At 34.0% G+C, this 132094-nt stretch overlaps 11 protein-coding genes across 13 annotated transcripts; 3 read left to right on the top strand and 8 right to left on the bottom strand.

The window, feature by feature from the left end:
• Positions 1–14078: 14078 nt before the first annotated feature.
• LOC141659412 (protein CLT3, chloroplastic) lies at positions 14079–25235 on the bottom strand. 2 transcript variants are annotated; one of them, XM_074466265.1, is made up of 10 exons: positions 24712–25235; positions 20512–20657; positions 18153–18190; positions 17878–17993; positions 17487–17583; positions 17345–17380; positions 16730–16780; positions 16480–16600; positions 15287–15412; positions 14079–14909 (listed from the first exon to the last, which is right to left on the bottom strand). In XM_074466265.1, exons 1-10 carry the CDS (start codon positions 25104–25106, stop codon positions 14743–14745), a joined length of 1293 nt encoding a protein of 430 aa, XP_074322366.1. In that variant the 5' UTR covers positions 25107–25235; the 3' UTR covers positions 14079–14742. The 2 variants fall into 2 exon arrangements, with proteins under 2 accessions (XP_074322366.1, XP_074322367.1); XM_074466266.1 differs by lacking the exon at positions 24712–25235 and adding an exon at positions 21899–22105.
• Positions 25236–53863: 28628 nt separating this feature from the next.
• LOC141724078 (uncharacterized) lies at positions 53864–54829 on the bottom strand. The gene is made up of 3 exons (XM_074526065.1): positions 54763–54829; positions 54536–54695; positions 53864–54112 (listed from the first exon to the last, which is right to left on the bottom strand). Exons 1-3 carry the CDS (start codon positions 54783–54785, stop codon positions 54032–54034), a joined length of 264 nt encoding a protein of 87 aa, XP_074382166.1. The 5' UTR covers positions 54786–54829; the 3' UTR covers positions 53864–54031.
• Positions 54830–64809: 9980 nt separating this feature from the next.
• Positions 64810–67922, top strand: LOC141659413 (uncharacterized). The gene has a single exon (XM_074466267.1). It carries the CDS (start codon positions 64989–64991, stop codon positions 67167–67169), a length of 2181 nt encoding a protein of 726 aa, XP_074322368.1. The 5' UTR covers positions 64810–64988; the 3' UTR covers positions 67170–67922.
• Positions 67923–69659: 1737 nt separating this feature from the next.
• Positions 69660–70157, bottom strand: LOC141661257 (uncharacterized). Its single transcript, XM_074468241.1, has one exon. The coding sequence runs from the start codon at positions 70155–70157 to the stop codon at positions 69660–69662; it is 498 nt and encodes a 165-aa protein (XP_074324342.1).
• Positions 70158–70360: 203 nt separating this feature from the next.
• Positions 70361–70987, bottom strand: LOC141661258 (uncharacterized). Its single transcript, XM_074468242.1, has one exon. It carries the CDS (start codon positions 70985–70987, stop codon positions 70361–70363), a length of 627 nt encoding a protein of 208 aa, XP_074324343.1.
• Positions 70988–79317: 8330 nt separating this feature from the next.
• On the top strand, positions 79318–82165 carry LOC141659415 (uncharacterized). Its single transcript, XM_074466269.1, has 3 exons — positions 79318–79513; positions 80924–81595; positions 81780–82165. The coding sequence occupies exons 2-3, from the start codon at positions 80992–80994 to the stop codon at positions 81902–81904; spliced, it is 729 nt and encodes a 242-aa protein (XP_074322370.1). The 5' UTR covers positions 79318–79513; positions 80924–80991; the 3' UTR covers positions 81905–82165.
• A 173-nt stretch (positions 82166–82338) lies between these two features.
• On the bottom strand, positions 82339–84520 carry LOC141659414 (ABC transporter G family member 23). The gene has a single exon (XM_074466268.1). The coding sequence runs from the start codon at positions 84518–84520 to the stop codon at positions 82583–82585; it is 1938 nt and encodes a 645-aa protein (XP_074322369.1). The 3' UTR covers positions 82339–82582.
• Positions 84521–94095: 9575 nt separating this feature from the next.
• LOC141659418 (protein RETICULATA-RELATED 4, chloroplastic-like) lies at positions 94096–102047 on the top strand. The gene is made up of 8 exons (XM_074466271.1): positions 94096–94769; positions 95485–95553; positions 97293–97424; positions 97533–97586; positions 97689–97733; positions 99295–99434; positions 101504–101629; positions 101718–102047. Exons 1-8 carry the CDS (start codon positions 94209–94211, stop codon positions 101770–101772), a joined length of 1182 nt encoding a protein of 393 aa, XP_074322372.1. The 5' UTR covers positions 94096–94208; the 3' UTR covers positions 101773–102047.
• A 204-nt stretch (positions 102048–102251) lies between these two features.
• LOC141659417 (uncharacterized) lies at positions 102252–104498 on the bottom strand. The gene is made up of 3 exons (XM_074466270.1): positions 103629–104498; positions 102633–103175; positions 102252–102525 (listed from the first exon to the last, which is right to left on the bottom strand). The coding sequence occupies exons 1-3, from the start codon at positions 104415–104417 to the stop codon at positions 102424–102426; spliced, it is 1434 nt and encodes a 477-aa protein (XP_074322371.1). The 5' UTR covers positions 104418–104498; the 3' UTR covers positions 102252–102423.
• Positions 104499–105748: 1250 nt separating this feature from the next.
• Positions 105749–117182, bottom strand: LOC141659419 (NAD(H) kinase 1-like). 2 transcript variants are annotated; one of them, XM_074466274.1, is made up of 11 exons: positions 116700–117182; positions 113871–114015; positions 113644–113763; positions 112324–112457; positions 110998–111111; positions 109940–110034; positions 108728–108834; positions 107828–107901; positions 107647–107725; positions 107103–107410; positions 105749–106333 (listed from the first exon to the last, which is right to left on the bottom strand). In XM_074466274.1, the coding sequence occupies exons 1-11, from the start codon at positions 116724–116726 to the stop codon at positions 106025–106027; spliced, it is 1512 nt and encodes a 503-aa protein (XP_074322375.1). In that variant the 5' UTR covers positions 116727–117182; the 3' UTR covers positions 105749–106024. The 2 variants fall into 2 exon arrangements, with proteins under 2 accessions (XP_074322375.1, XP_074322373.1); XM_074466272.1 differs by having other exon boundaries at positions 113871–114021.
• A 451-nt stretch (positions 117183–117633) lies between these two features.
• On the bottom strand, positions 117634–120139 carry LOC141661259 (uncharacterized). The gene is made up of 7 exons (XM_074468243.1): positions 119612–120139; positions 119250–119476; positions 119001–119097; positions 118781–118939; positions 118242–118484; positions 118050–118196; positions 117634–117987 (listed from the first exon to the last, which is right to left on the bottom strand). The coding sequence occupies exons 1-7, from the start codon at positions 120137–120139 to the stop codon at positions 117634–117636; spliced, it is 1755 nt and encodes a 584-aa protein (XP_074324344.1).
• Positions 120140–132094: the final 11955 nt, after the last annotated feature.

Raw genomic sequence — 132094 nt, forward strand, 5'->3', positions numbered from 1 at the left:
ATTTTGCTAGAGAAAGGTAGCAAACCTACGGTCGAGCAGCAAAGAAGACTTAATCCCATCATTAAGGAAGTAGTGAAGAAAGAAATTCTTAGGTGGCTAGATGCAGGGATCATCTACCCTATCTCTGACAGTTCTTGGGTAAGCCCGGTTCAATGTGTGCCAAAGAAAGGTGGAATTACTGTAGTAGCAAATGAGAAGAATTAGCTTATTCCTACAAGGAAAGTCACGGGGTGGAGAGTTTGCATGGACTACGGGAAGCTAAACAAATCCACTGGGAAGGATCACTTTCCTTTTCCCCTCATTGATCAGATGCTCGATAGGTTGGCCGATCATGAGTACTATTGTCTTCTGGATGGATATTCGGGTTACAATCAGATTTGTATCGCTCTCGAAGATCAGGAGAAAACTACCTTCACTTGTCCATTTGGTACTTTCGCCTTTAGACGAGTTTCTTTTGGTCTGTGTGGTACGCCAGCCACCTTTCAGAGATGTATGATGGCCATCTTTTCTGACATGATTGGCCAGAATGTGGAGGTGTTCATGGACGACTTCTCAGTCTTTGGCGATTCTTTTGATGAATGCTTGTAAAATTTTGGACATGTTCTCAAAAGGTGTATTGAGACCAATCTGGTTCTTAATTGGGAGAAATATTACTTTATGGTGCGTCAGGGCATTATTCTCAGACACAAGGTTTCTATTAAAGGTCTAGAGGTGGACAAGGCCAAGGTGGGGGTCATGAGAATCTTCCTCCACCTATTTTTGTTAAGGGAATTCACAGTTTTCTTGGTCATGCGGGTTTCTACCGGCGTTTCATCAAAGACTACTCAAAAATTTCAAAGCCTTTGTGTAGTCTGTTAGAGAAAGATGTTCCTTTCAAGTTTGATGACGAGTGCCTTGCAGCTTTTGAGACATTGGAGAAGAGTTTAACACGGCACCGGTCATAACTGCACCTGATTGGAATTAGCCTTCTGAGATGATGTGCGACGCAAGTGACTATACAGTGGGAGCGGTTCTTGGGAAAAGGAAGAACAACATATTTCATGTGGTCTACTATGCTAGTAAGACCCTAAATGGTGCCCAACTGAATTATACTACTACGGAGAAAGAGCTTTTGGCTATTGTCTATGGTTTTGAGAAATTTCGATATTATCTACTTGGGACTAAGGTGACAATTTTCACTAATCATGCAGTAATCCGATATCTCGTCTCAAAAAAGGACTCGAAGCCTAGATTGATTAGATGGGTTCTTTTGCTCCAAGAATTTGAACTAGAGATCAAGGACAGAAAAGGAACTGAAAATCAAGTCGTTGATCATCTCTCACGTTTAGAAAATCCTAATGCTACTTTATTGGATAAGACATTGATAAATGAGTCTTTTCTCGACGAGCAACTATTTCGAGTACAAGAAGAAGGACCGTGGTTTGCAGACATTGTGAACTACCTTGTGAGTAATATCATGCCTCCCGACTTATCTTATGCTCAAAGGAAAAAGTTTCTACATGAGGTAAAGTGGTATATGTGGGATGAGCCATTTCTTTTTCGCCAAGGAGCTGACCAAATCATCATGAGATGTATTCCTTACAGCGAAACGGGGGGATCTTGCGAGATTGCCACTCAACGGATTATGGAGGACATTATGGTGGAGAAAAGATAGCAGCTCGTGTTTTTCAAGTAGGTTTCTTTTGGCCGACGTTGTTTAAAGATGATCATCAGTTCATTTTGAAATGTGATCGATGTCAACGTGTGGGTAATATGTCTAAGAGGGATGAGATGCCTTTTAATGTGCTTCTCGAGGTTAAGGTCTTCGATGTTTGGGGAATTGACTTTATGGGGCCATTTGTCTCATCTTGTAACAATCAGTATATCTTGTTGGCGGTTGATTACGTGTCGAAATGGGTTGAAGTTAAGGCGTTGCCAACGAACGATGCGAAAGTGGTACTTAATTTTCTTCATAAGCAGATATTCACAAGGTTTGGAACTCCAAGAGTCATAATCAGTGATGAGGGGTCGCATTTTTGCAATCACAAGTTCGCTGCTATGATGAAAAGGTATAATGTGAATCATCGCATTGCTACGGCGTATCATCCTCAGACGAATGGTCAAGCTGAGGTATCTAACAGAGAGATCAAGCGCATTTTGGAGAAAGTGGTATGTCCATCAAGGAAGGATTGGTCTTTGAAGCTTGATAAAGCTGTTTGGGCGTATAGAATAGCATATAAGACTCCATTGGGAATATCGCCGTTTCAGTTGGTTTATGGTTTGTGGAGCTCGAGCATAAGGCATATTGGGCTTTGAAGAAGCTGAATCTGAACTTGGATGCAGCTGGAAAGAAGAGGATGCTTCAATTGAATGAACTTGACGAGTTTCGACTTCAAGCTTATGAGAACAATAAAATGTATAGGGAAAAAGTCAAGAGGTGGCACGATAGGAGTCTAGTGCTCAAGTCATTTGTGCCGGGGCAACAAATTCTTTTATTCAACTCTCGTCTCCATCTTTTTCTTGGAAAGTTGAAGTCAAGATGGTCAGGGCCGTTTATTGTCAAAACTGTGTTTCCCCATGGAGCGGTGGAAATTTTTGAGAATGATCCAGGCCAGGCATTCAAGGTAAATGGTCAAAGGTTGAAGCATTATTATGGTGACACGGCAAACCACGAGGTGGTTAGAGCCGTTTTATTGTCCATTTGATCTCAAGATTCTACGTCGAGCTAGCGACGTAAAAGAATCGCTTCTTGGGAGGCAACCCAAGTATGTTGTACATTAGTAGGTAGAAGAAGCAAGAAGAAAAGAGAAAAACACAAAAAAAAACAGAAAAAGAAAATATTCAGGGCCAACTATAGAAGTTGGGCGCGCCCGCACTGATCAAGCGCGCGCCCGCGCTGTTCTAGCGCACGGTCGCGCCGGTTTTCCAGAGAGTAAGCGCGCCCGTGCTGTCCTAGCACGCGGTCGCGCAGGGTCCTTGTTCGAAAACAAATATAAAAATGGCAGTTTTAAGAGAAAATCAGGATTTTTAACCAAAAATCAATTCCAACCCGATTTTTACTCTTTCACATTCCATAATTCCATCTCCTAATCAATTCCATTATTCCCATGATTCCCATAATCAATTCCCACTTCTATTCCTTATAAAATTCATACCTCTCCACCTATAAATACATACACTGACATACAACTTCTCCACCAATTTACAAACTCTCAAACATAAATTCCCTCTACACACTTAAGCTTTTATTCTTTCTTCTTCAATCCCGATGGCACCCAAGAGACAAAGAACACAAGTTGACAGTAGCATCACCGATTTTTCATCTGTGGGTGGTGTGAGGTCGGGGTTCTCTACTCCTGAGGCTGAGGAGGAGTACATTAGGCTTCTCTCGAAGCCTATTGCTAAGGAGCGAGGTTTTCTGCCATCAGGCAAGGATGGTAAGCTGTTAGAGATGATCCTCGAGATGGGCTGGGTACCTTTCTGTGAGGCTCCCGCTGCTATGTCCATGAGTGTTGTGCGGGAGTTCTATACGAATGCCAAGGCGGAGAAGAATGGTTTCGCGGTGGTGAGGGGGAGTACTGTAGATTACAGTGCTGATGCTATCAGGGCAGTGATTGAGCAGCCCGTAAGAAAGGTGGGTCAGGACACTTGGAACGATAAGACTCCGGAGGACTTTGATTTGGATCTCATCGTTGCTACTCTCTTTATGCCTAAGACTCATTGGAAGTTCAAGAGGGGAACTACTGATTACTCCACATTCCCGGTGTCGTGCATGAACAGGTTTGCACAGGCTTGGAACTCCTTTATTTGTGCTAACATCATGCCATCTTCGCATGTGCATGAGATTACTGTGGAGCGTGCTCGTCTGCTGTGGGGTATTCTGCAGGGTGATTACATTGACTTGGGGATGGTGATACATCAGGGGATTTTGAGATTCTTGAGGGGAGGAACTACAGGTGCTATTCTGTACACATCCGTTGTGACGAAGTTGTGCGTGGCGGTTGGAGTTTATTGGCCAGCACATGAGCAGCTTCAGCTTCCCAGTGCTCCTATTGATAGTTCTACGCTACACAGCATGCAGGAGTGGGGAGGAGGAAAGCTCGATCCTAAGGGGCTTGGTTACACGTTTGATCATCTGCCAGGAGGTGTGCCCCGCGATCAGATGTATGTTGGTGGTACGCAGCAGGCAAGCCGAGCAGCTTGGAGAGCTCAATATGGAGAGGAGGTTGGTTCGTTGTTGCAGCAGCAGCAGGAGGCAGCAGGAGCAGAGATGGGAGCTGGTTTGAGTTCGACGCAGTATAGGCGTCTCGCGAGGAGGATGGATGTGATGTATGACATCCATAGTCGGTTTGCACACGATCTCACCCAGGCACTTGGGATAGCATTCAGAGCCACCGGTGTTGTCATCCAGTTGCCAGTTTTTGGTGAGAATTCAGTGTATTCGCCTCCAGACACGCCTGATACTCCACCCATTGAGGGTGAGGATTCTGATTCACAGTAGGTATGCCTGATTCCTTAATATTACCTTCACTGAGGATAGTGAATATTTTAAGTTTGGGGGTAGTAGTTGAAGGGATATAGTTTGTGTGAGTCTCATATAGTTGCATGTTCATGATACTTTTAATTCATATAGTTGCATATTTTGCCATGTAGTTTTTTTATTTATTTTTGGTAGTTTTATGATATTTTGTTCATGTAGTTTCGTGCATTTGCATTATAACATGATCCCTTAGATAATTTTCTAATTAACTTGCGATATTGATGCTAGTGTAGTGATGTCGTGTTTGGTGATATTGAGTCTTTTTAGATTGATTTGCATGCTAGAGATTCTTGTATTTCACTAAGTCTTTAAAGACATGGATATTTAAAAACTGGAGAAATTAGATTTCATTGCTAGTTATGTGGCTAGATGTCAAATGGCTAGTAGTCGGCTCATATTTATATGAGTAGTCTATGGTTGAGCGAGATGGAGCGAAACGCACTCGTTCAGAAATTTGTGAAAATATAAAAAGAAAAAAAAAGAAAAAAAAAGAAAAAAAAAGAGAAGAATAAGTGTTATGTATAATTGATCACGAGTGGGCTCTTTAGTACTCGAGTTATTAAGTTCTTAGGGGACTTTGTGCCTAGTGACCTAAGGCTTTTATAGTCTAGGATTTACTAACCTAACGCTCGCTACATGGGTACTATTGTATAAGTCTTTGGTGGACCTCACTCATTGCACGGTCAAATAAGCATACTTGTGTTGTGTTATTGTGAATAAAAGCATGTTACCATAAAACTCTGATATAAGAATTGAAGTGTTATAAGTTATTTTGAGTCTAGCTTTTATTCTATTTATAAATTTGTGATTTTTTTGATAAGTAGTGAGTCATGATTGTCGATCTAGTAGCAATAGTATATTTGTAAGCAGTTGCACACACGCACGTCTCTGGTTTGTAGGTTGATTTGAGAGATTTGATTGATCTTTATGCGAATAATTGCATTTGCTGAAGTATTGCTTATTGATTGGTTTAGTTACTCTATGGGGATCATTGCATTCATATTAGTTGCATTCATGCATTTTTATTTCTTGTTCTTTGAGTCTGTTTATGCTTGAGGACAAGCATCGATTCAAGTTTGGGGGTATGTTGAGTGGAATTTATGACACTTTATAATGCTCTAATAAGCTTTGGATTGGTGCATTTGTACTCAAGTTGTTAAGTATTTTAATGTGTTTTTGAGTGTTTTTGCATTTCAGGCATTATCTAGGTAATCAGGTGAATTAGCATTGTTTTGGTGCTAATATAGTGTTTAGGTGGTGTTGGAATAAAAGCTCGCGAAGACCGTCTCGAATCTGCAAGAATAATGGAAGAAGTCAATTTTGGCATAAGCCCAGCGCGCCCGCGCGCCGAGGTACAGGAAGCCAGCACGCCCGCGCTGATGAAGCGTGCGGTCGCGCCGTGTTGAGATAATAAAATCTTGTATCTATTGCAATTCTTTTTTCTGGACTCTTGGGATGATTGGACTGCTATATATTGATAACTCAAGATCATTTTTTAATAAGGAGACTTACCAGAGCACAAGGAGAAGACGACAAGAGACCTATAGCACAATTCAACAAAGGCGAAGACGATCTAGTTTATTCTTGTGAATCTTTGTTTTGAGTTGTAATCTTGGATGCTCGTTTCTTATTTTGTTGAACCTATACTCTTGTTTGTACTTGGTTTTATTTATTCGTTATAAAGTCTACGTTTTATAAACCATGCTTTCATCGGAACCCACGTTGATGATGAGTCCGATTGTGGGCTAATCATTATCGTGGGGTTCTAGCGGATTTATTTATGGATTTCTTTAGTTAATTGTTTGATACCTTAGTATGTGGTGATTGTATGATATCCTAGTAATGGTTGTGCGTATTCGTCCTATGAGCATCGCGAACTTATAAGATAGTGTGTTAATTCTTAATGAAGCGAAAGTGAATTTAAGGATTTAGAACTTGCCATGTTAGCATAGGTTCATGTATTGTCATGCATGATTTGTAGGTAATTTTAACCATCTTACTTTCCCTATGTAATCAAGATAGATAACTTTTGCTTAAACCGTTATGTTATCAAATTCTATAGACATCTAGGGTCTCGATATAATTGGTGTCTATTCAGCTTCTATCTCTTTTGTGGATGTCTGGTAGTATGGTACTCGCGCAACGAAAGTTTGCGTTTATCAGTTTCGTGTTATCTGATTAGTGTCATCACCATTGCATGCTAAGGTTAAGATCAATAAGGCTATTGAATGAAGTAATTAATGAAGTTATAATCCCATGTTGTCATACTTCTTAATTCAATCTTATTTGTCGTTATAATTATTAGTTTAATTCTTAGTTATAAACAACCTCAATTAGTTATCGTCTTAGCATTGAATAATAACCATACATTATTGCTTAAGTGTGTGAATTAATTAGTTAACCAATACAGTCTATGTGGGAACGAACTAGAAAAGATTCTATACTACTTACGAACTCATATACTTGCGTGTATTATTAGCGCGTGTTTAGCGACTAACATGAATGCATATACTGAGATAATCTGTTTATTGCAAAGGAAATGTCTGGACGAGTTATGGAGAGATATTGTAATGCGCCCACCAGTTGGCGATACGGAGTTGGATCCACAGAGGATGAGCCATCAACACGAGTGAGTCGCGTGGAAGAACTCATAGGAGTAGTTGTTTCTTTGGCACCATTCATACAATATTGAGATAATAAATCCAGAATGTGTCTTGTTTGAGATAAGAATAAACCAGTAGGAGTTGAAATTATTTCAACACCGATAAAATTATTTAAAGGGCCAAGATCTTTAAGAGAAAATCTTTGGTCAAGTTGTTATATGAATTTATCTAAAAACAAAGAATTATTTCTTGTAAGTACAATGTCGTCCACTTAAACCAGAAAATAGCAGATAATTCCACCATTATTGTAGATAAACAAAGATGCATCTGCAAGAGAGTTCTTAAAACCAGACTCTAAAAGAAATTTTTCAAGAGCAATGTATCATTCCCGTAGTGCTTGTCGGAGACCATAAATAGCTTTACGCAAATGACAAATAAAATTTGGAATTGAATGATGCAAAAATCCAAGGGGCTGCATCATATACACTTCATCATCGAGAATCTCGTTCAAGAATGCATTATTAATGTCTAATTATCGAAGAGGTCAGCCACATGACAAGGCAATAAAAAGGATCATCCTGATAGTAGTAGGCTTGGTGACAGGGCTGAAAGTCTCTGAATATTCTATTCCGAGACGCTGTTGAAATCCCTTGGAAACTAGTCGAGCTTTGTACTTGTTAAAAGACCCATCGGGATTACGTTTAATGGGATCACATTATGATTCGTATATGGCACTAAATCCCAGGTCACATTGCGAATTAATGCATCAAACTCGGATGACATGGAAAGCCGTCATTTAGGGACCTTTAGTGTTTGCGTAACACTAGTGGGTTCAAGTGCCTGAGGAATAGGATGAGTCATAGTATGGTTAACAAATGAGTCATTAAAGTACCTGAGGTTAGGTTTACGTGGACGTGTCATTCTTGGAGCATGAGTTTGCACTTGAGGTGGTACCTCTTGCTGAAGTGACAAAGTTGAAGTATGATCAACGTGAGTACTTGAAGAATGATTATGTTGCAGTGACGAAGTAGTGGAGCCAGAACTTGAAGATGTAGGAATACTAGAGTTGTTGGGTGGAGAATTTTCTGAGGTAGCTTCCGGTGTTTGTAGTGGCAACTAATGTTCTGGCATGGAAGGTTGTTGTATTAATCTTGCACCAGGTTGAACAGAAGAAACTTTGAAGACATTTCCGGGTTGAAAATTACTCTCTAATATGGTCAAGAAAGGCAAACTAGAATATGTTCCGCGCAAAAATGATGTGTTGTGGAACGGAAATATGTGTTCAACAAACTTAAAATGTCTTCAAATATATAGACGAATTTTTCTAACATATAGATATTTATAGGCTGATTTATTTGGACAGTACCCAAGAAAAACATAAGGTGCTGAATTTGGTTGTAGTTTAGATGATGTAGAAGGACGCAACCACGGATAACAGAGACATCCAAAAACTCAAAGTCTTGAGTAGTTTGGTTTGTTGCCAAAGATTAATTCATATGGACTTTGAAATTGTTTAGAGGAATACAAAAAGTTCAGTTCATTTTTCTGAAATTGAGTAGTTTAGTTTGTTATGATCATTTGAATATAAAATGGACCTAAGAATCGGAAAAGCTGGATGGCCGAGACGGTTGTGCCACGAATCAAGAGTGGAAAGCTGAGTGTTATTCAGTTGAGGTGCAGCTAACGGAAAAGTATAATACACATCATTTTTGTTCTCCCCGCGCAACAGAATTTGCCCCGTTTTAAGATCCTTGACCTAAAATTGGAGAGGAAAAAATTCCACAGAGACTTGATTAGTTGAGCAAAGTTTTGCAACAGAAATTAGGTTCTAATTTAAGGAGGGAACACACAACACATTATTAAAGGTGAGAGTTTTTGCACATAATGGAAGACTAGATGTGCCAGTGTGTGTCATTTTTAATCTTGAACCGTTACCAATAAGAATTTCATCTGAATTGCCATAGTCAGAGTATGACGTGAATGAGTTCGGGTCATTAGTGACAATGGTGCGATGCGCTAATGTCAAATAACCACTTCGATGGTGCCTGAGAATTGATCACGGTATTGTTATTTGTTTGGATTGGTGTCTGAATACCATTTTTACTGAGAAACCGTGGAAGCTGACGACATTCTTTGGTGTCATGACCTCTCCGATGACAGAATTGACAGAAAACTTGAACCTTTGGAGTTAAAGGTTGCTAATGTCGACCATTCCAGCTGCCGTTAATATTTCTTCCAGAAGACGAACGATGAGCCTGTGCGTTGGCATTAAAGCGAGCACCTGGTTGTTGGAAAGATGACGGGAAATGAGATGGTGAATATGTCTTTTGTGTAAAGTTTGTTGTGGAAACAATAGGTTCAGTAGCAATAAGAGTCTTATCTTTCAAGGTCCGCTCAAAATATATAAGGTTGTCGTGTAATTCACCAAAACTCATAGGGGACGAACGAATTTTGATAGCATCACGTATTGAACTGTATTATGCACTTAGTCCTACAAGGACATGGATAACTAAATCATCGTCTACAACAGGGTGTCATGCAAGAGCAAGTTCATCTGCAGTTGAACTTACATCCTTGAGGTATTCTGCGATAGACCTGGAGTTGCAAGGATTGTCATGAAGATGACTTTTCAGAGAGATGACTCTTGATCTGGACTTGTTGGCAAAGAGTGTGACAGGTGTGGTCCACATTTCGTGAGAGGTTTCTACAGTGGATATTAAAGGTTGAATTATTTCATGACATGAACCAAGAATAGCATTTATTATTACCTTGTCTTGCCGATTCCAAATAAAGTAAAGAGGATTCAGTTTTCCATCATTCAGGATTCTTGTTGGTGATTTCAATGATCTATCTATATAGCCAAAGATATACAGGCCAATGAGAGCAGAGTTGAGTTGCGTGCGCCACACCAAGAAATTGGATTTAGTCAGTTTGGTGGGTAGGTGTGTCGGAGCATTAATATAGACAACAGTTGTGTCGCTTGTAATAGTGGTTTCAGTGTTGGTTGGAGAGGGTCGTCGGAGGTCTTCGTCTCCGAAAGTCGTAGTTGTCGATGGTCAGATTGTGGTGAAGGTGATGATGCAGATATAAATGGGTGGTCTAAAATAAGATGTATAATAAAAAAATGGAAGGCTTAAATTTAATTATAGTAATAAAATGAATGGTTGAGATTAAATCTATAACTCATATTAGTGGGTTCTCATTGGAGTATGACCATATATATATATAGGCAAGTGTTCGAATACAAACTAATATTAGAATACAAACTACATACCAATAACAGCCACATGTTTAATTCATTTCTCTCTCCTCCATGTGCACTTTGTATTATGTATATATTTTCCCCTTCATTTTTAATTTTATTTTTTCCCGTTAGTCGGTTAATTGTTTTTTGAAAAATAACTTCACCGTATTTTTCTCCATCTTCCAATCATCGATTTGCATAGCATATTTGCTTTATTTTGACGATAAATCAGTATTTAAGCTTACATGAATCACCAAGCTGAAATCAGTACTATTCCAGGAACCAGTGCATTTTAGTGATTCTCGTAGGCATAAATAGTGATTTATCGCCGAAATATATCAAATATGGTATTTATAGTGATTATTGGAGAATGTAGAAAAAATAGTGAAATTAGATTTTAAAAATAGATCACCAATTGACATGAAAAATTCAATTAAAAATGCAGGGAATTAGGTGGAGTTGTGTGTGGAAGGGTATATTTAAATAGAGTGTCGTGCAGTTTGTAGTTTGTATTTTAATTTGGTTTGTATTGGCGTAAGACTCTATATATATATATATATATGTGTGTGTATGTGTGTATATATATATATTGATATCCATGTGGTTGAATCGATGCAAAAATTGTTTTTTAAAAATTGAAACACCAATTCACGACTAAACACTAGTTAGTAGTAGTAGTCAAACTGATGTTAAAATGACAAACCAAATAAAATTATCTTAATCTGAAACTTTGGGTAATTTTTTAAAAAAAATAGAAACATCGAAACACCAATTCAAGACTGAACACACTAGTTAGCGGTACTAGTCAAAATGATGTTTGAATGATAAAATGGCAAACCAACTAAAATTATTTTGATCTTAATATTGGTGGTACGAGTGGTCCAAAATCGATTGTATTTATACTTGTTAAATATCATTTCTATATGTACGAATTGTACCAAAACCGGTTATATTTAGCTATATATGTTCGATCTTGGATCAGTCGTATTTGGCCATTTTTCTTATAGTGGTGAGATTATTAGCTGATGATTTTGTGTGATCTCTTGAAACAACTTAAAACAATTAATTAGGGGCATTCGAGTCATATCTAGTAGACAAATATATATTTATAGATTATTTATATATATATGAGTTATATATGAATTAAAAATTAACCATAGGACATATTTAAAATTATTAAATAAAAAGGGATACATTGATGAAGTAACACAATAATTTAGCGCATATTATACAAATTCCGTAAATTTTATAAGGAGAGATGATATATTTGCGTAAAACTTCAATAGATTGGTCATCTTTACTTTTACATATTTTGAATGTTAGTGAGTGATATCTTAATTTTATTTGTATTATTTCATTCTTTTGCACTATTCTATTAAAATAAGTTAAATATCATTTTATGTAACCAAATTTTAGCAATATTTAATACACTTATGTAACTATATATATTATAAAAATTAATAGTTTGATAAAATATAAACTACAACTAGAGATAGAAAGAATATTTTAGTTTCCTTTTTATTAATTAATTTCCTTTTTACTTTTTGTATTTTCTATTTTTCACTGGTCAATATGTTAGTTTAATGTTTACTAATTCCTAAAATTTTTGTATTTGTGTAACTACATTTTTTTGATATCAATCTATGTAATATAGTTAAAATTGAAATATTAAAAATTTGGTCGGCGCATACCTATTTTGGGAAACTATTTTTGGTAAAGGTTCCACTTAATTTTTATATAATTAAAGTTACTTAGTTTTAAATTTTATATATGGTATATTATTTTTGAAATTCTAATACTATACATATAAATAAATTTATTAAAATTACATTATAGATAATTTATAGGTAGGCCTATAAACAAAAAAAAAATATTAATGTATACTATGTGAAAAGGATAAAATAAAAATAAATCTCTCTTTTACTTTCAAAAACAAAATTTAAGGTCTAAACCTAGTTTAAAAAGCTAATTAAAAATAGAATTAATATGTATAAAATAGTCTTGCTAAAAAAGTTAAAAGCTAAACTTAAGAGTAGCATACTAAAATTAAATTAATGTATCATTATAATTGAAAATTTTCAATTTTTTAATTTTATTGAATTGGCCCCCAAAATATAATACAATTATAATACAAATGCTGCTTTTTCAAAACATATCGATGTTCTTTCCAAATTATGTATAACTGTATAATTTAAATATGAATTAGTTATTTTAAAAATCAGTTTTTAAAATTTAATGGAGGCATTCCAAATGTTATGAAATACAAAACATTAAACTAAGATATTGACCATTGGTAGAGAAAGAATTGATTAATATAAGATCAGTCAATTGATAAATATTGCACTTGTATAATTTTTTGTTTTATGTTAATTTGTAATTATTTTTAAATCTAGGTATAGTATATATATTATATTAAATTATTTATTTCCGTAGACTCTAGCTATATACATGGTTTAAAAACCTAACATATAAAATTATTTTAAAATTATTTTATTAAATTTAATATAGTAGAGCAAATAAAATTAGTAATCACAATAATGAACATTAAATTAGATGATATCTTGGTTTTAATCATTCAAATTAGTTAGTGATACCATTAACAACAAAATCTTGAATAAAACTAGCTGATTTCAAAAGACAGAAAGGTTTTTGTTGAAAATGGCCAGCTCATTTCTGTAAAAAGCCACAAGGTGAGATCCCTCAGTTCAATAGCAATATCATGTTTTCATGGTTTGCTGTGTATAGTTTGTATAAAAAATTGTAGTTGGGGGACAATTTTGTGGTAATGTTAGTTTAATGTTCAAAGGTGGTAGTTTAGCGGTAACAAGATCATGCTTTAAGTCACTCAATTGTATTTGCATAATTTGATAATGTTGCTTTAAGTCACTCGATTGTAATTGCATAATTTTATCAACTAATGTTTTAAGTTTAGCATATTTTTGGATTCTTGCATTAGTTCAGTTATAAGAGCGCCAACAAATTTCAAGCACACAGTCAAATTCAAGCCATTGACTCTAAATATAACATTGTAAAACAACTATGTAAATGAAAACTATATATATAATACATATTGAACAAACAATGATTCATTGTAATTGCATTTCATAATATTTCCACTCATTGTTAATCCAAGAGAGAGTTAATCTCACAATTCCAACGCTTATATGTATGTTATTTTACTTTATACATCATTCATAATTGTTTCTCCAGTTCCACAAGGGTGGTGGAGTTGATCATAGTTGTATACAAGGAAGCTATGGAGTTCATCATTGTTGTAAAAATGGAATACACAGGTACAAATTTTTCCAGGCTTTAACTATACAAGATGAGTTAAAATAAAGAAATAAAGATTATGCACAGCATTACTAAAATTGAACAAGAGTATTAGAGCACAAAAAAATCTTTCCACAAATATAGTGCAATGTTTACCACTAGCAATAAGCATGGATCTCAGGCAAAATAAAAATACACTTAAGAAGGAAACCTTTTAATGTAGTTACAAAAAATAAAATTCTACAGTAACACACTAAACAATCATTCCTCTATTGTTCAAATTTGGATTTTCGATCACTGGAATATGATTATGGAAATGTAAATGCACAAAACATAATACCATTTGTAAAATATAAAAATAATATCTACATCCTACGTCGAATATATAATACAGTGAGCACCACGAACAAAACGAGCAAACACCCAGTTGCCTTGCGTATAATGGATATAATGGAGGAGAACCTCAAGCTCAACGGCCAAAATCCTTGATTATAAATTTCAGTTGCCTCATGTATAATGTAGAGAACTCACGTTCTTACATGTTCTTAATTCTTATTCCCAAACAATACACCTTGGCGGCAGAAACACCGCCCTCACAAAAAAATACTAACTATAAAATAGGTTTCATGTAAATCACATTTCCTAATCATGAAAATAATAATAGCAAAATGTGTAGAAGGATACACTCTGCCAAAACATCTGAACATGCAGCGGCATTTCAAATCCCAGTATCGATCGCCAAGTGTATTAGTAGAAGCAGAGGTCAGGGATTTGGCCTAAGGGTAAAAACACTTCTCTCCCATGACAAATTTTGTGGATTTAATTCATCAGTGTCAAATGTGCCAGTAACAAAAGATCTTAATAGATAAGATCAGCAACCAGAAGACACCGTTAATGTGGAGAAACTTTGTCACTTGAAAATTTGACCCCTCTTGAGAAGGTCAATTAAATATGACATCTAACTAACAATTTATTTCATAAGAAAGGTCTACTTGACATAAACCTTGAACAAAGTTACAACAGTTGCATGTTACAAAACTATTCATCCATCCCTTTCTAATCTACAGATACCGTTTTGTTAACCAACCTTTCGTGAAGATGCCTTAGCCCAAGTGAAGTGTTGAAACTTTAGGGGTATTTGGTGGAGTCCAAGCATAAATAAGCATCCCTGCAACAAGGACAAGGACACCTGCTACGAAGCCTGACGGGAGGGAGGATGCAACACCGAGATATGGTAGTGGCAACGTAAATAGAAACACTGATATCGGAACTGCATTGCAAACACCAATCATGAGTAAATTTTAACAAACTTATGACTGTGCCTCTCAATTAAAATGAATTCTCGTATAATAAGGTATACTTTAATTCCTAATCAAATCTAGACGAGAAGCTGGGGTTAACCATTAAAAAAGCCAAATGAGGAAAGCAACCTGTATTGCTTACAAAGGATACATGTACTCCGTAATACTAAAGAACTTCTCTTAATAAACATATTCTACTCCTTTTTCAAGCAAGAACAGGAAGGATTTTCTAATTATTATTCTATCAATAGATTGTTTCCAGGTGGATCATGCCCCTGCCGAAATCATGTCTTAAACTATGATTTTTTTACCATCTTTAGCTTCAGTTGGGACTAGAGCAACTTGCCTGAAAATGTGGAGGCAAGGCAAGATACCACAGCAGTAGAAATTTTCAGAAGATGCAACAATGATATATTAAATCCCATGTTAACAACAATAAATAGAAGAGGTAGCAATGGGGCGCCGTCACATCCTGTGGTCATCCAAGAGAGAATAATTCAAATCAAAAACTTAAATATCTCAAGTAATATATGAGTACATATTCAGATATATGACATTAATTTTGACGGACTAAAAATGTTTATTTTTACTAAAAACAATCTAAATAGATCATATCTAGTTTTCTTCAATTTGACAAATTCCAGAAGTATTCCTGAACCATGGCAGCAGGTCCAGGTTAATTGTCGCTGAAGAATTAATCATTTTCGATGTTAGGTTGGTGATATATATGTGAAAAGTTCTATGGAGTACAGATTATATAGAAGTACTTATAATACCATATATGTTTCACAAATATGTTCAACAAGCAGAACATGATTGCAGAACAATATGTTTTGCAATATTCTACAAGCAGAACATATATGGTACTTAAAGTACCTTAATATAATTTGTACTCCACATAACATATACATATATAAATGTACATATACATATATATCATATTTCGCAGTTCCTAATTTTTTATCATATTTCAATGTTATATAAACGGCCCTATCATTCTCTTGCCTTCTCTACTTCAGTATCACATAATTCATTAGCGAGCACAGAGCTAATAATTTTGTATAGAGGTCTTGAACTGACCAACATTTATATGATACCCGAACTATAGCCTGTTAAGAGTGAGTCCAATGCATAGCTATACTTGGTCCAACAACTATAATAAAAATACTAGATTCACCAGATCATCAATAAATGCATAGCTATACTTAAATGGAAAAATGCTTAATGAATTTACATGTTTTCTATCTAGAACCAAAGATAGCAATAGCCATCCTTTCCACATGATATTCTGATCGGAAGGAGGAAAATATCTTTGTAAAATGAGTTTGAACTTAAACATAATAATAGCTACAGCCATTTGAAACATTAGCATTGTAGCACAAGTTATACTTTAGCACCAAATGACACATTTTGGTGCCAAATATAGCAAAGGCTTATAGCCATTTTAGCACTAGAGCTGGACTTGCTCTAAGAACACCAACATTAGATAAAGAGAATCAATTTATCCAGCATTTATTCAGAAACAGGAAATGATACTACCTGATACAGTGCCGATGTTTAAAAAACATGCAGCGCCATCCATAAGATAGTTTGGCAATTGATTGAATGGGATACCCCACATTTTTGAAAGTAAAGGTAGGAGGAGGCAGATAAAAAGTGCCTGCATCAAATAAAGGATTATTCTTTTAAACATATCATGATTTACTAAGAACGTTACATCAGCCATTATTTCAGGGGATCTACAAGTTTCTAGAGGAACAAAAACTGTAAATTAGATGTTACCGCCAACCTGAAATGCAGATCCAAATGAATTCACAACAAACAGATCAACTGAACGTCCCTGTATATAAAGAAATGGGAAAGCTATAGCAAACTCATGAAATTGCAAAGAAATTGACCATCAAATCTATACCATTAACTATCTGGATTATGAGTTTAAAAAGAATTAATAAATTAATTCTGTCACAGTCGTTATTGTTTAATATTACCAAGTATCTTAAGAACTTTATAACACATTATATTTGATAATTACATATATATGTATGGTTGCCCTCCAATTATTAAAACAAGTACAATAATTGAAATTAAGAAAAATTAACAATTTATAACTTTTGTCACAAGGAAAGTACAATTATAGCAATAAAGAAAAATTTAACAATTAAAATCATTTTGTCATACGAACTGGGCTTCACTCAGGTAAAATGAGATTGAAGATATATAAAATAGATAAAGGTACAGAGCATCTAAAAGCACAACTGCACAACTCACAAGTCACAACTCACACATCACATAGAAGAAAAATATACAAATGACCAGAATCAAAGAGGGACATTATCTGTTTGACCCACAAAACACTGTTCTAAAAGCATGTCAAATATGCATATTAGCACCGCCAAGAACATACCTTCAGGCGCCGACCAGCATCCAAGAAAATCATTTCCTATGAATAAATCAGTGTACCCTGTAAGGGAAAAGTCATACAGGACGCAAATAAAATGGAATAAGAAAAAAAAACTCATTATTCTGATGGTAAAGCATTTACTAACCTTCAATATTGTGTCAGCAGCTTGAAACAAGAACGATACTATCATTAAACTACTCCAAAATATGCCCGCTTCCATTAAAGAACCCGTACTGGATCCACTGCAGGTGTTGATCACGATGAGAATATTACATTATTAATATATCAAACACTAATTGACTATGATTAGGAACCATTCTGTAAGACAATCAAGTTAATAAATTATAAGGGTGACTACAGTCGACACAGAATGAAATGTGTGAACATATCCTAGATTACAATTTTCATCAAGTAGGGGATTGGAACTTATAAACCTCGGATTCAAGTATGTTTTTAGCTATTTGATTATGGATGCGATAATAGAAGCTGATACAGTTTCAGTTTCTAGTGAAGTACTAAAAAAGAACAGCAATTACCTGGCTACAGTCACAACTACCCCAGCTGCCACAAGAAAGCATCCAAATAACTGATTAAACCTATATTTCCTCCCAAGGAAGATACTTGAAAGAAGAAGCTGCCAAACTAGAAAACTCTGCAAAATAATTAGCATATAACAAACTCCTTATCAACATACAGAAGTTATCATATAATTTAGTGCAGCAAAAACGAAGTGATAGTTATAACAAGCACAGACACATAGATAACATGCATGTATGTGTCTACAAATGGATAATAGAGTATAAGGATTTACCTGAGACAAAATGGGAATTGCTGCTCCAGAAAGAATAGCTATTGAAGATGAAAAAAAAGTGATAAATTAAAATCATACCACATATACAAAAACAGGAACAACCTTTGACAGAATTGATACACAGGATTGATACTGGGAAAATGATTGTACAGCAGAAAAAAGTTCACAAAAAATAATTTCCTGATAAGCTGGTAGAGGCAATGGCCTGTTTGGCAACGAACTTATAAGCTATTTATGGCTTATAAGTCCGTAACAGCTTATCAACGAGTGTTTGTCGACCCAACTTATAAGTTGAATTTATAACTTATAAGCTGATAAGTTGGATTTTAGTAATGACGTACTTTTTCTCAACTTATTTTGATTTTTCGCTTATTTATTAACCTCAGTATTAAAATAAATATTTTTAAATGTTAACCAAACTTAAAATTCAAGAATTAAGATAAATATATTAAATAATTATTTATTTTAGTTCATTTAAGAAAAAAAAATTCTGACTTATAAGTAAAATTATCCAAACACTTATTTAACTTAAAAATATTTTTTTACTTTTCACTTATAATTCACTTATTCATTTTAAGTCGTAAAGATTTCCCAAACGGGCACAATATATATGTGACCATTCAAGTTGCAGGTACGAGATCGACATTGCTGGATAATTAATAATTAGAAAAATTCTCCGTTACTGTCATACAACTCAGTGTGTAATCGCAGTGGTTTCAAGATGTATCACAAACATTATGAATGTTTTTCATGTAAAATATAAATTCAAGAAGAAACAATTAGCTCTGTAAAAGTTACTTTATATTCTAGTTTAGTAATCTGTTCATGAAACTGAGCATGTCACGTAACACCCTTACTATATATTAAAGTGAAAACCGTGATGAGCCATCCAAACAAAGTTACTTATACTGTAAGAAGCAGGGACACTTGGGTTGTATACCGAGTTCCCGTGTCAGATACTCGAACACACGTGTCCCCATATTGGACACGCAGGTTCTTCCACAAATACTAATCTGAAATTTTATTTTTAGAAACTGTAGTCAAAATTATTTTAGCAAACTACATTCACAAAATTAAGTATCCATGTTCATTAGTTACTACAAAAGTATTGATTATCGTATTAATTTTTGCATAAAGCAAAAAATATTACTTGTATTTTTATGTTTTAGATTAATAAATGATGCATTTGATTCATTTTTCAAGCAACTTTTGGTTTTGTTAGTAGGTTTTATTATGTTTAACATGAAATATTTATGAATTTTTTGTTTGTTTTATCCGTGTCTCCCCGCACCCGTATCCCCATATTATTAAATTTGTCGAATTCCCGTATCCCCGCACTACGCACTCACACTCCCACTCCCGCACTCGTGTCCTTGCTTCCTATATACATATCACTAATAAACTTTGTATCAGGAACTTAGTGTTAGTAATAATTAGAACATAACAACAGAGTAATTCACTATTTAGCCCCTGAACTCTAAAGGTGAGTTTAAATGAGTTTTTGTGCTCCCATGACTTGAGTTGAGCCATTTACCTATTTACATACTCGAACTCAATTCTTCCATTATTAGATAACTCAGCAGATAGTAAATATCTGTGGATGTGACAATCTGACTTTTGACTATTTACTAAAAAGTAGATGTTCTTAGGATCGTTTGTCTTTTCATTATAATAAATGATCTCTCATAATGATTTTTAGCGTGGTTATTCCATTGTTCAAGCAATATTACTATATTTCGATTTAATTATTTCAGGTCCCACTCATTCCAATTTCCTCTGTTTTTATATATTCACCCTAATTTTGAAGGTTCCCTGAAAAAAAAACATTGATTTAAAGAGTAAAGAAAAATTAAAAAATAAGCTTCCACTAATACCTTAAAAAGTAATTTGCACTAGGGCTACTGGAGCCAAAAATATTTTTGCTGCCATTTTGTATGGCCATGATATTGGATATGGTATCATGATTTATCAATAATAACTAGAAACTCGTATAGGCAGATATTACACTCTTACAGGAAGGGGTCTCTGCACCCATTTCAGTTTTCTCTTTGGATCTTCATTCCCAGTAATTGTGCTCTGTTTTGGTCTGGGTTAATATGAAAACTCAGATTGCAAGGCATCCCCTTTATTATTTTTATAGAGGAGCATATTCAATTACAGTTCTGCCACTTATGCTGGCTCTCTCTATTTAAATGCTAAATTACTAACTACCAATGAGTCGTTCATGCTGAGGCGGTATCTGAAATAATGCCTACTAGCTGAAAGTCATACAGAGTAGGCCAGGGAAAGCTACACTGTCTTGGGAGGGAGGGATATAGATAGATAGATATAGATAAATAGAAAGAAAGAAAGAAGTCACCTCCTGCAGCCATTCCAGAAACAGCACCAAGAGCTTCCAGGATCCCAACAACAATATATGGTGTTTTTGGCAAAGAAAGCATTTCATCAGTGACGAGGCCGGCATGATAACGAAGATGCAAGATAGAAAAGTATACAAGCACATATCTGGAATTAAAAAAACTAAAGTCAATGCGGGGTGTGTTAGTCATAAAAGTAATCAAATAATTATCAAAATACACATGAGAATAAATAACTTAAAGAATTTGTGGGGGATATACAAGCATGTAACAGCTTAAAAATACATGGTTCAACACTAAAAACATAAATATTTATCACTTGTGAGTAGCCACAAATTTTTAAGAAAAATATCGAAAGAAAGTACGTAAGAGACAGTTTTGAGTAAAACTGTATGTTGGCAGCAGGTCTGAACAATAATTATCAGTATCATAATAAATGCACAACTAAGAGCATATAGCTCGTAAACAGTGCATTATTTTGACAATGCCAAAATGCAGTTGTGAAGCTTCGAGTTTGTAACATTTACAAATGCAGTCCAGTAATAAAAAATGTTGAAAACATATCAATCATTTAATAAAATCCTTCAAATGTAACAGTGAAGCATTGGAAATAATGCAAAACAGAAAAGACCAGATGATATCTACAAAGATAATAACTTTCTAAAGATATTGCTGCCACTAGACTCCTAATTAACTCCAGTTAAACTTCTTGCATCTAAGAGCAGAGAAGGCTAACAGTGGAATCACATGGATTAAAACTCAAGTTTCTTTCGAATTTAATGTGGCACAGAATTAACAAGAGAAAATATTATCTGATCCTTTTATAGTCCCTATTGAGGTTCAGTCTTAATGACTCAACGATCTTTCTTTTACAGAGCGCAGAGAAAACTGGGTAGAGCCTGAGAGTAGGTTCTTCAGCTATAATTGGAAAATAGTTTATTCTCTCTATTATTCAGCCTCTCTAATCTTATAATTGTACCAGGACGACATGAGATGCCATGAGTCTGATGCTTCACAATGAAACCAAACAGTTAACACCAAAGTAATACGTTGAAAGGCCTCCTGACAACTTGCTTATAGAGATAAAGGTCCCTAGAATCTAGGACTTGTTTCTACTATTTCCTTTCAATTTTATGATATGTATCTTCATATAAAATTAAGTGCATCAAATTTGTTGATGGTAAGGCACTAATCAATTTCAATAGGGATCAATGCATATAATATGGTAGTCCTAGAAGAAACAACACAACGGATTGAAATTACAAAAGGGATTTGAATACTATTGCATTGAATTTGATGGATTACAATGAATGGAGTACTATAACACTATTTAATTTAAAAAATGATAATACTCTATTATGAAGTTTCTGGTAACAAAAGCCTAAGCACCTGGTAGCAAAGTTTTGCCTTATCCCTAGATAATGGCGGAGTGCAGTTTTTCTTCCTCTAGTAAAGATTGGAACTGAGACTAAAGGCAACCAGGAAGTGGTATTATTATTTAGAAGATTGAGCATTTATCTAAAGGAAGTTGCTATCTTTTCCTAATTAAAAGTGACAGCAGATAAAAATTGTTACAGCCAAAAGTAAAAGTAGATGCAAATTTAACTATCAGAAAAAGAGTACGGATTTACGTTTAGCAATAACAGTTCACTATGCTTTTAAATTACTAACATGCATGTTGCAATAGACTTCTATGCTAACAATAGCACAGCATGATGACAAATTCTTCTCAAAATTCCTGCTTGCCTGCCCCCCTCGTACATAGTTGATTAGTGGGTAGGGCGGTAAACTTAGAGGTCTGGTCGAGCTAGTCTTCCACCTCTCCTGTTAGTCGAGTTGCTTTTAGCTATGGGAAGGTCTTAAACGTTTTTGGTTACTGAAAGCAATCTGATACAGAGTGATACATGAAGTCAGACAGCATCTCTAGTTTTAGATTATTCGAAGAAAAGATAAACGTTTTGTAAATTTGAAATGTTATCGTGCTACTAAAAACGTGCATTTAACCCAGAAGGTCCCTTCTCGAGCATTCTAAATATCATATGATGTTGAGAATATAACACAGTTTTCCAGCATTCAAAATAAATATAGAAGTAAAAAAAAGTTGAAACAAAAGAAGAGCCGAAAAAGGAAGTGGAATACCTCTCTTACATGCAGCTTTTTTTAATGAAGTAATTGTAAAATCTAAAATGCAAATTGACTTTATTAATTTGGAGAAACAAGGTCTTGCTGATACTTTCATGTATTCTCCTTTTTCTACATGGAGCTAAAAAAAATCTTTCCCCAAAGTTTAGTGTATCAACAAGGTAAAACTAAAGCACACATAAATTCATCCATGGTGAAAAATCTACCAACATGGGATTGCATATAAACCGTCTATGTTTTACCACTATATCCTCATATAAGCAAAATCTTGGGAGAATCGCATGTACACTTTTTAGGTGGATGGACTATCGAGCACTAACACCAGAACTCTTATTTCAAACCACACACCGGAGATGATAGGAAATTATTACAGAGTGAAAACTCATGTAGGGGACCCGCCACAAACAAAAAGTTAGAGAAAAGGAGTATTAAACTTGATTGTAAACAGAGGTGAGAAAACCACGGCTGCTTTTCTCTACTGAAAGTAAGAATCTGGAGGGAACATCTGTGGGTCAATGGGCCCTGTGAGAATGTTCTCACAGTTTTAAAGACCAACTTGAAAAGAAAATTATTGGTTGATAGAAATTCATTCTAGACCCACCTCACACTCAAGTTTAAAGCATCTTTAACCATTATAAAACATACATTAGCTAATCATAACATTATACACAGATACACGCATAATAAAGTATATTACGAAAAAAAGTCCAATTTCAACGCCTAATATCAATTGTAATTACTATATTTAAAGATCCACTGCGTAGGCCAGTTATGAGTTTACATATTCAATTATATTAAAGGACAATACTCATCAGGAGCAGTTCAAAATGGGAATCTCTTTTTCTATTTTCGAATCAACATATTATCCCATCAACAATCATTAAACCAGTCAACTACACATTTTTTTATTGAAAAAAAAAAGACAATACTTAAAGAGAGAAATATTGTTAAGTTCTTTCCTTCATTTGTAACAAGAAAGGTAGAATGCGATGATCATGCACCATGGGCTACAAAAGCATATTAGGACTCTGAGGATAAGGGGGTCCAGAAGAAACGTTTGCAATTTTTTGTAAGAGATATAAGCTACCATAAAAATTATCATGAAAGCAAACGTTTCACCTACAAAACACGACAGTTAATAAGATTTTGATGCCCATCACGATGTAGAAAGGACTGCAAGAATACAAACCCAACTGGCTATGAGGGCAATTCTTGGTAAAGATAAATAAGGGGAGAAAAGCAGAAGCATTGTTGAAACGTTTAAAGTTTATAAGCTGACCAAATTGTAAAGGTCGATATTGATCCAGGAGATATGAGGGTGACATATGTAGACAAAAAAAATAAACAGGTTCAATTAATTTGCCCACACCAACTTTAAATAGATGGAGACATCACAGCTCGCAGTGGACGAAAAATGTCCATTAAAATTATCTGGGTCATTGTTTTTGACTTGACAACAACAGTCACCTAATTGGCAGTGGCATGATCATTACTACCATTTACAAAAATGAGCTAGATCAAAAACTTCAAATATACTATATGATCATTATGTCTGAAACGGAAATACTGTCCTACTAAGCTTAGTGTTTCATAATAGTATTGTAAATATGAACAACCACTACGTTATTAAGGAACCGTTTAACTAATCACAGATATGACTACAAAGATGAATGAACTATAACTTGCCTCGGTGAGAAGAAAATTAGTATACTACATTTGCTCGAAAACATTAAAAAATGCAATTAAGTTCGTGCAAACTATATTCTAAAAAATTCTTTCTTGCAAATTTAAGCTATGTACACAACAAAATACTATCACCAATTGAAACACATAATGTTACTCCCTCCTTCCGCTAATACTTTCGGCACGTATTTTAAGAGGCAAATAAAATATAGTATCTCTAACATTTTCTTTTATAAAAAAGTCCAATAAAAAATTTTATTTGCACCTCAAAATGTGTGCCAATATTAACACAAAATAAGGTGGCCTATACTAGTGGGACGGAAAAAATAACAAAATAAATTCGTTAAAATTTAAAAAACCCGAAACTCGAAAAATACCCGAAAGTGGCGAGCTGAGCTAAAAAGAAGGGGTAACGCTTAAGAGGAACCAACGCCAACTTATACAACACCCGATTCCCAACACCCAACGCCACCGTCACCGCCGCCGCCACCACCACCTCTGCTCTCGTAACCTCCTTCTTCTCCACCTCCACCGCCTTCTTCTTCTTCATCTCATCTGTATCATCACCGCTATCACTTTCCGATTGTACTGCAGTGGGACCCACCGGAACAGCCTCGATCATCCACGGACATCTGTTTGATAATTTTAGTGATATTTGGTGGTGTTTTCGAGGTGGTGAGAGGAGAGTAAGGTGGGGTTGTGGTGGGGGAATGGAGGGTCGCCGGAATTGGCCGGCGCCGGCGGTGATCCGGCGATAATACGCCGACGACATGGTGGGCAATTGTTATTGTTGTTATAATAACAAGGAAGAAATGATTGTGTAATATTTATAAGAGAGTTGGTGAATTATTGTGTTTAGAATATTTGAATGTGTGTACTTATGGTGGAAAAAGTGACGAGGATTTTATGTTTAACGAGGTTACCTAGAAATACATCCCAGTACCAAGGGATGACTTCCTCATTTCGTAACGAATTCTTAATATTTGAAATAAAGTATTCGACTAATTGATACATATTTTAATATTTTTAATTGTGACATTATTTATTTTTTTAAAAAAATAATTTAATTAAAAGTTAAATGTTAAAAATTTTATTAAAAAAATAAAATCTTAAAAATAAGTTATTAAATTATACTAGATAAGAAATTTAAAATGCGTATACAAGAGTTTCTCAAGTCATTTGCTAAACTGTGCCACCTAAGCAATAGTGGGCTCAATAACCAAGTTGGTCATGTTGTTTCAATTCAAAAACCAACTCTAGTTTTGTGTAGGTTATGTTTACACATTCTTTTTTTAACTAAAAAATGAGCAATGTTTATACATTCTAATTATATTTTATCTTACGTTACATTTATTTTTATTTATTAAGCATATTAAAAGTTATATTTAATTAGTAATATGATAAATATTTGACTCTTTATTTTTAATAAAATGATTTAAATAATTAAGAATTTAAAATTTTTAATATAAACGAAATTAAAAAGAAAACATAATTTATAATTAAAATGCATTAGATATTTTAAAAGAAAAAACATTACAAGAACAATTGAATTTAAAACATGACAAAACATATTATAAAAGAAAAACATTACAAATACAACTTAATTTAAAACATTACATTTTAAATAAATTAGCCACTATTATGAATGCTTGAGATATGCTCAACCAGGTCGGATTGTAATTGATAATGTTTTTGTCTTTCAATAACATCGTGGTAGGTGTTTGTTGGTTTCCGAAATATGGAGGTATTGTTTAAAAATTTGAACCATACGCAAATTGTAAATTTTGAGTACAGGGGAAAAAGGATTAGGAAATGGATATTGAGAATTTGGCGTTTGTGGATTATAATATGAATTTTGTGGACTAGAAAATTGAAAATTATCGATATTTGTATTTTGGATAAACGGAAAATAACAATTCAAAAATGGATACGGAAATTGGGTATTCGAGGATTGAGAATTCAGGTTTGTATTTTTAGGATTTAAAGGTGTTACCCAGTAATGATAATTGTTAAGAGGGGTTGGATACAATTATCAAACAAATCAATTGATTAAGAAAGTAAAGTAAAAATAACAATAAACAGTTTAATCAAATCTCTCAAGAACAATATTCTTAAGAGTTGCTAGGTTATGACCACAAAGTGATAACATAATCTGTGTTTATATATCACACAACTACAATCAATCTCTATCAATTACAAGATATATTACAGTATATTTATCTAATTTCTATACATATCTAAATCAACAACTATGATCCTATAAATCAGCTGATTCTGATTTATCCCGCAGTTTTGACTTATACACTCAGATCCTGACAGTCTTCAAATCCTGATGCATATCCTGGCTGCATCAGATCCTGACGGTAGAACAAATCCTGACTGTCAGACAGATCCTGATTGATTTCACATCCTAACGCTCTTTGTCAGATCCTGACTTCTTAGCATATCCTGATTCTTGACGGAGTCAATTTCCCTCAATTTATGCTTTGCAGAATAAGCATAAATTCTAAAGTATTCTCTAGTGCCAAAAACCAGAAAGATAAAATGTATAATACAAGAATTAATATAGCATACTTAGTTACAAAATCTTATCTTCAAATTTCCTGATAAACCCTGCAATACCTTTGAACAAAGGCTTTAACTCTCTCATCAACCTTCTTCAACATTATCTCCTCTAATCTGATCTTCAAGTTCTTTTCATATTCAGACTTATCTGACAGTTGATAGATAGCTGCTCTTAAGTTTCTAATAGGAGTTCTCTCAATCATCAACTCTTCCAGTGACACATAACAGGATTTTGGACCATCATGATTCATAGTTATATGTCTCTGAGTAAGAACATTCTCAATCACAGCTCCTCATTTCTTCATGTTGACTTTTTGCCCTTTGAAATTCATGTAAGTGGGAATATAAGAATGAGAACCATTATCTAGTATTCTTTTCCTAATAGTTGCAAGAATCATATTTGACCATTCCCAGAAAGCTTCATCTTCAACTTTTAGCAAGTAGTGAATATACTTGAGTTTTTTGGTTGTCATGATCAAAAATTCATTAATAAATTGAACTTGAACTTGATCACCTTGCAATAAGAGTAGAATCTTCTGCTTTGATTCTGAACCATCATGTTTTCTCAGAATAATTTTCGCTGCTTCAAGTCTGTCCAAGTGATCAACAGTGACTTCCTAACCAGGACTATCAGCAAGAGTGAAGTTTTTTAGCCTTAAGTTTACCAAATCAGCTTCTTGATACCCAATCCCAGCTCTTGTAAATGGTGTAGACAGTTTGGGAGCATTATCTTGTGCCACCCAAGATTTCTTATCTCCCATGTTGTTAGAAGCATGTAAACCATCGACCCTTATACCTCCAGGAACAAAATTCATCTCTTTATCACAGTTCAATTCATGAACTTTCTTCCACTTATAGTTGTGCTTCATTCTTGGATAACATTGTTCTCTCATTCCTTCCTTCTCTTCTAATACTCTTCTGTCATGAATCTTCCATCTACTTCTTCCAGACCTCATAAGCATATTTTTGTATGCTTGACTTGCTCTGTCAACAGCAATTCTGATGTTGCCTTCCTGAGCCCTTTCTTCTCTATCAAAAACCACTTCTTCCTTTAAGTTTTCAGCATTAAAGACTTCAACATATGCAGATAGAATCTGCAGATTTACCCGAAATAGAATTTTTTCTTCTTTAGTTTTAACAGAATCAGGAATGATTATTACTCTGTCAGTATCAGGAACTGAATTGTCAGGATTGACAGTGTCAGGATTTATCCTGTCAGGAACTGAATCAGGATTTACATCTTTGTTTTCAGGAATTAAACTTGTAGTAGCGGGAACAACTTCTAATTGTAGTTGTCTTTGTCTTCTAACAAGCTGAGCTTTTGGTTCTTCTTCACTTTCAGGAGTGTATAGATTTGGAATAAAAACAGGCCTTGGTACAGGATGAAGAAATGAAGGATCAACAATCATTCTTGGACCTTGAGACTGAAATGTCTTAGGTAATTCCTCAATTCTAACACAATTTGACATTGTTCTCCTCTTAGTAGGAACAACCACTTGAATATCTTGAACAGCTTTCCTTTTAGCACCTTTTCTTCCACCCTTACCACCTCTTGCTTTGCCTCTTCCTCTAAAAGCACCTTGATTTTGTAGTTGACTAAGAATTTCCTCTTGTTGTTTTAGCATTTCATCTTGTGTCACATCGGGAAATTCTTCAGCCAGGTGAGTAAGTGTTCTTCTTTCAAACATGTCTTCCACTCTCTTTTCCTTGTGGTATAGAGTGATGCCTGCTCCAGATGGAGTTTTGAAGGTCTTGTAGAATCTCTGTGCATCTTCAGGATTGTCAATTATCACATCATCTCTGTCAAGATTAGCAGATCCTGACTTGTGCTTTTTCATCAAGATTTGAGAGTGAGTAATTGTCTTTGTCTTAATAGTTTTAGAACAATCTAGAGAGACATGCGTTGACTGGGTGGTTTGAGTTTGAGTTTGAAGTCCAGTTCTAGTTTGAACAACCACGGCATCAGAGGTCTTCTCAGAGGTCTTCTTTTTCTTTACTGGCTTATCACCATCATCATCAGGATTGGCATTTTTCCTCAATACTGACTCAGGTGCACATCATTTTGTCTTTCGAACCACTATCTCCCCCTTTTTGGCAACTAGACCACGTATGAAAGAGAAAAGAGTATCCAATTTTTAATTTGTAGCTTCTTATGTAGCAGAAAGTTCATCAAGTCTAGTTTTGATCAAGATTGTAGATGACTTAATGACATTCTTGCGATCATGATTTGTAGTAGTGTCAACAACATGACTAGCCAGAGCTTGAGCAGCTTCAAGAGAAATCTTCTCAGTAGGTTTGTTCCATGCATGATTCCATTCATGTGCTCTATGGTATGCAAGTCTAGAAGAAGATCCATAAGTGGACATTTTTGAAGCATCCATAGCAGATTTAAGATTGGCAGTTTTAGAATCATTTGAGTCTGATTCTGAGCTAAGAGCATCATCGGCATCAGGAACTGATTCATCAATCTCTTTACCCTTAAGCTTTAAGTTAGGAATGCTTAGAAGGGCCATTTCCCTGAGTAGCACCTGAAATGACAGAACAAGTAACACCTTAATTTCTCTTGTCTTTTACAGTGATCTTATCACTTCTCACACATATATTCTTGTCTTTTACACATATATTCTTAAGTATTTGGCTCGCTTTTTATCACTCTTTACTACCTCTCCTTTTGCCAGTACAGGAGACTACCTCTCAATAGTTATGTTTTTCTCTTGATCTTTTCTCACATCCTCACAAGAGAGGTTCAATTCACTCACAATAAAAAAATAAGAGGGGGCAAAGAAGAGTGGTCTGTAGTCATATAAATAGAGGTAGTCCTAGTACAGGTCTATTTATAATCATGCTAGAAGATAAAGTAGATGTAGAAAGAATTGTACCTTGAGTGTTAGTGACCAGTGGAATAGCTTTAAGTAGGGATACCAAGATAGCTCCGGTGTTATCCTTAGCAGTTATCAGCATATCAGAATTTATTGGATCAGGAACAACTTCATCAGGAACTGACCATGTGTCAGAAATTAGCTGCTTGTCAGGAACTGATCTCATTTCTGGAGTTGATAATAAGTCTGCAACAGTACTTTGAACTGTTGGTTCTTTTGGGACTTGTGGTTCAGAAGCTTCTTTAATCCTTTGAACTGAAGATTTTTGTGTGTTTCCCTCAAAAATGGGATCATTAATGACAGCATCCAGTTGAGTAATATGATCTTAATGAGCTTTCTTTTCTTGTACTGTAGCTAGACTCTCAGCATCCACAGAAATTTGACTCCCTTGAGGAGTGTCAGGAATAGTCTGTTGAGAAGCAATGCTTGCATCTACCCTTTGAGCAGATGGTTCTTGTGTAGGAGGGGCATTAATAGTTGCATCTTCACATTAAAAAGATGGTTCTTGTGTATTGTACCCCTTATGTGGAGACTGCAGCTTGAACTATTTTCTGACATACATAGTGGTGTCATCAATCTTTCTCTTTGGAGATTTATCAAGTCCAACTTCCTTAGCTAATTCCCTCATCCTTTCATAAGAAACTTCAATGAATTTAGCTGGTGAGAGATCGGGAATTGACTGATCAGAAACTGTAATGACATCAAGGATTGACAAATTGAACGATATAAGGCTCGTCTCATAGCCAAAGGGTTCCATCAACATCCCGGGCTAAACTATACAGAAACTTTTAGTCATGTAATTAAACCCTCCACGGTTTGCTTGATTCTTTCTCTAGCTGTCACCAAAGGGTGGAAACTCCGATAACTTGACATAAATGATGCATTTCTTCAAGAAACCCTCACTAAGGATGTTTAGATGGTTCAACCATAAGGGTTTGTGGATAAGGATCACCCTCATCATGTTTGTCGTTTGCGCAAAGCCATTTATGGGGTTAAAAAATTACCATGTACGTGGTACACTAAATTGAAAAATTACTTCGTGCGGGTTTTACAAATTCTGTTATGGATACTTCACTCTTCTTCACCTAAGGTACTCATGCTACTTATGTACTCGTTTATGTTGATGATATTATTGTCACCAGGTTATGCTTCAGTACAGTTTTTAAGTTCATCAGTCATCTTGCTGCACGATTTTCTCTCAAAAACCTTGGTGAATTAAGTTATTTCTGGGCGTTGAAGTACAACATGAGTCTAATGGATTATTTTTAAGTCAACGTAAATACATACTGGACCTACTACAATGAGCATCCATGGATGAAGCAAAACCAGTAAGCTCCCCAATGGATTTAATGTTAAATTGACTTTAGGTGCTGGTACAACTCTTGATAACCCATCACAATATTGTACCTTAGTTGGTGGTTTATGTAGGATTTTATCTATCACAGAAGCATGGTAAAACAATTTTTACGATATAAAATCCATATTATACGCATACAGATCATGAATTAAATCGAGGGATCGATTTCTAACCTTTAAAAGCGATCCAAAACAACGAGCGGAGATCCTTAGCAGCTGCTCCTCAAGTGTGAATCACTCCACCGGTATCCACCAAGAAAACGATGTAATGGAGAAGGAGGAGGTGGAGAGAATTAGGGTTTTGTAAAAATTTTGGGTTGAGGCAAAAATAGGGTTTATAATGGTATATTTATAGGCAAAATTTTCAGCTGAAAATTTCCCATAAAATATTATTATTATTAACCCTTTATTTTTCTCACTAATAATTAAAACACCTTTTAATTATTAATTCTTTTTCTAAACACTTTAGAAATAATTCTCTCTCTTGATTTAATTTCCAAAAAATTAAATTCTTACTTAATAATATTAAGAAATTTTCTTAATTAATTTATAATTAATTAAATCTCATTTAATCAATTATTAAATTTGCCAATTAATTATTTATTTCATAAATAAATAATTATCAGCCATTATTAATTAATTCCTCCACCATTAAATCATTCTCTTTTATGGTGTGACCCTGTAGGTTCAATATTAAGCCGGTAGTAGAAATAAATAATAATAAAACTATTTTATCATTATTTATATAAATTCTCTAATTCATTAAATATGATTAATTAATTAATCATATTTATTCTACATCGTGAGAGATACTTCTCAGCATATCGCGACTATCCGGATAATACGAATTCACTGCTTAGAATACCAAGAACCTATTCAGTGAATAGTTACCGTACAATTAATTCCTTCTACCCTGCAATGTCACGATTAAATACAAGGCATGGAACTTGTGTCAAGCCTATCTTATTTAATCACTTGCTTTCCCATTCACTATGCTTAGTTCTATTTAATGTAAATTAGAAACTCCTTTCTAATTTCATTCACTCTGGCCAGAGATTCCTGAACTAGCATAAGTGGATCAGCATTGAACATTCTCTTCCTTCACTGGAAGGGGTAGATCCTTTATTGAGCATACACTATCTTCGTGTACAAATTCCTATACCCAGTAGAGCCCTTATAATTGTCCCTGGAGACTAAGAATTAAACCAAAGCATAGTTCAGTGTACACAAGATGACTATGATAAACTCAAGTCTAAGGATACTTGTACAACTATCACTATGTGAACAACTGCTGACACGTGAGTGAACTCCATCAGTTGTTCAGCTGTGTGAGTCATGTTCAGTGAACTTATTCTATAATAAGCACCTACATACTAGCTATAGTGTCACCACACAAATGTCTATGAGAACAGACATCCTTCATAATGAAGCAAGCATAGTATGTACCGATCTTTACGGATTATTAATTACCAGTTAGTAATCCTATGACCAGGAACTATTTAAGTTTAGAGTTATCATCTTTTAGGTCTCATTATTATGATCTCATCACAATCCATATAAAGTTTTACTCTAAACTGTGGTAATTTTATTTAAACACTTAAAATAGATAGAGCCCGCAATAAAAAAACAAAATAAGTCTTTTATTAATATCAATGAAATCAAAACAGATTACATAAAAGTTATTCCTAAATCCTCATACATGATTGGACTTAAGACATATCTCTTTCAGTTTACAGTATCTCTCTATTACTCCACTACTAGAAATATGGGATCAGACATCGGTTCAGAACCGATGTTAAAAAAATCTGAACTGATGTCTTCGCGTGTGATGTTAAATGTCATCAGTCTTTGACATCGGTTAACAGCCGATGTCTATTACAGTGTTATATATCGGTTATATTAGTTGACCGATGTGAAATGTTTGATCAGACATCGGTTAAATTAGCCCCCCGATGTGAAATGATGGATAAGACATGGGTGTTCTTCACGAAACCGATGTTAAATCTTTTTGTTTAACATCGGCCAATTTCTCATAACCGATGTCAAATGACTATTTCACATCAGTTTTTTTAGTTTTTTTCGTTTAATATTATTTTACATGATGTATTTTGTACATTTTTTACATCTGTTTACATTTACCATTGTGATGTTAATGTGGTATAAATTACATGCCATCATGGTCCTGTTTTACAGCCACATGAACCAATTGCATTTACACAACCAAAAAAAACCAAACAATGAAACATCCAACAGAAACATAAAGCTACATTGATACCAAATTTCTTAACATACAATATTCCAACAATCAATTCGGACATACATTCCAAGTCTAAAATAAACATCCCAACCAATAATAATAAAATAACTTAGTTATCCAGACTCTTTTAACTAAGGACTTGTCAAGAGTTTATATATTGGTGGTCATCGTCAAAATCTTTCCACGCATCACAAAAAGCATTTCATCAACTGGATCACCTTCACGGACTATACAGCTCTTCTCTGTGTAAAGAACTTGCTTAAGTCGATGACACATAGCATCCAAGAAGTGTTCATCCATGCTTGCACACATTGGCGCCTACAAGCCAGGATTGAGGGTCAGGGGAGCCAAAATACAAGCACTGTAAAATATTTGGCAACTTCATATAATTTCATTATCTAGTTCAGATCTATATTTTTTTTATATTTCAACATTATGTAATCCAATTCTGCAGCGTAGTACAGTATTCACATAAGATGCAGTTATCTAAAAATCAGGCTACGCGGTAAGTACCGAATAGCACCGCCTTTGTCTAGGCTAGAAAATGTTGTGCATCCAAAGAGACCGTGTCAACAGAAACGTAAATATAGTACTAGCAGGAGACATAAGATATACAACACAAATGTATCAAATGAAAACATAAATGAGAGCTAAAATGTACAGCAATGTGCTAACTTGTTGCATTGCACTTAGCCACTTACTTGAGTCAGTAAATCCAAACAAAGATGGCGGTTTATGTCCCTTCACACATCCTTAGGAAGGTCACGGATGAGAAATTCCTCATCAACTCCTTTGGTTTCTTGCCATTGGTACTGTTCGTAACACTTAATCCTCTCCCATAGACTCTCTGGGAGTATATGATGTGACATCCATAACTCGACATCTCTCCTTTTTACCCTCATCTCCTCTTCTCTGATGGTGATAGACTGCAAATATTTTTGTAAAAGCCGGAATTAGAAAAAGTATTAACAGATCCATAAGCCTGGAGAAATTACAGAGCTTAGTGATGGTAGAGGAGGTTTACTCTGGAGTAACAAGTCCAGAGAATAATGAGCAATAGTCTTTTTAATTGTTTACGTAGTGATAAAATGTATGATAGTACAAGAGCATGAAAATATGGAGAAATCAAGACCACCACTATCCACTAACGGACCAATGCAATCACATTCTCTGTGCACGCAGATTATATGACATAATGATCATTATGCAGCAGGGTTCATATTCCACACAAGATCAAAAAAATTATACGAAGTATCTAATCAGATAATATTTACCAAAACCACATCAGATGATATTTATGAATGGAGTTCTTACTTGGATCATTATCTATTTTTCTTCTATTATATTCTTCAACAGAACTTTGAGAGCTTCATTTGTAGCTTGAGCTTATTCTACTTTGAAATCTTATAATAGCAAGAGATAATCCAGACAAAACAAACACATGTAAGATAAAGCAAAAGAAGCTGCTCCATCAAAAAACAAATACTAGAAGACCTATCTTACCCAAGTCAGAAGACCTATCTTACCTCTGTTTTATTGATGGATAGGTGCTCGTGTAAATGACAATTGATAAGTTGGCGTTTATCAAAATAAATACCTGCAAAGCTTTCTTCTTAAATCTGTTCATCAGAGAGAACTGCTTGAGCCGTGTTCTCACTATATCTCCCAATGGAACATTTGAGGCCTTATTTGCATTTTGTATCCACGGATGTTCTACCAATAAGTGAAAAAACAAAGACCTTTAGAAAATTTAGTGGTGGTAATGACGTAACAGAGATTCATTTAATTTGCTTTAAGAAATCCATTTTGTTGGCATGAAGACAAACAGACTCAGAGCCCAGTGTACAGGCATCACATTTTTTCCATCAAGCAGGACACTAATCAACCTAATTCCTACTGGGTAGCGGAGAGTTGCATATTATTTTACAGGCTATGGTGTTATCAGGTTAAAGGGATGATCCTGTTAGCGAAAAGAGTGTTAATGCTACAGGTTTAGTAGGTTCAGTTTCTAGTGCATTATTAGTTTTAGCTAGCTATCTGGACAAGAAATTGGAAATACTACAAGGTCTCACACTCTCACTCTCACTTTCAAAATAGATAATATGAGTAGGCGATTTACATACAAAGAAGCATCAGGAGGCCACAAGTCCCCACAAAAGCTTAAAATAACTATATCATTATAGCTATCTCAGTGACTCTTGCTAAAGAACTACCAAGAACCTGTTTAGCTGTCAAGCGCTTTCTTGGGTCTGGTTCTAGCATCTTCCGAATGAGACTTTTAGCATTGTCAGAAATCTGAGGCCAGGGTTCCCTCTTAAAATCAATTTCTGCAATAATAAGGAAAAATAAATCAACATGCATAAACCACTTCATAAATTATTTTACATAACAAATATTATCCAACAGAAAAACAGAAACAGAATGCATGTTACTAAAAGAACACAAGTATGATCAATAGAAAATCTACCTGCCCAGAAGGGAGGAACCCCACATAGAAGAATATAAAGTATCACTCCTGCACTCCATACATCAACCTCCAGACCATAGTTTCTTCTCAGAACTTCTGGGGCCATATAGTAAGGACTTCCAACAATTTCAGAAAACTTCTCACCTTGAAGAAAAAATGCAGAAATAATTATTAAAAAAATTGATGGATAAGTGCTCGTGTAAATGACAATTGATAAGTTGGCGTTTATAAAAACAAATACCCGTACAGTTACGACTTCACCCCAGTCAGAAGACATATCTTACCTCTGTTTTATTTCGGACACGGTTGTAATATGTTTGATAATTTGAGAATGTGCATTTAAGTTGTTTTTAAGTGATATAAGAGTATCATTAAGTTTTACAAGTGCATTTGATTTGTCTATTTAGGTCAACCGTTTAAAATGTGGTATTGTGGTATATAGAATTTCATAAAACAGTGGTACTGTATTTATTTCTACGATGCAAACCTAGAGAAATATGGTGCGACATCTTCTTCATCCGCCTCCATCATTAGTTCTTTGTAATCGTTTTGTCAAAGCTCCAAAATCTCCAGTACAAGCGCCCAATCTCATGTCAAGCATCCAAATGTCTCTCACCCTTCCTAACATTCTCCTATACATGACCAATCTTGTCCTATTAGTATAACCATCTTTAGCAAGATACCTAGCCAACCTGTTCTTACTAGCACTGACAACATTAACCTTTAAGATCAAGTTTGGATCCTTTTTCCTTTGTTTCAACTATTGAACCAGGCCTGCATGATTTGGGTCCAAGAACCACCTTCAGTCCTCCCATTCCTTCAACAGTCTCTGAACCTGTTTGCCTGGTATTTAAATAGAAAATACAGAACATATAAATTTCTTATATTCATATCCAAAATAATAGAAAACAAACTGAATCAGCTTTCCGTCTCTTCCATTTCGATTGATGTTCACTTGTTTTAATGAATATAAGTTTAGGATATGTTCTTGAATCATGTACTACCAGAAACAAAACGAATTGCATAGAAGCTCCTATACATTCCAACAAACATACGGGCAACAAATTCACCTTAACCTGATAACGTGCCAGGGACCAAAAGTCAAGTAATGGGATTTCACAATATTGATAAGTGGACTCCACATTTACTAATTAAGCTCCAATATACGATATCATACACAGGATGAACAACACCTGTAAAAAACTAGTAACCTGTGATCATCCTCGCAGCAATAACCAAACAACATGACCAGATTCGGATGCCTTAGCTCACCTAGAAAATTCACAGTATATAAAAGAAACCAAAAGGCAATTACATCACAGTACATAATAATTAGACTAACAACAAGTAATATGAATTTGAAGACTCACAAGCCACTCACAATGACCCTGGAGCCCTTCCTTATAAGAATCTTAAACGCAACTGGAAGATATTTCAAACCAAATCTAAGATTCTCATCAATATTTTCCTTGTAAACAGTACCAAAACCGTCTTGTCCAAGTATATAATCTGACCGAAAACTCCCAAAACCCCCAAAAAAAACCGAACATAAAACCAAAAAAAACGTTTCTTATATATATGCACAAAAGAGGGAGATAGAAGAATATACCTCAAAGTTCCAAACCTCCAAACTGTGAACCTCCAGATGCTCCAAACCTGAATGTTCCAAAGCATCAAATCTGTGAACTTCTGGATGCTCCAAAGCTTCTACTAGTTTATAATCTAACTAGTTTGAAGCTCAATTTAAAACTCCAAAGCTTAAATTTGAATTGGGGCTGTAATTAGGGTTTCGACAAAAAGAGAAAAAGAGATGATAGATAAGCGGGAGTTTCAAGGTAAGAGAAAAATAGGGGAGAGATGAGAGGTGAGAGAGACAAGAAAGAGACGGTGAGAGAGACGAGGGTCTCGGGAGAGACGAAGGAAGCCGGTGAGGTATATTTTGGAAAAGGGGGAATAAGAATAAAGTGAATATTCGTCAAAATCAAAGGGGGGAAAGTACTGAAACCGGGGGGAAAAAGATAAGTGAAATTTTAATTTTTTTTAACATGGTCATAGACAACGATTAACAAAATCAGCCGATGTCAAAATTAAAAATATATATTTGGCCTTTTTAATTTTTGAATATAGACAACGGCTACTATGTGAAACCGATGTCAGCATTTATAATCAACATCGCTTATTTTTAAACCGATGTTAAACAGACTTTTAACATCGGGTGCATTACATGCCGATGTCTAAACACCGATGTTGTATCTACTATTTCTAGTAGTGCTCGGTCAGATGTAGCGTTTGTATCACACAATATCAGTCCACTGGCAAGCTCTAAAACGTCTTCTCCGTTATCTCAAAGGGACTATTGATCTCGGCTTAAATTTCTCCAAAAACTCCTTTTCAACTACATGCATTTTTGATGCAGACTAGGCAGGTGATTCTGATGATTATATATCTACAGGAGCCTACATTACCTACTTAGGGCATAATCCTATATCGTGGAATTCCAAGAAACAAAAATTTGTAGCTCATTCTTCTACTGAGGCGGAGTATCGTTCAGTGGCTCAAATTGCCGCAGAACTAGCTTGGGTTAGTAATTTGTTAAAAGAACTTGGAATTTATTGCACTCAACAACCAGTAATCTACTGTGATAATATTAGTGCCACAAAACTTAAATGCCAATCCAGTTTTCCAGTCACGAATGAAACATCTCGGGGTTGATTATCATTTCAATCGTGAAAGAGTTCGAGCTTGAATTTTATATGTTACAACCGTGGCCAACGATGATCAGCTTGTTGATGCACTGATCAAGCCCCCTTGCTCGCGCTCGGCTATGAATGTTAATATCCAAGATTGGTCTTTCCCTTCGTCCATCCATCTTGCGGGAGCCTGATGAGTGATGAGGATGACTGAGTCCATTTCAATATATCTACCTGTATATAATTCTGATAATATTTAAATTTTTAGTATATATCTCATTACTAGCTAACCTTCTATACTTATCTATTATAAGTTGTTAGTAGTTTTATAGAAGTTGCTAGTAGTTTAGTGTGTATCCGGGAAAACCACCAGAAGTGTCGGTACTTGTATAAATACTTCTTGTGAATAACACTACTAGAAATAGTGCCTACGACATCACCCCTTTAACATCGGTTAGAAATGTCACTGATATTAAACGCAGTTTTAACATCGGTCGCTTCAAAACCGATGTTAAAAGTGTTGTAAGACATCGGTATCTTAACCAACCGATGTCTATAATCGTTTTTAAAAAAATAAAAAAGGCCCGCTTCTTTCTTTCCCCCCATTAATACACCAAAAAATCCCCCCCTTAATCAAAAATTTTATTTTCAGTATCCCCCCCCCTAGCCAAAACAGTATCCCCCTCTCTCTCTCATTCTCTGTTCTCTCTTCTCTCTCACTTTATCGTCTCTCTTCTCTCTTCTCTCTCATCTCTCATCTCTCACTGTCTCTCTTCTCACTCACTCTCTTCTCATGTAAGGTGTGGATTTTTTGGGTGCTTTTCTCCTTTTTCTCATCTTTGCTCTGCTGACTTCCTAATCTATTTGGTTCTTTGTCCTCTTGATTCTCAAAATGCTTGGTTCTATGTTTACAGTTTTGTTTGATTCAAGTGATCATTTCATAACCTTATTATCCTTTTTTTTCAATTTGCAGATTGTTGTTAGATTTGTGTGTGACGGTGGTAGGTATGAACTATAATCTATATAACAAAGGTATGATTAATTTTATTTCAAAGTTTTGGGATGACTACATATTTGAGCATCTGAGAATTATGTACATTAGTTGTTGAGTTTATGTATTTTTTGCATAACAATTGTTTGACTAAAGGTCTGAGAGAGCTTTCAGAAAGAGATGATGGTGATAAATATTGATTCCATTTTAATGTTCTGGTAACTCATTATAAACACAACAAAAACATTTTACTTGGTTCAGAGTAAAATGTTATTAGCATCTGAACAGCCTTTAAAGTACTAGTTCATAGTTCATCATGAAGCATTTCATGAATATTATGCAAGAAAAGAAAGGAAAACGAGACTTTTGGTAATGAGTAAAATGCAAGATGAGTTAAGAAGGTAATACTTGCCTTAATAAGAGGTAATATTGCTTGTTGATACTTATCATCTATTACATTTGCTAAATTATGAATTTTAGTATCATGTATTATGTTACAGCATATCATTGTCTTTCTTTATACTTTTTGCTTTGAGATTATCCAAATATGTCGTCATTCTTTTTCTATGAACATTTTACAGCTGGCCTCTTGTTTGTTAGGCAGGTATGTGAACACAGACATGATTGCCTCTTGCAAGCAGCAATAATGGTTTTGATGATCTCTGTAGAGGTACTTCTTTTGATGCATTAGCCATGTTCCCCTTTTTATAGGTGTACAACTGTACTGCGATATTTTAAGATTAAGTTTTAAATTATTTATTCGGTGCTCATTGTTATAACTTATATGTAATGAAAATTAGTATTTATATCAAATTTTTGTATGGATGTCTTCTCAGCTTCATGGTTATTGTATCTTCTTTCACAAAGTCTCTAGGTTCAAGTAGTTTGGTTAGCCTTCAGTAAATGGATTAACTATTTCTTGTTTGTTGCAGTAGACTGACTACAAGAATCGATGGTTTTTGCATGATGATAGTGAGAAGCTGCAGACTAAAGCACATGAGGTTCTTAATATGGTTGTATCCATTTTTTAGTGTGACAGTTCTCTGCTTTTTGTCTGCTTAACTGATTCCACACACACACTGATTTTAGTCCATATAATAAATGTATTAGTTTGTTTGCATCTTGCACATATGGATTGAGGTGTTCGTTGTTTTGCATGGTTTTGGTACTAGTTTTGTTATTTTCACAGCTATGTACTCGGACTCGGGTGGAAGTGTTATCATGGCAATGTATGAGTGTTCGCCTTAGCAATATTTTGAATAAGGGTATATACCCATTCTCGAGTGTTGGTTTCCCATACTGGTACTTGAGGTGAAATCAAGAGACTGGGAAACATAGGTCTATATTTAGTAGTGGTTCTATGGCCCTGTTTTCCCGCTGTTCTTTTGTTTTTCAGTAGTGGTTCTATAGGCCCATATTTTATTGTGCTACTACTATCTAGCTTATTTGTTTAATGTATGCATGACAATCTTTTAAGCATTTAAAAATAATAAGATGTTTGGTATATTTCAGCTTGCTTGGAGCAGTTGTAGTGGTGATTTGATGTTGAACACATCTAATTGAGTATGTTCCGACGAAGATCAATTCTTTTCACTTTAGAAATCATTCATGAAGTTCAGACCCCTTTGCATCCGGTCTTCTCAATTTGGAAGATTAGTCTTTTCAAATTCTAGCTGAACAAGTTCTACCTTCTTCAATATATGATGTTGCTCTTTAGTGAGTTAAATAGGTTAGAAATGTGATTGTAACTAGATAGTTTTTGATGTTGATGTAGATAAAGAAATATGTTGGTTGAATGTTGGTATATAAGTTTTTTTATATATTTTTATTTTGGTTTAAGATTGATTTTTACTAATATAGCTTTTTATATTTTAAATAAAGAGCACGATGTTAAGCAACTAAAAACACATCACCTGCTTAAACTAAAAACGATATCTAAACTAACAAAACAAATCGAATTATAGGAATGAAAACGATGTCTAAAATATTAAAACACATCGCTTTGTGCAAGTAAATAAAAGTAAATCAAAAGAAAACTGATGTCTTCCAGAACAATGTACATCGGTTTCACTTACGCAACCGATGTTAAAGTAGAAGTTTCACATCGCTTCCTCAAGTAAAACTGATGTTATAAGTTATGTTTAACATCGGTTAAGTAAATAAACCGATGTAAAATGCAGACTAAGACATCGTTTTTTTTAAGAATCTGATGTCTATCAGTTAAAAGTTCTTCCCTGTTATATGTTTATAGTGCTTTTTAACCTCCTAAATACCATTTTTCACAATCTAGTTTTAACATGTTTTTCAAAAAAAGGGCTAATTATACATCAGTTTGCTAAGAAAACTGATGTCTATGTACATCTTTAACATCAGCTAAAAACCGATGTTAAAGACCCCTACCTTTCTCTACACATGCGAAGACATCGGTTTGAAAAAAAAACATCGGTTTATAACCGATGTCTAAGGGCATTTTTCTAGTAATGTAATGAGAATATAACATCCACTGGTTCTCAAACATTATAGTAGCACATATATTATTCCGGTACCAGTGGGGGCGGATCGAGTAATTTTATTTTATATTTTGAAAAATAATGTACATCTATAATTTTAAAATATTGTAGAGTATTTTTTTATTTATTTTAGAATAATAATATTAGTATGATATTAAATTCTTTTTTAAAGAGAACATGTACTCTTGGTCCGTACTAATAAATCTATTAAAATGATTTTTCAAATGGGTGATGCTGATGTTATTTTGATAAATCGAATTCGTAAAAATCATCATCCCGATACATTGGCATGGGTTCATTCAAAACAAAAGTCAAAATATAGTGAAATCGGAACACCATTTTAGTCACAATTCTCAAAACTTAAACAATGATGTCCATCTGTCATTAAGTTTGAAAAAGTTATGACGATTAAATATTCCACACATAATAAAAAATTTCGTACGGCGATTCTTGAAAAAAAAAATAATTCAATTTGAAATGTTTTAAAAAGTAAAGAAATAATAACTTGTATCGTTTATTCGACGTCAGACTGATGATGGTGGAAGTTATATGTCGATGCTTCATTATACCAAGTTGTTATGCCACGTTTATTTTTAATGATCTCCTAATTTATTAATTATTAATTCCGATTAATATTTGACTACTTAAGACCCAAGTTATTCTTTCTTCGAAACGAGTAAAAAATCAATCTCAATAAATCAATAATAGAAAATATCTCTCAATAATATCTTTCAAATCACGAAGATATCACAAATTAACGAAATGTATCCCTAAAGCCTCTTAGGGATATGCCCAAATTTTATAGAACTGTGTAGACTTGATTCAATATAAATTGGTATGCAAGTATCTTGATAAAGGGATCCGATACAACGAGATAAGTCAGATACCTTCCAAGTCCAGCCCCTCTTTTTCATAAACCCTAATCTCACAATTATACCTAAATCGGTTTATTATTCCAACAACCCTCCGATTTGTTGTTGTTACCAAATTACACAAACAACACAAGCTAAATGTAATGCAAAAGTCCAGGTGGTCAAACCAGCATAGACTAAGAGGATTCTCACCAGTATTGCACTAGTGAACAATTACTTATACACGTGAGTTTGTTTTTTTTTTGAATAAAGAAGAATTTTTCATTATAATCAAACATTCTAAAATAATGTTTGAAACACACACAATGGAAGAAGACTATAAATTAATGAAGCCATAAAACGTACAAGATAGTCTAGACAACAAATGCCCTACCCTGTTTACCTGTTTCTTAACAAAAACAACTGAGATCTCAACTCTATTTCTAAGGATAGATCAACACTTGTCTAGTAAATCTCCAATCTTCAACTGATTATGCGTAGCCTTGTTAATCTCTTGTACACTTAAGAGAGAGTCACTTTCAACAATAATGTCTTGCTCTAAAAATTCAGAGGACCATATGAGAGCTTCTAAAATGGCTACTAACTCAGCTTCAAGCACCCGATACTCGCCTTGCAAATCTCAACATTTTTCCACGAACAAACAAGCCTTGATGGTTAAGAGCTACCAAACCAACAGGGAACGAGTCTACACCCTAAAAGACTGAGCCATCAATATTCAATTGCTTCCAATACTGGGAGCCACTCATTTGTTGACATGCTGCGAACAATCTCTCTGCAACTGAACTGGCTTATGACACTTTCTACTGCGAGCTCCCCTCCAGTCAGATATTTGCTTTGAACTCCAAGCCATAGCAACCACAAGAGATATCACCTTCCCTTCTAGGACATGTTTGTTCCTTGCCCACCAGACAGCCCAGACCACTATACCTATCTTAAGTTTTTTTCACTTGATTATGTACTTAGTTTATTCAAATACCATTCAGGAGCGCTTTCAACCTGTCTCATGTCATATGTTAGGCCAATACGTTGCTAGCAGAAATTAGCAAAATTTCAATCACAGAAAAGATGTGATAAGTGCTCAATATCTCTTACACACATTAAATAACTTATAGGAACATGAATGTTTTAACCCTTAAACGATTACGAACATGAACATTATTATGACATATTCTTCAAAGTAGAACTCTGATTTTGTCTCTCGTACTACGTTGTGGAATTCGAACTGCTAAAATGGCTTCGTCATTAATGTTGTTGAATGTATTTCTAATTTTATCTCATAAGGAAATCACAAACCTTACCTTCTCTTTTTGAGCTACCGCTGACGTCTTGATCAACACAGAAGTTGACCTTTCCTCTCAACCATCTGTCAGATTAAATTTTTATAGAACTACCATCTCCTACAACCCACCTTAAACCTTCTTGCATGCCCTCCCTTGCTTCTATGGTACCAAACCGCGTATAGGTTGATCCCCCCGCTTTACCAGCTTGAAGCAAACTACAATATATGTGGTACTGAGCCTTTAATAATCTTGACACTAAAGCATCCAATTTTATGTGAAGATTCCAACATTGTTTACAAAATAACGCCAAGTTAAAACCATATAAATATTGGAAGCCCAAACCACCTTTCTTCTTAGACATACTCATACGAGACCAGGAAAGTCACTTGATGTTCTTGTTATTTGAAGAATTAGAGATCTACCAGAAGGCATTCATCATTTTCTCAATTTTTTGGCACCATAATTTAGGAATCAAGAAGCATGACATCGTATAAGCAGGAATAGTTTGTGCAACATTACGCAGTATGACAGCCTTCCCTGCTCTTGACAATAGTTTAGTATTCTAACCCTTGATTTTTGTCCAAACATTGTCCTTCAAGTAGCTAAACACTGATTTTTTTTATTTGTCAATAAGAGAAGGCAGGCCAAGATACTTACTAGTGCCAATATCACTAGACATTCTAGATTTCATTTTGTTTGTCTTGCCGAACATTTGAACTAAAAAGATAGTATATTTCTGATAATTCACTACTTTCCCGGAGAAAACCTCATAGAGAGGCTGAATTAATTCTTTAATAGAATTTGCATCCCCTGATGTTGCTTTGAAAAACAAAAAGCTATCATCCGCGAAGAGGAAATGAGTAATAGCAGGGGCCTGAGGATAAGTGTGACAGCCATTAATGGAAGAGTTACCAGCTGCAGTTTTGAGAGATAACGATAGTCCTTAACACATAAGAAAAACAAATAAAGGTCTCCCTGCCTGAGACCACATTTAGGAAGAATTGGACCTATATTCGAGCCCTGAAAAGAGATTGAATACGAGACCGAGGAAACACACATCATCATCCAATTGACCCATTTGATCGAGAAGCCCATAGCCAACATTTGATTCCTTAAATAACCCCAAAAAACTTCATCATAATTTTTACTTATCTCCAGTTTTAAGGAAACATCTCCCTGTTTTATCACCTGTTTTCTTCTTCATAAAATGAATTAATTCAAAATAGACAATGACGTTATCATCAATGTTTTATCCTGGAAAAAACTGCCATGTTCTTCAGATATCAGGACAGGCAAATTTTTTTGCAGCCTATTAGCTAGACCTCAGTAACAATTTTGTATAGAAAGTTACAATAAGCATTGAGTAATGCTAGAGCACAAGAAATGGTACAAAAAATTGTTACAAAATGATGTGTCATGGGTGATGTGGCACTTTGGAATGATTTAATTAGTGCGTTTGATGTAAATACGAGGGGTCCATTTTCATTTAGCCAATAAAAATTTGACACTTAGCATTTTGTAATTTTTTTGGGAACCAATTTGGTGCCCCTAGCATTTTCCTTAAGCATTAGGCCTAAGATCCGTGACATCCTCCACTTTCTCTTTTTAAGAAATGAGAACTAGAGTAGTGTAATTTACGTTTGCTAACTATAACTAAAGTATAAAAATTAAAAATCATTATTTTAAACATATGGGATCTTTAAACCCAAATATTCATTCAAACGAATTACTTTCGTGATGGTACATGCGGTGAACAAGAATCGAGCTCAGAACCTAGGACACCAAGATATAAGACTTTAACCACTTGACTATCTCATTAGTTAGAATTTAAATCTAAATTAAACACACAAAATCAGTCTAAACCGTGTCTCCATGTATCTAGACTAAAAATGGGATTTTGGTTGATTTGTTGTTATATTAATAATTATAAAAATTGTTTATAATATTTTTTTGCTAAGCGTTTATAATATTTTCTTGTACTAATTTAAATTTATCATTTCTTCAAGCTTTGATTTAAACTTGACCAAGTTATAATTTTTACGTAAAATTTTGAACTGAAAATATTTGTACAATAATTTTCTTATTAATTATGTCTCATTAATTATAAGTTGTTTAAGAAGTATCTAAACAAGGGATCTACTTTAGTTAAATTTTACTTTATTAAATTTTAGTTGTCATGATATTAATTTTTATATTTTTGGGATCTTTTCAATATTCTTTCAATGCTAGTATATAATATTTTATTTTAAAATTAGTGCATCGAGGCTAATTTTTGAGAAAATGCCTAGTTTACCCCACTTTTCAAGTCTAGACACCAAAATACTCACGAGCGCGGAATAGTTCCCAAAATGCTTGCCAAATATGCATGTGCATAATGCATAGTTCCAATACACATGTGCAATATGCGTATTCTTTATAGTATTCAAACTTTACAATTACGCGCATCTCATAAATGTGTTTATATGAGTCAAGTTCTATGAAAACCACATTTTTGTTGGAGACCACGGAGACCACTTATGTTCAGCAACTAAAATCTTGTATAAAAATATTGTAAAATGTATTATTTTATAAATTATATTCTACAAAGATCATTATTTTATTCAAAATCATGAACATCATATATGTACTGCATGTAGAACATTCCAAAATGTTTTATTCTACGAAACATGTTTAGTTTGCAGAACATTTGTTCAAATTGCAGAACAGACACATTATACTTATTAAACTTATATGATCTTCAACAATTTTAATGAATTAGTGATATTCGTAAAAAAAATACTTCACAAAATAATATATTTGATAGTGTTTTGATTGCAGAACATAGGTGGTCTCCGAGGTCTCCGATAAAAATATGGTCTTCATAGAACTTTTCTCTTGTTTATATATATATATATAGGCAAATGATTAGATTAAAACCAAACTTATAATAAAACTAGAAACTAATCTAAACCATTAGATCAATCTAATCTAATGGACCCCTAAAAGCACAACGCCTAACTAATATGCACTCTCACACATAAAATCTCAATTTTTTCCCTTCATTTTTAATTTAATTTTTCCCGTCAAATGGTAAGTTTTTTTTTAATCCAACTTCACTATATTTTTATAAATCTTTCAACGATCAATTTGCATACCATATGTGCTATATTTCGACGTGATTTAGAATTTTTTTATTTAAGTTTCGAGGTTTCATTATAAAGGAGTTTCTATTTGGTAGCCCCTATATGTATATGTATATGTATATGTATATGTATATGTATATGTATATGTATATGTATATGTATATGTATATGTATATATATATTAACACAATCCATGCATACAGTACACATACCTCATAAACAATAAAAATTCAAAACCCATAATTCATGCCACGACCACTACAAATCGGTGATAACGGTCCTAAATTTTCTGAAAACTGTCACTACAATCTGGTGACTACGGTCCTAAGTTCTTATTCGATATTTTCACAAACCATGGCATAAATCCAAAATTAGCGTATAGACACCACACATACACATGTTAAATATACTATAACACATAATACTTTCAAATATATCACCATTTAGCCCAAGTTTTGATAATCAATTACATACACATAACACACAATTTTGAAAATACTAGCAAGATCGATTGAAAACTTAGCTCAAAATCTGATCAAATCTGAATTTACCATCTTTGACCCTTTAAACGCTATTTTCTTAAAAAACACGAAACATGAAAGTTGAAGAGAACGAAAAGACCATTCTGAAAAGTCCAAAATCATCAAATTCTAATTTACGATGAATTTTCTACAAATTTTATAAGATTACTGATTTTGGTGTATAAAGCCCTACAAATTCAAATAATAAAAACAAGAAATATGAATATGATGTATTTATAATGTGCTACAACCCTTCTTAACCTACAAGTTATCCGTATTAAAACATGATCCAAATTTTAGGCCCAGTGGTCTAATTCAATTTCAATATCTTGATATTTATCTAATTTTAATCTCTTTTATTTTACTATTATTAAACTAATTATAAAAATTACGGGATATTTGGATGATGAATTTTAAAAGATATTCTATAAATCTTCTAAGTAACTTGTTATGGTAATGAGGTTGTTATGGTAATGAGGTTGGTTTTCCACTTTATATATATATGGAGTTCATGGGTTCAAATCCCATCCAAAACTTTATTTTTAACAATAATTTAATGAGTAGAACAAATTTGTATTTTCATAATGAATAAAATAGTTCAGAAATTAGGTTCGGGAGTTTAAATACATAATAAAATGGTTCAGGAGTTAGGTTCAGAAATATTAATTTTCCCGGAAGTTAGGATTGGAGTACACATGCTAGAATGTTCAGGAGTTTAATATACATAATAAAATGGCTTTGAATTTAGGTTCCGAAATATTAATTTGCCCTAGAGTTAGGATTTGAGTAATATTGAAGTTTAATATAGATAAGAGATAAGAGATGATAAGAGAGGGGGTAGAGTTTTTTTTTAATAATAGAAGATAAATATTAGGTACCCCGAATTGGCCTCAAAACCAAAATTGTTCCCAAATTCTTACATGTACATGTATAATTAGAAACTTTCATAATAATCAGATTTGTCACCTCGTGCATACATATACGTATACGAATTAAAACACGCCAAGTGTTGTGCCACGTCATTCCGGAAAAATTTCGGTAACCAATTCAAGATATCTAGCACTACTCATAAAAAATGTGTAATTTGAGTTAGCAATTAATGATAGGGGAAGCATAAATACGTAATTAATGTTAATTGGAGGGAAAATTTATAAAGTGTCACGTAACAAACCAGTTGTGTTTGTTTTAGTATTATTATAGATAAATTTATACCAATGTATTAATTATTTTTATTTAAAAACAATTACGTAATTAGTTAATTCACTACGATAAATATAATTAAATAGCATATATATGGGCGTTTAGAGCAGCTGAGTGACAAACCCTAATTAGATTTCACGTTGTTAAAACTCAATGGTGAAATCTGCGGACGAATTACCGGAGGTGTTGGTTACTGATATATACTTATTCGCCTTTCAGTTTAATCATTAGTTACCTGCAAGTCCGTTTGCAAGTCATGGTTATCCATTATCTCGAACCCTTACTTTATAAATTCTCACCTTAAGCGTGCCAAGATCGCTTCCATGCATAATCCCACATTACTTAAAATCCAATATCCTTCGCCCTGCCAGCATACTATCCAATAAATTACTCTAGGTCTAATGACTACAAGATATAACAAGTCACTTATTACTATTATATTAAAATATCAAATACTTTAAAAATTGTATAACAAACGCACAAATAGCAAAACCTCAATTACTCTGTCTTCAATACAAATTCAACTACAAAATCCACAATTTCTAAATATAAACTCATAATTATAAAACTACAAAACTATGACTGAAATTTAAGTTGCAAAAATTTATGTAAAATTGTTAGGGATTTGAACTTGTTAGATTTAGTATACTCGGATATATGTGAATTCGATGGTATTTTGACTAAGGATTATTGTAGATATTTTATTATCTTTATAGATGATTGTAATAGATATTGTTATATTTATTTGTTTAAACATAAAGATGAAGCACCAGATAAATTTATTATGTTTAAAAATGAAGCCGAAACACAAACTGGCAAAGTACTTAAACGTTTGAGGTCTGATAAAGTTGATGAGTATACGAGTACCTTGTTTATTAAATATTACGCAAGAAATGGTATAGTTCATGAGGTTACCCCACCATACACACCTGAGTGTAATGGGGTGGCAGAGCGAAAGAACACAACTTTTAAAGATACGATTAACAGTATGTTAATTAATTTCTGGGTTGCCTAAGTACATGAGGGGAGAGGCTCTGAATACGGCTTGTCATATTTTGAATAGAGTCCCTCTGAAACATATGAAAAAGACACCTTATGAATTATGGATAAAGCGTAAGACTAGTTTGAGTTATTTTCGAGTGTGGGGGTGCCTTGGTAAGGTGCTTGTCCCCGAACACAATAGAAAGAAATTTGGTCTGAAAACTGTTGATTGTATCTTTCTGGGCTATCTTGAAACCACAACTGCTATTAGATTTTTAGTATTAAAGTCTTACATAGATGGTATTGTGGCGAATACGATAGTTGAGTTTTATGATACAACTTTCTTCGAGGAAGTGTTCCCCATGAAGACTGGTATACCTTTGGGTAGTTCTGAGAATGATCACACTCGCACATCGAGTTATATTCTTGATCATGTGAAAAAAGATAACAAATGTGGGGGCGGATCCTGTTAGTAGCTCTACTCCTAACAAAGTAGAGGAACCTAGAAAGAGTAAGTGTGAAAAGGTAGTCAAGGACTTTGAAAGTGATTTTATCACTTATAATGTCTAAGATGAGCCTTTAACTTTCCATCAAGCCATGGATTCTTCGGAGTCAAGGCATTGAAAAGGCGTTGTGAAGAATGAAATTGACTAAATTGTTTCTAATGAAATATGGGAGTTAGTTGATCTCCCTCTTGGGTGTTCTACTATAGGATGTAAGTGGATCGTCAAGAGGTAGATAAACCCTGATGGCTCAATAGATAAGTACAAGGCTAGGCTAGTTGTAAGGGCTTTAGGAAAAGGGAAGGCATTGACTATTTTGATACATAATCTCCTGTTACCTGAATGACAACAATCAGAATGCTTGTTGCATTGGCTTCCGTAAATGGTCTTATCATCCATCAAATGGATGTAAAGGTAGTTTTTCTTCATGGTGACCTTGAAGAAGAGATTTATAGGATCAATCTGAGGGATTTGTTGCTTCTGGTAATTATGAAAGGAAAGTATGTAGACTAGTCAAGTCCATATATTATTTTAAACAAACTGATATAGATTGGCATAAAAAGTTTGATGAAACTGTTTTAGATTTCGAGTTTTTAGTTAATGAAAGTGACAAGTGCGTCTACTATAGGTTTAGAGAAAATGAATGTGCCTGTATGTAGATGATATTTTGTTGTTTGGAACCAATATTGAGATTATTAAAGAGACAAAGAGTTTCTTGAATAAGCACTTTGAAATGAAGAATATGGGCGAGGCTAGTGTGATTCTTGGGATCAAGTTGACACAGTCAACTGATGGAATAACATTGTCATAGTCTCATTATATAGAGAAATCTATACTTGAGAAGTACAGTTATTCAAATTATAGAATCGCTAGTACACCATATGATTCAAAATTTGTTCTTGTCAAGAATAGTTGAGGTGTTCCTGTCTCAGTTAAGGTATTCTCAGATTATTGATAGTTTACAATATCTTGCTAATATGACTAGACCGGATATTTCTTATTATGTATTTAAGTTAGCTAGATATACAAGCTGTCCAAACAAGACTCATTGGGAGGCAATGGATAGAGTTCTTATATATCTTAATAGAACTATTTCCCTTGGTTTGCATTACTAGAGATTTCTGAGGGTACTCGATGGGTACAGTGATGCAAGTTGGATAGCTAAGAAATTCGTTTCCAATAGAGTGGTTGGATATGTGTTTACCCTTGCGGGTGGAGCAGTTTCCTGGAAGTCTTCTAGACGGACTTTGATTATTTGGTCTACCTTTGAGGAAGAGTTGTTTGCACTAGATGCCACCGGCACGAAGGTTGAATGGTTACATGGACTGATGTCAGTATTACATGTAGTAAGCAAACCGTTTTCATCCATTTATGTTTATTGTGATAGCCGTACAACTATCGACAAGATCAGAATTGTGAAGTATAATACTAAAACTAAGAGACACATCCAAGTTATACTAAAGTCTATAAGGGGTCTTGTATCCGATAGGATTATTGCTATAGAGTTCATAGAAACTCGAGATAATATAGATGATCTGCTGACTAAGGGGCGTGAGCATGTTATAGTCCTTAAGTCGGGGTTGGGACTGGTAACCCATCATGATTCATCAATAGCGGAAATCCGATATACCTGAGAGGAGATCCCTCAAAGTGTATTCAATGTGGTAATAACAAGTTTTAATGATGAATTAGTAGTACCTCTACCATATACTTTTAGATACTCATGTATCTGAGTCTATCCCCCGTAAATTTTAAGAGGTACTAGAACTGCTAGTTAGCAAGAGTTTATTAAACTCTGATGGAAACAGTTTTGGATCAGAATTTGCTATACGAATATACCAAATACTGTGTCATAATTTACTAACTCTGAATGGGGTCAAGTCGTTAGACGAGATATTGGTAGTACATCTTTGGAGATACTCAGCTAAGGGAATGTAATTGTGAGGTCGCAGTTAGAGAAAAGGGTTATTCCTCGAAGCATTCGACGAACATGATTGAGATATGATCATAACGTCTCAAAGCCGTAGATCTGCACAATAGCCTTTTGACTTGTCGGCGTCTATGGAGTGTGGTTACACCAAAAAGATAAAAATTCAAGGTGAAATATTCCATCTATATCCGGTTGCCATCGAAGTAGGGGACTTAGGAGGGTCCAAACTCGAAAGGGCACCGACTCTGAAAAGCAAGTCATGATAAAATCTAATATGCATTTCTCTATGAATTTGTGGGGGATTATTAGAAAATGGTAAAGTTCAAGACACTAATCAGGTGTGTTCTTGATGAAATTACCGAAAACTAATAAATAAAAATTGTTACTTTTCATAAGAACGTAAACTTTCATGTTTGGATTTAAGAGAGTTTCTTAGTGTAATCCATGAAGAAATCAGAGAAAAGTTGCTTATTTGTATAAATTTTATTTCAGTTTTAGTTGACAAGTGAGATGTGAATTCTCTTGACATACTCAAGGAACTTGAATATAAACTCAGGGCTTGTGAGGCTGATCATGGGACCTGAGCATAGGCTCAGGCTTGTGAATCTGAAAATTGGGACTCCTTGTAGTGCTCATGACTTAGCTTAGGCCTTGAGCTTTTATTACACTATATCAATCTGAGGGGAAACTCAATACCAAAACTAATTTAATGAATATTTATAAATAAGCTTGTTGTGTATATATATATATATATATATATATTATATCTAAATGAGGATTATTATTATTTTTATAATATTAATAAGTGACTTGTGATATGAATAGGATTGAGATATATACAATTAGAGACGTTACTTTTCAAGGAAAAGTGAAAACCATAACCACTCATCTCTAATATCTCATCTCTCTCACACTATCACATATACATACAAGATACATAAATTTCTTGGTGAATTGAGCTAGTTGTTCTTGGTGAATTGAGCTAGTTGTTGGTCATTATTGAGCTTTGTCTGTGAACAAATCGTATCATGCAAGTGATATTGCGGCAACTCATCATAATTTAAATGGGGCAATAATCTCTTCAAGAACATCCAAGTCTTCTCGAGGGTTTGGCGACTCAGTTGGTTCTCGAAGTTCTCGAATTCTGATAAAACTTCATATAGCTAATATAGCTAAGTGATTTCCTCTTTTCTCATTTCAATGTAGTTGCTGGTTATAGGTAATTTCGACTTTCGTGATTATTTCGTTATTTGATTTTATTTGCTTGATCTTGTTAATTTGTGTTATATATAATTATTTCATTGTTGTGTTTTTAGTTAATATTCACAACACAAAGTTGACGAGTCGTTGGATTCTATATATTGTAAGTAATTATAAAACTAGACATTGAATTTAAACGGAAGGATATTAGTAGACATAAAGCCAATTCCAATAGAATTTTACAAATGAACTATGAATACATACAATATACATCGACGTAAATTGTTCGCCATCAGGCTTTCAGAGACTAGCCGGATAATGTGACATATGTGATGGCTTACCAAGTATACATATCAGAATATCCGTGTACATATCAGTACTCCAGTTTTATAACTTCACCCACATCAAACTCCACAAAGGTCGTCTTCCCAAAAATGCTCAACGATACTTTAAGCTGCAAGAAAAGATTTTTCAGAAATATTAGTGACTATAAAGGCTTCTGTATCAGGATAACATGGGATATTTTTTGATGAACATACGGAAGATTTATTAAAATATTGAAACCCAGCTCACCGGACAAATCTCTAAATCGTCAAATACAATACGAATGTGAAACAAAAGACAAGCTAAATAAATATCTAATTCGTTCTCAGATTGCTTAACACATTTGATAAATAAATTCTTTAACCTAAAAAGTATTATGATGATTTAGATAGAGTTGTATTATACAACCATATAATTGATGAATATTATAATGATGAATATCACATCACATACATGCTAAAAAAAATCATTTAAAAGGATGCCAAGGAAAAAACAAAAAACAGAGAGGCAAATGCTCATGCAATCTCAGGGAATTAATATTAAGGCAGCTTACCTTCCCCGTTTCACTGTCTACCTCCTCAAGCATGCCTGTGAAATCTGTAAATGGGCCTGATATAACTTGAAGTGCAGTACCTGGAACTAGGAGCTCATATTTCTTTTCTGCAGCAAGATAACTAGCAAGTGCCTCAGATACAGTATTACTATCAATATTCCTGGAAGATCGAAAAATTAGTAATGACGAGTTGGATGCAACAAGATAGAGAAAAGAAGCGCATGTACCTCGAAGGCGAAGTTGAAGCCATTACAAATCTGGTGTAGAGCTCAAAAACTTATTATAAGGTTTGCTTGAGAAGCCCGTGAATTTATATAGGGAAACAAACTAGGGTTTGTGTGCAAGATAGGGGTTGAGTATGCATTTATATATTGGATTGTGATCGGATTTTTTACTCACCAAAATTCCGAATCACGATTCATTTATATATACTAGTTTACGGCCCATGCTATGCACGGGTCTTAGTTAATATTTATATATTTTTAATTTTATTTTATATAATTTTATTAAGATTCTATATAAATATTTAAATATTTAAATACTAAATAATGATTATATAATTATAATTTCAAGTTAGGTTCAAATAGTATAAATAATAGTATATGATTGATTAAACTTATTCATAAATAATAATGTAAATGTTTGTTGTTGGTGAGTGAGATTCGAATTTGAAAACTTATATGTACTTTTATAAATAATATAAATGTTTGTTGTTAAGGGGATTCGAACCTGAGAACTTATATGTATTTTTATAAATAATAATATAAATATTTGTTGTTGACGGGATTCGAACCTGAGAACTTGTGGAGTGTATTTTGTTAGTATGTAGATCTAACGGCTCTGATTATTTGATGAAGAAAATCCGACGGTCATAATGTAAAGGGATAACCAAAATAAGGGGTCAACCAAACTACAAATTATATCTCATTCCGGCTATTATAATATAGTATAGATAGATTATCTAGTATATTTTTAAAATTGTCAAACTTAGATTGAAAGTCGTGTTTTAAAATGAAAAACGAGTTGCACATTCTTTTAGAATAATCAAATAACCCATTTAGAAAGTGATGTTTTGTGCTGTCCATGCGAATTGTAAACAAAAGCAGGATTAAATAATGTCAAGGGTTAACATGATAAAGCATCTAATTTCCTTGCTCAAGATTGTACTAGACTCAAGTTAAAGCATACGAGGGCAATGGGTGTATTGAACTCAGATTTCAAATTATTTTTTTCATTCATGAAAACTGAAATCTAGATGTATTCAACTGGGATTAAAAAATGTATCAGAATTTTATGATATTCAACTATGATTTTAAATTATATTACAAAATCTGGTGATATTCAATCAGATTTTAAATTATGCTTAAAAATCTGATGATATTCAACTGAGATTATTTAAAATTCTTTAAAATCTGATGGTATCCACAGCTAACGGATTTTTTTGGACATCATAAAATGATGGATTTGTGGGATTGTTCAATGTATTTTATGGTTTTTGAAATCACATCATAATTCATGAGATTTTGAAGGATTGTGTTTAAATCCTAAAAACTCTTCATCAAATCTACGACATTTTATCTATAATTCGCGTAAAATCAAAATCAAATATAATACATTAAAATCCATGAATAATATATAATGAATTAAAATCTCAATTTAATACACCAAGTCGTTTGTTGGATTCCCTGGCAGTTCTTATCTATAAATGACTAAATTAAATTATATTAGCGTGACCGTGCAATTATTAACCCACCTCAGTATTGTATGATGAAGTCAGAGCTCAAAGGACGTTGCTTAGGTAACACCTTCCGTATAACACAAGTCACAGTACCCGCATATCTAAGAACTTTTGATTATTTTTCACCCTTTGACCCAATCGATCGATATTTTACCCGAATTGATTGGATTTTAACCGATTTTTTTAAAAAACAATTTGTGGTAGAAGAGAAGATTCCATTGCTGGGAATATAGTTGATAAGAATCGATCGTTTGCAGCACTCTTTAGAAAAAGATCCTTTGCTACAAGGACCTAGTTTAGTGGATGTTCTCTTAGATTAATAACATCTCTGTCTCTATATGGTGACTATCACCTAACGTCTTTCGCTCAACAGTTCATCACTGTTACCGTCTTAAGCGGGATAGGAGAATTGATAAAGGGAATAGAGATGATGCTAGAGATCATACTTTGTAAAAGCATAATCCGGGATGAGAAGATATCTTGGTGAAGATAGATGGTATCTAATTGTTAAAATGAATTATGTAGTAATACAATCCGCTAAATGTTATCTAATTGTTAAAATGAATTATGTAGTAATACAATCCGCTAAGCCTTATTTGGCTACCTCAGGAGCAACGTACTTTGACATGATTATCGATTAATCGAGAATGAATTCGTCCGAACTCCGATAAATTGGTCAATAAACCGATTTTTAGAACACTTGTTTTCAGCAATCATTTAATTTTCTTAAAAATTTTAATTAAAAATACAGCCGTAAATATGTTTAACACTTGTTCTTTAATTTCTTTTGTTACTTTTATCACTTGACACACCATGCATAGCCTCTGATCATAACCAAGTTCAAATTGTTCATTTTGATGAGCTCGCCGGCGAGATTAAACCTAATTGGGTCTCTGTTTTATTCGCCCTTATCCACCCAATAAAACTATTTTTATACCCGACGCGGAATGTCATAAACCTGATCTTTTTGCTACTTCTACACTTTGTTCCACAAACATTTTTGGAGAGAAAAAAAAAAGAAATTTCAAAGATATATTTCTACCACTTGTTTCACAATGATTTTCTTGGAGAAAGAAAAGAATGCTAAAGATCAAAATTTCGTATAACTCTTCACCTCAGCGTACAGGACTCTATTGACAAAAAAACACTCCAACCATCTCTCTAGCACGAAAAACATAACCCATCTTAGTTATACAGTTAAAGGACATCTATACTATCTATTTATATCTATACAATCTATCTATATCTATATTATCTATATCTATATATTATCTATATATATACTATATTCTATCTATAATATAATAACCGGAATTAGTTATAATTTATTATGCTTTTTTTTGTTAGTATGCCCTTTTTTCTGGTTGGTTTGGTTATCCTCATTTATGACCGTAAGATCTTTTAAATTAAGTGATCAGGACCGTTAGATTCAAATACCAAAAGAACATACATTACTCAATCTCCCAGGTTCGAAGTCCGCCAACAGTAAATATTTATATTATTATTTATACATTATTAAAACTCTCAGGTTCGAACCTCGTCAACATCAAATATTTATATTATAATTTATACACTACCCGAGATTCAGGTTCGAATCCTACCAACAATAAATATTTATATTATTATTTATAAATATACTAATAATGTAATGATCCAAAAATAAATTTATTATAAATTTAAATAATATAAAAATATAATGAAGACTCGTGCATCACACGGGTTGTAAAGCTATAATTTGTAATGACATTTTTTTGGTTGGTTTGGTTATCTCTATTTATAATGGTCGGATCTTTTTTAATCAAATAATTAAGACCGTTCGATTCAAATAGTAAAAAAATATACACTACTCAAACTCTCAAGTTCGAACCCGCCAACGACAAATATTTATATTATTATTTACACAATACTAAAACTCCCAGTTTCGAAACCCATCAACAACATATATTTATATTATTATTTATAAGTATACTAATAAGGTAATTATTCAAAAATAAATTTATTATAATTTTAAGTCATATAAAAATATCAATGAAGTCCCGTGCATCGCACAGGTTGTAAAACTAGTGGTTTTTAAAAAATGAATTTATTAAAAATAACCATGTTTTTAACTTATTTAAAAAATACGGTCAATGTTGCATATGGGGTTGTATACGAGGTTGCAAATATTGCAAACGAGGTTACTCGAATCGTAATTTTCAAAATATTTTATGCATCATATTTATTTCTGAAAAAACCATTTAAAAAATTAATTAAAAAAATTAACAAGTTCGAAACTCTTCAACAACAAACATTTATATTATTATTTATAAAGATGCAAATAATTTCTCAGGTTCGAATCCACATAATAGCAAATTGTATTCATATTTACAACCTATCAATAATATCATATTTTACATATAATGTATTATACCGTAATAAAAATTATAATACATATTAGAAATAAATAAATCATATATAGTACGGGTTATAAGCTAACGGTACCTTCCAAAAAACTATCAATTTATAAAAACTGTAATTAATTTAAATACATTAACTTATTAAAAAACAAATAAATCACGTATCGGCCTCTTTAAAGTTGTCCAGCTTAAAAAGGATAGAAAATTAAAACAAGTTCTTTTCTTTCAAAATAATAAAATTAAAAATGAAATAAAATAATTTTCTATTAAGAATAAACTAACAACAAACGATATTGTACATAAAATAATTTTTAAAAATTGAATATTTAATAAAAAAATTACCATGACTAACCCTAATATAACTTTGTTGAAACTCAATGGTGAAATCTGCAGAAGAACTACCGGAGATATTGTTTACTGATATACTTATTCACCTTTCAGTAAAATCATTGATTACCTGCAAGTCCGTGTGCAAGTCATGGTTATCCATTATCTCGAACCCTTATTTTATAAATTCTCCTTAAGCGTGTACCGACTAAACCGCATTTTTCGGTTTTTTCGGCGGTTCGACTTGGTCTAGGTTTTGTATGAATACAAATCGTTATTTTACGGTTCCGCCTGGTTTCCATATCCAAACCGGACCGTTAAGGTCGAACCGGACCGTTTCAATATATATTAATATATTTATTATAATTACATACCATTTTTATGTATATATATATATATTTCTTGATTACTTAAGTTTATTTTATATTTTATATATTTAATTTATAATTAACCTCTTCAAATTAGTATTTTATATGTAATATTTGTATCTAAATTTAAAAAAAATAATAAATTTTATATTTATGTATTTAGCTAGGTTTCAAACCGTTACCGACAGGACCGAACCGTTAAATCACGGCCTGGTCTGGTTTGATATTTTAAATGGTCCGGTCCGGTTTGATATTCTGTAAAACCATTATATATGGTCAGGTCCGATTTGATCGTAAAAAACCATTATATATTCCGTTCATTACAGGGTTTGGTTATGACTCTAGGTCTAATGACTACAAGATTTTCCGGGTTGTATATACAGATTTTTGTGATGAAGTGCCAACAGTGCAGGTTTATTCCACGAAAGCGGATACTTGGAGAGATTTGAAGGCTCTTATATGGTTGAACAAGGACTACACACATGATAGGTGGCCATACCCTTGCTCTGTTAAAGAACAAGCGTCGCATGTTTTGGGTTTTGAAGATTTCGTTGCTATGGCCTATGTATCCGAAGGTGGTTCTAGACCCGGAATTGATATATGGGCACTTGAGAATGCTTGCATTGAGGTGTCTTGGACTAAAAGATTCTTTATCATAAGTTATGGTTATACCGTTATCTGGGTGCTGGACTGTTGTCTGGTAATGTGAAGGGAAAAATCTTCGTGTCCGACTGTGATGAAAAGAATGCGAATAAATATAATGTACTTGGAGGGCTTAATGATTCTGAAACTCTTGAGTGAAAGAACAGCTAAATTATACTTATGCAGAATTAATAGTTGAGCACAAAATTCAAATTTACTCTGGATTTTAAATTTTTAGTGTTAATTGGTTTTTGCAGGCCCTAATTCCCTGGATCAACTTGATTCGGCACTCATTTTAACACCTCTGATATATTAGGAGTATATGATTTTCCGATAGGATGATTCTGAGTTTATTTTCTCTGCCCTGCTCAAGCTCCAAGCAATCTATGTGAATGTAATCGAGATTAGCTATCACTAAAGTATACAGAATGTAAATCATTATTTCAAACATGAGGGATTCTTAAATCCCTTGAGATATACCAGATCATTCCCTTCAACTAACGCCAAAAGATTGCCCCTTAGAGCATCTCTAACCATGAACAGCCCTGAGTTTAAAATTAAGTTGACATACCAAAAATAAAAAATATAGCAAATCTCTTCAAAAATTCACACTCCAACCATACTCATAATCATAGTTAATCTCCCGTGGATGGTTATATTTGTCGATCCACTACATGCCTGTAAAAAATCTGTAGAAAAATTACACATCAGTTATTACCATATTAAAGTGATATATTCTATTAATCACAATCTAAAATATTAATAACATACTATTTTAAATTATATCAACCAATAGCCAATACCATCGAAGCAAAATGTCTTAAAGATTGAGCAAATTTTACATAATGTCTTACGGGTCCAATTTAGCCAACCATTATAGTCAACTCCATTGGAGATTATGTTTAAGTAACTAAACTAAATGTATGGCAGCCATCAATTAAGGTTTTCTGGAGAACGAGTCATTAAAACATATGAATGCTGATGTTTTACGTAGAATATGTAAGTACTAGCTTACACCAGAAATTGTAATATATAGCATGCATAAGTTTACATCTTCCGTGCATTAGTACAAATTCTTAACATTAGGAGACTTGAAACATACATAAGATGCAATTAGAGGATTCTCCCAACGAATTTTAGGTGCATATATTATAGTAGCACAAATTCATGAACCAATGCGAGCTGATCTTATTCTTACGTACTAATCAAACTATAATTGATCCATCTTGGTTTCTAGTAATCCTCTCTACGGAGAAGGTTGTGCTGGAGGTCTGCAAAGTTTGCGGCACGGCCTGTGTCCAATTCCATATGGTGGCAGGGGTACCCGCCCTGGCTTAAGTGCTGGATAAGTAACAGAACGAGCAACGGAAGGAGCAATGAAAAGCAGAGCTCCGAAAATGAGGAGGAGCTTCAAGTAGGTGGCCAGAGACATGTTTGATAATGTGAGTGTGTGGTTTGCATTCTCAACTAGTAGGAAGCTGGGCTTTATAGGGATTTTTCTAAGACTATTCAGCCACGATGAAATTAGTGATATAATTGGTTGATTTTATTATCAGGATGAGATTTGCTTGGAGTACAGTTATGTTGAGCACTGGACCGTATGGGACGCTAATGACTAATGAGCAAGACTATAAGCATTGACTCTATGTAGTAGGTCATTAAAAATGCCGGAATAGATTATAGAGAAAACGTCAAGTTGTAACAAATGTGAAAAGGAAATATAAATATCTTGATAAAGAATGATATTTGCTAGGTGTTTATAATAGGATTTCTCATGTGTGAACACCGGCACATGGAAATTCTCAGATGAGTGAGAATCGAATTCAGGAACCGGGGACTAAAGAGGATAAACTCTTAATCACTTGACCTATCTAACCGTGTTCTAGAAATGTTATAAGTTTAAGTCATCTTAATTGTTTTAATTTTACTAGCTTTAGGGAAGATCTTCTATATATATATATATATATATATTATGAATTATTAAATAAATAAAATATCTTAGATAGTTTAATAACAATAATACATGATTAAAATGCACAAATAATTAAATATGGTGCTTATAACCAAATTTATTTTTATTTAATGTTAATTGAACAACATAAATACATATATTACAATTTTTTAAGTAAAATACACGCATACATTAGAGTGAGTCTAATTGAATTATATAAATATATAAAGTACTAGTTTTTTGAGTCAAGCACATGCAGGGGTTTAATCAAGCCGAGTCGAGTCGAATATTATCGGGATTGCCTCGGACTCGATTAAAAATGTTCGGACTTGAGCTCGAGTTCGACCGAACCTTAACTTTCAAACTCGAAACTCGACTCGTAAAAATTTTGATAAATTTGAGTTTGGCTCGAAAACTCGATTCGATTTTATCAAATATTGACAAAAACTCAAAATATGATCAGCTTGGCTCAAGTTTGATTCGATTAAATATATAAAATATTAATTTTTTATACAAAAAAAATTATATTAAAAAATTAAAAATAATAAAGACTCGATAAGTATCGCGAACCTTACAGGTCAAGTAATTTAAAGCTCGTGTTCGCCTCGGCAAAGAATTCGAATAGCTCGAGTTCGGCTCGATTATTAACATGCAGAATTTGAATATTTTATGAGCCAAGTTTGAGTAAGCGATCAGTTTGACTCATTTACACCTCTAACTTGACCTACATTTTGAAAAGTTAAGATTCAACCACTACATTAACCATTTGTTAATAATTGTTAATAATATATAGAGTTGTATTCTTCAAGTTACAAAGAAAACGTGTTACGTATCATATTGTTAAAATGATATAAATTTATTTATTTTTAATCAATTACATTTAAAGTATCCGAATTGACCTGAACTTGAATCGAAATCCAAAAAAAACAACAGACCGATTTTGAATGTTTATAATCTATATTCGGCCCCGATTCAGAACTGAAATATAATGAATAAGATTTGGATCATATAAATTCTGATCTGATGTGTTGTGTAGCGTAATGTCCCATAACAAATCTATATATAAATGAAAAAAAATAAGTAAACAATTTATTTATTTTATTAATCAGGTGTTTTCAATTTATACAAGTTGTGTTCATAAGTTTAGATATTATTAAGGTATTTATTTTTGAAATATTTTAAATAAAGTATCAATGTAATTTATTTTGGTTAAAAGAACATATCATGTGGCGAAACGCGGACTCGTATACAATGACTCTGTTTGGAAAACCTTAATATAATTCATTAGATAACTTTTTTAAAAAAAAATCAGTGAAAAATAAATATATGTTATTAAAATTTAAGATCAATCTTATTTCTAAACTAGTTTATTAAGTCGCGCTTCGCAGCGGGCTTATAACGTGTTTTTAAAATAAAATATATGTAAAAATAAAAATAATAATATAATTTTTTTAAATTTCTGGTTTCGTATCGATCATTCTAAAATTCTGATTAAATATAGAATTCTAAGAATATGCTCTTTAATTGAACATGTTTATTATCAATGAGTCGCTCTTCTACGATTTATAATGTATTTTAAAATTAAATATATGTAAAAAAAAATAAAATGATGTTAGGTATGTTTATGATCACATTAAACAATATGTATTAGAACAAAGCTAGAAACTAAACAATAATCTTAAATTATAAAATATAAGTAAAGCAAACCGTAAGGACAAACCTAGACTTGCAAATTAAAACACAAATTATAAAATACAAATACATTAGTAAATTTACAATTTCAATCACATGATACAATCAAAATTATAATAATAAAATTAAGAGTTTAATTCAAATATAACAATTAGACATGCATATATACAAACAAATTTATACGAAGAGTTAGAAGGAGACTGCTTATCAATGTTGCAATTGCTCTTAATAGGTCTAAACTCTTCTCCAATAAAAAAAACATTATTTTTATATTCCCAGATATTGATTCATAAATATCATGACTTTATAATTGTTTTTAACTTTTGTGCAATATTATTTATTTTTTGACTTAAATAAAATATTTAATAAATATCTAAAAATAAAATTTTATTTTCCCTCTATTAGTAAATCTTTTGAAGTAATTTTTGACTTGAAGAGAAAGTTTAGAAAATAATTTATAATAGAATTTTAATTATCCCTTAACTTGTTGGGCACTATTAAATTCTTTTTTACTTGGAGGGTAGTTGACTTACGAAAATTAGAGTTTGGTTAGAAAAATATTAAGATGGAGATTTTACTTTCTCTTTATTTGTAATTGTTTTGAAGTTTTAAAAATTAAAGGTAATTGTAATTTTTATTAATAAAATTATTTTTTTATTTGTAACTACAGAGAAAGTTTAGAAAAATATTGCAATAAACTTTTTACTTTCCCTTTAGTAATTTTTTTGAAGTTTTTTTGGACTTGAAGATAAAGTTTAGAGTAATATGAGGTAATTGTAATTTTATTAATTTTTAATTTAAAAAATTCAAAAAATAAAATGAATCGATCTAAGAGGCGCCACATAAAAGTTATCGTCTTCTCCTTTATACAATTTTATTTATTATCATTATTTAAAAAAATTGAGATTTTTTGGAAATGTAAGATTTTTTAAGTTATTTTTGCAAATCCGTAACCTCGAATATTTCTCAAAAAACATCTCGTCATTTTTCATAAAATGTAAAAATAATTTCATATATGGTTACTTTTCGATGTTAACCGTTTCAAGTATAATCGCAAACGAATTAAAAAAAATTTATTACTCATAATTTCTCAAAATATATATATATATAAATATGTTTGTATATATTTTGCTTAAAATGAGGAATTTATTTTGAAAAATAAGAATTCCAAAACAGGGGCAATATAATGGAATTCGCGGGACGGACGCCTCTCTTAATTAATAACAAGGACATAATTTCTCTTTCGGAGCTTTTGACAAACACCTTGTGTGCACGCTTTTGGACAAGGTAAAAACACATCTCAATCCTCAGTTTCATTACAAACTTTGCAATTTGTATTATGATAATAAAACACTGTCTCAATCCTCAGTTTCACTTGTTTATCCCATCTCTAACACTTGTTAATCCCTTAATTAAACTGTTTTCAACAAACGTTGTTGTTGATGAACAAATAAATAGAGTTGATGATAAACTAAAGGACTTATGTCAAAGCTCTAAACTAGCTGATGCTGTTTCGTTTTTTGACAATGTTGTTGAGTTGGGTTTAGTCCCTTCTGAGAGTACTTGTAATTATCTTGTTCAAGCTCTTGCTAGGTGTAATGAGTATAGTATGGTTTACGGAGTGTTTACGAGGATGACCCGTGTTGGCATTTCCCCGCATTTTCTTTCGTTAGGTGCTTTGATTGAGTTTTATGTATTAGAAGGGAAGACGGAGTTGGGGATTGGGGTTTTGGGTTCGATATTGATACGGGGTTATTGTTTGAATGGTTATCTTGGTAATGTGATATTGAAGGGGTTTTGTCGGGATGGGGAAGTTGTGAAGGCGAGGGGGTTTTTCGATGAGTTTGGTAGGAATGTGGGGTGTTTGGATATTGTTGGGTATAATACTCTTATTAGGGGATTATGTAAGGGGAAGAAGTTGGAAGAAGCTTTTGAATTGAAGGCGGAGATGGAGTCGAGGAATTTGAAATTGGACTTGGTTACTTATACTACGTTGATTAAGGGTTTGTGTAAAGAGGGGAGAATGGATGAAGTGACGGGTCTTTTGGATGAGATGAAGGTGATGGATTTGGATGCGGACACTATTTTGTATGATGAGGTGATTTGCGGTCACTGTCATAAAGGAGATGTTAGGAAGGGAAAGGAGATTTTGAATGAAATGTTGAGTAAAGGATGTCGGCCTAATGTGAATATGTATAATAATTTGATTCATGGACTTGGTAAGAGGGGTATGTTTAAAGAAGTTTCTGCGATGGTACATTTTATGACGGAAGATGGGATTTGTCTAAATGTTAGCACATATACTAATCTGATTGAAGCGCTATGTAAAGGTGGGAAGGTAACACAGGCTAGAAAGATACTTGATTTGATGCTAGAAAAGGGTGTTAAACCTAGTAACGTGACATACAATGTCTTCATCAATGGACTCTGCAAGCATGGTTCAGTACTTGATGCTCTAAAACTTTTGGAATTTATGGTGGAAAAAGGGAACAAACCTGATGTAGTTACCTACAATACCGTAATGAAGGGACTTTGTGAAGATGGGAGGGTTAATGATGCGCTGACACTTTTCAGTATGATGTTGGAAGACAAGTACCATGTTAAGCCAGATGTTTTCACTTATAATCTTCTAATCCAGGGGCTTTGCAGGGAAGACCGTCTTGTTGAAGCTGCAAATATTCTTAACAAGATGGTAGAGGGTGAGATATGTGGTAATATAGTTACCTATAACGTGCTCATAGGGGCTTATTTTAAAGCAGGGAATATTCACAAGGCTATGGGGCTTTGGAAACAAATTCTTCATTTGAAATTAATTCCAAACGCGTATACATATAGCCTCATGATAAATGGATTTTGCAAACTGAACCTGGTCAATATCGCAAAAGGTATCTTCAGTCGAATGAGATCACTTGGGCCAAGTCCTAATGTGTATGACTACAACACAATATTGGCAACCTTGTGCTCGGAGGGTAGCATACTGCAGGCGAAGAAACTATTCCAAGAGATGAAAAATTCCAAATGTAATCCTGATGTAACCACCTTCAATACTATTATTGATGCAAGTTTTGTGGCTAGGGATATTCAATTTGCTGAAGAGTTACTTGAGGACATGCATCAGAGGAGATTAGCTCCTGATCTTATAAGTTTCTCAATATTGATCAATAGACTTTCAAAATTAGGACGGCTGAAGGAGGCCAGAAGCATTTTTGATAGAATGCTTCCTTCTGGCTTCACCCCTGACAACTGTGTATATGATTCTTTGTTAAAAGGTCTTGGCGAAGAGGGAAAAACAGAAGAGATTGTTAATTTACTTCACCAGATGACAGATAAGGGTATGGTACTAGATAAGAAAACAGTGACTACTATCTTGACTTATCTTTCTCATATTTCTGCTGACTCGGATGTAATAAACCTCTTACCAAGTTTTCCCAAAGAAACTCCAAAAGAATCAAGCCTCCCATGTCGTGAATTGTTAATGAAACTCAAGTTACATCCTCAGTTGCAGTTACAGGTGCCTTGATTTTATTTAATACAGTGGCCATGAATTTGGTTCTCAACCCTATATATTGTCTTTGCATCTTAAATATATTTTTTTGGGCCGTATGGATCTTTCTGTAGCTAACATAGTCCAGTTATTACCGACCATTATCCATCAGTTGATGTAACTTGTAACGTCCTCCGGATCAACCTCATCAGACACCAATGAAGTAACCATGTTTTTAGCAAGACACCGTTTGTTAAAAGGTTTGAACTGTGTATCAGATGACAGAACTTTGATTGCAGTGGAACAGGTTTGAATGTACAGATAGGAGGCAAAGAACAGCAAGCAGGAAATCATAGCACAGCATTAATCACAGTGGAATAAAGTTTGAACTTTGAAGAAGTGGCAAAGAAAAACAAGGAGATGAACAGGTGAATTACGCGAGTTAAATGCTGGGAAAAAATTCAGAATATCGTGGGTTTCTTACAAAGGAGGTCGCCGCCTAAGCGAGAAAGGCAATGCTGCAAGGCCAAGACTACAGAAGCATGAAGATAACTGTGAGCAATGAAAAATTTGAGGGACCGACTGAAATAGTATGATAGTTGATCACTTGTTATAGCTATCAGTAAAATACATGACTGATAGTATGAGTATCTGTTGATGCCAATTTATGTACAAGTTACATGTTGGCTGCTCTGTATTTTCACTAATTATATGTACACAACACACATGGACTAATGGACCCAATTAATTTTCTTTGGAAAATTACATGCTGGTTGCTCTTTATTGTCATTGATCACTAATTATAAATTTAAAATTTCTATTGGACACTACTTATGAAATTTTCGGTTAGTTTATTCCTTTTCTCCGGCCTCAGCAGCACTTATCAAAGTTTTATGAACAGAATAATTACTGGCCAGCAGTGTTGTAAAAATTGGGAATCGGGGAAAATCGGTCGAGTTACCGATTTGGAATTAATTAAAAATCGGGTATTAATCGGAGTAAAAATCGGTTGTATAATAATATTAAATTATATTCAATATATTATTATTATTATATTAGTTATTTATGAATAAATATATATTTATTATATCATAAATCTATAATTATTCATATTTTATTAATATACTACCTCCGTCCCTCTCATTTCTTTACAGTTTTTTTCACATGCTTGACACGCATTTTAAGACAACTATAAAGTATATTTCCGTAATTTATTTTTAAAATTTTCTTTTTTTGTGTAAACCTTTGAACATTATATTTTTATTTAGAAAAAAAAAATTAAAAAAATAAGTATGCAACTACATTTAATAAGAGTATTAAAGTGTGTGCCGAGTTCCCGTCCCCCAATGTAAAGAATTGAGGGGGACGGAGGGAGTACTATTTTAATTTTAATAAACAATTATATATACTCCAATGAAGGAAAATTCGTCAGGATTAATCGGATCTCAAAAATCGAATCGATCGTTATTTTGCAGGGAATTAATCAGTTGAATCGGAGATTTTTAGAACTCTACTGACCAGTTGCTACTTTAAAGTGTTCGATCTATTTAAAGTATCTTACACCATAAATATTAGTAGTTTCTCACAAAAAAAATTTCAATATTTTTCATGTCAAAAAAAAGTATTTCAATATTTTAATAATAATATCTGTGAAAGTAGACACTTGAATTTAAGTTTTGCAATATAAAATAATAACTAAATATATTTTATCAAATATTTTAAAAGATATATAACAAATTTTAAAAATGAGTTTGAGAAATTTTTAATAATAGTTTATAGTGGGGAGAAACATAATCTTACCTAAGTTTCTCTCTTAGAAAATTCGGCAAGGAAGTGTTAGTAATTGGTCATGCGGCAATTATAATATGATCGGTCATGTAAATATAATTTACATAATAATTTAATGTCATTTATTTTAATTTCATGTCATTTATTTTTTACGCGTTCGAATTCTAACCTTTTGAATTGTTTGGTTTTTAAAAGAATACAAATATCATGAACAATAAGAAATCATTAATTTAGTTGAACAGGGGCTGACCCTACAAATTTAAATACTTTAGGCGATATTCAAAAATGGTATTCCCGCAAATTTTTTTATCCATCCATAAATAAAAAATAATTTATAACTTGTATGTGCAACAATATATTAGAATCGCGTGATATTTTATTTGTCAAGTTCTAATTTTCTGGAAGTCACTAATTCGATAAAATTATCATATAAAACGATTCATTGTTCACATCTTAAATGTGTCCATTACAGATTTACAGTACGTAACAGGTCATGTTCATAAAGTCTCGTATAGTACTTCCTTCCATATATTAAGCAAGACATATGAATGTATAGTTTGGACATATTTTATGCAGATCAAATCAATTTCGTATTTTCATAGTTCTTTTTTGAAACTTCCAGCAACATTTTACTAATCCAAAACATCATAAGAAAGTGTCTCCAACAAACACACGTAGGAGAAGACGTGAACAAATTATAGAAATTTACTACATAAGGGATTTTAGCGACTTCATGTGTTATCTTGTTCGCATTTTTCGGACAAAAACAACTGAAACTTTATGAAAACTATTAAGGAGTTGTTTACAACTCTCTATTACCTCTCCAACCTCCAGATAGTTTATTCTTGTGGCTCGAATAGCATTGACACTAAGCTGAGAATCAGATTCTATTATTATTTCATCCTCTTGTCTCTGCATTTCTTTTATCCATGATAGTGCTTCACAAACGCCAACAGATTCCGCCTCAAACACTGATACTTCCCCTGAGATTTTACAGTTTCTGGCTGCCATAAAATCACATGCATAATTCCTCATTACCATTCCGATGGAGAAATTGTTTGCACCTGGAAAAACAGAGGCGTCAACATTGATTTTAAACGTCCCAGCTGCAGGAGGTTGCCATTTGGTACATGATATATGGGATGTGCTTCTCTCCTTTACGTACTCTCGCTGATCAGTATCTTGCTTCCGTCGAGCTTGAATCCAATTTGCATGTATCTGAAAGCTACTGTCCATGGCAAATCCAGGTGTAACTATCTTTCCATCCCAAACTTTTTATTCCTCCAATACCATATACCCCATAACACAACACAAACTTCGATTACTTCCTCAGTATTTGCAGTACTAATTTTTTCCAGTAGTCAATCCTGTGCAAATTCCACCTGACTCCAGTCATACATCAAGCCAACATGATGCCAACATTCAGTAGCAACGTACAATCATAAAACAAATGTGATAGGAATACGGAGGCCTTTAGAACTCAATCTTCTTCGTACTGGAATAACATTTTGACAGAAACGCCAAACAAACACTTTGATTTTGTGAGGCAAGTTCAGGTGCCAGATTTTCTTCCACCCCGTACATTGGGGAATTATAGTACTTCCAAAATTAGCTTCATACCAGAAATGATAAGCTGCTTTAGCTGTGTATATGCCATTACTGGAGTGTGCCCAGACCATTCTATCAGCTACTGTACGTTGGGGAATACGCGATGCTAGGATTGCCTCCGCGTCTTCTTGAAGGAAATTGTTCTTGATCAAAATTGTGTTCCATTCTTTTTTTCCTGGCAAGAATAAACTGGAAACTTTCTCTTGTTTTCCCGTATAAAGTTGATTATGTTCCAATCGAAACTTCACTTTATTTTTCAACCACGGGTCTGTAGTTGCCACAATATCATCACTACTACCCAGAAGCCATCTAAAACCTTGAGTAAATTCCTCTTTTGCGGCCCAAATCCCCGCCCAAATAAAGCTTGAGCCCTGACCTTGAGTAGCTTTCAACACATGAACATCAGGAAAATATCTTTCCTTATAAACCCTTGCTACCAGTGAATTCGGGTTTTGCATAAAGTTTCAAATGTGCTTCCCAAGTAGAGCAATGTTGAAACCATGTAGATTCCTGAATCTCAATCCACCCTTACTTTTTGTGTAGCTCAGTTGTTCCAGGATACCCAGTTCAATCCTTTCTGTGTGTCTCCCTTACCCGATCGCCACCAATAATTATTAAACATCTGCTCGAGTTCATTACAAAGGGATGTAGGGAGCATGAAACACGACATAGTATATGAGGGGATGGCTTGAGCCACATTTCTGATTAGTACTGATTTTCCTCCTTGAGACAATGGTTTCGTTTGCCACCCTTGGATTTTATTACTTGTTTTCTCCTTCAAATACCCAAATACTCTTTTCTTTTATCGTCCCACCAGTGATGGTAAACCAAGATACTTTGTATTTGTAATACCATTATGTACCTCAAGAATCTGCGAGATTTTCATTTGCTTGTCTCTATTAACATTTGCACTATAGAATACTCCTGACTTTTGGAAATTAACCGACTGTCCTGAACATTTCTCATAGTTAACAAGCAAATTATTGATGGTTCTGGCTTCTTCCACAGTAGCTTGAAAGAACAAGAAGCTGTCATCCGCAAATAGTAGATGGGAAATTGATGGTGCTGAGGGGCTGATTTTGAGAATCCCATAGCTGTCATTCTCCTTGGTAGAAATGACCAATTAACTCTATCATATGACTTACTGATGTCCAGCTTTAGAGCAACTTCCCCCACTTACCCATGTCTTTTACGATTCATGTGATGAATTAACTCGAATGCTACGAGGACATTATCCGTGATACTCCTGTTTTTGATAAATGCAGATTGGTTATCTGATATTAGAGATGGTAGCACCTGCTGCAGTCTGTTAGCTAAATCATGTGTGATACTTTAATGTTAACGATTATAAATTAAATTAGATATTAGTCTGAATTATAATTTACAAAAGACTTCGTCCACTTTAATACGACTTTATAGAAATGAACTAATAAAATATTTACGCCATTCAAGTTAAAATATGTTAGATATATAATTAATTTTAGTGCTACAACAAAAAAATATAATTTATTCCCGGATCTAATTTAATGTGCTTTATATGTCATGATAGTATACTATAATAATGGATAATCGCATAATTTTCTGAACAATATTGTATCATGTTATAATAATGAATTACTATAATTGGACCTTAATTTTTAAATAAGTGTTATAGTATTTTTTAAATTTAAATTAACTTTTAACTTTTTCCAAATAAATAATTTAATATATTTTTAAATTAAACGGAAACATGTAATTTGAATTTGTATCTTAAAATATAAAAAAGTTACATATAAATATATACATTATAGAAAAAATTTAAGGTGGTGGCCCTCAATGTCACTTTGGGGTGAAAATGGTCCAAATTGTCAATTCCGAGAATTATAATCCAAAATATCGCTTCACCATGCTATTTCGTTCAGCGTTTTGGTAAAACGTGACTTCGTCTAACGTGAGATAGTGTAGTGTTTTGACCTCAAAATATTACATCATGTAACGTTTTACACATATTTTTTTAAAAATATATATATATTTTTAAACCCAAATAAAATATTGTTAAATCCTAAAATAACTAAAAAAATAAATTATTTCTGAAACTCATAATAACAAAAAAAAATGACTATAACTTTACTTGAAGTTACATTATTCAATTAAAAAATTAAAAAAAAAACAAAATGATAAATCGTGTAGCATTTTGTGCTGTTTTCCAAAACGCTATACAATATAACATGGTAAGATGACATTTCGGATCTTAATTATCAAAATTGGCATTTTTGACCATTTTCGTAATTCGGTATTTTTGACGGTAGGGTTGCACACGGGCTGGGTTGGGTTGTTTTCAACAATTTACTAACCCAACCCAATTAGTTCGGGTTTGAAAATTTTCAACCCATTAATATCAAAAAAAATTATAACCCAGCCATATTATATGAGTGATGGGTTGAGTTGGGTTGGGTTGGGTTGAATGAGTTGAATAAGAATAATAGTAGACAACAAAAAAAATGCTACATACAAGAAATAAATGATCGTTCAAATTATTACATGTATATTAAAACAAGTATAAAAATATTTTATACCACAAATGTAAAGTTAAAACAAACACAACTTTCGGAAAAATAAGTGGAAAGTTAAAGATACAATCTTGATTCAAGAAACGTAAATAAGCATAAATACTATAAACAATCAAATTGGTTTAACATAACAGTTTGTGAAAGTACCTTATTATAGTGCATCTTATTGTCCGCTTCATATTACCCGAGTTCAATTCAATTTAAAACGTTTAGTCCAAAATTACGATCAAATTCAAAATATATTATTATTACTTCATTTGTCTACTGCTTTTTGCATAGTCAGTTATGGGCAAAAGCAAATGTATCACGCTGTGTCCGAAATTAAAATGGGTAGGGAGTTATTAATATATTATTATTAAATTTTCGGGTTGGGTTGGGTTAGGGTTTTAAAAAGTTAAAATCTGAACCAACCCAATATAATCGGCCAAACGGAAATTTAACCCAACTAACCCATGAATTAGGATGGTTCAGTTTGGTCGGCCCAAATAAAGGTTGGTTTGAGTTGGTTTGAACGGGTTTGATAACCCATAAGCAGCCCTATTTGGTGGTCTAGGGATGGCAAAATAATCCGATCTGACGGATACCCGATCCGAAACCCGAAATTTTGGATTTACCGAACCCGATTTTTTGGATTTGGATTTGGATATGGATTTAATTTTTAAACCCGGAAATTTTTGGATTTGGATTTGGATATTAGGTATACCGATCCGAAATCCAAAACTTTATCTGAACCTGATCCGAAATTTTTAGAACATATATTTTTATATTTATGTTAAAACTTAACTAATTATAAAGTTTAATTAAATATAATTATTCAATCATTTAAACGGGTGATAAGGTTTATAAGGTTAACAAAACATCTTTTAGTAATAAATCTAAAAAACTGGGTATCAATTGAGTTGATTTTTTAAATATTAGCTATACATATAATAACACAATTAATGATGTGGTGTAGTGGTTGAAGATGACACATTAAAACTCTTTCTCTACAAGTCACATGTTCGATTTCAAACACCTGCAATATCAATAATTATACTCCCTCCGTCCCTAAAAAAATTTCCCACTTTCCTTTTTAGGTAAGTCAAATTACTTTTCTCACTTTCTACTTTTAACATAAAAGTAAAAAATATTACATTAAGAAAATAAAAAATCCTATCTAAATATTCTATTTTATTTCCCCCCACTTACTTATCTATACCCATTCTCTCACCATTCTCTCATCACCGACTCTTATTCTTCTCTTTTTCTCTCCCTTCTCTCTGCCGCCATCAAAAACCTAATTTCTCTTCTTCATAAATATGAGTGTTCATTACGGGTTTTCTGATTCCGATGATGAATCTACAAATATGTACGAGTGCTCCGATCCTGATCACTGTGATAAAGGTGATTTATGTGATGGGGAACACAGTTACAGTCGAGAAGATATTCGATTGAGATGTGGTCCAAATAGTTTTGAGGAATCGGTGGCGAAATCAGATGAGACGGTGGCGAAATCAGATAAAAACCCTAAATCGGCGTTGCATGCAAGTGAGATTGAAGTCCCTTTGGATATAAACAATGCTCCTCCATCCCCTCTTTCTTCAAATCCGGTGGTTTCTCCGGATCCGTCGAGCGACGACTTGGATGTTGAGGCCGATTCAGAACATGCATGTTCTCGGTCCTAATCGTTTATTCGATTGTTATTGTAAGGAATCATTTTACTTCGACTGTTGTTATTTCTTTGATTTATTCTGTTAAATCGATTATTGTTTATTCGATTGTTGTTTTAGTTTATTCGATTACTGTTTATTCGATTGTTGTTTTACTGTATTCGAATGACGCCCTGTGATTATTTGAGTGTATTCGATTGTAAGGAATTGGGGTTGTGGTTTAGTGTTATTTATTTGATTTATTCGGTTAAATCAATTGTAATGAATCCCTGTTTATTTGATTGTTTATGTCCTTATCAGCTTCGATTGTTGATTTAGTGTACTTTTATTCGATTGTTGTATATTCAATTGTTGTTTTAGTTTATTCGATTGCTGTTTATTCGATTGTTGGTTTAGTGTAATCGGATGATGCCCTGTGATTATTTGAGTGTATTCGATTGTAAGGAATTGGGGTTGTGGTTTAGTGTTATTTATTTGATTTATTCGGTTAAATCGATTGTAATGAATCCCTGTTTATTTGATTGTTTATGTCCTTATCGGCTTCGATTGTTGATTTAGTGTACTTTTATTCGATTGTTGTATATTCGATTGTTGTTTTAGTTTATTCGATTGTTGGTTTAGTGTAATCGGATGATGCCCTGTGATTATTTGAGTGTATTCGATTATAAGGAATTGGGGTCGTGGTTTAGTGTTATTTATTTGATTTATTTGGTTAAATCGATTATAATGAATCTCTGTTTATTTGATTGTTTATGTCCTTATCGGCTTCGATTTTGATTTAGTGTACTTTTATTCGATTGTTGTATATTCGATTGTTGTTTTAGTTTATTCGATTGTTGTTTATTCGATTGTTGGTTTAGTGTAATCGGATGATGCCCTGTGATTATTTGAGTGTATTCGATTGTAAGGAATTGGGGTTGTGGTTTAGTGTTATTTATTTGATGTATTCGTTTAAATCGATTGTAATGAATCCCTGTTTATTTGATTGTTTATGTCCTTATCGGCTTCGATTGTTGATTTAGTGTACTTTTATTCGATTGTTGTATATTCGATTATTGTTTTAATTTATTCGATTGTTGGTTTAGTGTAATCAGATGATTTCCTGTGATTATTTGAGTGTATTCGATTATAAGGAATTGGGGCTGTGGTTTAGTGTTATTTATTTGATTTATTCGGTTAAATCGATTGTAATGAATCCCTGTTTATTTGATTGTTTATGTCCTTATCGGCTTCAATTGTTGATTTAGTGTACTTTTATTCGATTGTTTTATATTCGATTGTTGTTTTAGTTTATTCTATTGTTGTTTATTCGATTGTTGGTTTAGTGTAATCGGATGATGCCATGTGATTGTTGTATAATGACTTGGTATATTTGATTATTTATGTATTTGATTGTTAAACCATCTGTGATTGTAATTACTTGGTGTTGTGGTATACTCCAGTGTTCATCCCTCTGTTTGTTGTAATTACTTGGTGTTGTGATTTAGTGTATGTGATCGATGGTGATAATTCTTATTGCTGAGACAAATTACTGCCCTTATGTGCTATGAGCAACCAAATTACTGGTGGCTTGTGTGCGCTTAGTGGTCGTGGAGGTTGTCGATGATGCTTGGGGACATTCTGAGATCAAATATTTATATATACATGTTGTGCTTAAAACTAAGCTTACTTTTAATACAACCACTGCTTAAAACTAAGCTTACTTGTAGCACTAATACTGCAAAATAATGCTTACATGTCCCCAATTAATATGTTGAACTTGATGCTCTATTTGGTCCATGTATATGATTCCATGCCTCGTGAACAACCCACATTGGTGCAGTGACTTGCACTGGTAGCTTACCCTCAGCTGCTAATTTTTTCTTGTTAACATGAGGCACAAGGTAATCATTCGAGCCTTTTACTTTCAGCACTTCATTCATGACATATTGATATGATAACCATACATTTGCTAGTGTCCTTGCATCTAGTTCATAGAATGCTTGATGTACTGCATCCAACATATCATCGACATCTTTTGGCATTTTCTTGTGCATTAAAGACTGAATGCTTCTAAAAAAACCCAAGTCCAGAATATTTAAATCTGGACTGTTTGGAGGTTGTTGCACCAGAATGAATGTAAAGTCCCCTTGTTGATAAACTTGTTGCCACTGTGGGTCTTTTTGGCATATGTGTGTCCTTGCGTTGTCTTGTTGTATGTATATAGTTTTATGACCTTCACTTGCTGGCCATTTCTGCACGATTGCTGGTATAATATCATTGATTAACATGTTCCTTGTTTCCTTTTTCCCCACTGATTCAACTATCTTGGTGATAACTGTCCCCTAAGCTCTGTATTTGGATGCCCTCTTGGCTGGTTCTTGGTAAGTGAATGGGAAGATGCCTATCTTCCCATCAAAGGTACACTCATTTTCTGCATTATATCTTGGTCTTGCTATAGCTGTTGTGAACATAACTTTAGGTATGAATTTGCTTGACTTGGCTGCCCTGTATTTGCCTTTTTCATTTCTTTCCAGGTAAACCCTCTGTGATTTTTTGCTTAGATAAAACCACTTCTCATCAATGTGTATGAAGTTGAACATGGGATAATATTGTCTCTTTGTTGTTGGTGTGTCTCCCATTAGCAAATTTAGAACTCATTCAACCCTTTGAAATAGATTTGCCTCTTTCAAAGCAGGATGTAAAGGGTTTGTGTGAGGTTTAATGAGTCTCCTCTTTATCATTCTGTTTGTTGTAATTGAAGAAACTTTCAGTTGTACTGCTAAGTCTCTTATGCATGCTCTGTCCCTCATGTTTATCTCAGTTATTGCATTAGGTTGCACCTGTATTCTTTTTCTCCCTGAGGTATGACCCTTTGTTGACATGTTGTATGTCTCACTTGCTGCATTTTGCCTCCTTGCAGTGCTCCATATTGTGCTGATTGTTCTCCTTGATACATTGAACAAATTTGCCACTTCTTGAACTGCACCATGCTTCAGTTTCCCCTCTGTCTGATTGTTCAGAAGCCACATTACTACTTGCATCCTTGAATCACAGCTGAGCTTTGTCCTCCTTCTGTGATGATGATTTTCCAGTTCTTCTGTGTCTTATTCTGCTGGTTCATTCAAATCAGAAGGGAAAGTATAACTCATTTTTGAACAGAGGGGGTAAAGCAATGATGCAATCTGATGTTTATTTTCCTATTTATACTTGTAAATTTTGATTGTAATCTGTGTGTATGTATTGCTGCAATCTGATTGGTTGCTTTCATAATTAAGCGGGAATATTTGTTGATGTTTCCCATTATTTTTTGAAAATTTTCATGTAAAACAATTGTTTAAGCCACTTGCATTTATTAATTATCACTCACTAATTGTTTCTTAAAACCTGTGTCATTCACAATATGGGCAATGTATTAAGGTACAGAGGGAGTACAAATTTTCAGATTTCGGGTTCAGGTTTCGGGTTCGGGTATGAATATTCAATTCAAAAAATTTCGGGTTTCGGGTATACCCGAATCCGATCCGAAATCCGATTGATCAGGTTCAGGTATTCATTTTCGGGTATTTTCCGGGTTCGGGTATTAATAAAATTTTCGGTTTTGGATATGGATTATGCAATATCCGATCCAATCCGACCCGATTGCCATCCTATGGCGTAGGCCTGTCAATGGAGCGAAAATCCGATCCGACCCGATCCGATCCGAGGCCATTTTAGTGGATATGGATCGATTTATTAAAAATCCGATCCGAGATCCGATCCGATAAGAAAAATCTGATTATAAATGGAGCGGATATGGATTTAGGTCGATATCATCCGTTAATAACCCGATCCGGTTTATATATATAATGTAATAAAAATATTTTTTAATAATTCTAATTTTAAACGTATTTTCCTCGAGTGAAGTCCCATTATCTATATTTCGTTCGGTTCAGTCTCTGTAGTCTAGTCCATTTCTATAACTCTAGTTCTTTTACCTTTTAAAACCGCATAACCCAAGTCTCAATTCATATAACACTTTTATTTGTAAGTCAAGTCCCGTTATTCTCGAGTCAAGTCCCATTATCCTCGAGTCAAGTCTCATTATCTATATTTCGTTCGGTTCGATCTCCATAGTCTAGTCCATTTCTATAACCCTAGTTCTTTTACCTTTTAGAACCGTATAACCCAACTCTTAATTCATATAACACTTTCATTTTGCAATATCAATTTTTTTCATTGTTAGAATTAAAATACTGTACAACCCAATAGTATGTTTGTTTCGAAAAGCGAATTTTAGTTCGCAATTTATCTTTGGACTTCGTTATATTCTACTTGTATTTTAATAATTTTCAAAATTGTCAATTTTAAAAAGATTTTGTAATAATTGAAGTTAAAAAATAAATATACATAAATGAAGCGGATATCTGATCCGAAATCCGTGATCCGAACGGATCCCGATATGGATCGGACTATAAAAAATCCGGAGCCGATCCGATCCGAATTCGAAAAAATAAATGGATATGGATATGAATTTAGGCCGATCCGATCCAAACCCGATCCATTGACATGCCTACTATGGCGGTCCCCTTAAACAAATACCTTAAAAATTAAAAAGTTACGGTACGTTCCAGAATAATATTTCTGTTGTGGAATTGACCAAAAAACACAGGATAATAAGTAGAATAATATACACAATCTGATTTGTTCATAAATTGCAGCCGTTGATATCTGGATTTCCGTTAACAGCATCATATCATCTAATCTACTGCTACAGTACTGGGTTTGTACATATCAACATTATAACCCTAATTCATCTATCAAACAGGTATCTTATTGTCTCTGTTTCTTTTACTTGTGCACAATCTGTATGTTTATTTTGATCCATTTTACTCTTTTTTGTATTGTTTTGTGGTAAATTGATATTCAGATTGTTTCGATTTTATTATCCCCTTTAGTAGTACAGCAATTGTACAATTGTACTTCCTCGATCCCAGCCAATTGTTACCGTGTTTTAAGATGAATGTAAAGTAATATAGTTTTATAGCTTTTAAAAAAAAATTATTTTTCCGAATAAAAATAGAGTTTAAACTTTTATTCAGAAAAATAATTTTTTTTTAAAAAATTATAGAACTGTACTTTTTATTCATTTTAAAATGGGTGTCTGACCCTCTTTTAGAAATGATAACAATTGGGAGGGACGGGGAGTACCATTTAGTGTTGATTGTAGTAGTAATTGATGAAAAGGTGTTTGATACGATGCGGAATTTGGATGGATTTTACTATGATGAAACTCGAATATGACACGACACGAGTTGCCTTGGTTGTTTACGACAATTTGTCGAATTATAGATATAGCACCAATTGTAGCGTCACGTTGGACATTCCCGCAATGCTAGTGTCTTTTTGTCGTCCTAGTAATGGACTTCATTGCGGTTAAGCTCATTTTGGTTATTTCCAAAATGTGAAGTGAATGTCGCGTTTTTTCCTTTTCAAGCCTTCCTATAGCAACATAAAGGAAAATTTAAGCTCATTACAACGGAAATAGTAAGTAGAAGATTTGTTTGAGAAGTAATGTATATGTAAGGCGACCATTGAGATGAACTTCTGTTTTTATGATATTTGCAATTTTTGTTTGATTGTTCTTATTTTAAGATGGTGGTTGGGAGTCCTTCCGCCTAGGCGACGTCCATAGGCTACTTTACTTTATGATGTGAGAGAAGTAGACAACTCTTAGAAGTAGATATTTATTTTCGAGGTTGGTTTCAGTGCCAATAGATGTACTCAGTAGATTGGAGTATTTGACATCCTTCCAAAATTTAATGATTTTACGACGGATTGAAGATGTGATAGTTTATTGTCCTACCTGCTCTTTGTTGACATACTGTTCGCTATGTATACAACATCCATGCATGAAAGCTTACAAAATTTATATATTAATTACACTCAGCGGAATTAACTTCTGTTGAACCTTAGAGATTTATGGATTTACACTTGTGCAATATATATATAATATGTTTTCTATGCCAATTCATAAATTTTCTGGTGGTATGTCTGTATCCATATTAAATCGCTAGACTATGATGTTGTAGTTGTGCAATGTTGATCAGTTTATATGATAATACATAATTCTTATGTGGTGTGAAAATTGGTGATTTACCATAGCTATTTGGATGCAGAACTGCATATCATTGTACTTGCTTTACAGAGTTGACTGGTTCTACCTGACTTCTTACAGGTTTACCAGATTGTCTTTGATTGGAAACTGAAGATTAATATGCTGGTGACATTTTGTGGTTCTTGGAAATGAATTTTGGATTTCTTAGTAATATACCGTGGTTTGGGGTCAGCTCAAACCCGGAGAATGGAAACATAGTAGTATCGTCTAGTACTCGTATTGTTTCATCTACACAGCATGCTTCTATTGATATCAGGCACTGGGGATGGTCCCTTATTTCAGTTCTCCCTTGGGCTTTCAATAACAATGAAAAAATTAAAATGCCCACGACCATTAACAAAAAGTTGAAAAGGCAGGCACAATCACCATCAAACTATGGTATTGTTGGTTCTAGTAATGTGTATTCCGCCCCACGCTTTAGACCTTATGTTTCCAAAGTTCCATGGCATACTGGTGCAAGAGCCTTTCTTTCTCAGTTATTTCCACGATATGGGCACTATTGCGGACCTAATTGGTCAAGTGGGAAGGATGGAGGGTCGCCTCTTTGGGACAAGAGACCAATCGATTGGTTGGACTTCTGTTGCTATTGTCACGATATGGGTTATGATACGCATGATCAAGCTGAGCTTCTCAAGGCAGATTTAGCCTTCCTTGAATGTTTGGAGAGACCTCACATGGCCACTAAAGGAGATGTCCATGTAGCCAGACTTTATAAGACCATGTGTATCTCAGGTACTTGATAACACCTATATTAGTAAACCATATTTTAGAATTATCACGTATATGGATTCAATAGTCTTCTATCTTTATCAGGCCCAGAAACCTGTTTCCAGAATAAATTGCTTTTACATTACTGTTGAGGCACATTTGTCCAAATAATGAATCTTTATTGTATTTGTGTGGCAATCTAATGCAGGTCTCAGGGGTATACTTGTGCCGTACAGAAAACAGTTGTTGAGGCTACAAACACAACAGTTATCAATTAATTTTGGATGGCTTAGCGATATAACGAGGAAAGGATGGAACTTTCAGAGAAGCTGAACAAAGCTATAGTAACTTAGAAGACCTGTAGATTGGTTGATTTGTGATGCTGCACCAGTTAAATGAAGAGAGACTCTATGGTTTCCCGAAGGTCTTCTGATATCGTGTCATATAATTTAGTTGTGTGTTGCTCGTATCAGATAAACATTGTGATTTTGTATGTATGTATATAAGTTGACTTGTAAATATTAGACCTTAGTTTCTGATACTTGATGGCTCTGTAATGAATTGTATTGATTCGAATTTCCCCCTCCCCTTCTCTGTCTCAGCAAATAATACTGGTTGTCTGGTTTGCTGAAGATGTGGTTGAAAAGAAACACATTAGGAATATCCATTCAATTGGCGGGAACACATTAGGAATATCCATTCAATTACAATATTAATCGAACTTTTTCATTTTAGCTGTAGGCGCACTAGCAACTGGCCTGATGATGATTTATTGTTAAAACGAGAATGATAGGAGGCTGTACCTGGCCAGGCATAGTTGCTGAGTAATGAGTGCGAGGTATGTTCTAATTTTAAGTTTTGAGAAACTTTGTTTTATTTTGTATTCTCCGGTGAAAACTGGAGACAGGCTATGCCAGTGTCGCTTTGCTAACAATTTGTTACATAATTGCAAAAAATTGTAAATTGATTTGTACTTGAGCGAGGCACAGATGTACAATGCCAGAGACATTATCAAATTGTTGTTTTTGAAACCCTTCTTGCAAGTATGATCCAACAAAGTAACCTATAGAATACGAAGAAACCAAACATAATTCCCACATTCATCCATCGCGTGTCCTTTTCAAGTCCTCTACTCCTCAAAACGTCAATTCCTCTTTGCAAACATTTGGTATGGTCATTAACATCTGGTGAGAAACATTTATCTCTTGCACTCCAATACTCGTTTACAAGCAAAAAATCTAAAGGATACCTGTAAAGTGAGACATAGTACATGAACATCCAGTACTTTGGTATGCTTTCTTTTGGTATGAAATAGCCGGAGAAGAGGAAGAATGCACCAAGAACGGTGCAAATCAGTGAATTTCCGGAAATGAAGTCTGGAGAAACCGCACTTAGGAAGAGCACTAGTGAGCTTGCCATCAAAACAATGAGCCAAACTGCAAAAGTGAAGAATGCAAAAGCCTCGATTGAAGAATTAAGGCCTACTATCCAGTAAAGAGGGAGAGAAAAAGTAAGGGCTACTGCAAAGAGGAAAGGTAGGAAGACAATGGTATTGGCAATCATGTAAGATGAAGTTTTGTAAGCTCCCCTTGAGGCTTCTTTCATTAGAACACGTCGTTCTTGAAGGTATATTGGAAGAGCTTCAACTGTTGAAGAGAGTAGAAAACTCAGACTAAAGGCGAAAAGCCCTAATCTTTCAGCAACTCCTTCATCATCATTCTTCACTTTCACATATACACTTCCTAAACCAAATCCTCCAACAAGAGCTTGCATTGTTCTTGCTAGGAATAGTTGTTTTGTCCGATATATGATTTTCCAGAATCTTGAACATAAACACATGACCTCGAACAAGCTAAAGTAGTAATCAGGATTGTCAACCTCTAGTTCAATGCTTTGGCTTTCTCGCTGCCACATGACAGCAAAGGAAGATGGTTCCTTTTCTTCAATATACGATGAGAGCTGGTTTCTACTCTTTGAGTGATCATCAAGTTTGTGGATAATTTCCATGGAGAACTCAATTGCATTTAGTTGCAATGGAATAGTGAAACCTAACTGAGTTATGCTATCCACAAGGGAACTAAGTGAACCAGCATGCGCAACTGATCCATGAGAAAGAATCAAGAACTGAGAAATGTAATGAAGAATCCGATAGCTAGGTTGATGGATTGATAGTAGTATTGTTCTTTGCTTTGATCTCGCCATGGATGAAAGAAGCTCAATCACTTGAAGTGCACAAGTGCTGTCAAGTCCTGATGTTGGTTCATCAAGGAGAAGAACGGGTGGATCATGTATGACATCGACACCAATCGATACTCTCTTTCTTTCTCCTCCGGAAATCCCTCTCTTCTCCTCATCTCCAATAAAGCTATTAGCAACATGTACAAGACCAAGCTCATACATAAGGCTCTCAACTCTCTCCTCCCTCTCTTTAATACTAATTTCTTTTAGCCTAAACATGGCACTAAATGATAATGTTTCCCTCACAGTTAGTAAAGGAAGCAAGTTATCTTCCTGTGCCACAAATCCACATATTTTTCTCAACTGGTAGGGACTAGAAATGGAATAATCATTGAGTTTGATACTTTCAGAATCAAAATCTTTATCCCTCACCCTCCCAGATATAATACGCAATAGACTGGACTTGCCAGTGCCACTTGGACCAACAATGGCTAGGATTTCAGAACTTCTCGCTGTGAAAGAAACTGAATCAAGAATTTTAATGGGCTCAGGTTTCTTGTTTAAGCCTAAAAGGGAAGATGGTGACCAACTATTTTTGTTTATGGTGTAAGAGAGATTTTTAACGTTTAGCTCGTAGGTGTTTTCTGACGAGTGAGCAGGAGAGTGATGGGACGAAGAGGAGGGGCTCGTCGATTCTTGGATGGAGTTTGTGGTCGAAAAGAGTACCATTGAGTCATCTTCTGCCTTTGGGTTTTGGAAGCAGGATGCCATTGTTTCCCTTGCTTTGTTCTTTCATAATGAATTATATATAATCAGGAAAAATGGTTTGTTTTGAAAATTAAGATGGTTGGACCAACCAGGTTGATTGATGCCATATTGCCACAGTATTTCTAAATTCTACTATAGGTGAAGCAGGTTTGATCAAGTAGTATATATTAGGCAGTGTTGGTGATCTGAAATTCTAAACAAAATTCTCATGCAAGTTAACTTTTGGATGGTGTGTTTATAGTATTTTGGCACCTAAACTCATCTGCAAATATTGGCATATGTGTTACATGGCACAAATCTATACCTGGACTCAGAGCTGCAATTCTTTGCATAAATTCTTACAACAAATATATTGTTACAGCTTTTCCTTAGGCATTAAATTGGCTTCATGCATGCTACATTAACAGATCTCTAGTAAAAATCGAGTACGGAAATTAAATTTGGGGGACATGCATGCTGCATAAACAGATCTGTTGTAAGTTGTAACTTACTTGTAACTAGCAGGCTCTCATACAGATTATAGGAGAAGTTATTTGAATGGGGTATGCCTTAAAAAGTTGTTGAGATGGGTAAAGATGTTGTATCAACTAACATGACATTGGCTGGTAGTTGAATCAAATTAATAGGTAAAACGGTCAGAGGCGGATCCTTTAAGGGGTAAGAGGGGTCATTCGACCCCCTTAAATTTTTAAACAGTGACCGAAAATCTGAAATTTGCAGAGTTCATTCACTTGCAGAACCTTTTGTTGGAAAATATGGGTATAAGTCCCATATTGGTAAGTCATATTTTTGAGCATTATGAATAAAAGATGTGTGAGATATGATGATATTCTCTTAATAATGGAAATTATTATTTTCCATTAGAATTTGGCTCAAATATTATGGCATAAATTAATTTGATTTTGTTTCAGATTAATTGATATGGTGTATGTCTTGATATATTTAATCTGATTCTGTTTCAGATTATTTATGGAATAGAGTAGCTTGCAAGTATTACACCGATTCCATAATTAATGATATTTAATTATGGAAAAGAGTAGCGCACAAGTCTATCTACACCTATATAAACACCTCTAAGGCGTTAGGGTTAGACACACCAAAAAAACATATCCGCCTCTAAACACAAATCTCTCTCTCTCGGTGATAGTTTCGTGCCCGTTCAAGCTCGCTGAAGGTGCTCGTTATCCGTAACGCCGCCGCTACCTCGTTTTATCCTGGGAGGCTATCGACTCGCACATACGGTGAGAGGCGAAATAGCTTTAAGGAGACAGTTTCAACTGGACTCGAGGATCTCTCTTTTGTTTATATCTTTTCTTCCTCCGTTTGATTTCGTTTACTCACGCACACACTTGTTTGATTATTTGTATTAATCGCAGATTGTTTTCACAATCTTAAAGCTATTTATTTTATATACATCTGTGACTGATACATCTGTATCTGCTTGTTTTGTTGAGTAACAGATCGATGGAGAACCAAACTGTGAACGATTCGATGAACATGACGGCTGATCCCAACGCACAGATCACTGGATCTGATGGGGTTCACCAGCAGCCGATTAACCCTAACGCACGGATCGTACGATCTGATGGGGGTCAAACGCCTGTTGGACATGTGCATTCGGGACATGTGCCTGTGGGACACACTGTCATTGGACAGTTTAGTGTTCCTCTTGGACAGATATCGGCAGGATTCACTCCTCCGATCATACCTGCGGTGCCTACTGGTATGCATACACCTGTAGTACAGACGCACGTACCATCTGTTCCACCCGTGGTGCCTGCTGCACCTGTTATGCCAACTGTGCCTGCTGCACATGCTGAAAAACCTGAGAAGTTCAACGGAACGAACTTCAAACGTTGGCAACAAAAGATGCACTTTTATCTGACCACGTTGCATATGGATCGCTTCCTTAAGGAAGAACCACCGTTGCTCACTGCTGAGAGTAACATGCAGACTGTGTATGCTGCTGATGCTTGGAAGCACTCCGACTACATCTGTCGGAACTATGTGTTAAATTGTTTGTCTGACTCGTTGTATAACGTATATAGCGCGAAGCCAACAGCTAAGGTCTTATGGGAGTCACTTGACCATAAGTATAAAACCGAGGACGCTGGGGCAAAGAAGTGGATTGTTGGCCGCTTTCTTGATTATAAGATGGCAGACTCTAAGACTGTGGTCAGTCAGGTGCAGGAACTGCAGGTGATCATTCATGACATTCATGTTGAGGGAATGGTCATAAGTGAGTCTTTCCAAGTTGCTGCTGTTATTGAAAAGCTTCCACCTGGATGGAAAGATTTCAAGAACTACCTTAAGCACAAGCGAAAGGAGATGTCTATGGAGGATCTTATTGTTAGACTTCGTATTGAAGAAGACAACAGAGGGTCCGAGAAGAAAGTTAACGTTGCCACTGAGAAGGAAAACATGGTGGAGCATGCTCAAAGCTCCAAGCCCAAGAAGGCTAATTCTGGTAAAGGGGCAAAGCTGGCACCCAAGGGAGGGATTTCGAAGTCGAAATTTCAAGGGAAGTGCTACAACTGTGATAAAGTTGGTCATAGGTCTTCTGACTGCAAGAAGCCCAAGAAGCCCAACAAGAAGAAAGAAGCAAACATGGTAGAGAATATCTCCAAGGAGATGGGTGACATAGACCTATGTGCTACGGTCTCTGAAGTGAACCTGGTCGGTTCTAATCCACGTGAATGGTGGATTGATACTGGTGCTACTAGGCATGTTTGCTCAGACAAGGCGGTTTTCTCTAGCCTCAAAGCTTCCGATGCTGGTGAGAAGCTCTACATGGGGAATTCAGCAACTTCTACCATTGAGGGTGAAGGCACGGTGATCCTGAAGATGACCTCTGGGAAGAATCTGACTTTGAAGAATGTACTTTATGTGCCTGATATTCGCAAGAACCTTGTGTCTGGTTCTCTGTTGAATAAGCATGGCTTTCGCATTGTAATAGAGTCAGATAAAGTTATTTTGTCTAAGAGTGGTATGTTTGTAGGCAAGGGTTATTTAACTGATGGGCTTTTTAAGCTCAATGTAATGTCCGTTAAGGACGATAATGAAATGAAGAATTCTTCTGCTTACTTGCTTGAGTCTCCTAATTTATGGCATGCTAGATTAGGACATGTAAATTATGACACTTTACGACGTTTAAGTGCAAAAGAATACATACCTAAACTTACTATCGATCCAAAACATAAGTGTGAGACTTGTGTTGAGGCAAAATTAACGAGATCATCATTTAAACGTGTGGAAAGGAACACCAAAGTGCTAGACCTAATACATAGCGACATATGTGATTTAAAATTCGCTCCAACAAGAGGAGGAAACAAGTATTTTATTACATTCATTGATGATTGTACAAAATACTGCTATGTATATTTGTTGAAAAGCAAAGACGAAGCTATAGATAAATTTAAAATCTATAAGGAAGAAGTTGAGACACAACAAACTGAGAAAATCAAAACGATACGAAGTGATCGTGGAGGTGAATATGTTGAACCGTTTGGGGAATTCTGTTCACAACATGGTATAATCCATGAGGTCACTGCACCATACTCCCCTCAGTCAAATGGTGTGGCTGAAAGGAAGAATCGCACTCTGAAAGAGATGATGAATGCGATGTTGTTAAGCTCTGGGCTCCCACAATCGATGTGGGGAGAAGCCATCTTAAGCGCAAATAATATTTTAAATATTACGATGCGCAAGAATAAGGATGTAAGTCCTTATGAAATGTGGAAGAAAAAGAAACCAAGTTACCAACACCTGAAAGTGTGGGGGTGCCTTGCAAAGGTACTGATCCTTACACCGAAGAAGGTGAAGATAGGTCCTAAGACTGTGGATTGTGTCTTCATCGGATATCCTCCACACAGCACTGCATATCGGTTTCTTGTTCATGAATCCAAGATTCCTGATATTCAAAAGAATACCATTATGGAATCAAGAAATGCCTCATTTTTTGAGATGATGTTTCCCTGTAATCCAGGAAACCAACAACCTACGACGTCTAAACGATCTCATGAGTCTGTAGATGACGATAATGAGAGTGACGAAAGTAAAGACGAAAATGTGGGGGTAGTGAGAAGGAGCAAAAGACAACGAACGGAGAAATCCTATGGGTATGATTTTATGACCTATTTGCTCGAAGAAGGTGACCCAAAAACTTATAAGGAGGCGGTTACCTCACCTGATGGGCCTATGTGGAAAGAGGCCATCAAGAATGAAGTTGATTCAATTATGCAAAATCATACTTGGGAATTAGTGGACTTGCCAACTGGTTGCAAACCATTAGGTAGCAAGTGGGTTTTCAAGAAGAAGTTGAAAACTGATGGCACTATTGATAAGTATAAGGCCAGACTTGTAATTAAAGGATACAAGCAACAAAAAGGCCTTGATTACTTTGATACATATTCTCCTGTAACGAGAATAACGTCCATAAGGATGATGTTTGCTATTGCTGCAATGCGTAATCTAACTGTACATCAAATGGATGTGAAAACAGCTTTCCTAAATGGAGACATAGATGAAGAAATCTATATGGAACAACCTGAAGGGTTTGTTGTCCCAGGACAAGAAAGGAAAGTGTGTAGATTGGTGAAATCATTGTATGGTTTGAAACAAGCGCCTATGAAATGGCATGAAAAATTTGATGAGGTCGTGCTGGCCAATGGTTTCAAAATCAATGAATGTGATAGTTGTGCCTATTACAAGGATAACGAGAACAGCTATGTCAAGGAGAATGACAATGGCTATGTCATGATGACACTATATGTAGATGATCTACTTATTGCTGGAAGCAATGATAAAGTTATCAAATCTACAAAGGACATGTTGAAATCAAGGTTCGACATGAAAGATATGGGACTAGCAAATGTAATTCTGGGAATTCAAATTTCTAGAACATCAGAGGGTCTCGCATTAAGTCAACCACATTATGTTGACAAGATCCTTGAGAAATTTCTTAAGGATGACTTTGAGAAAGCTAGGACACCTGTGGATATGACTTTGCACCTATCCAAGAACAAAGGTGTAGCTGTTTCCCAATTGGAATACTCGAGGATAATTGGTAGTCTGATGTACCTCATGAGTTGTACAAGACCAGACATTGCATACTCAATTAGCAAGTTGAGTAGGTTTACGAGTAATCCGGGAGCTGATCACTGGAAAGCGATTATAAGGGTACTAAGGTACTTGAGGGGAACTCGAGACTATGGACTGCACTATGGTAGATACCCAGCAGTATTAGAAGGATATACTGACGCAAATTGGATATCTAGCAAGAAAGCACTTAAGTCTACGAGTGGCTATGTGTTTACATTAGCTGGAGCGGCAATATCATGGAAATCCTCAAAACAAACGGTGATAACTCATTCCACGATGGAAGCTGAGTTTGTGGCACTAGATAAATGCGCTGAAGAGGCTGAATATCTACGTCAGTTTTTGGAGGATATTCCAAGATGGCCAAAGCCTGTAACTGCAATAGGGATTCACTGTGATAGTCAATCCGCTATTGGCAGAGCACAGAGCACGATGTATAATGGAAAGTCTCGTCATATACGACGACGACACAGTTCCATTAGACAATTGATTTCAACCGGAATTATCACTATTGACTATATACCGTCAAAGGATAATATCGCGGATCCACTAACCAAAGGGTTATCAAGAGAAGTGGTTGAGAAATCATCGAGAGGGATGGGCCTTAAGCCTATTGCTTAACGGCATCATGGTGGACACCCAACCATTGCTGACTGGAGATCCCAAGAACTTGGTTCAATGGGACAACTAAATCATGATGACCAAATCACTGTGGGGGTAACCCCTGGCCTGTTCCTATGATGAGGAAACAGTGAGACCCGTAAGGTACGAGGTTAAGCTTTGAGCCTTTAATGATCTTTGATGAATACATGGAGCTCAGGAGTGAACGCATGGAATTCAGTTGAGTAAACGCGGGTTACTCTATAAGATAAAGATCACCTATGTGGGAGAGAAGTGGGGCCGCTTCAAAGGAGAATTGCGAGGCACAATTCTTTAGAAACTTCTGCAGAACCAGGACGATGTTCCATGGCCAAAATGGACATACTCATGAGAGTTGAACGAGTCAGAAATGATATAGTGATAAGTATATCATCGTTTACATAAACGGTCGAACAGTTCAAGGACAAGCACGTCTACTGTCTACCAGTAAAGTCGGTATGCTTACTCGAGCGAAGGTTCAAGGAGCATTCTCTACCTATCGTATGCTATATCTGATCGAAGAAACTATCACCAAGTCAAACTCCGTATCTGTCTGTCTGTCTGTCTGGTGTGTGCTACTAAGATCACCAATCTCACCCATGTGGGGGATTGTTGGAAAATATGGGTATAAGTCCCATATTGGTAAGTCATATTTTTGAGCATTATGAATAAAAGATGTGTGAGATATGATGATATTCTCTTAATAATGGAAATTATTATTTTCCATTAGAATTTGGCTCAAATATTATGGCATAAATTAATTTGATTTTGTTTCAGATTAATTGATATGGTGTATGTCTTGATATATTTAATCTGATTCTGTTTCAGATTATTTATGGAATAGAGTAGCTTGCAAGTATTACACCGATTCCATAATTAATGATATTTAATTATGGAAAAGAGTAGCGCACAAGTCTATCTACACCTATATAAACACCTCTAAGGCGTTAGGGTTAGACACACCAAAAAAACATATTCGCCTCTAAACACAAATCTCTCTCTCTCGGTGATAGTTTCGTGCCCGTTCAAGCTCGCTGAAGGTGCTCGTTATCCGTAACGCCGCCGCTACCTCGTTTTATCCTGGGAGGCTATCGACTCGCACATACGGTGAGAGGCGAAATAGCTTTAAGGAGACAGTTTCAACTGGACTCGAGGATCTCTCTTTTGTTTATATCTTTTCTTCCTCCGTTTGATTTCGTTTACTCACGCACACACTTGTTTGATTATTTGTATTAATCGCAGATTGTTTTCACACCTTTATCTTCACAGTCTCCACCTTTATCATTGATGGCCATGGTAAAATTATCTGTGCCCCAATGACCAGGAAGGTCTGGGAGGATCCAACATGTTTGTTTATGTTCATACTATGGAGAATACTACTTAGTATTTTCAATACTACACTGTTGAAGATAACTATTTTCAACATTCTGTTATTGTACGAAAATACTAGTCAGTTTGTCTCAATTTATCTGTCTTGGTTGACTTTTGATGGTCAAATTGACTCAACTTTGACTATATATATATAAACTCATTATTTTATTATTTTGAAAAACTGAAAAATACATATTGAAGTAGATTGAATATACTTTCTAACAATACAATTTTTATAAATATTTTCAATAATGTACTATGTGTAATTTTCAGTCAAAATTGGCTCAAATAACCGCAAAAAGTCAAATAAGACAAATAATTTGGGACGGAGGGAGTAATTAATAAAAAAAATTGCTGTTGAAAGAATTACAAAAATCAAATGAATATTTGATAATATTGTTAATATTTGTATGGTTGTTGCAAAATGGATGTAAGCTTCTTGATTCAATATTTTTCTATTCTTCGTGACCTTTCATTATCTTATAACTTAATGACTTTTGACCCTTTATTTGTTTATAACTCCATCTTATGAAGTCTATATAGAGGCATCGTCTATGATATGAAATATATTGGTTTTTTTTGTGGTCACCCAAAATGTCATTTGGGGTTAAAAATAGACCTAAATGTCATTTCAAAACGGTACATGGTGTACCGTTTACGTAAAACACCTAAAATGATATTTCGTGCAGCGTTTTGACATTTTGAATTTTTTTTATGCGTAAAACGGTAGATAAAGTTCCGTTTTGGTACAAAACGCTATTTGATGTGTCGTTTTAAGCCAAAATGCTATTTCAAAAACGTTTTGTACATTATAAAAAAATAAAAATAATAAAGTACCAAAACGGCACATTATGTACCGTTTTGCATTATAAAAATAAAATGGAAGACGAAGTACCGTTATAAAGTAACATTTCGGACCATTATTTTCAAAGTGATATTTTGGACCATTTAACACTCAAAAATGACATTTTGGTCGATTGTTCGTTATTTTTACTCCATCTCATGAAGTCTTTGCAGAGGCATTGTCAGTTTGATTATATATACAAAAAATATAATTAAATGTCATAACTCTTCTCTCAATCTAATGACTCATCTACTGTATCAAACTTTTTTTTATCTATTCTTTTATCCAAAAATTAATCTATATCATTGTTGATAGTCAAGGAGGTAAGTGTAAAAAACATGCTCTTATACTATATTATTACTTAAGAATTTTTTATATCATGTTACTCGATTTTATTAGTGAAAATGAACCATTACAAATTTATTACTTAATTACAATATTTAACATTAGAAAACAAAAATTTATCTTAACAATTTAAGTTTTATTTCAAAACCGGCATAAATTATTTATCCACTGTCTTTCTTGTGAGAATAATCAATAATATGATGTCAAATTCTTGAGTGTTGGCATAAATTGGAAAGATGGTTCAAAATATCTGAGTATAACAGTTTTTCCAAGCGTCTTTTGTTGAAACATTAGTTTATTTGTTGTTTTCCGGTACGACATAAAATATGGGGCGAAAGACAAATTTAGCCTATTTTTACACAAAATTAACAAAAATAACCAGTTTTTGAAAAGTTGGTCAACTTTAGCCGATGGAATACCCAACTGTTAGTGGAGTATCCACTTTATACAAGATACCCAACTGGCAGTGGAGTATCCCATATATGAAATATCCAACTACCAGTGGAGTATCCTATACAAATTGGGATACCCAACTGACAGTGGAGTATTCAATCGGCCAAAATTGGCCACTTTTTTCAGAACGGCTATTTTTGTTAAATTTTTTCAAAAATCGGCTATTTTTGTCATTTTTTCTAAAATATGTTTTTTAGTATCCTTGGTGTTTTTTATCGACACATTTATATATCATATACGACTGAAAAACCGATGTTTACGACTTAAACTTGCGTTTGCGATTTAAATGAAAGATGATTTCTCATTTGGTTTCATAAAAAATATGTTTTTTACATTAATTAATTTTATTTTATTTTTGGAATCGAAGTATTACTCCAATCTGAATCAAAAAACTACATATTTAATATTAGAAAACAAAAACTTTCCAATCCCGTTTCAATTTTATCCCAAAACCTACCCAAATCATCAAACCCCTCCCTTCTTGTTAAAGAAATACTCCCTCCGTCCCAATTTTGTATTGTTTGATTTTTGATAGTCAAGTTGACTAACTTTGACCGTAAATAAAAACTTATTTTTTTATTATTTTAAAAAACTGAAAATTACTTATTAAAGTAAATTAAACATCCTTTTATATAATATAATTTTTATAAATAATTTCGATAATTCATTATATGAAATTTTTAGTTAAAATTGGATTAATTTAACCGTAAAAAATTAAACAAGATTGATAAATTAGGAATGGGAGAATATTCCGCACAAATTTCAAACAGTACACAAAAGTAGAACACACCAAAATTCGTACAATTTCAATTTATGTATTTAAGGAACGATTTGGACACCCAAAGATTCCTAGGGGAGTAAAAGTGGGTGTCAGAGGGTTCCAACTGTGCTTCTGCAACAAACGCCCAACCGAACTCAAACTCAACTCAACAATCCTAAGAAATGTCGTCCATAGCCGCCATCGCCCATTTCACTCCCTCCACCAAACTAACCCACCCCCACCGTCTCTCTCCCATCTCTCTCCCCGTCTCTCTCCGTCTCTCCCAAATCTCTCCCATCTCACTCTGTCTCTCCCAAATCTCTCCCATCTCTCCCATCTCTCTCTCTTTCTCTCCCACCCATCTCCCTCTTCAACCCCTTCACGCCCTCTCCCCTGATTCCAACAATGGCAATGGAAAAGACTCTTTTAACAATGGTGGTGGTGGAGGAGGAGATAACAATGGTGATAATAATGGAGATAACAATGGCGATGATAACGAGGGAGAGGCTGTTTTGATATTGGCTCAAATTGGGAGGTCTTTGGATAGTCTTCCTAAGGATTTGGCTGATGCTATTCGGTCCGGGAAAATTCCGGGATCGGTTGTGGAGAAGTATTTGGAGTTGGAGAAGTCTGGGCTGTTTAAATGGTTGCTTCAGTTTGCGGGGTTTAGGGAAAGATTGCTTGCTGATGACTTGTTCTTGGCTAAAGTTGGTATGGAATGTGGTGTTGGTATCTTCACTAAGGTACCCTTTGCGATATTTGATTTTGTTAGGATGATTATGCGGTTTTGATTAGAATGCTTTGTGTGATTTGTTTCGATTGTTTAGGCACTTTTGATGCAAATGCAGTTTATATTGAGTGTGATTTTTGGTAGTTTGTATTCGTGTAAGGTATAGTAGTGTAATTCATTCATCATGAGTTTAATTTTTATGGATAATTCTAGGCTTTTGATTAGGATGGTGGTAATTTTGAGTTGCTTGTGTTTTGTATTTTGGTATGTATAACAAAGCAAATTTTCTTTTGCTTCAATTTCTATCGTTGTATTACATTCCACATTTTTTTTCCTGCATTTTGGTCATTTTCATGATCTTTCGAGTTTATGGGATCTGCAAAGTATCCTATAGGGTAACTAGCAAAAAAAAAGCCATTAGGGGGTTAAGGCCTGTGTACATCTTACCTTCCCCCACCCTACTTCTGAGTGAGTTAATTTCATATGTTTATGTTTGTATTGAGAGATATTGAGTATGTTTGATTTGGTACTTTGGCTCAAGACCACTATATTGGCTATGTGTGGAAACTCAGGCAATACTGCTTCTTTTCTTTTTAATCTAAATGTATTCAAAGTTCTAAGCTTCATATGAAGTCCTTTTCTTATCTTATACTATGGTAGATAGTAATCTGATTTAAGCTTTGAAAGTCTTCTGTTCAACTATGATCGTCTTTAATTTTACTTTGCAGACTCTTGCAGAGTATGAGCGGAGAAGAGAAAATTTCTTCAACGAATTGGAGATTGTTACTGCAGATGTGGTATGATAGTATTCTTGATACCTTTATATACTTTAAACTTACCTTAGGGTTGTGGTGAAGCTTCTATCATATATTGTGCCTTGAAACAGACTTATCTCTGCCATGATCTGTTTCAAGCTTAGGCTATATTGTATGCATAAACTATTCCTCTTGGTTTCTCTAAAATAGTACAAATGTGGATATAACATTGTTCTTTGTGATACACCAGCTACATTTACTTTGTACAAATGCACGTTGTTTATTTTTACGTTATGTGTTTTATATGTGCACTAGATTAATTTTTTGAAATAGGCTTTTGCTGGTTTCCCTTCTGACTGCTTCAGTCTTGCAATGAAGTATATATGTAGGACTACTTTCTTTTCATAATAGTCGCAAGCAGGCTGTGTAAGAATTCAAGGGTTACATGTATATGCTTATTGGCTATCAATTGGGGATTCAGGAAATCATCTCTTACATAACTGTATATTATTTAAAAATTAATGATTTAAAAGTCTGATTTATGATATAATAATAATATACTAATTTCATAACTAATTATTCTAATATAATACCAACTCTGCAGTATGGTAGAACTTAGTAATATAATCTTGAATATTAATAATAATTAAATTCATATTACCTACTCCACGTCATTCACGCCCGTTTGAAAAAAACTTCACCTCAAGATTTGCAGCAAGGAAGAATTCCCAAGCCCTCTAATGGGACTCTGCCAAAATGTGCTCCAGTTATCAGGACTATATGGATGAGCCAGTGAAAGCAAATTCAGTATAGCCTAATGTTTCTGAGCACAACATACTTCAAAATCAACTATAGTCTCTGTCACTCCAACAGTCCACTATAGTACTATTTTGTATTTAACAGAAAAGGCATTGTTCATTGATTATATAGAACTTTTTTTGTAACTTATTATGTAGAACTTTATTAATGAATACAAAAGAAATATCACAATCTTTTTTTTTTAACTTTTGTTGTAAAAATTATATTTAGATATAAAAAAATTCAAAAAAATTGTGGGATGTCCCCTATTTTTGTACAAACTAAGGTCAGGGTCTCCCTGTTACCAGTATGTGTTGTGTCCGGGCAAAAAATACTAAAGACGGACTTCTTTTGGGATTTATTTACTTCCCTAGTGAGGATCTTTACAACTCTAGCACTTATAGTGCAAGACCAAAAACTATTGTAATATGACTAAAAAATTTAGGAAAGAGCAGAGGAAGTGTCTAAACTGTAGAATTTTAAACTTAAGGGGTAGAAATTAAAGTTCTGACAAAATTTAGGGTTACAAACTAGTATATCTTTTATCAGTTTTTTTCTTGCTGCGAACAGTACGCACAACAAACATTTTCTCTTTACCTTTATTGTAGTATAGAGGATAGATTGAGACTAGGCAACAATGATTCCGGTTTCAGATATACTTTTTCTTGGTCAGTTGTTGATTTTTCAAAAAAATTTAACGAATTGGTGAGGCTAGAAATTGGATGTGAAAAAGATATTTTGATTAAAACGTACCAAGGATTTCCTGCTGCTAATACCATTTTGATATAGGATTGGTGTAAAGATGGAGTAGAACAAGGGGATAGAACCAATCTTCGCAGAGAATGAGTAGAAACCTGAAACACATTAAGTTCTCAGACTTATAATCAAATACTTACCAATGCACCTTTAATCTCTTAACAACAATTAAATTCTCTTTTCTTGTTCTCCAGTGGTTATTACTATTTATCTTTGTTTTTGCCTAGGTGATGGCAATAATTGCCGATTTCATGCTCGTATGGCTTCCGGCTCCAACTGTCTCTCTTCGTGCACCTGTTGCACTTAATGCTGGACGCATTGCTAAATTTTTCCATAACTGCCCTGATAACGCATTCCAGGTTAGCATCTTTAATTTTGTAATATATTTAACGAAGGACTTTACATATATGTGGGTAAACAAACACCTTGTATGCACAATAATCTGTCTTTGAATCCTGTTACTGCAGATAGCTATGTCTGGAACATCATTTACGTTATTACAGAGAATAGGCGCAATAGTGGTAAGAGGATGCTTTTTTGCTACCCTACTTTCATAAGCATATAAAAATCTTATTCAATTACCAATATTTTATAGTAACTCATGTTTGGAATTTGGTTTTCAGCGTAACGGTACCAAGCTTTTTGCAGTTGGCACAACTTCGTCCCTGGTAACTTGATCTTCTTTAATTCTTTGTTTGAATTTGGTTAATTTATGATATTTTTTTAATTTGGAGGAAGTCTCTGCTTCAGTTTCCACTCCTAGTGGTGATCAGAGTACTGTGTTATTGTGTATCTTCCTTTATTTTTACCACCCCATTTATATTTTTATGCTAGAAAACTAGGTTTATATTAAAAATAGTACCCAAAAAATAAAAAAGAGATATTATTGTGTGGATCTAGTGATACCATTGACATGCTAACTATTTTAGTTACAGACTTGCAATAAGAGTCGGTTTGCTTTTGTTGTGTGGTTCATGTATTTTTATTTTCCATGGATATTTTAATATGGGTTAGCAATTGTTATATGTTCGACTCTCTCCCTCTCAATAATGTCCTGTTGTTCTAAATAATTGTGAAAGGTAATACTTTAGATATACAATATTTTTTAAAATAAATGTACATACATAGCATATTGTTTTTTAGAAGCTTGAACAATAAATTAATATAAGAAAGGACACAATCGAAGAAAAAGAAAGAAAAAGATAGAGGACAAAAGGAGTCAAGGTGAAATGTATATTTTTACTACTTTTACCTTACCGTGTCGGTCCCCTCAAGCTTTCAAAGCATCAAATGAGATTGATCTACGTAATTTAGGGTTGTTCTGGCTGTCTGCTAATGCAATTGAAATTGCAACTATAGGGTTACTCTGAAACATAAGATAGAATGTTACTTCATCTTCATGTGCTTCAGTTTTTTCTTTCATATAAGTGCACTTATTTTTCTGTCTAAGCACTACCCGGGAACCTAGTCTTTTGCAAAATAGGACATTCAGTCTAACATATGTTCATTTAAGGGCACTTACTAAGCACTACCCGGGAACCTAGTCTTTTGCAAAATAGTATATTCAGTCTAACATATGTTCGTTATTGTTTGAAATTGATCAATTTTGTAAAAACCTTGTCACGTTTTCAAAAACAGGTAGCAGACGTAAAATACAACATGATAATATGATTAACACAAGAATTAGCCAAATAAAAAAAAAGTTGCAAAGAGTTATACTCGGGTATAAAATTTTCCGAGCAATTCCTCAATCAATATCTTTCGAGGTTTTTGTCTTGTTAATATTTTGGGTTGGGGGGAGGGGTGGTGGTGGTGGAAAGAAAGAGCAGAATGAGTCTGTTTCTATTTGAAGGTCCACAAAATATAATAATGATTATGTTAATATCTTCTTCGTATTTTATGTCTGTTATGTGACTGCTCTGGTTCAGTTGTTTGTTGTACTTAAAGTTTAAATAGTACCCTCAGTAGATACATCTAAATAATATTAAAAGATGTTTTCTTTTCAACTTATCTTCCTCATGGGACCTTCGGGCTGGGGAATAAATGGATTTGATACTTTCAGGAAGAATCTTTGTGTCTTCCATCCTTTGTTAATTTACCTTCTACTTTGTTTTTTAGCAAGCCAACTATATCTTATAGTTAGTCTTGGTAATTACCTTACTTATGTATTATTATTCTTTTCGTTTTATGATAATGACATACAACTGACACTTACTTTCATTTCTCCAGGTCGGAACGGTTGTTACAAATGCTGTGATAAATGCACGGAAGACTGTTGGAAGCACCTCATCAGAAGAAGCTGAGAATGTACCTGTACTTTCAACTAGTATTGGCTATGGTGTTTATATGGCAATTTCTAGCAACCTAAGGTAAGTCCTAAACATGTTATCACTGTTTCAAATAGCCTTTTACCATTGAGCTCTCTTTCTCTATAACACCCACACGATATAATGCACATCTATCCCAAAATCCTAGTCAGCTGTCTTATGCTTCTAAGTAACAAATATGTAATTTGAAATACCAGTCGCCTTTTGTAAGCTGGTCTTAGGTTTGGCCACCAAAAAGCAATTAATATTTACTACTATTTATTATCGGCGTCATATCATCTTCATGAATATAGAAATGTGTTTTGTTTTGCATGGAGCCTAGATGTCATGAAACGTCCCGATTTATATATTTGTTTTTGAGTTGAAGCTTCCTCGTGAAGATTGTTAGTATGTATATTTAGGTTTATATCTTTGATGCAACTAGCATTTTTTTTCTTTACATATTAGAGATTTACCTACAGAGAATAACCTGTTGCAGGAGATTTTCCAAAGTGTTTATCCTTGCATAATACAGGGCCTTTCGTCTATTTAAACTTAGTCATCATCATAAATGCAATTGCCACATCATTATATATTATCCTTTATCCTTTCAATTGAAAAAATAATTAATACTTATCAGTGTATGCCTCATGGTTGGTTTGCAATTGTCAAATGTCAATGCATATCTGATTTATTCTAGTTTTATCTACAACTGTAAGCAAGGATGTCAGCAGAAACATGACTAAGAATTCTTTATATGACGCAACAAGCTGCAATGACAAAACAACCTATGCGCATTTTCTGTTGTTTTAAAAAATTTGCCTTCCAAGTAAATGAGTTTCACCTTCGCTACTTTTACAAACTTCCACAAACATGTTGACTTTTCATTGTATGTCACCCAAGCCATGTTCCAAATTGGATGCAATCTATTCTGGACAATTTCCTTTTCTGATTACAAGCATCCTTGTAATTTTCTAGTCCTGCGTTAAGACATGTGGCTCATTTTGTATAAAACATAGGCTTAAGTGCAACTACCAACTGCACTAACAAGCCATGAATTTCTGTGGTCTATGATCCAATTCTCTTTTTTTTTTAATTCTTGGCATCACTTTAGCATCCTAGTTCCATGTCAGAACCTGAGGAATAATTATTTTAAATGATAATAAGCTTATATACAACTACCAAGTGCACAAATAAATTATTATTTTTAATGGTCTGCTGTGTACTTGGATTACCACAAGTTGATTGCTTTTGGGCTAGTGGACTTTGAACTAATGTTAGATCCAAATTCCGGAAATAACCAAATTATTGATTAGGTTTTAGGGTTAGATCCTCTTTGATATTTAATGATTGCCATGTTGCTTGTCGATTTTCCCTCTTGTTAGTTTAGGTCTTTGTTGTCTTTCCAGATTTCACCAAGTGGCTCTAAATCAGGAATCATCACATATAATAGACTTGATTTTGAGATCATTATTATATATTGAATTGAGTCTCTTTTATGGGTTGCGAATTGCGATCCATAACTCTTCTCTCTTCCGCGGTTGGGAAACCCTTGGGGTAGTGGGGGTTTTGCGGTTATCCGCCCATGTTTTATTTTATTCTTGTTTTTGTTTGATAATTCCATCTTTCCTAAAAATGTCCTACATCACATACTGCAAAATTTGACAATACCTAGTCAATAGCCATAAATGAATACACTTTAATTTATATACAGTATTTCACAAGTCATAAAAGTCTATTGGTGTGTATTTGTAGTGAAAAGAGTCGTAAATTTGTTATTTCAAATCTTACTACTAAGACTATGTATAATTGGATTGGGTCATAAACGGAATTACGGAACTGATCAACCGAAATCCATATCGAAATTGTTTGATGATCAGATGGCTCTAATCGGATCGGATTTTGGTTGAATAGTTTTGGTGGTGAATATATATTCATTTTGAGGGCCTTGGATCGGATCTCTAGTCCATTTACATGCCTACTTACATGAGACATCCTAATTGTACCCTGATTAGGAATTAGGATCATATTAAATTTTAAATATCTGTTTTCTGCTTATTCTATTAAAATTGCAGCCCATGCAATGAATACTGTACTGTTCAAATTGGTTAACTATTTGTATTGACGAACAGGTATCAGATATTGGCTGGTGTTGTTGAACAGCGGCTCTTAGAACCGCTACTTCATAAACACAAAGTCTTGCTAAGTGCAATGTGCTTTGCTGTTAGAACTGGCAACACATTCTTGGGTTCATTACTGTAAGATTCTTCAGCTTTCTATTTGTGATGTAAAATTATTAAGTTTAACGGTGTCAGAGGCCTTATACTTTCAATGTGCTTTTAACAGGTGGGTGGATTACGCTCGTTTGATAGGAATTCAGAAAGCTCCAGAAGCAGAATAGTTGGTAGCACATCTCTGCTTTGCTCCGGAGTGTTGCTTGATTCAGTTTGTTGACATTGCATAGAGCCTAGATCAGTATATGAAGATTACATTTTCAGGATGGTACACCCTAATGTATACTTCTGTTTTTTATAGAGATTTATGTGTTTCGACTGGCCAAGTATGGCAGTCCAGGACCAGTTTTGAAATCCGCCATTTACATTTACTTTTGTTTCAAGTTGAAAGATGTGCTACATTTCAGTATAAATTAATGTATTTGCCACACTTTTAGCCAAATGTGACCTCTTTTCTGTGAGGCCAGAAATTTGTATTTTTCTTATCATCAGGATTTACTACAATTTCCCCTGATCCTCGACCAATGCTACCCGGACTCGGGTATGGGTGTCGGACACGGGTTCGTATCTAAGTGTCGGACTCGGCAATATTATGAAAAATTTACATATTTTTGGCCTAAAATAAGTGTCCAAGTGTTCATACCCATGTCCGAGTGTCGAGTGTCCGACACGGGTACTCGAAGTAAAATGAAGAGTCTGGGTAACTAAGTCCTCGACTAATAAAAGTTTGATGTGGTATAGTAAGTTTGAGCGAGTGCAAATGTTATACTGAAACATGTACATGTACTGTAAAAAAAATTGTGAAATTACAGACATGTTTAAGCCACAATTTCACCCTCCATACAAGTTCTGAGTTTGGCCTTTGTGATATTCTTATGGTGATCATTGAGAAGTTCACAACATTGGGCTCCTTTGTCCATCTGATAAGGACATAGGAAAACAATAGTCAATACAAATGGGTATCACTTAACAAACACTCACAAATCAAGAACTGATGTCTGATGTTCTTAAGAATCTGTTATCTTACCTCATTGCTTGCAAGTGATGAAGAGACCTGAATTTTCGAAACATGGTCAGCTGGGTTTGTTGAACAATTGGGAAGACGCTGTCTATGAGAAGGCGATCTAGCGTAACTGGTAACAATATGCTCACCTCCTGCAGTAACATTAAGGGATTCGAAGAAGAAAATGTGTGGATCGTTGCAAGGGCCATCTCGTTCAAACCTGCGTGTGTTAAACATGTAAAGTGGCGGTCTTGATCTTCCATTCCATGGACCAAATGTCTCCAGAGGGCTCCTAAGAACGCTTCTCGGATAAATCTGTTCAAAGATGTAGACAGAGTAGCCCCATGAAATGGAAAGAGTCCAGTTCTTGTGCTTGTTGTAGCAGATAGTTTGTTGCAGAAGCCATGACTGAGTAGCTGAGTTTCCGGGTTTCATCAAATGCTTGACTGACTCGTAACGATTCATTGATGGGAAAATTGGAAGAACAAGGTCAAGATGATGCAGAGTCACTAATGGAGACTGTGGAAGAGATGATAGATACCCAGAAATGTCTCCTCGGAGATCAATCTGTGAAGCAAGCAAGAGAAGATTTTAAAACACAGTTTTGCTAGGTCAATTATACGAAAACGCCAGTGTTCTAAAAATCCCCGATAAATCCCCGATTTAGCCGATTAATTCCCGATTATTCCGACCGATTCGATCTTTGAAATCCGATTAATTTTTACGAATTTTTCTTTATTGGAGTATATATAATAATTTATTAAAATTAAAATACTATATTAATTTAAATATGAATAAGTATAGAAATTATGATATAATAAATATATATTTGTTAATAAATAACTAATATAATGATAATAATATATTAAATATAATTTAATATTATAATACATTCGATTTTTACTCCAATTAATCCTTCCGATTAATATCCCATTTTCAATTAATCCTAAATCGGTAATTTGATTGATCTTTCCCGATTTCCGATTTTTACAACACTGTAAAACACAATCAACTAATTACCTGATGAAATCCTTTATGAGGAGTCAAGGAAACTCCAATATCAGCAATGCAAGACTGCAAGATCATATCACTAACTCCATGCAACTTATATCTCTCAATGCAGTAATCAAGATTTGTAACAAGTGCTGATACCAAAGGCCTGCTCAATGCAAATCCAGCACCACCATATGCCATATGAAACGAGAAATCGAAATTGGACTTTGTACACTCTGAAATGCCACCAATGTAGAAGTACTTTGTGTGATCATACCCCTTCAAAACATCCACCAAATTATCAACAAAAAAGATTGTGTCATCGTCTCCTATAACGTACCAACGTGCATTCTTTGATTCATCTTCTGCTCTATAAGCCTCAAGAATGGCACGAACTATTCGTATCACAGACGGATTCACATGGCTCGAGAAAACCTGAAACTTTGTAGTATCCTCAGAGACTTTAAAGATAGGAGAAGATGGCCAGGGATGCTCAGGTGGCTTATCGAAGAATATGTATCCTCTGGTAACATTAGGTCTCCACCATGCTTCTACATAATTCTTTCTTTGCGGCCATAACCTGTTAGAACTCGAGATTCCAAACACAATGTGGCTGATATTGGTAGGAGAAATGTTGGTTCCAGAGGGTTCTGCAGTAGTTATCAATTTGTTCTGTAAGGAGTACATGAAATTAGATTTGCTGGAATCAAGAATGCTAGAAAGGGAAGCCAAGAACACGAAAAAGATTATCGATAAAACAAGAACTGATTTCGAGAAACTAAATGGTCTTAAAATCATGAGCCTCTGAGAAAGCATTGTTAAGAATGACAGTAAGATTGGTGCAGAACTGAGATGAGCCTACACAAAACATGCATGGTTAGATAACAGTAGAAACTAGTTAATCTAGAATGAAGAGCACAAAACATTCAGAAGCTGAAGCACATTAAGAAAGTATGAAGATATTACAAGAATGCAACTTTAAGATGGGCAAAAAATGTGATATCACCATAAATTGTGTTAAAAAAATCAAACAAAGTGTTGAATTACTGGGTAGGTTAGTTTGCAAAAAGCAGGCACATCCTACTACACGAGAATAAAGTTCTAAATCCATCAACTAATCATGAAAAAAGGGGCTGTGATATAATGTTAAGTTACGATTTCAATAAAATTTTAATTTGTTTAAAATTTTAATTTGTTAGAAGATGGACTTAATCGGATCATGTTTTTTCTATAACATTAAATTTATTTGAGCAATGCTGTATACTCAAAAAAATTCCTAAAAACATACCCAAAATGATAGTGTCGTATTTTAATTTGTGAAATTCATATTAATATTAATACACGAGGAATACATTTCATTTATGATTTAACATCCAATACCACGTTGACAACTCGTCATTCGGAAATGATTTTGGGAACAATTTTGATATTTTAGCATTTTTCAATTTATTTAATCTTTTAGCCTAATTTGCATGCTGGAAATGCTTGATTAGTGATAATTTAGATTGTTTTCTTTAGAATGCGGGACTAATTAGCATTAAAATTGTTGGATTCAACCATTTTGGATTCATGGTTTTAAATTCAGGAGAGCTGATATCACATAAATTTTAAAAATAAGCATATATAATATATATTGACAAGTGTTCAAAAATATTACTCCATCGGTCACTATTTAGCTATCATATTTGACTTTTGATCAGTCAAATTGATCAAAATTGACTGAAGTTTATAATATTTTTATAATTAAATAAAACAAAAAAAAACTTGTATTATTGAAAAGTAAATTAAATCTATTTTAATATATAATTTTCAGTTTTTAAATTAATAAGAGTAATTTTAATTTTTGTTCAAAAAGTAACTAATTTGATTGATAAAAATAGAATTGTGACAACTAAAAAGAATAGGAGAGAGCACGTAAATGACCATTTTCATATCAATTATGTGTATTGGTATATGATGCTTTCTGAAAGAGAGATGTCACATATTTTGAAGTTCGAAGATTTTGTTGTAATCATACATATGGTTTCCACTGAATTTTATAAAATGATTTTGAAGACAGTTGCCTTGACTTTACACTTTATCAGAAAAGCATCCCCTTCTGTAGACCCAAACTTAATTCAAAACCATGAACATGAAGAGAGGAGACCGAGAGTAATGGTGTGAGTCTCTTGTATTAACTTTATCTGGTGTAAGGTTTTCCTATAACAAAGTAAACTGATCTCTATTAGACACTAATATGTAACTTGATCACAGGAGAGTAACATTAAAACACATGTATACATGATGATCTGGTCAAAAGCGGCAAGAATGAGAACGATGAACTTGGGCTGTGTCCCTGAGTCGAGAACAAGACGGAAGCACCAAGATGTTTACCCCATGAAACAGTCTGGTAACCTTGACATGGCTTGAGAAAGAAAACTTATCTATGTATCCCTGGGACCATCGGACAACTGTGTCTTTCTTAGATTCCAGTGAAGCCCATCATGAATACTATGCAAGAAGTCACTGGTAGAATCCACTCGGCAAGCAGTGGGGACGGGCCAAGGAGCCATGCTACACACAAGTGCATCACCTGGTCCCAACTCTTTCCGGTCCTTGCCATCAAATGATGCCCAGGCATTGCCTCTGCTATTATAGGGAACCTGTACCCTCAGTGTGACGTGCTCAGGGAAGATTAGAGGCCTAAAAGATAAGGAGTGTGGGCAAATTGGAGTAAACAATATTCCAGGGACCTGCAAATGGGTGCAATCGTAAGGAAATAGTTTTTGATACTGACTAAAACAAGTCATCTTGATCTTGAGGTCCAAACTTCTGCTACAAACATGAATTCTTAAACATGAACATCAAAAATTAGATTTCTGCACTAGAATATTGATTATGCATAGTCTGCACATATATTATAGAAAGGTGGATGTACTCCTTTGATCACACTTTCTAAAACATCTCGTAAACAAACTTTAAGCAAAAGTAGTCCCTGATTCCAAATTGAAGGCCATGGTCAGAAACCACACTGAAGAATACATACCAACTGTACAATATGCTATAATCGTATTTTGTTAATGAAAATACATGAGACTAAAGCTAAAATCTATTTTCTTAGGTTATGAGTTATGAGAAGGTGGAAGGATAATAGATGTGACAAAATAAGATAAAACAAAAACAGAACACCTAATGATATGAGATACAAGGCTAAACACATGGCTATTTTGTTGGGGGGGGGGAATTAATTTGGGATTTTTATTTGTAGTCAACAAGAAAAAATCACCTTAGGCACCTTCTAGCTTTCACATTCCCAAATATATATAGCTAGCACAACCAGTGATAGTGTGGCTACTAAGAAAGTTATGCATACCAAAGACTGGAAAAAAATAGTTCCTGAGGTCCAAGGGAAACTATGAAAGCATATAAATATATATATATATATATATATATATATATTCAATGGTAAGCTGGTAAACTATTTCCTTTGTTGTGCAATTGTAATTGATTAATATGACATACCTGTGGATGAACCATTGATCCTCCAGCAGCTAGGGAATATGCAGTGCTCCCAGATGTTGTTGATAAGATCAAACCATCCCCTTGAACACAGGTGACGAAAGTGTTATCACAGTAGCATTCCAGATTCGTGAGGAATGACGATATTCCTCGGTCAATTGTAACCTCATTCAATACAAGTACAGATTCTTCAGTATCATGTTCACTTTTAGCTGCATTTAGAATCACATGGCACTGTAAACGATGGCGTAGTGTGATACTAATGGGACCATGAAGGATTGAGGTAAGGCATTCTCTATAACGCTCACTATCTGAACACTGTTAAAGAAGTCACAAAACACCAAAATTATGTGCATAACTATAGCAGATTAATGCAAGTCAACTCACAATTTCTCAATGTCTTACCGAACAAGGCACCCAGTAAAAAACTGACCAGGAGTGGTGGCCAACAGGAGTAAAAGGGATAATTTCTGTACTTTTTTTCATCTTAAATTAAGAGAAAACTCAATATTAAACATCAAGATAACATTAAAATTATGGAGGATACAAAACGGGGTCATGAAACCCAGAGAGCCTAAAGAGAATGGGACAATTGGAGGCACTGGCCCCTTAAATTTTCTAGCCGCCTGCACATTGGAAATCAAAATATTTAGTAAACAAAAAAGGGTTTGAAAATAAGATTGAAGACATGTCATCAATGTACATAACAGATGGTTAGAAGCATGTACCCAAAGAACAGTTCCATCTCCACCAAGAGTCACAATGAGGTCAACTTTCATATGCAGCAGTGATATCTCCTCATCTGTGAAGTGAAAATCAATAAAATAACATTTGCATTTAGAGAAAGAAAGCAGCATATATTAAAACTTTATGAGGAAACTAGATACTTATTTATCAATATAAAATTGGTGAATTTTACAAATCCATTCTATAACCCAGTTAAACCCCATGCTTAGCAATGATTGGCCTGAACTAGCATATCACTTTATCAGATGACGTTTGTGGCATACTTCTCAATTGGACAGTAAAAACTAAGAGAAAGTGTTGGACCAGTATGACCAAAAATTAGATAAGGTTAACTCTAAATTTGAGTGTTACTAGGTGCTTAGCTGGTTGATATATATTCATAAAGGGAACCTTGAGTATAGGTGAGAAGATTGACCGTCAGCATATTAGGTGTAGATTTTGCTACACAAACCTTTAATTAGAATAAGTTAAATTCTGTCAGGATATTCCTTCAGCATTTGTAATTATTGTCCTGTTTTTCTCTATGGAGAAGTTAATGTCCTGTTTAAGGATAAGTTACTCAAAGATATGGAAGGCTAAGACACCCACATACTCTTCCTTGTTGCTTCATAAAATACTTGCAAAATCTTTTGGTTTTAGATCCCAGTAATTTGTTAGAAAAGCATCTACATGTTAAAATCAAATTGAAGGATACTTGGATATATAAATAGATTTTTAAGTGTAATACAAAAAGAAGGATATAGATCCCCTTCTGCAGTATATGATAGCAAAATCTGACTACCGTGTAGTCTGTACTATTAAACATATAATGCGAAAACAACAAAATAATAAATGCATATACATAAAAGAAAGCAATGTGTAAATAAGTGTCACAAGCTCACCATCTTTCCAGGTTTGAACAAAACTGTAGAATGATGACTCAGTCAGAAGTTCAGATTTCACTCTCGGTTCTACAAAAATGTTCAACTTCCGCTGCTCTTTCAACCATCTGAACACATGAAAACAGAGAATGATACAGTGCCATTTTTCTAAAAAACAAAAGAGTCACCCCATCCTTAAAAGAAAATCAATATCACGAGAAAAGCAAATGAACACACACACACACACACACACACACATATATATAAGTTTTCTAGTGTATGGTAATGGGCACACATTAACAACTTAGGTGGCATATTTTGAATGGTTTTAGTGTCATTAATTATGATGGACCCCCTGTAAGCACAAAAACTCCCACCAATTAAAATGAGCCAACTCACAAAAATTGAGTGGAAGTCGGTGAGCGTGCCCATGGGCACACACTAGAAAGACCCAATTGGCAGAATAAGCACCTCTCTTGGATGGTGGTTTAATCATAGAACTTAAACTTACAAGTAAACAATTACAACCTCTTTATTAAGTTACAAGTAATTACAGCCTTTAATTTTGTAATAGCATGTCTGAAGTTCTATATTAGACAATAACTCTAGTAGTCTAGTTAATAAACATAATCTCACTCCATGATAACGTTTTATTTATTCTCATACTAAAATATAAGTTTAACAAAAAGAACTAGTTCAGTAGAATATATCAGTCGACGAAATGATTAAAACAGGCTAAGTTGCAACTGATTTTAGATAGTAACTTTAAAATAATATCAAAACATTATGGCAACTGTAGGTAAACTATACTTATAAAAAAATGTAGGTAAACTATACATATTTAGGGAACCATCACAGCTTTGACCTTCGTGTCTCCACGAAAGCACCTAATAGAAATGATAGACTTAAGACTAATCAAGACGCTCTAGGTCAGCCCAACTCCTTTTGGGCCTCTATATAATATCACAATGATGCATGTTAAAATCAACCGAATATACAAAATGACATGACGAAGTAGGATTATTTATTTCACAAAATTATAGATATATCATGTTATTGTGAAAGAATACGAGGACAAGACATACCATAAAACTACTGCACAAAATGTGAAGTATGTCTATGTCATATAGCTAATTTGTGTTTTCTAAAGCAGTTAAAAAGATTGGTCTGAGTATATCATGGTAGGAATATTGCTTTTTTAAAACTATAAGCAAATTAAGGCCCTAAGCTTACCTGACCATATCTGCGCAAAGAATGCGAACAGTTGTTGAATCTGGCTTGCTCATGATAAGCACGGTCTGTGGAGGTGATTCCCATTTTAATGAAATCTGAAATGACAGAATGATGTACTCAAGAAAGGATTTAATTTGCATAGCACTAATATCGTGTTTTGGGATTTTATCTTCTACTATTGGGTGCATGTTGGATCCTAAATACTAAGAGGTGAATCAAATATTAAATATGAGATTGCATGCTATCAAATTAGTAAGAGTAACTGTAGTAGGATGGATGATACTGGGACTTGGAGATAAGGTTGCTTGGAGAAGACGCATTAGAGTAGATGAGACATTGCGGGATTAGTGTGTAGAAGACGACGGTTGTTCGTATTTACTGTCGGTCAAACATATCCATCAGTTTGGGAACATGAAGCCTCTAAATATCAGCTAGGCGTCCTGTATGTCGTCCTTCCCATGTGAATACTACCATGAGCTCAGGTTTCTCTTGTGCGCTTTTCTTCCTTTTACTGTTACTTTAGTATATATTTAATCATGTTATTGTTTAGTTTTATCACACACGATTCATGTTGTGCACTAAGCCGGGGGGTCTTCACGGAAACAACCTCCTTATTCTTCGGAGTAGAGGTATGGTCTGCGTACAATTTACCCTCCCCAGACACTGCTCTAAGCAGGATATGCTGGGTATGTTTGGTTTGGTTTGGTTTTACTAATATCGTGTTTTGGGATTTTATCTTCTACTATTGGGTGTATGTTGGATCCTAAATACTAAAAGGTGAATCAAATGTTAAATATGAGATTGCATGCTATCAAATTAGTAAGAGTAACTGTAGCAGGATGGATGATACTGGGAATTGGATTAAAAAAGATGCGTGTTGTTAATTTTAAAACTATAAGCTCCTTCAAAAGAAAGAAAGATTTCACTATCTTTTTCTCCATATAAGTCTGATTTGGATTTATGAGTAACAAAGAAATCCAGAAGTTTAGACTTCTGCTTGTATCTTCACGTGTATATGCAGTGTCAACTAGCCTGATAATTAAAACCAGCGAAGATACCTGCTTGCTGCTACGCTCTGCAGTTGTTATGTTTCCCTTTTCAAAGGAGACGATGTCATGTTTATGCTGATCACTCTTTTCACCTTTACAAAACCATGATAGTTTAAATGATGCCTGCACTCATTTGAAATTTTTTGGATGTGTTACTTTACAGCTATACAAAAGTAATGAACAACCAAAACCTAAGATCATATCGAATGAATTAATACATTTTTGCGTGTGAATGTCTATCTCAGTACAGAGCAGACAACTGGTTATAGATGTGTTAGGAAGTCAGTAAACATAGAAGCAGTTACGAAAAGCAACAATAAACACATTGATGAAATAGAAATCTCAACAATTAAGACATCAATATTTCAGGACAAGAACTATTGGTATATCATAGGCAGTCGTCATGGGCTATTCCGGCCAATTAGCAATCCATATCCAAAATATTCAATTCAGCAACAAAATTCAAGAACTGGGGTACGGTATTCAAGCAATACACACATGTTGGAAGCGCAAATGAAAAGCAAGGGAAACACATATAATAAAAGCAAAGGTCAATTTGGGAGTAAGGACCTATATACAGCGAACCATTAGTGTGCAAGATGGATAGTATGCTATGGCTTAATTAATTCCAAAATACTATAAACTAGAGTTCCCATCAGACAATGACATCAAAGATAAGTTTTCAAAATGTGGCACCACTTGTTAATCAAAATATCCGAAGAAGAACTTTGTAAATACAGGAAATGAAAATGATTAAGTGAGAAGAAAGAGTTATACTTAAAGGAGAGGAGATATTTTTAATTAAGTTTAGGGGGCATTTATTACTGTTAGATTCTGGGGACAAAGTTTACAATCTACAGAACAAGAATTGGCAAGAGGGCAGAGTTCCACTGAAATTTTATTAGATGAAATCATCCAACACTAATTCATCAGGATTTACAGTTTAATCTCAATGGTTTTTGGTCAAATTCAAAGAGTGTGCTTTATATTTTGAGTAATGAATCCAAATAAAAGTTATCTTTGCATGTAGAAAAATTATCCAACATTAATGGGAGAAATAAATATGAAATATTATTATCATTGACCAATGAGCAGTGCGGTCAAAGAACCAAGTAAAGTAAGAGAGTATCTCAAACAAAATCTATATTGCAAACATAGGTCGTCACATAAAGATGTAAACTGACCATTCGATCTAAAGATCCGTGACAAGATCCATATTTCTCGACCATTTCAACAACTGACATATATAATAAAAACACGTCCATGTAGGAATTAAATAGATATAAAATTTTGGTGCTTGTGAGATAGTGAGTATATCTGCTTCTACAAGTCTACCTTTTTTGAAAGTTTATTGTTCCCTGCATTACAACTATGGCCATCCAGAAGAACTTCATGAGAGCAAATTCCATTCTCCCCACAACACCTTTCAGATTGCTCCCCAGCTTCGTTTGATAACACAGGAAGTTGTACTACAAGCCAAAGAAGATATGAATGAACAATAACATCAATATACATGACAGGATTGATATGCAAAAACAATATGAACTTCTGGCCAGCTTGCAGGTGGATCACTGAACTCAACTAATTAAACTTACGAATTCTATCAAATAGATTCCGGTAAAAAATACAGAAAGAAGCATAAAGTGGATAGGTGATGTGTAATCATCTTCAAGGTTTGAGTTGTAAGTTAAATAGTCAAAATGTCACATAATTGAAGAAAACCTTGCATGTCGGTCGGTCACCAGACTTAGAGTTCCTTTCATTCACTATTTCAGTATAAATTATCTATCTGAGTCCAAAAAGAGATTATACACTTGAATTTTCTTTTATTTATAATTTTATATTCAATTCGTGATTTGCATATGTATCTATACTTATACAATTCTCCGTTGAATGAAACCATCATATGCTAATTAACTGAATTTGTTAAGACTGAAGTTTAGAACCAAACGAACTTAAGCTATGTTGACTCGAGGAATCAAAAAATTATTAGAAGAGTCTCGAGTTAGTGTTTGTGAAGTTAAATCATATGCTACAAACGGACAAGTAATTTGTGAAGTTAAATCATATACTATCAAAAAGAATTAAATTTGACTGCATATTGAATGAGTGCCTATAGAGTTTTGCTAACTGATTGAACACCTTTTATAAAGTCTAATCTCCGCAAAATATCTCGGATTAGATAGAGCACAATACTCGTACACTAAATAGATGTCTAAATGAGGGATGCAAGCTAAACGAGAAAGAATCCATAAACCCATAAACAACTTGTGAAGCTAGTGATTGGTAATAGATTAAAAAGAGAGCAAACTGGCTCAGCTAGGTACAATTATACAATTGTTGTGCCAATACAAAACATATATATTGTGCCATTGAATGCAGCTCAGTGAAAAATAAACACGACACAGTCAGAAGCGAACTTGTGATGTGGAACATTACAATAAGAATATAAACAAACATTGGACACGAAGGTAGTAATAGTAGTAGGGAGATTAGTAAATGTTCAGGAACACAATAGAAGCTAAAAATTAGGCCTTGAATAGGCGATCCTAGTTGCGAAAACATAAAAACAAAGCCGTACTTAACAAATCTTTCTCATATGTGATATACAAAACAAGTATCATTAAATTCAATAAAATCAGCTTAACAACAAACCTTTATTTTCCAACTGTCTATTCCTTGCTCTCTCTAGTTCATATTTTCGCTTCCATTCAGCAGCTTCAATTTGGGCAGAAGCCTTACCTTCAGCAACTTGTCTTAAAGCCTTTGCGACAGCTAAATGAATCCGATAGAGTGTTGAGCAAATCAGAACTACTTTTCAACTACCGCACATAAGTAAAATGTGCGTGAAATTTATCAAGGGTGAAAGAACTCTAACATACTTCTCAAAGCCTCAGAAAATTCGATAAGATGATCATCGGTCCCTTGAACAACCGGTTGCATAGCTAGTTCCTGTACTGCCTTCTCAGAGTTCAAAAGAGAGAGAGGATCAACACAACCATTCTCCTGTGGAGGAGAAATGCCATTCTGTTCCTAAACAGGATTAAACGGTTAATCAGTGTGGTAGTTGGCTAATGAAATGGCACAACATTCAAAATATGAATTTTGTTTAAAGTAGAAGACAGGATGTGAAGATAACAAGATGCATTTCCAATATAAAGTGCCACGTCGAAGAGAACCTCAACCACATAACCACAATAAGTAAGATATGAAAACACTAGTATACCCCAAACGGTACTCAGCTAAATATATGCCTTAATGTGTTGGACCAATTCATATATTATCAGGGGATATAACTAGCACAAACTGTAACCTGCGACAAAAAGCATCAGAAATGGTAACACGTAGTTGCCCACTGCCCGTCACACAACAACCAATTGATAGTTGAAATGAGTTAATTATCAGGATAAAATCTATGTCGGATAAACCTGGGGGGAGGTTGCCGGGTTGGTAAAGAAGTTATTAAGTATGAAAGTACATGCAAGAGACGACCATACAAAACCAAAATTCTCCACGAACCGCACTCCTAACTACCATTTTAAACCAGAAGGAAAACAAGGAAAGACACAGCCTATCATTAATGAATAAAAATATCATTAAATTGTATCTACCCGTAGACACACATTGAGCTGACATGTCTATTTTAACTCAAGAAATATAAAGCAGCGACTTAAAACTCATCAAGTATTCGACATGACTTCACATGGCCCTTTTTTAGAAACAAATCTTAGAGTTTAGGTTACAAAGGGTTTCGGCATTTATGGCATTACAAAAAAAAATCATAATTATAATCATCATTAATACTATTTTCACACGTACGCAGTATGCCTGGTGTGTGTATGCGTGTACATAATTTTTTTTAATTAATATAATTGTATCCTTACTTTCTTGGTACACTGATAATTTGGATATAAAAGTAGGTCAAGTAGTAAAATTTGAAATTCTTATTATGATAATTTAAATTTCCAGGTTAAAAGAAACAATGATAAACTTCAAATCTCTGCTAATTCAGAAGAAGTTAATAATTGAATTGGGGGATTCCCTAACTTATAGAAGAATCTCAGCATCCTAGATTGTCTCTCTATCGTACGAATACATAACAGGAAATCATTTAATACCGTTACTGCAAATTATGCACACAACGAACATATAAACTGTGCAAATACATAACAGGAAAGCATCTATTACTGTTAATGAAAATTATGCATACATGAACATGCAATATATATACATATTTATATACATGAACATGCAAAATATATATATAACATTAAATTAACGAACAATATACTATTCCAATAGTTTTACACTTATTTGAAGATGATCATACTGAATTAACATTAAACATCCCATGACTAAATATCAGTTACAATGAAATCGAACTCTACGCGGAAACCTCTAGTAATACCCATAATATACATGTAATCGAAGTTTAAAATTATATACTATGGAAACCTCTAGTAATACCCATGATATACAGGGAAGGAAAAAGAAAAAGCTTGAAAGAGATGTGATACTTTCAAGGTGTTCTTTGATCCAGTCAACATTTTTACTTAAGATGATTATTGATTAGTACGACAAATAGGATCATGCAAACACCCTTACGACAACTAGAATATGCCATCCTTACACTAGAATTTTGTCAAATCTCTTTTACTACTGTCACAACTCACAACTTGTAATTTCCACGTTCAAAAAAATTAATATCTAAAAATAACATCAACTAGCAGCCATACTACAAAGTTAACTCTAATTTAATGCAAGTAAAATGTAAGCGTTTAATCATTAGCACGTTCCTTCTCTGCCGTGATGATATATATTAACCTGAGAAAGGTGAGACATCTAACATTTCCACTCATGGTTTCTAGAGTCGTGATCTGTGATTTCCACCTTTTTCAAGAAAGGAAAGCAACTAATAAGAATCTCTGTTAATCTTGGACAGCTCTTGATTCTTACAACCTCAACTTTAGGACATACAAGAATCCAGTCCTTGTTCATTAAAACCGTCCAACCTAGACAAAGATCTCCAGTAGTAATATTCATCATTTGAAGAGGACGGAAATCACAGATTCGGAGAGGAGCATGATGCAAGAAACACGGTAGGTTGTTGGGAATTTCAGTTAAACTAGTTAAAATCTTATCCTTCTCCAACCATTATTATATTTTTCCGCAAGATGAGTATTCAATTTTCAAACCTTCCTTCCTGACCTAACCCTCCCCAACCCCCAATCCAAACCTACCCTAATTATCCTAAATTCAAAACCTACTCCGTAGAATTCATCATCAACTATAACAAATCATCATAAATAACACTTTGAATTCTAATTTTTAGTAACACGTTCCAATTATAACATAAAATCAAACAACTCAATCAACAGTAATAATGACGTAAATTCATCGATATTCGACACTAAACGCTTAAATTACAAAGATCAAACTGAAATTCCACGACAAAAACACAATTAAAAAGCAAAAAAAAACTAATAAACTGAGAATTAAAAGACAAAATTAGAGAATTAGGATTAACATATAATTAAACAACTCAAGCAACAGTTATAATCATGTAAATTCATCGAAATTCGACATTAAACGCTTAAATTACGAAGATCAAACTGAAATTCCACGATAAAAACACAATTAAAAAGCGAAAAAAACTAAATAAACTGAGAATTAAATCACGAAAATAGAGAATTGAGGATGAGAATGAGTACATTTGTGGAGGAGCTGCTAGGAGACATGGATGAAGATCAACAAATGAAGCAGATATGTGTGTGTGTGTTTCAGTTAGGAGGTGTGGTATGTATAGATACAGACATGTATGTATATATAAGGGAGAGAGGAGGAGGTTGAGGAATTAAAATAGATACATGTGGATATGTATGTGTATATATTATATTGTTAGTGAGTTTCCTCCAGTTATGCAGGGAGTAGTAGAGAGAAAGTGGTTAGGACTATAAAATTTAGTCAACACGTGAAGCAGAGAGATGTAGACTCCTCTCTCTCTCCCTAGACTCTCTCTCAGTCTCTCTCCCTAGACTCTCTCTCAAGACTCTCTCTCTCCTCTCCCAAGACTCTCTCTCAGTCTTTCTCTCTCTCTCCCTGGACTCTCTCTCTCTCTCTTTGAAGACTCTCTCTCAATCTCTCTCTCCCTGGACTCTCTCTCTCTTGCACATCAATCGTCAAAACGGACACAAAAGAAGGGTGGACTTTCGGGGAGCTAGAAAGTCAAAGTAGAAAGGAAGGAAGCACGCAAACTTTGACCGTTGATCTTTATAAAGTCAGCTCATCGCATTTTTTTTTGTTTTTAATTTTGGTAATTTTTTAAAAAAGGATGGGAATCTGAAATTTTGAATTGTGCAGTTATGATTCTATGAATAAATTATTATTTTGTTCTATATATACTATTATAATATTATTAATATATTTTAATATTATTAATTGGGGATTTGGAGGTATCTTTTTTTTGCCAACAGAAAAAATAACTTTCATTAAATCAAATCATTTTGGAGTGCATGAATAAATTCTGGGTAGGCTTCACCTGCCTTTCAGATGTGCGGTCAGCTACAGAATAACTACAGTTAGCTAGGGCATGAGCTAAGTTATTCGCGGATCGCTTAACAAACTTAAGGACCACGCCTTTGTCTTTCAAAGATACCAATAAATCTCTCTGCATTCCTGAACTAAAGAACCAAAGTAAGAAAGCATTGCAGCAGCACCACGAACTACCTGGACTGCAACTAGGCAGTCTGTTTCGACCACAACATTTTCTATGTGTTTAGCTTTGATCCAACTCAAGGCTTCACATATGCCCATGATCTTAGCACACTCTGGAGAAATGGAGCCTTCTTTACACTTCAACCGAGCTTCCAGTAACTCTCCATTATGATTTCTTGCAGCATACGCGTAGCTATAACGTTTAGAAGAGACAAACACCGCAGCATCAGTATTTACCTTAGTCTGATTTTCTGTTGGCAAGGTCCATCGCTCATCCCCATCATTCTGGTTTAATAGTCCCCATGAATGATCGAAAAATTTGTCTTAAGCTTCCATCCAATGACTACTCTAGCTGAATTTGCAGCTTTTTGCGCTTCTAAGCATTTTTGATTCCATATTAAGTCGTTCCTGCACTTCCAGATGGTCCAACACAGCATAGCTCCACTTTGACGCTTAACTGTTTCCCATCCATTGAAAACATTAAAAACCCATTCCTGAAATGAGTCATAGTCAACCTCGTCGAAGATAATTCATGCTACCTGCCAGCATGACTTAGCAAAAAAGCACTCCAGAAACACATGACTAGCAGTTTCTACCTCCTTGTTACATAACGAGCAGGTCACATGTATGTTGACCTTCTTTGCATGAAGCATATCTTTAGTTGGAAGGCATCCTGAAATAACTCGCCACATAAAGTTCTTAACTTTTGGCGGAACTTGAAGATTCCACAAACGTTTCCAGAAGCTAGGATTGTTGTAGTGATGCATCATAGGTTTAGCTTCCTGAATGAGAGTATAAGATGTCTTAACTGTGAAAATTGCATTGTTCACTTTCCTCCAATACCAGGTGTCTTTGTTAGCATCTGATAGAGGAGTAGCTAAGATAATATTTGCATCTCTCAGAGTGAAATTGTCCCTCACCTAGTCTTCATCCTATTGTCTTGTATTAAGGAGCATTAATGATGACATTTTTTGGTTTTGAATTGCCTCGCTATCAATTACCACATATGGGTTATCACTGTTTGGGAGCCAAGGGTCATTAACTATGCTATGGACTTGCCATCTCCTACCCTACATACCATCCCTTGACTAAGAACGTCCTGAGCTGCCAAGATGTTGCGCCAAATGAAACTCGGATTTGCACCTAACTTAGCACTCAGAAAATTATCATTTGGATAATATTTTGCTTTGAACATTCTCGCAACAAGAGAAGTCGGGTTTGTAATAAGCCTCCAACCCTGTTTTCCCAATAGAGCAACATTGAACTCGTGGAGATTTCTGAAACCAAAACCCCCCTACATTTTCGACACACTCATCCTCTCCCAACTCATCCAGTGAATACCTTTCTCTTTTTTTCTTGATTTCCACCAGAACTTGTATATTAGCTTCTCCATATCTTTACACATTTCAGTAGGAAGAAGGAACACTGACATTACATAAGTAGGGATCGCTTGAGTTACCGTCTTAAGAAGCACTTCATTTCCACTTTTATTAAGAAAATTCCCATCCCAGGACTAAATTTTGCTGCTAACTCAATCTTTCAAGTACCCCAGAACTGCTGTTTTACTTCTACCAATGCAACTCGGAAGTCTTAGGTATTGTGTATTTGAGTGTGCCTCGTGAAATCCCAGAACTTGCAAAATTTCATTTTTAACACCCTGCTGAACATTCCTGCTGAAAAAAACACTAGACTTGCTTATGTTAATTTTTTGGCCCGAGGCTTGTTCAAACATTGCTAAAATTTCCATGACTTGCACTGCTTCATCTTTGGTGGCCTGGCAATATATATAACTGTCATCCTCAAATAACATATGAGAAACTGAGGGAGCTCATCTTGCAATCTTGATTCCTTTTATCAAAACACGATTTTCATACGACTTTTTAGTGGCTGATAAACCCTCCGTGCATACCAGAAAAAGATACGACGACATGGGATCACCTTGTCGAAGGCGCCTGTGAGGGATTATATCTCCAAACTCCTTGCCAGAATGACTAATCTTGTACCGAGCTGTAGTGACACATTGCATAAAAAGATTAATAACTGTGCTATTGAAACCCATCTTACCAAGTATTGCTCGAATATAGCTCCACTCCACTCTATTATAAACCTTGCTCATGTCAAGTTTCAGAGCCATCCAGTCTTTTTTACCCTGAGTCTTGCGTTTCATGTAATGGATAATCTCAAAAAATATCATTATGTTGTTTGAAATTATATGGCCTGGAATGAAAGCACTTTGTTCTTCCGAGATAATTTCATCAATCACCTTTTTCAAGCGGTTTGCTAGGACTTTAGAAGCTATCTTGTATCTTACATTACATAAAGATATTGGTCTAAGATCGACCATATATTGGAGATTTTTCTTTTTAGGAACAAGAACGATATTAGTGTTAGTGAAATGATCATCAAACATGCCATTATTAAAAAAATATTTTACCATTTAAACGATGTCACTACCAGTTATGCTCCAGTATTTGTGGTAGAATCCCGGATTGATTCCATCAGGTCCCGGCGATTTATCTGAGTGCATATGGAAGATGGCTTGTTTTACTTCTTGAAAGGTATCAGGCTGCAGAATCACTTCATTTTGGATACTAGAGACCTCGTTTTTGACACAGTTAACAACATTCATTCAATTTCTGTGGCTGCAAACAGACCTGTAAAATAGCCTATCATTAAGTCCTGCAGACCCCCTTCACGGTCTACTTGCTTTCCTTCATCATTCAACATAAATTTAATTTGGTTATTCTTTCGACGAGCTTGAGCTATAGCATGAAAAAATTTATTGTTCTTGTCTCCTTCCTTAAGCCCCAATTGTTTCGATCTTTGCTTCCAGAATATTTCCTGCTGAGTAAAAATCTCTGTCAATTCCTTATTTGCATTTCGATTCCTTTGGACAGCATCTCTATCCCTGCGTCCTTTTGTGCTTCTTATGATCTGCTTGCATTTGTCAATTCTTTTCTCGAAATTTCTTGTGAATTCCTGACCCTAAACTGAAACTTCCTCCAGACACTTACTCAACTTTATATGCAGATTATCATTTTGATTTTTGAGTCACGAATTATTTACTATAAGCTTACAAACAGGCTCTCTTAGCCAGGCATTTTCAAACTTTATCTTACAATTTCTGGATGGGATAGAGACTGCATTCATTGGTTCGAGAAAAATGGGGTTGTGGTCCTACATTGATACCTCTAAATTACTTAGCTTTGCATCCTTGAAAAGGTTTAACCAGGTACCAGAAGCCAGAGCTCTATCTAACCTGATCTTGACCCATTTATCTGTACCATGCCCCTCTCTCCCAGGTGAACGGATAGCCAGAGAGCTCCATGTCGTGCAAATCACACTCCTCTAAAACCTCCTGAAAACCATTGATCAGCTAGGACGGGTATAACGACCCTCCTCTCTTATCGGCTTGACCAAGAACATTATTCATATCTCCAATCAGTACCCACGGGTACTGATTTTGTTAGTCCTATTAGCTCGCCATAGAAACCTATTAGTCTAAAAGGATGTCAGCCCTGAATAGTAACTAGCACGTCAATATGGTTATTACTGTAAGATTGAACTGTAACCTCTTCCTTATTTTTCCAAAACATAACAAGGCCTCCTCCTTGTCTTTGACAGTCAACACCAAGAGCTCCCTCAAAATCAATTTTTTTTCTTACGTTTTCTGCCTTTTCTTTTTTTACAAAGAGTTTCACTTATGAATATAATACTGGGATTCTTTTGGATCGTTTGATCCTTTAGGAATTGTAAGGCCCATGGGGTGCCAAGCCCGTGGCAATTCCAGCTAAAGGTCGTCATAATCCTTGGCGGGCCCGAGAATCGGAACCCGCCACAACTCCGTTTTTTGGCCCAGTATTAAATCAATCCTGATCCATGTTGTCACCCTCCGTGTCTTGTTCTATTTCTGTATTTAACATCATACTTTCCTTTCCATCACAATCTGTTCTCCTTTTTTTATTCTCTAAAATTACGCTTTTGATTCCTGTATTATTCTTCCCGCTCCCAGCTATTTCCTCAGAATTCAAACTTCCTGATTTTCCTCCTATCATATCATTCTGTTGCATTCTATCTCCTGTTTTTTGGCTATCCTTATCTTGCATCGAAATTTCCGGAGCTGATATCTCTGCCTGAAAAGCTTTTGTCGGTATCGAATTTTGCTTTTCACCTGAGTCACTTGCTACTGATTCTGATATAGGTTCTTCTCTATTTCTCAACCACCTTGATCATATCAGATTATTTTATCGACGTAACTGAGCTCTCATCCATGCACTGTATGGTCTGATTATTTCGTTCTCTGGAGTGTCAAATAATTTACTGCAGAATTTATCCGCATGTCCAATAATTCCACATAAGAAACAAAATGTAGGGACATGTTCGTATTTGAATGTGATCCAGCTCCATTCGTTTCCAGACGTACGAACTCTCATCCTTCTTCTTAGAGGTTTTGTAATGTCCATGGTAACCCTTATTCTCATGTATTCCCACCAGACGCCTTTGTAATTACTTGGGCATGAACTGATGTATTGACCTACTTGATTTCCAACTTCCTTCATAATTCTTTCGGACATAAATCCTGGTTTAACATCATGCACTTAGACCCATAAATCCATTGTATCTAACGGAATACATCTCGGATCCATGCTAGCATTCATACGACCAATTAACAAAACTTTGCGATTGAAAGACCATGGGCTCCCTTCGATCACCCTGTTTAAATCAATAATGTGGTAAAATTGAAAGTTGAACAGATTGGCTTCTATGGCTTTAATTTAAACACCATTTTTTGGTTTCCACAATGGTGCTAGAGTGTGTTGCATTGCTGTGAAATCAAGGGGGCCTTTTGTTAAAAATTTCCCCACCAGGCAAAGCTTTGGATCCCCTGCTAAATATTGTCCCCCAGTATTTTCTTCTCCAATGTCTTCTAAGGCTATGCCTCCTTCATCCTCATCATCCAAACTTATTTCGAACATTGATTGAGTAATGTTTTCAATTGACAGAGATTGCAAATAGGTGACTAAGGAAATAAAAGATACTCTTTATAGAATAGAAGAACTAAAATGACACAATCGACTTACGTATACTTTCAAACCATGACAGAGGCCAAGACCTAAATTATAATTCGACTCATTTTTTGTTTTTAATATAAGTTACTTTGGAATTCCATAATATTAATAGTTATTTTTAAACGGTTTTTCAACCATGGGGCCATAAGCACACAATAATCGCGGAAATTTATAAATTTTGATCATTTTGATTGATTTTTTTTGATGCAGATGGTCCATCACTATTAAAAAAAGGAACCAATCAAAATCATTTGAACTTATAAATTTTCGCGTTTATTATGTGCTTATACAAATGGTAGAAAATTCATTCTTTAAATATAATCAATTTTAGATGTCGTTAAAGTCTGACCAACGTGGTTGTTTGATGATATTAAAATCAAGTAATGTTAGGTATACTTGTTGGAGACCTTCTTTAATGAAATTACTTTATTAAAATGTGCTTCATAACGGTCTTATAAATGTATTTATAAACGTGTTTTTAAAAAATATATATAAAAAAAACTATTTGAATTTTCGATTTTATGTTGATTATTCTGGAATTCTGTATAATAACTTTGGAGAAAAATCATTGACTTTTTCGGATAATCTTTTTACCGTTGGATTTTTTTATTCTAGCCCAATATTTAGCAAGTTGGATTTCGCAACGGCCTTACAAACTTCGAGTTTTAACATCATACTCCCACCATCTATCAATTTGATTGACGTGCGTTTCACCTGCGTGTTCATGATACCATTAAATAATAAATATAAGAACAAATTTAAAAATATAAAAATAAATTTATTTTACCGAACAAAAGTACCTTAAAGTGAATCCTAAAAATCAGACCCGTAGAATTGCAAAATGAAACATATATCACAAAAATTAATACATTCACGACTTCAATCACACCATACAATCAATAATAATCATAAAATCTATCTATCTATTATATATAGTACAATAATAGGGGGTTTGATGAGCAGTTTAATTAATATGCCAATTGTACCCCTACATTAATAAACATTAATATCTATATAACATTTATTTTGTAACGACGGGGAATTTTCGCGAATTAATTATGCGAGTAAAGTGTAATTATGTGAATTATGTGTTATTATGTGAGAATGGAAATATTTAAATAAATATTATATTCCAGTTTGACATGTCAGCTGGTATAAGGAGAATGATTGTGAAGCGTAGTTGAAAACGCTCAGCGTCGGGCTGTCAGTCAGGACACGACCCGTTACGCGAAGAATGAATATTAGTAAAAAGGAAAATTTTATGATTAAGTATATTTCATAACGATACGTGATATGTGAATCTATGTTGTTAACTATTAAGGTGCATGATTATGTGATTATATGCTTGTATGATATTATTTGGAATTTTAGAAAATAAGAAGTGCATTAATTGTTATTTATATAGGTTATAAATGCATTTTTATTCTTTAAGAAAAAAAGATTTTAAAATTATTTTTATTTATAAATTTCAAATTTGATTTTATTAAATTCCTAAAATTCTAAGCTATTTTATGATGTCACTCTTGTAATTTATAGATTTATGGTTTTATTTATAAAATGTGTTCTTTGTAATTAATTAGATTAATAATTATGTGATTACCAAGTTCCCCTTGCATGCATTTCTTCTCCTAATAATCATTGGGGGCATTCATGTCATTTTCCACCCCCACTAACTCTTTTCTACCTAAACAAATCACCACTCTAGCCTTGCATGCATTTTGTGCTAGTAGTAGGAGAAGGATAGATTGGTAAATTCCAAAATCCACTAACTTTGCATATGGGAGAATCATTTTAAAAGCTTGTAATATCACTCACCACTTCATTCATCTCATTTCTTTTCCTTCTCTCCCCTCTCTCCTTCCTCTCTCTCTCTCGACTCTCTCCCACTCTTCTTTTCTCTCTCACCCGAACTCTCTCTCTCTCTCTCTCTCTCTCTCTGTCCTACATGCAACACCAAAATCTACTTAGAATTCAAAGATCTTTCCATTAATCTTTATCATTTTCAATTCTCTATCCATATACTCTTTGCATGTAAGCGTTTAAGGGAGTTTTTGCATCAACTTCCCTTGGTTATATCTAAGAAAATACAATTTCTTAGTGTATGACCTTAAGAGAGAGTATAGTAAATAAGTTATGTGATTTTCTTGGTTTGTTTTGGAGATAGGTTCGACTTTTGCTATAAAAAATGTAGGTTTTGATTTTGATTCAAAGTTTACAAAGGGTTTTGGTTCAATGATTTGGTATTTGGTTCGAATGAATGAGTTTTGCAAAAGGGTTTTAATGTTCGATTGGTTTTGATGATATATATATATAAACCTTTGTTTTTGAGTTGGTTTCCTTGCATGGATGCAAAGTCCTAAGTGTAATCAAGTTATATTTTGTCTGGTTTGGAAAGAAGATGGGTTAAATGATTAGATCATGGGTTTAATTAAGTTGGATTTGTGATTTAGAGTATTGCATGTTGAGTTGATTGATTACATATCGATTCTACAGCTTGTTTTGTTGTTAATTGGGTTATTGTTTAATTTGGAAATAGAATTTGGTTTATATTGGATATGGGAGTACATAAATATGAATAATTTAAGTTTTGATTATTAAAAGCATGGATTTCATTCAGTTTTCAAAGGAATAAATGATTGGATTTATGCATGTTAAGATTTTGTTCAAAAATAATGTTTTGGTTCGGTTTTTGATTTAAAAGAAATGATTTCAAGAAGTGTTCTTGTTTGGAATGGATTAAAATAGGTTTAAATTATAAATGGAACCTTGCATGTCGATATTTGATAAATTGTTTATGTTTTATTAGAAAAGCCGAATGGTATATGGTATTAAAAAAGGTTGATTCAAGCTGTTTGGTCAATTTGATTTTAGACTCTAGTTATATGGTTTGTGTAAGATTGATTTGGTGTTTAAAAGATGTTTGGTTAGTTGCATGTCAAGTTAAGTGGTTGCATGTTGATTTCTTGGCTTGGTACCATTTGTTTTGGTTCGAATTTTATAGTTAAAAATGATGGAATAGTTGTTTGGTTGTCGAGTTATTTAGATCATGATTATTTTATTAAGATATAGATTTAAGTATACAATTATATACTCGCTATGTGTTATATGAGTACTCTATGATTATGCTTGAATATACGAGTTAAGTATATAAGTATAAACTACTAAGTGCTATGTGAATATTTTGTGATTATACTCGTGTATATAAGTTAAGCTTTAATGCGAGTTGGGATAATCGTTAAACGTCCAGGGAACGTCGAGTGCGAATAAGTATCTAATTAGGTATTATGTTTTGGATTGTAGATTCGGAGAGCGGAGGCATTCAGGATTGTAGATTCAAATAGTGGAGGCATTCAGGCTAGAAAAGGGAAAGGAAACTTAGGTGGCAGTAGTTCAGCTTCAGTAGTTCAGTTTTAATTTCAGTAAAGCAGGAAAGCTATTTAAGGCAAGTAACTCTGCCTTCTCTTATGAGTTGATTATCAAAGGATATTGTTCATGCCATGATAATGTAGTGATTCTTTTTGATACTTGTGATACACCTGTTATTGATTTTTGAGAAACCCTATATTGATTCATGTGATAACTTGTTCTTGAATCATATTCGATCGTTTACAACAACTTGATTGATTCATACCCCCTTTTTTATTGCCCATTTCCTTTGTCACCCTGTGATCTCGTAAACCCTAAGAGAACCTTTTTGAATTCCCTTGCGAAATTTCTTGAGTAACCTGAATTCTTAATTAACTTGAATACCTTTGCCATGTTGATTAATTCACTTGAATACCTTTGCTTTGATGATTAATTCTCTTAAATACCTCGAACTTGATTTCTAGTATTGCTTCAATAATTCCCTTTATTGACCATTGCTTATAATTCGAATTCCTTGAACTATATTTATTTGATAACTATCCTTTATTTTCATATCCAAACTTTGTAACTAGATGTACGCCATGTACTACACTTGATATCAGACACCCCTACCTTTGTTGATTATCGTTATAACTCTTTTTCAATACTTCTTCCTTATTTGTTGAATCATTGATATTCATCCTTGATGACCCCTCTAGTATGAGGATAGTTCTTCTTTTGATAAGAATCTCGTAATCCTAATCCTCTGATTATTGATCGTAGTCTTATTATATGGAATCCCTTAAAGATTGATATGATTATTTCATGCCTTACGAACTTTTGAAATGTTATTCTTTCTGGCATCTAATTTTTATAGAAATGCAAAATATTTTCTTGAGAATAGTGGATCTGGACTAAGACGCATGTCCTTTCCACACTTATTATTTGAGGCTTAAAAACTGCCTCGGGATCCCACCAATATGGTTTAGAACCCATCGAGGTTCGGGATTACTTCGCGGCTGATCACCGACTGTAATCCTTAGCGCCATAAAATAATTTTAAGCAATGATTTGGTTAAAAAGTTTTGATTTGAATAATGATGCCATGATACCATATATCTTGTTCCATGATATTATTATGCTTTTCTTATATGATTTCTGCTATTGAATTGTGATGAATATCGGCTTTCACCCTATCTTGATCCCTGATTCTTGAAAGCCCAAACCTTTCTTCATAACCTTTGTATAGCCAAAGATAGAAATCTGTCACCTAGAGATTTAAACGTAGAATGCCTCAGATTTTGCTACTGTTATTATTATTGCTTTATAGAACTGCTATGTAGTTACTTGCTGAGCTTTTATGCTCATTTATATTTGTTTTGCTCTAACCGTGGCAGTTAAGAAAGAAGATGGCCAGACTTAGGCGTTCAGCTCGCATGAGCATTCCTGGCAGTCCCTATCGTGTCATAGGTTTCCAGATGCCAGAGCAGGTAGCAGTGAGTGTGAGTATGCGTAGTAGATGTAAGAATTCTTTAAGTTGGTTCAGATACAATGGGTTATCTGTCAGTTCCATTTAAGAATCGAATGAAATTGAATTCATTAATATTTTGGGTTGTAATATATTTATTTTGGTTAGTAGTTGCAATCTTGTCTCAAACTTAATCCTGTGTAGATCCTGTTAGTAGTTAATCAGAGTTTAATATATCTGTTGATATTATTAGTTTAATGGTGTGTGAGTCCTCATTTCCTAACCCCGAGATTGAGGTCGTCACATATTTCACTCTCGTTCATTTATTAAAATATATTAAATATTGTCTAATTAATATGTGCATACATACATTAATACATACATATATTAATATATACATATGTACATACATACATACATGCATGCATACATGCATATAAACAGTCATACACATAATACACACATAGATACATACTCATATATTCCTATTTGTCATCAATTTAATCATAACATTTATTTCACTCTAATTCATTTATTAAAAAATATTAATTATTGTCTAATTAATATGTGCATACATATATTAATATATACATATATTAATATATACATGCATACATACATAATATATATAATACATACATGCATACATTCATACATACATACATACATATATATAAATATACATATATACATGTATACATACACATACATGCACATACATACACACATAGATACATACTCATATATTCTTATTTGTCATCAATTTAATCATAATTACTCTAATTAATATCCATAAAAATATTCATATTTCAACCAATAGTACACATTCATTATTACATATTTAATTCTTATATTTAATCTAACTTATTACTGTATAACAAATTTAATTATTAATACTTTCATTAATATTTAATAAATATTTTCCAAACATTAGTACTTATATAAAATTTATTTCACACTTATTGCCACAATTAACACATCATTAATATGCAAATTTGTATCTAAGTCATTATTATATATTTGATCAAAAATACAGATATTTAGTGCAAATCTTTAATATTACATTAATATTTATTTCATCTAATCATTCATTTATTAAAAATCTATTCGTTGTTGCATAATTAATATGAATACTAGCATAAAACTCGTGTGATGCACGGTTTATTTTAATAATTGCTATTTTATTATTTTTATTTTAATAGTATATTAATTATAGTTGTTAAAAAAGTAAGTAATACATTATTTTTTTAGCTTGATGTCATTATGTCGACCAACGAATTATTTTTAAGTTTAGATTTGTTTAGCCCGGTTTAATAGTATAATTGTTTTGGCAACGTCATTAGTATTTTTTATTTTATTTTAGCCCGAACACCGTTTATATCTACCCAAACACTATTTCACACTCGCCTACCGTGTCCGTTTATAGATAACTTTACTTCAGGGATTTCATAATTTTTCACCATAATTTTATATTAGATATATAGATAGTATAGATAAATAGATTACTTATCGAACCTTAGACTAATTTATATAATAATGTTAGCATTAAATTTTACGTTTATCATCAATATGATTTTAAAAATTCCATGGTTAAGATTAAGCGATTAAATTACACACGACCAAACTTCGAAATTATATACATAAATGAGAATATAATATAGATAAATATTGAAATAAAAATTGAATGTTTGATTTAATTCAAATTAATGCATTATGAGGTTAAGATGTGATTGTTGAGTTGATTTTAATGAAACTTTACTTCTAAAAAAATTGAGTCTTTAATTTAATTTAAATTAAAGCACGCGAGAGCATGGTTGGATAGCTAAAATGGTTAAAAATTTATCCTCTATCATCCTTGATCCTGAGTTAGATCCTCACTCATCCTCAAAATTTATGAGAACATGTACTCATTTGTAAGACTATATGTCATATTTGTCCAAATTAAAATAAAATTAAAGCACGCGATATGTACAGTCTGAAACTAACTTTTGTTGTACTAATTTCTCGAATTAAATTTATGTCGTCACGAAAATTAGGGAAGGTAGCAATCATTTTATCAATTTCAACTTAAAGATTAGTTTAGTGTGATCAACATTATCTCTATGGCGTCAAATGTACAAATAGAATTGTCTCGGTTGATTTACCGCGTCTTAATTTTTCGATTTTTACAAATTATAATCATCCTTCACTTATAATTTTCTTTAAGAAATTATTATAAATATGATGTATAATAATTTACATGTAAGTGATGATAATTAGGTATAAAATTACTTTATCTTAAAAAATTGATATCATAATTGAAGGAGACAATCCCAAATTAACCCCTCACAGTTCTTGGTCGATAGAGAGTTGCGACAGATGTTTCTTCCTTGTGCCAATTGATGTATGTATCCAACATTTTATATATGATGACTGAGGTTTCATGAATTAAGGTTTATCAAAAAATCTTTTATTTGAATTATAAAATTATTTTGTTTGTCAAGTATTTGGTTATAAAATTATATAAGAATGTAAGGGTAGTTAAGTAAATTCAGCGTGTACCAAAAAACAGGTACCGTACCAAAACTTTCAATGTTTCATCTTTTATATAATAGTAATAGATTTGTCTATAACTCATATTATATAGTGATTAAAAATACACACATGCATACATTTATTAGTACATGCATACTTATACATACATACATACATACATACATACATGCATGCATACATATATAATAATATTTTAGGTAATGATTTTTTAATGGTATTAAATAAATTTTTATTTATCTTTAACCTCAGTTTAAATTTTGAACACGAGTTCATAATAAATATTAATATTTATAAATTTAAATTTCACTGAGACATAAAAATACGTAATTTGAATCAAATTTTTATTTGAATATTAGGTATATATAATAACAACAACAACAACAATAACAATAATAATAATAATAATAATAATAATATAAATTAACTATGTGTGGGAAACTTGATTATAAATCATGATATTTTATGAGTGAGTCCCTATATACCTAAAATAGCAATACTAAAAAAGCTGTCCAAGTTGCTGATTCAGGGGTGGAGGTGATCAAGATGTTAAGCAAACACATCAAATTAATCAAATGGTGTATCAACTAAATACGTCACCCCAAATAGCATATCTTTGTGTCACATAAATTCAGATATCGAAACAACTCTCATATGCAAACATGAACAATACGCTAAACATAATCCTGTATAATTTCGAAACATTAGAGGTAATAGAGTACACATGAAATGCAAAATGCTACTTTAGGATGAGCTACACATATATATAAGATATGACAATGAAGCTTATATCTATTCCAATAAATTTGTGTAAATCTATCATTTGAGTACTTAAATCATCCAACAAAGTTACGAGTACAAGAGAATGTTAAAAAGAATAACATCAGCTGAACACAGTGGAGATTTAATTGTGCTAATTGAGATCTAAATTGACTCAGTTCATTCAATGACTCGTAAAAAATGTTAATAAATTTAAGCCTAAATGGAAAAGAAAGAGAAGATAGAATGAACCACCTGGACATAGGTCGTTAAAGGCGGCTACGACGCAAAAAGTAAAGGTATGAGGTTGAGCGGAGGTATGAGTACATACTACTGCATATATTAACATAAATTAAATACGCTGTTGTGGTTAGAGCTTTACATGAGTATTTATGACCAACAAACCGACAACATGTATATTGGGTCAAAGTATACCAAAAAATTAAGAATATTGGCTATTTTTTCTTATGTTATAAATAAGTGGCAATAAATTTAAGTGATTATAGAGTTTATAATTATGAAAATATAATTATTTGTCATAAATTTCAATGATTTTCGTCACACCCTTTGTATGATAACTTATCACATGATTTGATGACATATACCGTATGTCACATTAATACTAATATTTAGATCCACTAAATATTAAAATATCAACTGAAAAAGATATGTATTAAGCATGAATGTGTGTGGGTTAGTGTGTGTGTGTGTGTATCTATATATGGTTTATCTTATAATATTCATAAAACATGTGATCATGCTTTTTTTTATTGGTGTTTGGATGCGTCCGTACCTGCCACAACATGAACGAATGGTATGGATTAAAACGGATTAAAACAAATAATTAATTACAGTAAGATTTCTATATCAAATGCAACCATGAGGTGCTTAACATGTCCAGAGTTGTGTATTTGTTAATATTGAATAAGGGAGGGGAGATTTATCAAAGTCAAAAATAAAAATTCAAAAAGACTTAAATTCAAATAACAGTTATAAATTAAAAGTATATGTGAATAAATTACTATATTCTGCAGTAGTTCAAACAATCACATACATTTCCGTAACAATAATCCATATAAATCACCACCCAGTAGACAATAAGGAATACATTACAAATGGTGTTTCAACTTAATGTCAAATATCGAAGAATATATTTTGCACTAATGACATTATACCCCAAAAACTACTCATTATATAACAAACAAATACATCATATATTA

Source organism: Apium graveolens, chromosome 5, assembly GCF_009905375.1.
Source record: "Apium graveolens cultivar Ventura chromosome 5, ASM990537v1, whole genome shotgun sequence".
In the NCBI taxonomy this organism is placed as follows: domain Eukaryota; kingdom Viridiplantae; phylum Streptophyta; class Magnoliopsida; order Apiales; family Apiaceae; genus Apium; species Apium graveolens.

Excerpts from the sequence above, each read along its gene's own strand:
- LOC141659412 (XM_074466265.1), bottom strand. The coding sequence starts at position 25,106 with ATGTCGTCGGCGTATTATCGCCGGATCACCGCCGGCGCCGGCCAATTC. Across the intron at positions 17,584-17,877 it reads GTAGTTGTGACTGTAGCCAG|TGGATCCAGTACGGGTTCTT; the intron begins GTAATTGCTGTT and ends CAACACCTGCAG. Across the intron at positions 16,781-17,344 it reads ATGCTGGTCGGCGCCTGAAG|GGACGTTCAGTTGATCTGTT; the intron begins GTATGTTCTTGG and ends CTTTATATACAG.
- LOC141724078 (XM_074526065.1), bottom strand. The coding sequence starts at position 54,785 with ATGGCTTCAACTTCGCCTTCGAG. Across the intron at positions 54,696-54,762 it reads GCTTCAACTTCGCCTTCGAG|GAATATTGATAGTAATACTG; the intron begins GTACATGCGCTT and ends TCGATCTTCCAG. Across the intron at positions 54,113-54,535 it reads TAGACAGTGAAACGGGGAAG|CTTAAAGTATCGTTGAGCAT; the intron begins GTAAGCTGCCTT and ends CTTTTCTTGCAG.
- LOC141659413 (XM_074466267.1), top strand. The coding sequence starts at position 64,989 with ATGATAATAAAACACTGTCTCAATCCTCAGTTTCACTTGTTTATCCCA.
- LOC141661257 (XM_074468241.1), bottom strand. The coding sequence starts at position 70,157 with ATGGACAGTAGCTTTCAGATACATGCAAATTGGATTCAAGCTCGACGG.
- LOC141661258 (XM_074468242.1), bottom strand. The coding sequence starts at position 70,987 with ATGCAAAACCCGAATTCACTGGTAGCAAGGGTTTATAAGGAAAGATAT.
- LOC141659415 (XM_074466269.1), top strand. The coding sequence starts at position 80,992 with ATGAATTTTGGATTTCTTAGTAATATACCGTGGTTTGGGGTCAGCTCA. Across the intron at positions 81,596-81,779 it reads TAAGACCATGTGTATCTCAG|GTCTCAGGGGTATACTTGTG; the intron begins GTACTTGATAAC and ends AATCTAATGCAG.
- LOC141659414 (XM_074466268.1), bottom strand. The coding sequence starts at position 84,520 with ATGGCATCCTGCTTCCAAAACCCAAAGGCAGAAGATGACTCAATGGTA.
- LOC141659418 (XM_074466271.1), top strand. The coding sequence starts at position 94,209 with ATGTCGTCCATAGCCGCCATCGCCCATTTCACTCCCTCCACCAAACTA. Across the intron at positions 97,734-99,294 it reads TTGGCACAACTTCGTCCCTG|GTCGGAACGGTTGTTACAAA; the intron begins GTAACTTGATCT and ends TCATTTCTCCAG. Across the intron at positions 99,435-101,503 it reads GCAATTTCTAGCAACCTAAG|GTATCAGATATTGGCTGGTG; the intron begins GTAAGTCCTAAA and ends ATTGACGAACAG.
- LOC141659417 (XM_074466270.1), bottom strand. The coding sequence starts at position 104,417 with ATGCTTTCTCAGAGGCTCATGATTTTAAGACCATTTAGTTTCTCGAAA. Across the intron at positions 103,176-103,628 it reads CTCATAAAGGATTTCATCAG|ATTGATCTCCGAGGAGACAT; the intron begins GTAATTAGTTGA and ends CTTGCTTCACAG. Across the intron at positions 102,526-102,632 it reads CATCACTTGCAAGCAATGAG|ATGGACAAAGGAGCCCAATG; the intron begins GTAAGATAACAG and ends TGTCCTTATCAG.
- LOC141659419 (XM_074466272.1), bottom strand. The coding sequence starts at position 116,726 with ATGTCTCCTAGCAGCTCCTCCACAAAT. Across the intron at positions 112,458-113,643 it reads TAGACAGTTGGAAAATAAAG|TACAACTTCCTGTGTTATCA; the intron begins GTTTGTTGTTAA and ends TTTGGCTTGTAG. Across the intron at positions 110,035-110,997 it reads CAGAGCGTAGCAGCAAGCAG|ATTTCATTAAAATGGGAATC; the intron begins GTATCTTCGCTG and ends CTGTCATTTCAG.
- LOC141661259 (XM_074468243.1), bottom strand. The coding sequence starts at position 120,139 with ATGGTAAAATATTTTTTTAATAATGGCATGTTTGATGATCATTTCACT. Across the intron at positions 119,477-119,611 it reads TGTCGTCGTATCTTTTTCTG|GCCACCAAAGATGAAGCAGT; the intron begins GTATGCACGGAG and ends ATATATTGCCAG. Across the intron at positions 118,940-119,000 it reads AGGATGAGTGTGTCGAAAAT|GGTTGGAGGCTTATTACAAA; the intron begins GTAGGGGGGTTT and ends TTGGGAAAACAG.